Source organism: Cyclopterus lumpus, chromosome 10, assembly GCF_009769545.1.
Source record: "Cyclopterus lumpus isolate fCycLum1 chromosome 10, fCycLum1.pri, whole genome shotgun sequence".
NCBI classification, from domain to species: Eukaryota; Metazoa; Chordata; class Actinopteri; order Perciformes; family Cyclopteridae; genus Cyclopterus; species Cyclopterus lumpus.
The window spans coordinates 6081075-6225253 of NC_046975.1; the positions used below are offsets into that span (position 1 = coordinate 6081075).

At 43.1% G+C, this 144179-nt stretch overlaps 4 protein-coding genes across 6 annotated transcripts; all 4 read left to right on the forward strand.

Moving 5' to 3' along the window:
- The first annotated feature begins 7083 nt into the window (after positions 1-7083).
- On the forward strand, positions 7084-21712 carry gabra4 (gamma-aminobutyric acid type A receptor subunit alpha4). The gene is made up of 9 exons (XM_034543228.1): positions 7084-7175; positions 7404-7522; positions 8813-8880; positions 9091-9311; positions 9875-9957; positions 13435-13578; positions 14089-14241; positions 17968-18224; positions 21176-21712. The coding sequence occupies exons 1-9, from the start codon at positions 7084-7086 to the stop codon at positions 21710-21712; spliced, it is 1674 nt and encodes a 557-aa protein (XP_034399119.1).
- A 16090-nt stretch (positions 21713-37802) lies between these two features.
- On the forward strand, positions 37803-66580 carry LOC117737339 (gamma-aminobutyric acid receptor subunit alpha-2). Its single transcript, XM_034543238.1, has 10 exons — positions 37803-38305; positions 38763-38868; positions 40897-41012; positions 51188-51255; positions 53715-53935; positions 54728-54810; positions 55727-55870; positions 63421-63573; positions 64692-64894; positions 65687-66580. Exons 2-10 carry the CDS (start codon positions 38798-38800, stop codon positions 65993-65995), a joined length of 1368 nt encoding a protein of 455 aa, XP_034399129.1. The 5' UTR covers positions 37803-38305; positions 38763-38797; the 3' UTR covers positions 65996-66580.
- Positions 66581-71037: 4457 nt separating this feature from the next.
- guf1 (GUF1 homolog, GTPase) lies at positions 71038-77580 on the forward strand. 2 transcript variants are annotated; one of them, XM_034544280.1, is made up of 17 exons: positions 71038-71471; positions 71908-72019; positions 72348-72496; positions 72669-72749; positions 72845-72922; positions 73021-73104; positions 73202-73266; positions 73368-73571; positions 74093-74232; positions 74520-74643; positions 75187-75319; positions 75839-75982; positions 76081-76214; positions 76500-76601; positions 76954-77073; positions 77204-77240; positions 77342-77580. In XM_034544280.1, the coding sequence occupies exons 1-17, from the start codon at positions 71289-71291 to the stop codon at positions 77474-77476; spliced, it is 2025 nt and encodes a 674-aa protein (XP_034400171.1). In that variant the 5' UTR covers positions 71038-71288; the 3' UTR covers positions 77477-77580. The 2 variants fall into 2 exon arrangements, with proteins under 2 accessions (XP_034400171.1, XP_034400173.1); XM_034544282.1 differs by lacking the exons at positions 71038-71471; positions 71908-72019; positions 72348-72496; ... (2 more) ...; positions 73021-73104; positions 73202-73266 and having other exon boundaries at positions 73568-73644.
- A 10353-nt stretch (positions 77581-87933) lies between these two features.
- Positions 87934-142971, forward strand: pigg (phosphatidylinositol glycan anchor biosynthesis class G). 2 transcript variants are annotated; one of them, XM_034543384.1, is made up of 15 exons: positions 87946-88054; positions 88560-88625; positions 88719-88924; positions 93318-93527; positions 94015-94203; positions 100557-100695; positions 104920-105132; positions 109990-110207; positions 110576-110860; positions 117778-118175; positions 119779-119970; positions 131130-131439; positions 134250-134413; positions 139261-139472; positions 140099-142971. In XM_034543384.1, exons 3-15 carry the CDS (start codon positions 88775-88777, stop codon positions 140362-140364), a joined length of 2946 nt encoding a protein of 981 aa, XP_034399275.1. In that variant the 5' UTR covers positions 87946-88054; positions 88560-88625; positions 88719-88774; the 3' UTR covers positions 140365-142971. The 2 variants fall into 2 exon arrangements, with proteins under 2 accessions (XP_034399274.1, XP_034399275.1); XM_034543383.1 differs by having other exon boundaries at positions 87934-88625.
- Positions 142972-144179: the final 1208 nt, after the last annotated feature.

A 144179-nucleotide genomic window follows, 5' to 3' on the forward strand; every position in this document is an offset into this window, starting at 1 on the left:
CTTATTCAAGTTTCTCGCCAAAACCAAGGACGCACCAATCATGTGTATGGGGTATTTGACAGAACCTCCCATCAGTAACTCTTCTTTGCATTCAGCACACATTCTCGCAGAAACATAAAGGAGGATTGCCTGAGTTTGACTCTAGATGAAAAAATATGTAAAAAAATAGCCCAATTCCCCCCAAACCAAACTATCCTCTCAAATTAGAGCAGTGCCTATACTTGGAATCCGGGAATTCAGACAAAACAGGGCTGTGGGAAATGAACGTAAACAAGTGTCCGCTTCTTATTATGGACACTTCCTTCCAGTCCCACCTTTCACGAGGCTGTTTGAGGTGTTCAATTCGGTGCCCTTCGAAACAAAGATGGAGCTCAGTGCCCACTTCTTTGGTTGTTTTCCAGTTGCCCAGTCACAAACTTCATGTAAGAGTGACAGGATTGCCCAGAAAGAGGGAAATTTGTCATCTGTACATTATAGGGCACTCAAGTGTTGTCAAGTACTTGCATGTAATGGGTGGGCGGGCTTACCGAAGCAGATGAGAGGCCTTCAGGGCACTGCAGAGCATAAATGACTCCCAATCAGATTCACAAGTGGATAATGGTTCAGGCTGATGTTTCCTTTGGATAGAACGACTTTATCGACCATGATAGTGGGCAGTAATAGCATTGAAGAAAGAGTACTGAATAAGATTTAAGATATTAAGCCACTGTTTATCTAAAATGCTTCTCTGAAAATGTCATCTGAAAATGTCTCCTCAGTGCCTTAAAATCCCAATACCTTTGGCCATTGGAGAGCCTTCAGACTGCAGGAACAGCAGCTTCAGAGGACAAGTGGTCATTTGTCAATTATACTCTGGTTATAGCTTCTATGTGAAGACGGTCATCTATTAGAGGCACATCTTCCAATTGTTTTCACAAAGTCCTAATAAAGGGGAGGAACTGGGCAACAGCAATGTGGGCTGTGAGGTGTTAACTAGAACCCCTGAAGGAAGGGATTAATTTCAATATGCTTTCCTCTGAACATGGATGAGTGGAATTTTATATAATTTTCATAGACTTGTCTGTCATTGAAGGTGTTTTTTTCTATGCAGTTTTAACCCAGGGGTTAGATTCTCCTTTTGGCTCCACCCCCGCCTCTACTGGGAGGTCAGAGGTCATGGTCAGCTACAAAACAACATCTCTGTCTTTCAGCTGAAGGACATTCTTCCTGCTCATGTTCTCCTCAGCATGTAGTGAGGCATGGAAGTGCAGCCTCTGTGGATAAATGCACCGCTGGTGGACGTGAGCTAAAGTTTAACATAAAGCAAATGGATTATCTAACAATTTGGAGATTTGGTTTTATTTTTCAGTGCTTCTCTAAAGGCAAAACATATTATTATTATTATTATTATTATTGTTATTGGATTAATAAATCTGCAGTAGCCAGAGTAAAATAATCACTCTTATTACTGATTTCCAATTTGATTGATTGATATCCAAACATGTGTAAGGCTTGGCCCTGGCCTTCACCTCCAAAATGTCACTCAAAGAGACTCAAAATGACGACTAACAAACACAGAACGACTACAAAGAGACCAAAACAACAACAAAGCAAAGCAATACGATGACAAAGAAAAACAAAGTAACAACAAAAAGACAACAAAGGGACCAAACCAACAATAAAGCAAAGCAAAACCACCACAACGAGACACAAAGACACTACAAAAAGACACGAAAAGAAAAGAAAGAGAAGCAAGACAAACATACAGAGACACAAAACAACTACAAAGAGAAGCAAGACAAACACACAGAGACACAAAACAACTACAAAGAGAAGCAAGACAAACACACAGAGACACAAAACAACTACAAAGAGAATCAAAACAAACACAAAGGGACACAAAACAACTACAAAGAGAAGCAAAACAAACACAAAGGGACACAAAACAACTACAAAGAGAAGCAAAACAAACACAAAGAGACACAAAACAACTACAAAGGGAAGCGAGACAAACACAAAGGGACACAAAACAACTACAAAGAGAAGCAAAACAAACACAAAGAGACACAAAACAACTACAAAGGGAAGCGAGACAAACATACAGAGACACAAAACAACTACAAAGGGAAGCGAGACAAACACACAGAGACACAAAACAACTACAAAGAGAAGCAAAACAAACACAAAGGGACACAAAACAACTACAAAGGGAAGCAAAACAAACACAAAGGGACACAAAACAATTACAAATCGACTCAGAATGACGACAAAGAGACACACAACAGCTACTAACAACTTTAAAGTCTGTGTGTCCTCTGTGAGTCTGTGCTCATAATCCGCCCATGTGAATATGCAACAAATTGCATAACATTAAAAAACATGCCTCTCGAGGAAGACCCTCCTTTATTTGTAGATATAGTTGCTGCTACATGAAGAGTTGAATGCATCGGCAGCTCTACTCCCAGACGTAGTGTGTGACTAAATCAATCTCACAGGCTTTTACAAAGTGTGATTCGTATTGTAGGCATTTGGTCGTGAACATAAGTACATAAGTATTATGACCTGATGATGGCGCTGGATGAAAAGTCAGGGATTTACCAAAGTTTTTAAAAAGGTATGATCTAGGGAGCTTGTAGTTTGACCGCTTGCTCTGCAGCCCCAAGTGACCAAAAGAAACCATCAATGCAGGTTTAAACTCTGAGCATCTACCAATGAAACATGGAAAGTGGCACAAAGCACTGATACAGTCAGCTTTAACATTGGGGCTCTACAGGTCTACATTTGTGACTGAATGCTATGTGTTGTAGCTGTTGTCAGCACTGAAAAGACCAGTCCATTATTCTGGTCCCTGATGTGTTCAGAACTGATCGCCCATTTAAAGTAGTGAGGAGGAGGATTGATGGGGATGTGGTTTATTCCTGCCGTAGCTGTTAAGGAACTCAAGAAAGAGACACATTGACTCCATCAGGCTGAATGCGAATGTGCTTACATTCACTTTCAGATTAAAGTTGAAGCTGAAATGCATGTGAAAGAAATGAATTACAGCTGAAGGGAATCTGTGGCATAAGCTCTGCTCTCTGGTGTCTGCGTGCCTCTCCCTTTGCATTTGTTTGGTGTTGAAGATGTCACGTTGGGCTGGTTGTTTGGGGGGTGGTGTGATTTCCTGACAGCTTGACTCGTGGTTCTGACTCATTAGCTTCCTGCACTGCCAGAATGAGCCTCATCAATCGTAACCCCCCAGCGCAAAAGAGCTGCTCTCTCCCTACCTGGCCATTATGGCTCCTCAACAACAAGAGTGGCTCGGCTCGACGAAAAACAACACCAACGATTTTATAAATGCTGTCAAAAGTGAGAGTATTTTCACAGTGACTCACTCAATTATGCTAGTCAGGCTATATCGGACAGGAGAACCAATTTTGGTATCTCATGCAGGCACATGTTGCATTCACAGTGTGGGTTGCAGATTTGAGCTGTGAGGTTTCCACAGAGTTCCATCCCACCGAGGAGAGATGCAGTGACCTGCTGCTCAGTCGCCAGAGGCTTTTATTGGGATACTGAGCAAGCAGGAAGTAGGATAGACGTACCTGCTGAGAATAACCATCAACCTTAAAGTTCCCCTCAGCTCTGGTTTTGTTTTCACGGCCCATAACTTTACATTTGGTTGACGCTCTTAACATCTTGTTTTTCGAGCTCCAGCACACGGCTGTTTTCATGCCAAACTGGTTTGATAAACCAGATATTCATATTCATTTAGTTGGTGGAGACCAAAACAGAAAGCAAAGGTGTCTTACGACGCGTCTGCACACGAGGCGTTTCAGGCTTGTTTGTCACTCGTCCGTCACGCTTGCATCTGATGGAACAAAATAAATGTTATTATAGCTAAACAGCTGTCTTGGCAATCCATGTAATAACTTGTGTTTCACTCATGCTGTGTGTGCGTTGAGCTCTGCCAGAACTCAGGTGACCTTCACTAAATACCATGCGTTAGCACTTCTTCTCTGCTTCGCTAGCTACTTCGAAAAGATGCTTCTGCGTTTTAACGATTGTTCCTGTAAAGCCGAGGAGGTCTGTAGTCATGGTTACAGTGTTGTTCCTGAACGTCCTTGCCTTCTGTCACGATTGCCAGCTGACGTGATGGTTCACTTTGACACTGTGATATGTCGGCTTTTTTTTTCAAACGCATATTGTTAACTCTTCTGTCTGCATGCATGTTTTTTTCAAAAATGTGATCATATTTCTTCAGTGATTGCAGTTAGTGAAAGTGTGGCCTCCATGGCGGCTCTGACAGCTTCAAGGAGTAGCAGCAGGGGACGGGGCTTAGAGGAATAATTTAATCATGCAGCTGTCTCTACACTTTCCAAATGTTATTGTACAGAATGGATACAATTTGGGAAATAGAAGGAGTCTTTTTTGGGGGGTTTGCGATTTTAAAGCCATTCTTTTTTTCAATGATTGTGTAAGGGGGAAAAATACTTTTATTGATAAAGTATTGAACCCGGAAGTTGCAATAATCCCATGTGACCATGAAGCGGAAATAGCTTCGCAGCCCAGCTCCGTTTCTGGGAGCTCATGTAGACACAGTGTTAGTGTCTGTTTAGTAAAGAAACGTACTGCGTGGTTGAATATGGACGACGTCAGAACGCAAAAGTTATTCTTTTTGCCGGGCCGTTTGGGGATCAAATGTTGTGTCACTTAAAGTAAAGTAAACATTACATTCCACTTATGTTTACTGCCGAACAAAAGAATAATAACTGCATGAATCTGTATCTGCAAAGTTAATGAGGTCTCGCTGTGTAGCCGCCACAAAGACAGCAGTCTTTACTGTGTGCTGAGCTCCAGCTAACAAGATCTGCTGCAGCAGCTGTAGGTGTGTGTGTGTCAGTGGGGGGGAGTGTGAGTATGTGTGTGTGTGAGTGTTTGTGTGGGTTTGTGTGGGTGTGCGTGAGTGTTTGTGTGAGTGTGTGTGAGCGTGAGTGTTTGTGTGAGTGTGTGTGTGAGTGTTAGTGTGGGTGAGTGTTTGTGTGTGTGTGTGAGTTTGTGCGTGTGTGTGTGTGTGAGTGGATGTGAGTGTGAGTGTTTGTGTGGGTGTGTGTGTGTGTGAGTGTTTGTGTGGGTGTGTGAGTGTGGGTGTGAGTGTGTGTAAGTGTGAGTGTGAGTGTGTGTAGGCTGTCATCAGGCCCTGAGTGGATCCTCCAGGAGGTCATGTCATGCCCCTCTGCTGCCATGGCCCTCAACCCTTCACAACATGAGCAGCAGCCACCACAGAGCTGTGCCTCACCTCATCTACCTTTCTTCTTCTTCTTCTTCACACACACACACACACACACACAAACACACACACACACACACACACACACACACACACACACACAGACACACACAGGCTCCTACACTCACACTGATGAAGACCTGGGTATATAGGGACATATAGCGTAGAAAGCAGAATAACCTGTTTCAAGGATTCTCAGGACAATAAAACAGAAATTAAGTTAGAAACCTCAAACAATTCTTTAGTGCTCCATCTATGTGACTCGCGGCCACAAATGTGAACCCAATCATACGTGATGTACTGTAGTTCAAACACAGGACGGACAGGGAAAGGTCAGCGTGGCATGATAAGGCCGAATTGTGACTCTTCTTACTGACATTTCTGGGCATTTGACTGCCGTTAAATATTGAAATCACAACCTTGTTTGTACAGTGCGCCAAAAGTGCTCTCGTTAAAATGAGCTTATTGTAATCAAATGTCTGACAAAAAATAAGAAACGAGAGAGAGAGAAAAAAAAAAAACACAAACAGAATTCACTTGGACGAAAGCCTGCCCCCACAAAGAGCTTATTACTCATCCCCCACAGAGCCGCCTTTCTCTAGTGTGTTGTGGGAGGACCGGGGTGGGCGGCTGTGCAGGGGATTGGGAGCTGCGTTATAAGACTACACTGCATGACTTCAGCCCGCATGTAAACGTATCAGCATAATGTTTCCTCGCCCTCCCTTTGCACTAAGTGGCTTCTGTTTTAGCCCAGTCTGTGTGTGTGTGTGTGTGTGTGTGTGTGTGTGTGTGTTTATACTGTATGCACTTCAAAACTAATCAGGAAAGCCAGTGTGGTGGAACCCAGACATCTTGTTTATCCTGTGAGATCTACCCGCACTTCACCTTCAGAGCCACACGCGCACACATACACACACACACACACACACGCACACACACACACACACGCACACACAGTGAAGGTCTTGTGCTTGTCCCAGGTGCAGAGAAATCTGTGAAGCAGCATGTGGCTTGTCCCAGTTCCTCTACCTGTGTGACTTTGTGCGTGCGTGTACGTGTGTGCGTGTGTGTGTGTGTGATTGTGTATTGCGACAGGACTGACCCATTTGAATTCTAATACAGGCGCTCACCAATGCATTGCTGAAACTAGTTCAACTTGGAGGCAATCTAGGCTGCCAATAGCGTCATCATGCTGGGGGGTCAAAGGGCAGGCAGGGAGCACATCTGGAAAAATGAGTCCTCAAATAGAGGAAACACCTAAGAAGCTCAGGTCAATGAGAAGAACTGGTCAATCTGCCTCCTCCGTTTTCCAGTTTTGACAGAGAAAGAGGGGGGGGGGGGGGGGGGTTGCGGTCAGAGATGTGACTTTGTTGAAGTCATTTTCAAAGCAGTGCACGTCTCTACTGTGTCCTGACCAAAGCAGTTATGTGTGAGAGGGAGAGGGAGAAAGCAAACAGAGGCAGAGAGGGAGGGAGGGAGAGAGGGTGAGACAGAGAAGCAAACAAGAGAGTGAAGGAGACAAGGAGAGAGAGGGAGGATTGTTTCTTTCTCTGGACGCCAGCAGCAGCAGCTCGGATCCGGACGAGAGGAGACCGGGGCTGGGGTTGAAGGTGTTTGTGTGCGCGCGTGTTGTTTGTGCGTGCGGGTGCATGTGTGCCCGTCTGGAGAGACTGCAGGAGCGGCGGAGAGGCTCCACTTGCTCGCTCCGCGCGCCGCTCTGCCCTCCCCGGTGCCGCCGCGACCCGCTCAGTCCCCCCCACCCCCGCACGTTCCCCGGGACACAGAGGCGTCTGGCGCGGTGAAATGTGAAGAGGCTTGAAGTATGGCATGCGAACATGGTTTCTGCCCAGAAGAAGAAGGAGACGGCGACAGCGATGTGGCCCGCGTCTATTCGGACCCTCCTCTACTTTTTGTGTTTGGCGACTTGGTGAGTCCCACAGTGTGTCGCTGTCCGCGGTGCTGAAACAACAACGAGCTTTCTCCTCCTCTTCTTTTTTTCGCACTGAAGTTATGGTACCCTGATTATTCTTCTTCTTCTTCTTCTTCTTCTTCTTCTTCTTCTTCTTCTTCTTCTTCTTCTTCTTCTTCTTCTTCTTCTTCTTCTTCTTCTTCTTCTTCTTCTTCTTCTTCTTCTTCTTCTTCTTCTTCTTTCCAGTGTGAAGAAAATCTCTGGACAGACAAAAAAGGATGAACGGATCTATCCGGAGAATTTTACTCGCATTCTGGACCGACTTCTGGACGGCTATGACAACAGGCTGCGACCGGGATTCGGGGGTACGTAGTCCACTCGGGAGCATTATGATGAACACGATACCAATAGCAAACACACGTCATCTTCCAATTAAAAGAAGGCAGATCCAACTTTATCTTGTATTTAACTATTTTCTGCAATAGAGGAGCTTCACACAGTGTGTGATAAATGCAATAAAGGTAACTCACCATTAAGCACCAAATACACCCTATAATGTCAAGACTGGTGTCACCTCTGAAACGCTCCTAATAAAAGGAGAATGCGTACATTTAGTTTTTTATTTGACTTTTATTTTTAAGGTCAAAAGATGTTCCATGAAGTGCAATAAGGTCACCACTGAGCACCAAATACATCCTTTGTCAATTTGATTGGTACAGCCTTAAAAGGACAGTTCACCCCGAACATACACATTTCTATCAGTCTAGATTGTTTTGGTGTGAGTTGTGAGCAATGGGACACCATTGTCACATGGCTTGTGCTCAAAGTGCCAAAAAGTACATTTGAAAAAACGCAGTGTGTCAATTCAGGAATCATGACCCGGTTACTGAAGCCAATCCACAGACCTTATTGTGAGCAGCTGTTCACGGAGGAAGGAAACTCACACCAAAACAAAGAGGAACAATGTGTATCTTTGATTTTGTCCATTTAAATCACAAAATCGGCATAAAATGCCGTAGAAATATTAAGGCCCTAAAAATAAAATAAAAAAAACACACAAAGAACCCTAACAGGAGAAAACAGGAAGAACCGTCAGGAAAAAATATATATATATTTCTCTCTGCGTAGGAGACTTCATCATATAGAACATGCCACAACACACACGATGGTTCAGACTTGATCCTGTAAGCCTGGTAGTTTTGCCGTCACAAGAGGGCCTGTAAGCTCGCACGTATAAGCGAATGTGGTTATATAACCAGTGTGTGTGTGTGTGTGTGTGTGTGTGTGTGTTCAAGGACAAACGTTTAATGCATGTAAGTTCAAGTGCTAAAAGTACAGATTTGGTTCCCCCGTACTTCGCGTCTCAGGACGTGTTACGAGCGTCATTCTAACATAGATACGTGTCTGCATGCGCTGTAGCTTTGCTTCTTTCGGCACTTATAGACAACGGTCTGCCTGCACATTCATTCACTGGGAGAAAATATAAATTAAATCAAACAGGATTATGCTTTTATGGCACTCCAGCCCTGGATAAGCTATCGCATGTCTTCTGGGTTTGATGGGTGTGAGTCTCACTGAGGCCGGACTGTGACATCACGGAAGGGTTTCAAGCGGGGAACTTAACTGTGCACTCGTCTGTTGCATTGGCTCGACAGGACCTGTGACGGAGGTCAAGACGGACATTTATGTGACCAGTTTTGGGCCGGTCTCAGATGTTGAAATGGTACGTAACTTGTTTGTTGTATTAATACTGTTAATGCTAAGTTCACACTATGTTCCAAATCTGTCCATCACACAAGAGCCCAGGGGAAAACCCCCGCTCCTTCAAAAGCCGGGTGTTGCCATGTTTCACCCACCAGACTCTGATGTCCTTCCAACACACGTGACCTCAGGTGTCTGTCTTGCGGTCGCCAACGTCTCTCTGTCCCTACAGGAGTACACAATGGACGTGTTCTTTCGGCAGACGTGGGTGGACCGGAGACTGATGTACGAGGGACCCATAGAGATTCTGCGGCTGAACAACCTGATGGTGACCAAAGTGTGGACGCCGGACACCTTCTTCAGGAACGGCAAGAAGTCTGTGGCTCACAACATGACGGCCCCCAACAAGCTGTTCCGCATCATGAAGAATGGCACCATCCTGTACACCATGAGGTACTGTTGGAGACGCCATCGTCACATAAAGCCTGTTGCCACCCGATGAACGGTATCCAAAGCCATAACTTTAGCCCAAACGTCCTTAAATGGGTTTGTTCAAAATACACGTGTCCATTTCCTACCACTTCAACGTGTATGTTGGTGAAATGGGCTCCTCACATCATTCGTTTTCTATATTTTTTAGTGTTTGCAGAGATTAAAAAAGGAAATGCAGACTTTGTTTGATTTAAAGCAATTGAGCAGATTTGCCGTGAAGTCGAACCCACTGGCTCATGATGTGTAAACAGTGCAGAGCCGTGTGGAGGCAGTGCAGAGGCTGCCACACTTTCAAAATCTTCAATTCAATACAACAGTCACGTAACTGCTCCTGTGCCTCCTTAGTGAGAAGGTTTTGGTGTCTGGCACAGCACTGATGGGTATTTATGTCACAAGAACCAACCGCAGGGCTCTGCAGCCCATCGCTGCCGTTTCTCTACTGCTAGTTAACATTTAGTGTGCGTGTGTGTGTGTGTGTGTCTATTTGTCCCTTCATTGTGCAACTCTTCTCTGGACTGCAACAGGTTGACCATCAGTGCCCAGTGTCCCATGAAGCTTGTGAACTTCCCCATGGATGGACATGCGTGCCCCCTCAAGTTTGGAAGCTGTAAGTCCTGTGTGTGTGTGTGTGTGTGTGTGTGTGTGTGTGTGTGTACTACTGCAGGGCCTCTGAAAAAGGAGGTAAAACACAGGTCTGAGAGCATACAATACAGCCACTCGACCTCTGACCTCTCTCCAGATTCAAATAAATGCAACATTCGTGCATGTTTTTTCATTCTCATATGGGAGGGACGTGCAAAAGATGCCATTCTCGGAGTGTGAAAAGACAGCAAGTCGTGTTGGTACTACTGTACGCGTCTCATCTATGACTCCTTAATGCTGCGTAGCTCTTTGTGTCTGATTCCTTATCGTAGTGGCTGTAAACAAATAAACCCCCGTCGCTGAGGAGCCTTCACGCTGCATTCTGCGTGCCCCCCCCCCCCTCCGGTGTCATTTCACAGGAGACCCACCGGATCGCTTTGCATCACTAAACAGGAGGCGGCGCAATTTGCAAGTCATACACAGCAGGTAGTTTGTGAATGTTTTGCCCTCGCAGGCTGTTTATCCATCGCAGTGAAAATGGAGCGACTTCAGTGAGAGAGAGCAAGGACCGAACACATTATCAAAGCAATAGTTTGACGTATTCGCTAGGCTCTCATGTCTGTGCAGTGAATGTGAAGCTTAGCTGTGCATAAACACGGGAAGAAAATCTGCCTTCAAGCACCTCTAAAGAGCACCGATTAACATCTGAGATCATTTCTTTAGTTTGTGCATAAACTAAAGTGCAAAAACAAGGTTTTCTTGATCAATTCTTCGAGGATATGTTCATATTTACAAATGACACATGCAGCACATTTAAAGTAAAGCCGTTTCAGTGTTTAGGGAGGTGTTGCATCCAAAGTTCGTCCTGGCTTGGTCGGACAAAAGACCGACCACCTGGCCGCCGGCGAAATGAGACGGCGTCTCCGTGGTGAAAAGAGCGCTGCGATGCTGAGACATAGCACATGCTAATACTAATGCTGAACATTTCATTGTTTACTGGGAACAATGGAGGCCTGGCTCAGCACCAGTGTTTATAGTGGGCCCACTGGTCAGCAGAAAAAGACTTATCTGAAATAAAAGGAGTTTCTCAGCTCCGTCTTATCGGAGATGAGCAGCGATTTGAAGATTACATCTGCAGGAGAAAGGAAAAGGAAAAGACAACGAGTCTGCCTTCACACTCACAATTACCCAGAGTGGTGACATTGCAGAGGACAAATTCACATTTCTCAGTTATTGTCACCCCCCTCGTCGTCGTCGTCCTCCTCCTCCTCTCACCATCCGGCTCTGCTGCTGCTAGCCTGCAGTCAGGAGGAAGCGACCATGGATCTGATGCGGCCTGAAGCGAAGGAAAGGTCAGAATCCCTTCCTCTGCCTCAGGATAGCGCAGACCTATGCAGCTACTTTCCATAGCTGAAGTGTGTGTGTGTGTGTGTGTGTGTGTGAGCCCATTTCCCCTCTGTCTGCCTGGCTTTCATCCTTCCTCCGTCACTCTTTCTTTCTCTCTCCCCCTCTCTCCGTTGCCTTTTTTCTGTTTCTCCATCTGGACTTGCGTGGCGTTCCACTCCATGACACACCAGAGTCATTTGGTTTTGGCAGCACAGTCCCCCATAGGGAGTGGCAGGCAAAGACCGGCCGAGCTGGCCAGGATGCAAACCAGCAAAACACTGGAAAAATACAAATAAAAACTTGTTCGGATTCAAAATGTCCTGAAGTCAGACACAGTGGAGCGTGTATCTGTCAGTGTGACGCATTAGCGAGAGAATAAATGGCAGATGGGACCTCCACAAAACTTTGACTCCGACCACAGTGCACCACTTTCAGTGTCGTCGTGTATTTGTAACAGCAGATGTCAGACGTAAGACAGTGGTCAGCCTCGTCAATCAACCTGTGATGCCATCTTGGTTTTGGTTGCAAGGAGTAGCAAAATGAATGACTCAAGTTTGAATAGAAGTGAAGGGTCCTTTTAAGTGTCTTTCAGCTCCTTGTTTTGGTTTTATGGAAACTTGTGTTGATTCACTCCCACGGTTCTCACCATCTCAATTATTCCAGCAGCAGCAGGCAGCAGTTCTTTCAGTGAAAAAGCTCTTTCACCAAGGAGGCCGCTGTTCGGGGTCGTAAACGTATATTAATTTGTCACGTAACCTCCGTACTTAAGCTACGCCACCTCCATAATTCTTTTAACTGAAACCGCGATCTTTTCCTAAAACCTAACCGAGCGCTTTTGTTGCCTAATCCGAATCAAGTGTTTCACGATCTTTTCTAAAAACCTAACCAACTAGATGTGTTGCCCAAACCGAACCAAGTTGTTTCCTGTGAAGAAGGAAGTTTACTTTGAAAAGACCGTACGTGTGGAACAGGCGGAAATTGACACGTGTTTCTGGCTTTGTAGGAAAAGGAGGAGTAACCTTTTTTTTTGCAAGATATCATCGCATGAGGATACGTTGCATATGTTTGCTAATGTTCCCCTGTCTGCTAATGCATTCCCCATAACAACAACGTTTATATAATGTCTACGTAATACTGTCTCCAAGTTACACCCAACGAATCCACTGATACATAGTTCATGGTAAATGGACTTTTACAGTATTAATAAAGCTAAAGTGGGGTCAGGCGTGTGTAGCCAGTGTTATTCCCCCTCTATATTGATGCATCATCTGTTTCTAGGGTGAATGCCCAAAGTCCATGTGTAGGTCTCAGCTCACAGCCAATCAGCTAGCTGGGGCGAGCTCATGGAGCGGAGCGGGAATAGACGAAGAAGAAGAAACGCGCACGAGTCGCTTCATGAGTGTACATTCGGGTTTCCTGCAGTTGCAGTATAGTTCCGCCCCAACGTGCCGCTTCAAGCAGGCTTTCCAAAGGGAAACCCCGAGTAGTCGACGAGGCTCGACAGCCAATCACAGTCGAATCACCGCAGCGATTGGAAAATGTGGTCATGAAACAAAGCACCATTCATGAATACCAACATTGGTAATTCAGAGAGCTGGCCTGCTTATCAGAACACTCACAGAAGAACGTAGCACTTTATGAGCGCTGGATATATTTTGAATTGAATTTGCTAAAAAAAAATCAGCTGGAGGGAGTTGTGTAGAAACAGCTGTTTCTCTCTCTCTCTCTCGTTGACTCTCCCTTCACTTCCCTGTCGCTTCCCGTCCGTCTGTGGATCGCCACAATGAGGAAAATAGAATCAGGAATGAAATCGTGTCTGTTCACAACCAGGTAGAGCGAGCGGGATAAGAACCCGTGTTCCTCTGTCTATCGACCGGCGCTCACAAAGCTGCGACTCTCATGAGGTTATGAATGACTTCATGGCCAGTCGGGAGACAGATGGTAGGGAGGAGAGGAGGTTATCCATGAATTCATCAACGATGTGGGGGGAGGTTAAGAAGTCCTACAAATGTATCTATATTGACAATACAGGTTATATATACACACTTATAGCTATGTCAAATGATATTAGTTTTTACCACACTGCACTGTGACTCACATTGATGTCTGCCTACAGATGCCTATCCAAAAACAGAGATCATTTACACGTGGACCAAAGGGCCTCAGCATTCAGTGGAGGTCCCTCCTGAGTCCTCCAGCCTCGTTCAGTATGATCTCATCGGACAGACGGTCTCCAGCGAAACGATCAAATCCATCACAGGTGAGACTTGCTCGTCCTCCTGCCATCTTGACTTATCAACTGAGTCCACGCTTCCAAGCTAAGTGGCTGTCTCTCTTCTCCAGATTCATTACAAAAGAATGTGTCAAATATATTTGACACTGTGTCGAACCTGGTAGATGTTGCCATGTCTACACTGTATTTTAGGACAAACGCTGTGGAAGTACAACACACTCCACTGGACCACTAGCAGACGGTGCCAGCCTCTTTAAATCAAAGCCCGTCAGCATCATGCGTTGGGGGCATTTTCAGATGAATAAATAAAGAAAAAGGATTTTAGCAGCAGAGAGATGGCTGCCATGTGTCCGTCCGGGTGGGAATGGATGGACGGACGGGGGGGGGGGGGGTGTTGCTAAAATGCAAGAAAAAAAAAAGCCATTAAGTAGAATAAAAGGCGACATCTCTATGGACCCTGCGCTAAGTGAAATCTGTCGGCTTCGAGAGTTGGAGTTCTTTGTTAATCAAACTAATTCACTCCTGTTGATCCTCTAGGTGAATATGTGGTGATGACGGTCTACTTTCACTTGAAACGTAAAATGGGCTACTTCATGATTCAGACGTATATCCCCTGCATAATGACAGTCATCCTCTCCCAAGTGTCCTTCTGGATAAATAAGGAATCGGTCCCGGCACGCACAGTCTTCGGTACGTAGACCTCACACCTCCCTCATCCTGCACAGCCCCCATGCGCTCTGTTGGCTTTTTACTTGACGCCTGCTGCATGTGTGTCTCTCGCAAGGTGATTATTATATAAAAAAACTGCATTTAAAACATTTTTTTTACTCAAGATTGCCTAATGCAATGCTAATTCTCTGCTGTTGGTTTTAAAACTGGTTTGAAACGCTGGAATAAACAGCTGACAGCACGAGGAAGAAAACGTTTTGATGCCTCTTCTAAGCAAAGGCGCCTCAAGCAAAGATCAGAACTGCAGGTTTTGGCTCTCATATCGTGAACGGTGCAAAACCTTCTCTCCATGTCATATAAATACCGCTCTAAATAGGTTGAAATGGTGCCCTGTGAGAGCATTGAAAGTCGTTGTTATAGGCAAGATGCCCCAGGACGACATTTTTTATTAATTAATTAATCAATTTTGTCTCTAGATTTTAAATTTACATTAAGAATACCCAATCAAGAGCTATTCAACCATTCAAAAAAGCCCTGTGCTACTTATATGAGGTTTATATTTATAGGGTTAAGGCCGCATACAAAATTTAAATGACCAATTATATTTACCACAGGGTTTTGTTTTGCTTGTTTTCTATTTCTGGACAAAAATAATAAGTATATAATAATAGAAAGTAAATTAACGAGTAATATAAAATGTAATTAGTAATTAGCTCCAAACGGCTCGTCCCAGATGTACATTTCATGTGTCATAATCAGAAAATGTAATTCTATATTTTGCTCCAAACCAATGATTACAATGATTACATAACTAAACGTGTCCCCTTTGTCAAAAGACCCAGATCCTCCAAAGACAACATGAAACATTACTGTATTGTAATCCTGTATTCTTGCACAGCAGAAAGAGATCACATGTTAACTTGAGCAACTCCTATACTTTCTGCTGCAGTGGTACTCTGTACTATTGTTACAGTTCAAATCAGTTCAACCTACACATTGCTGATGAACAGTGTGACGTTATTACCACATCATTTCTACATCATGGGTAACACTCAGTTTTTGGCCCGTGACCCAGTTGCGTTTGGCTCCCGGTCCCCGAATAGACTGATGAGTGTGTGTGACAGACAGAGCTGCTAAAACCACACCAGTGTTGCTGCCTGCTGTTGGTTTGTTATGAAGGGACGTCTCAGTCGACCACGTTCCTCCACTTAAGTTGATTGGAAAGTCACTCCATGTTAATATGGCGGATACTCGTCCACCATTTCAAACGTTGTTCCGGTAGATCATCTGCTCGCAGCATCAAGAGGTCATTTTGACTTGGGGAGTGAGAGTGGAAGGCCAACCTGAGTGTCGGTGGTGATTCGTGATTCCTGGAGCAGCTTTGTGACATGCCGACTGTCACTGATGCCAGAAGTATGTGGAGTCACAACATGAGAGTGGTCTGTGGGTGAAATGTGGTCTTTTCCCAGTGTTGTTTTCACGTTGTCTGCCTGTGTGTGTGTCATCGTGGCTCCCTGTGGTCCTGAATCAGTACAACGATTCAGCTCCTTGGTTTTGAAAACTGTTTGATCTGTTCAGCCACTTGCATTCTGGGAAAGGGCTGTGGAGGATCGGAAATCCACAACGCCACACATTCACACCACACGTTCCCAATTAATGGCTTACAACTGGTTTGTAAAGCATTAGTAAATGATTAACAAACCAATAATAACTTAAAAAGTCTTTACAGTGCATGCCTTTTTGTATTCCCCGTTATGGGTATCATGGATGACGAAATGAGTCAATATATTTCAAGTGACATCACTTGAGCTGATTTATCAGACTTCACATAGCTCCCTCTTGAGCCAAAACAGGCTCCGTGCAACATTATTCACATGTACAGTTTGAGCTGCCCAACGCCTGTCGACTCTCATGTGTAACATTGGAGCACTTCCCCTTTAATTATAATAGCGGCCCTCAGCGACATTCAGTCAAACTGTGACAGCACACTGGATCCCTAATGGTGACCCAACAACAAACCCCCATAATGGTTTTGTTGCTGGTGACAAACACACACACACACACACACACACACACACACTGCAGTGTCCCCTGGATCCATTCAGGGTGCATTTGACACAGTGTGTGTATCTGTTGACAGTGCAGTTTGTGTTTTGAGTCCGAGTCTGCTGAGCAGAAAAAAACAGTGTGACCCTCGGTAGAAATGTCTCTCGGTGTCGTGGGGTACAATAAAGCGCTCGGGGATCAATGCCGCTCTCCCGCGGTGACCAATGTATCTGACAGTCCGGCTGCACAGCCTCTCTTCCCCCCCCCCCCCCCCTTGCCACAGCAGCACAACTGTTGTTGTATCAGTCGAGCCGCCGAGGCAGCGGATTTCTGTGTTTGAATGTGTGTGCGGCGGCTGAAGTTGGGATGGGAAGGAGGGAGGGAGAAGGTTTAGAGCTGCAGATGGAGGGGTGAGGTTCAGGGTCAGGGGCGATTTTTAAGAAGCTCATTCGAAAAAGATAATTAGTTTCTGTGCCTTTTAATGTGCGACAAGACTGTTCACTGCAATGCGCACTTTATAGGAATAATTATAATATCCTGAAGCTATGAATTGTTGTGGTTTTTGTCAGCTTAGAATAGGCCACTCATATCTTCGTGGGTTCCTCTTCACGGAGTCCGCCATGTTTCCGCCACGTAGCCCAGAACGGGCAAAAACAAACCTCGGCTCTCGTGAGCTTCTCACATTTCTACCTGAAGGCCGCCGTAGGTTGTGCGTGGGAAGCGAGGGGTGATTGGAGGGGCATTCAGTTGGTTGCAATCTGCCATCTCACTACTAGATGCCACACAATCCTACACACAGGACCTTTAAGTACATAAGTGGAGCAGGCAGGTGATTAGTGTAGCTTAGCATTAAGACTTGAAGCAAGGGCAAACAGCTAACCTGGCTCTCCTCTGGAGCCGGATTATTAACATACAAATATGAGGTCCAGGTCAATCTTCTCATCTGAAAATCCCAAATCTTGTCTATCCTCGTCTAAACTACAACTGAGATTTGGCATCTGTTTTACTATTTTCAGAGGAAGCTAAAGTACAAAAATATCCGCGGCCAGAGGGTGAAATTGTGCGGAAGCGAGGTGAAAATACAAAACAGTTGGTGAGATTACGCGAGATTCCACATTTGCTGAGGTTTACTGTAAAGCTCTTGGTGTAATATGGTGTAATATCTTTTGATACACATCAAACTTGTAGTTGTACATTATTTGGAGGCGGAGTTTATCTACAGGCTGAAATAATCCCATTAAATTAAACCTACAGTCATATTTACTTTTTACGGTCCTAATATGTTTGTGCTGTGTCTACAGCTGCTCCCTAGTTTCCAAAAAACACCTGCAGGTGTAAATATTGTGGTTCTGTTGTACATGTCTCCCATTTCAAAGAGCCAAATATATTTGGTTCATTATCCCCCGCATTCGGTTAATGAAATGTGCTGATGGAGAGCAACATAATGCCCATGGGTTATTAAGCACTGCGCAAATGATTTTTATCACCATTTATTTGGCAACTGCATGAAGGAAATCTCCTTAAGGGGGTTTCATTCTCATTTCCAATGTGATGGTGGTTCATGCAATGCATGATGGGGAAAAAAGTGGGGACAAAATGAGTTCCATAGGCAGATAGATATTTCGTCTTAATCCTAACACAGATCGTGTGTCCACTATCACTCATATGTTTGACGTTCCCCTGTCTCTGATCCCATTGAAGGCATCACCACCGTCCTCACCATGACAACACTCAGTATCAGCGCCCGCCACTCCCTTCCCAAGGTCTCCTACGCCACCGCCATGGACTGGTTCATCGCCGTCTGCTTCGCCTTCGTCTTCTCCGCCCTCATCGAGTTTGCCGCCGTGAACTACTTCACCAACGCGCAGATGGAGCGCGCCAAGAAGAAGCCGGCCAAGTGTCCCCCGGTGCCCCAAACCACGCCTGTCAAGGTCAAGGACACGGGGGAAGTGCTGCAGGTGATTTCTTTCCGCTTCCCTCAAAGTGGCCGTGGCGAATGCTCTGATAACACCTAACTTGGAGTAGACACAGCGTGTGCCATATTATGTGCTTACTGTATCTGGCCCTTAGCCTAGACTTTTGAGCGGCCAGGAGTGGGCCTGCCAGAGGACCTTCAGCTTTGCTCTTGCTCAGAGAGGATTTGAGCTGTGGGGGTAACCGTAGAAATCTGATCCCAGGATGTGAGTTTAAATCACTGGAACTGTATCTGATCATTTGTACTTGGAACATTTTCTTTACCGTGCTGTTATCTACACCAGCGACTCGAGTCTGCTTTTGTCAAAGGAGTCCTGTGGCTTTGAAGAGAGCATAGATAACAGCTTCTGTTCCCCAAAGAGTAAGGGCTGACTGATGGCAAGGTCATGTAGTGAATTTATTCAAAATATAGCATACACTTAAACGGATATTGTGGGGTTTCTTTTAGGTGGGGGTCCCCAAATCGTGGACTAATTTAGCTTTCATACAGCCTTAAATTTTGCGGCTATTTATTTGACTCTCATTTAAGTGATAAGAAGAAAAGAAAAAAACAGCATCTTCACGGCAGAACGAAGGTGTTTCTCAATGACGGTGTTTGCTTTGAAACCCTTGTTTGGAAATTCCACACAAATACATAATTGCCATAATCTCCCATTTCTGCACCACTAGTTGAGACAAATCAAATTGGCACCATGGCAGCTGACATATGGATTGGATCAGAATTCATGAATATGACCATGGCGCTATTTCAGAGCTTCCAGTCAGACATGACGAAGGTGTTACAATTTGCTGTTCAAATAATGTATATTTAGGGTGCTGCACCAACAGTGTTTTGACACGTGGGAAAAGAAAAGGAGAAGTGCACATTCCTTAGACTTCATGTTCTTCTCAAAGAGCGAACTTTGAATATGTAGGCCTACTGTTAACCCATCACCGGAGCTGACATAACCCAGTAATGCATATGTCAATTTTACATTCACTACTTTAAGTTGCACCCTCCAGTTCCAATCCCAGTGTGGCGTAATCACGCGTGAATGCATTATGGTGTCAACAGCACTTCAGTGGATTAGTAGGTTGCCACAGCAACGCTGCCCGGGTACATCTGTATAGGTTTCAGAAAAGGCTCCGGGGGAAAGAATTAATACTCTTTTCCTCGAGGGCGGGTCCTGTTGGCGCTAACCAAAGGGCTTGGTGTGAGGGGCCCGCGATAGGGTCCTGTATTGACGGTTCCAGGCCCTTAGCCCTTGACCTCCACCCCACACAATAACACCCTTTCAGTTTCAAAGGTTACTGGGGGATGGTGGGCGGTTGGATAATTCCTGCAAAGGCCTCAGAACCAGCATCACACTCTCCCTGCTTGAAAACATCAATCAAAGGATAAGCTCCTTTGACGCTACACGGTATTACCGCCCCGATGAAGTGCTACCTACTTTCTGTCTTAAGCTTGGGTGAAATGAGTGAAATCCTTGGTAAGTGACATCTGTGTACTGTCCGCTTCCAGATGAAGGCCATATGGGTCAGGAGGGCCGTGAACAGATCAATATGACGAGGTCTAAGTCGCCCGCTCCGCTTTTTCCGAGATGGGGGGGGGAATCAAGGGAGCTTTACGGTACCTTGACAGGAAAACGCCTTAAAACCTGCGGCAGACAGGAAGAATGTGATTATTCACACGATTAATCCTCAAACGGTTTCCTCTCAAATGGTGCTCCACATTTCAACAAAACAACAGACCAGAAATTTTCACTTGAAATGCATATTATTGTCACTTAGTAAAAAGCAATATGTATCAGTTTGTTAAACGTTTTGGTCATATATTTTTATATCTTTGATAACAGGATATAAAAGCCTCTGAAACACCCTTCAGACCTTAAAGTGTCCCTTAAACGCTTCACTTAACTATAGATCTATAGATCTAGATCTAGATCAGACTATAGATCAAAGTCTGACCGATACTGGGAGACTGATACTAACATTGATATTTTTTACGTTTTACGTTACATGACTTAAACACCAATTTATGATGATAATTCTTGCGTTATTAAAGAATTATGTATAAGATAAGCGGGACATTTCACAGTTGGAAACATTATTTCACCAACATTGTTTCTTTAATGACATCCAATTTATCGATGACAATGCTGTAATGCAAGTGACCATGTGTCTAAGTCCTTCCCCTCTCCTCTTGGTTTCTGTTTCCACGCTTGCCTTTCCTGTGGTGGCACAATTACGACTCAAAGTTTATAGATACCTTTGAAACAATGGATCGTTGATGGGTCCAATAAAGTTAACGTTAGCTTAAACTCAAACCCACAAAATGTAGCTAATGATATGCTAGCCTTTCAGCCATGCTAACGTTTGCAGCTAACGTTGGAGCAAACAAACCCTGTCATTCCTCACACAGCGAAAAAAAGACACCACCCTACCAATACTTTGTATTCTGATTACCTTCGGCTCATGCACACCAATTCAACATGTAGTTAAGTCCAAAGCTTTACAGGTCTGACGCGCTTGCTAAGCCGTGATTGGACCCATCGGGGTTTGGGGGAGGGGTTGAGCGAACAGTCAATTTCTTAAGTAGCCAACATGTACCAATACAAACAACGCTGTAATTGGATGATATTGGCTGATCGATTTATCGGTCAAGTTCTACTGTAGAACGTGAGCAGGAGCGGGTTGCACCAACTGGTCTTTACTAAGCCTGGGGCTAACTGCTAAGTCGGTCTTTGTTCAGACCAGTCTTTAGAATGGACGTTAAGTTGGTTGCACCAACCAAACTCAAGCCTAGTCTTAACTTCGCCCGGTTTCGTCCTTGGGCCGTCGCTTTTTCCGCACACAGTATTCGTGTTATGTAAACAGTTTGTGAAAGAAAATTGCAAAATAATGCAAATTATTTGCACGCAAAGAACTGTGTAAAGGTTATTTTTTTCTGTCTCAGCAGATTCCCGACAGCAACGGCAACTTGAGAAAGCGGATGAATTATATCTCCCACCAAGAGGCCAGCAGTCACCAGAGAGCCATGTCCACCACCAACATTTCGGGGGTTGGCCGAGCGAGAGTGCTGCGACCTTTGGCCGGCGGGGTCAACGGCAGCTCCACCCCCCTCTCGCGCTCCAGCCCCAAGTCCGAGAGCTTGCTCAGCGTGGCCTCCTCCTCGGACCAGCTGGTGAAGAGCGTGCCGCAGGCTGCGGCGTCCACGCCGGACGTGATGGCGGCGACGCCATGCAAGCAGAACGCCAGCTCCTCGTCCCTGCAGCATCTGCTGGGGCCCAAGCTGGAGCGCATCCAGATGATGGGGAACAAGCTGGAGCTGAAGCAGACGCCGTGCTCCCAGCCCACTACCGCCGGCATGGGAGGAACCAGCAAAATTGACAAGTACGCTCGGATCCTGTTCCCCGTGTCCTTCGGGGCGTTTAACATGGTCTACTGGGTGGTTTACCTATCAAAGGACACGATGGTGGCTACAGGTGGCTAGGCTCTGCTCTGGCAACAAGAGCGAAGACTCTTTTCCTTCAACAGATGGGAAGCAAACAAGGATTATGGGAGTTTGCAAACAATAAGAGGAACGCTATTGTTCTTGCCAAACAGATGAACAAAATGCGCTCGCCAAGCACTTCAATATCCCGAAGAACACATTTATTTTCTTCTTCCTAATGTCCTCGAAACAGCAAGCATAGCATGGGAGCAAATCAACCAAATGAGAAATATCTGACTCGACATAAGGAAGAACACCTGCACACTGTCCTCTTTATATCGTTCTGCGTCTGACTGTTAAAAAGTCTGCATCGTCTACAACTGCCTCATGATCCCTTTTGGCCTGCAGTCAAGATAAAGCATGGGATTTTTTCATTTTCCTATTTTTGTACCCTGCACCTGGCGAGATGTTCGGACGCGGGCACCGGCGTCGTGGAATGAACTGCACCGACACTATGTAAATATATGAATTTATTAGGATAAAATGGATTTATATTTAATGATTACAGTGTACTTCCAAATGAATATTAAGACAAGTTGCTTCTGGTGCCAGCAGGCTATAGATGATGATGCAAAGTTGAACTGTTTGAACAAAGGGTCCGTGCATTGGATTTTCTTGGATTTGCCATTTATATCCTGAATTCAGGCCAGATGACGGTCAAAAATGGATTAGATAATCTGGAGATACTGAAATATCAAAGATGAAATTCGGGGATCAGTCGAGTAGAAAGTAGAAAAAAATGTTATTAACGTGTGTATCAGTAGGAGTTAAGCTTCTTTCCTGCAACAATTGGTTGCCAAATGGTCGACTAGGATTGTGCAAGTGATTAAAATACTGTCCTAGAATGAATAAAGAGGAAAGGAAAGCGAAGCTATTAGTTAGCAGATCACTGCAGCAATAAAACGATGAGTCGGCTGCTTGTTTAGCGACCATGTTGGCATGAACAAGAGGAACGTGACTGAACTGTTCAGCAGCTGCTCCTCCAGGTTAGAGACTCAGGAGCTGACTGATGTCGTCCACCTCTTTAGATTGTGTCTCACAGATGTGACCTGACGCACATACATGATTCACTGCTTTTCGTGGTGTTCATTTTGGAACTTTCACAAGGACTATGGAGCAGAGCCCAAACAGAGTTATTATTATTAATATTATTATAAAGTTGCATTGGAACCCCATCACACCACATGTTCAAGGTTGAGCGGAGTTTTTATTATTCAATCATTCATTCGGCAACTGGTAATTGTGGCAGCTGAGTTAGGGTAATGGGATTTACTGTAGCTACACTACTTTACCAGCAAAAAGAAAAACCCTAATAAAAGAGTGCAATGCTGCCTGTTTCGATCATGTTAAAGACATCATTTCTGGAAATTCTTTTGCTGATACCACTCATACCTCTGCACTAAATATTAGCACTAAATATTAGGCTGTAGTTTGTAGTTGCTTAACTTAGCTTAGCTTAGCTTCAGACTGGACACGGGAGAAACGGAAGTCCACCCAGCCCCTTTATAGCTATATAGCTCTATATGATATTCAGAGAAATAATAAAGCAGCAAACAACTACGGTCTACGTAAAGACACAGTGGAGTTACGTCTACCTGAGAAGAGGATGACGCTGTGTGTGTTGTTATCAAAGGTTTCAAGCTTGAGTTGAGGTAGCCATAGCCAGCAGCGCATGCTCTTTTAGTTCATGTACGCGCATGTTAGTGGCGCTGCGCTCACATTCCGGCCACGTGTTGCCCTCACCCTCCAGTTAGCGCTGCTCCAGCACTTTTGCCGGAGTTCGCACTGTAAGCACCATTAGCTCGAGCCACTGGCCCAGGGGCTGCCATGTTGAGAGCCGTTGAGAGGCAACAGAAATGCTCCCACACTTGTATTCAGCGCCTTTCAAGCTCACTAAATGATCTATTCTCTAATTTGACTACAGGAAGTCAGCTCGAAGGCTAGCCGTTCCCCTCATTTACAGTCGTTGTGTTAAGCTAAGCTCACTGGCTGCTTGCTGTAGCTTCATATTTAGCGTACCAACAGACGAGAGTGGCATCGACAAAAAGAGCAAATTCATCACCGTTCTTTTTTTTTTTTTTTAGTTCTCTTGATTTCTGTGGACACAAAATACGTCACATTTCTACCCTCCTCCTAGTAATATAGCCTGGGAAACAGTCACTGAAAAGTGCAGATTCGCACTCCGGCGACCTTCAGGGGTGACGATGAAGGAGACGGCTGATAATTGGATTTTTTTATGTATGAAGGACGTTATTATCTCAATATCACGAACATGACGTCAGGCAAATTGTCCTCTCTGCCGTCCCCTGTCCCTGTTCTGTCTCTGACCAGTAGAGGTGACTCAGGGGGTGTATCGTCATTGAGTCCTTTCTCTGGACAAAGACACATATCAGTCATCACTTGCTGCGTATGAGTGCAAATAACCGGCCTCCTCAGTTTCCCCCTCATCCGTTTTGGAGCTTTTGAAATATTAGAAGACAATTAACGGGATATTAATCCCCAGTGTATTTGGATGAAGGAATCGCAAAAAAAACAAAAACGTTCTCGACAAGTGGAACATATTTTCCTCGCGGCCTGATACATGTTATTCCTCGGAGAGCATTTGTGGAAGCTGAAGGTTAAACATAGTCGGGTTATGAATTCAGCTCCACTGCACACAGAGACGTCTGGTTGCCTGGGTTTCTTGCTCTAATGGCCGCATCATCCACACAGTCACGGCTGTTGGCCCTCGTCGATCAGTTAGTCCAACAGGAGTTATGATATGTGCGGGGCTGATGGACAGATCAAGATGCCCGCCGCCACTCACCTCTCCCCAAACGCAGTCGTGTGTGACATTGATTTTGTCGTTATTGCGTCCCTGTTGGCCCCCCTCCCCATCTCTCGCTCTGTCTCTCACAAAATGTGCACCAAATACATCCCCTCGTTAAAGAATACACAGAACACCCATGTACTAATGAGGAGCCTGTCACCAACAGATTGATGCTTTGGTGGTGTGACTCTGCTGCTCCGAATGTGTGCATGATTGATGGCGCTGCCAACGCCAGGTTGTTGCTGGAGGTTTTTTTTTCTCTCTCTCTCTTCTGACAAACATGCTGTTGTAGATGACAGACAGACGACGCCCTGCACGTGCAAGCTTGTCATTTTGAGAAGCTGACACGGGGGCAGGGTTTGTGGAAAGTTCAGTCGCAGCCTGAGACCGAGCTCTCAATCAGCCGTTCCAGCTGTTTTAATAGTTCAAAAACATCGAAATAGTTGTTTAAATAAATAAAATATTATTCAAAAGCAACAGAGTGCAGCCGTCTGGGTAAAATGAGGCATTCATTATAGTATTGGAGCACCTTTGAAGTAAATCATGGCCTAAAGCTCCCTCTAGCGGTGTGACGGACTCCCTTTTTATTTCAAACACAATACAGGAGGGCTCTTTTGAACCATTTGAATGCCAAAGTAGAGAGAGAGAGATATCCTGCTGTGTACCAGTCAGGTATATTAATTACCTTGTAATGAGAGTTTAATTTCAAGCATTTGCTTGTCCTTAGTGGCTGACTGACCAGCATAACCATTTTTCATTGCATTCCTCCTGATTGGGTCTGAAAAGCTGAATTCTTCATAACAGTGAGGCAAAAACAAAGCGGAGAATGGGAGGCGTCCAACTGTCATTACCCACTGACCATGTCTACGATGTCGAAACAAAACAAAACAAAACAAAACAGACCACTGAGAGGACATTTTCACATTTCTGTCTCTCATTTTATTTTATTTTATTGTATGTTCATAAGTGTGTCACTTTGTTTAAATTCTGTCTTTCCTGTATTATATTGTATTATAACACAGCAGTACATGAGTGACATTAACACAGTGGTATAATATAATGGTTAATATAATAATAATAATAATAATAATAATAATAATAATAATAATAATAATAATAATAATAATAGAAGGCCATAAACTTTAAATTCCAGTCAATAGAGTATACATCCATAATGCCAGAATTAAAAAAAGGAACTTAACTATTAAATACATCAAGTATTATTTGTTGTGCCGTAGCTTCTTTTTTCGAGACGTATTCTTCGTCAGGCATGAGAACAGAAGACGGTATCAACCTGAGAGTGACTTTCAGATCAGGGCTGATCTTCTGTTCACACACAAAAAACCCTCAGGCAGATGCCTGGTGGAGTGACGTGCACGCTGATCTCAGAACAGACGTGTCTGTATGTCCCGTCCTCCCCATTGCGCCACACAGAACAGAAGGCCCCTTCGGTTCCAAGGTCTTGAGCGAGGTGAACCACTAGAGGGAGCGACGCGCTGCGATTGGTTCACTGAATCCAAACGATCACAACCAGATGGCTCTCAGTACACTCATACAGTCTGATTTTTCACTCACGTCAGTGTGTAATTTCAGAGATTTAAAAGCAAAAGATCTACGTGGATAGCGCTTCTACTGTGTTGAACTCGAGCTCTGACAGCAGACCGTAAATCCCCCATTTTAGTCTCCAGCTAAATGAGAAATGGTTCCATTTCATGCAACCACCCCTCAAGAGATTATCACAGAAACAATGTAGGTCTATCCTCCATAATATTATTCTCATCACTCATTTTTCTTCATAAATGAGGATCCTTCAGGCCAAATCGTGCCACTCGGGGGGTGGAGGGCCACTCATGCAGAGTATCTGGGGTTTCTCGGTGTAAACACAGAAGCTTTAGCAACAAAAACTAGAAATGGTCTTCAACTATGTTCCCAAATGTGTTTTTTTATTTTTTATTACTGTTTTTGGACTCAACCCAGTGTAATCTATTGGGGATACCTCCATTTACCAATACACGTATATTATGAATATACGTTTTGCTAACAGATTTTGCAATGAAGTTTTCTTCCCATTGTTTCATTATATTTATACTGATGTCACTTGTTGTGTCTGTTGCCACATGGTGTCAGTAGATGTTGTCACACAGCGTGCGTATCTGAATGGTTTCATGCGCAATAAGACCTCACTTAACCCAGTTATGGGAATGCCATGGGTAGTTAATAGGATAATACATTTTAATTTGAATTACAATCACCTCCTTACTTCATGCAGGTGCATGCTTGCATCGGCGACATGAAACAAGGACTTCTGGAGTCATGATTGTGATGGAAACCCTCAATAATGATACTCGATAGTAGGAGCATCAATTACAGCAATATTTAGAGTATTAGATAAGCCACACAAAGACAGCAATAATGTAAAAAAAAGCATAGAACACGATATACACACAACCTTAAATTGCTTCCTGACATAAACTTAAAGCGGCACCAAAGGACTCATCACAATGCTTTTCCATTATGTAAGGATTTAAGATAAACACTTCAATTAAATTCCACTCACAATCAAACACAAACAGACCCTCGAGTTGTGCTAATATTTGAACAACAGTGCAGAGCTCTGAACGCATTGCTTTGCAGGGGATTGTCTGCAACATTGGCTAAGACAAATGGACTTGTTGAAATGAAAATTGTATGAATATTGTGTACTCCGTATTGATGCCAAACCATGGTACTAACTCCTCGTCGTTTTGACCTGAATTCTTTGTCTTCCTTTCAAGTCTTTATGCAGATTTTTTTTTTTCTCAACTAATGTTTCATTTATTAGTCATTATCCAATGCACTGTTTTGAAGAAACACAATTAAACATGTTAGACAAATCCTGGCTTCACGTTGTAACTTCATTGTGTGCTGAATACTTGATGACACAAGCAGGCCGTATGTCAAAGTCCTTCTCTTGTGTCGGTCCTAACTGGTGATTAGCTAACAGAACAAATATATTGGCGAACATTTAACTTGTGTTCGACGATCTCATTTGCTCTGATAAAGCAAACGCGTTGGCTAAAAGTTGCTTTTGCAGACACGGAGCAACTAGCATTTATTTTGTCAAACTGGCGACTTTGCGTCTACCGTTCATTCTCCCTTCATCTCTGTCTTGTTCTCCACCAGAGCTAACGGGAAATCCATAATGTTCACAAGCTAATTGCTAACTTTGACTTCCTGCTTGGTTTGTTGCTGGGCAGCTAGCATACAGTTAGCTTGTTTACAGAGCTTCAAATTACTGCTAGTGCTACTGGTTTGCTCAACAAATAATGATTTAAGTTTTTTTTTAAAAAGTGTTATAATCAAAGTAGCGTACTGTTGTTTTAAACAGCTGAGGGAAACTGCAGTGTTGAGAAGTAATTATCTGTGGTTTTATTACTTCAAACTCTTTTGGTTGGTCTGTTGCGCTACTGTTGCTCCGTTTACCCTCGCTGGCGGACGTACCACCACTGAGTGATGGGAAACAAACTGCCACGTGGGACTTTCCCTTGAAATGTTGTTTGTTATATTGCAAATGCAAGGACTTTCATGAGTGGACCATAAAGTGGTGTAGTTAGCAGTTAGCATCGCACTGGTTCCCTCGACAAAATGCCAATGGGATTTTTTATTTGTTTTTTGGATTAATGCAGAAAATTACCAATTATGGGCAAAGAAACTTCACGACACTTAGGCTATACGTTTTGTTCTGCAGACATATTCATTCCTGCAGGACTATATGAGTCCTAAAACCCGGGAACGAGTCAGCATTTTGGTACTTTCTGTTTCCTCATCTCAAAATCAATAGGATTTCTGAGGCCTGAAATAAGATTTGTGGTTAACACAAATTTAAGAGATTTTAACGCTTTGCTCAGCAATATTAAATGTATCAGTAAATATCCTTCTTGTAAATTCTGACACTTTTGTGTGTCTTAAGAAAGACGGAGGCTAACAAGTGGCTAAATAAGTATACAACACGGCATCACGCATCTTTACAGCCTCGTTGTGTATACTAGTGGTCATGTGACCGTGGTGTATTTTGTAGCCTAATGATAGCTTTTTACTTCTGCATACACACTTAAAAACATCACATCAAGTGGTGTTTATTTGTGAAGATCATCTTGCTGAAAAAAACCTTTAAGTTGTTAAAACTTGATTTCCACAGAGCTTATTTTCTGCTAAAATCCAAAATCCAATTAAAAAAATCACATTGGCTTTTTTGTCAAGGGAACCAGTGCGATGCTAAGTTGACACCTGATCTAGTGTCATATTAACATATAAATCATCATTAACACAAACTAGCTTGACGTAAATACGGCACTTTAATATCCGCCATATAAAATCTCCAGCGAGCCTGCAGCAATCAAGCTCCGTGTCATGATATAGTGATTACATTAAACTGTTTGCTGGCCAAGAACAATCGTCAGATAAGCTGCTTGCTGTATTTAGCTAAAAGCATGCGGTCTAGATACTGTCGAGGCCTGATCTGATAAGCGTGCATTGAAGTGCAGATGTTAACAAGAAATGCTCACTCAGGTCGTTTTAGCGGCGCCGGGCTGAACCTGTGAGCGAGATATATTCTGTCATTAGTGGAGTTACATGTGAAAAAATGTCCCTTTCCCTACAGCTGACATTGCTATTTACAATTGTGAGGGTTTTTTTGCTCGTTGCTCAGCATGAGAGATTTCTTCAGAGTGTAAAGATAAAGAGCATGAAATATAGATACACAATGTCACTACGAAGCAACAGAGTGGATAACAGGACCAGTGGAAGAGACAGAGCTGAAGGCCTCTCCCTCCCTCTTCCCTTCCCCGTGTGCATAGAAAACAGCAGCTGCTATGGTAAGCTTGCCAGTTTTGTGTCACAGCTAATCACATGTAAGGCTGGTGACTACTGTTGGCATCCTACCGGCAAAAACTGAGAAATAAACAGCATAATGAGTAACCTGGCTTTAATGTCTGTCTCTTGACAAATGGTTATGTTATTTATAGATCCACTTAAAGGGCCAGTCCACAAGCAGATCACTCTGTCCACTGTTTGATACAGAAAATGGAGGCTTCACTGCACAGGTTTACTATCACGTGACCCTGAAGTTCCCCTCAGCTCTACAGAGCGCTATAGTGTCTTTCAGTTAATAGTTTTACTGTTTTGGTTTACTCTGCCTGCTTTGTATTAACTTCTGGTAGCTGTTGAAAACACTGTACACTACCAGCTCAGCACCAAACAGCAGACAGATAAAGTTAGAAAATACCTGGTGAACATATTGGAATGTTAAGCACATTTAAGAGTGAGATATTGCCTTTAGAAGTGGGTGGAGACCCAAAACAGAGCTAAAAGAATATTGGACATAGAAGGTCATTGTTTTTTTCTTTGTCTCCCAATGGGCAACTATTTGTGAACAAATTATCCACCAATAACAACTCTACAAGGTTAAAATATGTATATAATGTGTTTAAAGCTTTTTCCATCTTTCTGCTATCAGGGTGTATTTCACAACATATATGAATATACGGTCTAAAATGTGCAAAATCTTTCTCATTGCAGCTGTAATGTTCCAATTTGTCCAAATCAAATGCCAGTAGGTTTGTAAGTTTGCATTAATTTTACTTCAATTGATGCAGTTTTAAATTGTTTTTTAATGAAAAGAAAGTAGAACATTTCAGGTTTTATTAAATGGCTATTTCTGTTTGTAGTTACTATTGATTAGTATCACGTATGAGCATATTTGTATCTTTGAAATAATAAAGTGATTTTCACAGAAGCTCATACATTTACATAATGAGATACAGATGCAGATTGTTTCTCTTCCACCACAGGTGTTTAGACTCAACAGGTAGAAACTGTTCTTTTCTGAATGATCGACTTTCATACTGTTTACTAAACAACATAATGCCTTGACGCAGATATAAATGTGATTTGTATTTGAGAAAAATTGATGCAGCTGCACAAAAGCAATATTTACAGTCAGATAAATAATAATCAAGCCCCAAAATATGTGATTCTTAAATAATGGAAATATCCCTCACTGACAAATAGCACAGAGTGTAATTATAACATATTTTTCTCCTTTTCAGTAACACAAGATTTTACAATTGCATGTTGTAAATCTTGACTAATGCTTTCATTTTATACCGGTTTGCTTATGTTTATTCAAAGACGTCATGATGAGGGAACGACCAGTTCGAACAGTTATATTTCCGGGACACAACTCATTCTTTTAATTGCATTCGAGTAAGCAATGTGAAAAGCTTCAAACAGAGAGAAACTCACAGGATAATGTGTCACTGTCAGATGTTTAATCACTGGAAAACCAACTCATTGCATATACTGTATAATGAAAAACGGATCTCCCTCAGCAATAATCCTATTGAGGATCCGAGATCGATGATGACCACAAAGTAAAAAACAATCAAACAAAACAAAAAAGTCGCCATTTAAAAGATGTTCTTCATCAAAATACATGTATTTATTGAATGTGCTGCCATCACTAAGACATAATAGAACATAATAGAAGAGTGTTAAACCTTTTGTGCCATCTAGTGGCTGGACTGTACAGCAGCAACTGGAAATGTACAGCAGCAGAAACACGTCCTCTGTTTGTTTTTTACTACTACTATTACTATTAATAATAATAATACATTTATTTATATAGCACCTTTAAAAACAGGGTTTACAAAGTGCTCTACATAGAAGCAAGGTAAAAACATAACATCAATAGAAGTAAACATTTCAGAAAATACATGAGGCAAAGGAGACAATGCCATATAGGCAATGAACACAATAGAGAAATAGAAAATTACAAATACAAAATAAAGCAGAACAGACAAACCAAAATAGGGGAACCAAAGAACTGCATAAAAGGACGACATCTTGGATAAAAGGTAAAAAGGTGAGCCAGTCCGGTTTTGGGGAGTGGAGTCAGCAGGAAGAGTAGAGGGTGCTGGGGGAGCTGTAACAGTTCCTGATTTCGTGCCACCATCTCGCTCTTGGGGACTGTTGTTGTGATGACGAGCTGCAGCGATGCGCTCGGCCGACCAGAGGGAGGGGATGGAAAGCGCGGAGCGATCAGGCCAGGAGGAAACAAACCCTCCGCGGGAGGCTCTGTGGATGCAACGGGGCCGACGAAGGAGTCCTAGCGCCCCGATGGCCGAGACGGACGGAGGAGCAGAGAAGCCGTTGAGCCCGAGGAGCTGCGAGGTGGAACACTGCAGAACCACGCCAGCCGGGGAGGATGCAATCGCCAACCACGGACCGGACCACCGGAGCACCAGGACCGCTGAGAGGCGACCAGCCTCAGAGCAACAGCACGGAGCAGGGAGTCGGCCGGCTCGCTGGCAGCCGCCGGCCAGCGAGAGACCGTCGGCCAGCCAGCAAGAGACCGTCGGCCAGCCAGCAAGAGACAGTCGGCCAGCCAGCAAGAGACCGTCGGCCAGCCAGCAAGAGACTGTCGGCTAGCCAGCATGAGACCGTCGGCTAGCCAGCAAGAGACCGTCGGCTAGCCAGCCAACGCCAGTTGACCAGATCGCAGTGGTGAAGAGCAGGAGCCAACGGCAATCACAAAATAAAAAATAATCCAAGATGTGCAGAATAATTAAGTCAGAAGAATGGCTACACTGTTAAATAAAATTAAAAATAATTTAAATGAATGTTAAATTGTAAAAAAGGTAGAAAAAAACAAATAAAAACAGTCCTAGAAGACGGAGCGGCGTTAAGTTTCGCCAGCGTCCCCGTTGCCAGGACTACTTAATGATTATCATCACCATAGAGAAGTGGTAAGGTGATGTATAAACAGTAAATGTTGAATAATTTATTCTAGTAGCAGTGCTAAATTAAGTTATTTAACTATTCAATAACTCTTACAGTTATGTACACAAAAGTAAGGTATATAGTCAATTATATTGACGACCTAGGCCTGGTTCTTTATGAATTTATTTGTGTTGGCCTAAAAGTGTTCAAATTTAAGTGTATTGAGTACATATAAATACATTGGAATAAGTCTGTGAAATACCCAGTGTGTGTAAGTGTTTAACTATCGTATATAAACCCCACAGGTAACTAAATTCCAGGTTGAGACATAAACAATAACGGGACATTGCTTCAGTCAAACACCATTTTATCTCCGCTAGGAGGATCATGCGATTGGTTGCGTGTGCGCGTGCCTCAGTAGATGAGTGAGTGTGCACCTCTGTGTCTGTCCACGGCTAATCTCACATTCCGCTGGAGCCAACTGCGTAATATTTTGGGTGGCCAGTCATGGCTGCATGCTCGAGGACCTCTTGTGGTTGCGGTGACTCACACTTCCTCAAAACACCTTTTATGGCCTGTTATATACTGCCATTGACTGCCTGCTGACTCATCACTCACTACTCTGGCCCTTGGTCTACTAGTCATAACACACTGGGTGCATCGCCGACCCAGCCGCTGCTCTGCATCTACAGTGTGGAGGATGACAGTTAATGGTGTGTTTGGCTAACCGCTAACGTAGCTACCACGCGACTTATCTGCTGCTAAGCAGGTAGACACATCGCTGAGTGTAATTTAGTCTTTGGTAAGATTGTATGACGAGTCTTATCCAGCAGCTTTAAGCCTATTGTATGCATACTTTGGCGCTTGATCTTAAGTTTGAATGCAGTGTGTTTTAAGACGCATTACAGCCTATTGGTGACTTGACTCAGGGGTTAGCTAATTATGGTTTGCAGTCTTTCAATCACATACAACAGCAGTGGTTGTTGCAGACACACCTGGCGGAGATATGCACCTATCTGCTTGCTGGTGCTTCCAAATAAGGAGGAGAGTATTCTGTCACCACAGCCACCATTTCAAGATTTGTATTTAGTATTTAAGTTGGTCTCATGTTTTGGTATCATAATTTCACCCGTCAAAAATGAACTGTAGTTGGGCCTACAACATGTAAATACTTCTATCACTTTGGGCCATTGAAAGATGTGCTGGCACTTAATACGATTCAAAAGAAAGACGTATATAGCACGTATATATATCCTTATTCTTATGAGCTTTGTACTATTTTAATGACACTATATCAAGCTGCCCACCTACAGGCTCCAGATCTAAAGTCTCTTGTCATTTTCCAGTCTCTCCCTCTCTCTTCTGTATGGTGCTGCTGAGCTGTAGAAACCAGGTGTGAGAGCCCACGGTTTAGCTCTCTGCTGTGTGTACACTGGCTCGGCAGTTAAATTTAGCCGTGGATGAAAAGGGAATTACTGTAGAAATTCTGGAGCTGAAGATGGCAGACGCAACACGGAGGACTGTCGAATAGCACTCGCTTTAGTTTCCTTGGTAACCTGAGGGAAATTAGCAACAGTGAGTGCCGAATACTTCCGCGGCATAAATAGCATTAGCAAGGTCAGGAAATCAACCTCTTAATTTGTATGACCTAAATGTGCCTGTGATTCATCTGTTGGGTTATATAAGATAAAAGAAGGGGTAGGTGTGTGTGTGTGTGTGTGTGTGGGGGGGGGGGGGGGGGGGGGGGGGTGTTGCATAGATGTGGACTCAGCATTTTGTAGCGGTGAGATCATCTGGCAGCCGAAGACATGAACTCTAAGTGAACTTTTATTTGTCTCCATCTGCGGTGCTCTGGCCACAGAGATGAGGTGTTTCTGCTCTGCACCTGTCAATCAGACACTGGAGTGTTCTTTTTAATTCCGGCTGTTTATGTGGCATGCTTTTGTGTTCTGTTTATGCTAAAGATCCAGTCTTCTCTTTTTATGTATTCAATGATAACATGTGCTCAACATGTTGGGACTGTCTTCACAGAGGGTTACAGGACATTTATCAACCTATATTTATTCAATGTTTTCAACTGTCAGGTGTAGTTTCTGAAATAGCAACAAAAGAGGAAATCCATCCCTTAAGCGTACCCTGCTTTACGGTTGATTTGACTCTAAACCTAACCATAATCTATTAAACGAACATCATGCTGTATTGAAGAAGACTTGAACCTAGGGATTGAGACCATAAACTCATGTTTACAATGTTTACTGAGGTATAAATCAAGAGAGAAGTAGAGTCATTTTATCATAGACTTCTATACAACATCTTTATCTCCAGAGGAGTTGCCCCCGACTGACCAAAAGGTGAACACAATGGTTCATTTTAGTTCTGCAGGGAGGTCTGCATGTCAGCTGGTTTAATATTACGGTGTGTGTGTGTGTGTGTTTGTGTGTGTGTGTGTGTGCGCGTGTGTGTGTGTGTGCACGTGCGCGTGCACTATGTGTATAGCAGAAGGATTTTCTGAAGGGTGACCTATCACTTTAAGAGTGTCAGAGCTTCTTGACGGGCTCCTCATCTTTTTTCTCTCTCACAACATCATTCTTTGCCATGCATGGCTTGTTGCCGAGGTAACCGGCCTGAGACTGGTTTAGCATTTCCAGCAGTGCCTGATGAATCAACTGATGCTGACATGCAACTGACAAAAACATGCTGCATGACTGGCTCAGGTACCCTCCCCCCCCCCACCCAAAAAAAGTCAGCGGAGTCAACAACCACCTGGTGCTGTACCATCAGGACCGCATCAAAGGCACCGACGCTTGGTGATGTGTGGCTGCTCGCCGTGGTGACGAATAGACGCTATTTTGGGTTGCAAATCAGAATCCAACCTGGTGATCGAAACGTCTTTGTGTGCCACATCTGTTTCCAGATGAGGAGTTATAGTTACTGTGTTTCTCCAGCAGAGGTGTGTGTGTGTGTGTGTGTGTGTATGCACATGTTTGTGTTTGCATTGATATTTCTGCATGCAGGTGAGTCATATCACCCCACATGGCTGTCAAGCATGTCATTCTATTGTTTTTTTGTTGCACAGACAGCTGCCATTGACTATTTAAATGCACACGTTTCAGAGTTACTCTGACAAGGAAAAGGATGCAATCAGCTGGTGTAAATGCACCGCAGCAGCAGCACACTTTTCTATCAACTGCTTCCTCTACTCTTCTTTTTTGATCGACCAGATCGTTATCGAGCCGCCTCCCCACTGACTGAAAGCACATCAGTCAATTCCTGCCCGTCTGCATCTGCATCTGTATTGCTCCCCGAGTATTTGCACCATTTACAGGTAATCTGTTAACTAACGCTTTTTAAAAAACAAACAAACGGTTCCGCGGACAAGTCTGTTGCCGACGAAGGGACATATTGGAATTACTCAGGCCCCCATTAATTATGCTAGTGATGAAACACACCTGGACTGCACTATTCATATTTACTGTATAATCAAAGTGACATAAATCACAGTATTGTAAGTACCGTGGTAACTCCAGGAGGACTCTCCCCTCCACACATCATTGCAACACATACAACCAGGGATCCATTTTCGTTTGAATGAAATATTTACATCCACCATTTCAACATGGAATAATTGTCTTCCTTTCCTCGAAGGGGACCTGATCAATATGCATTGTCACTCATTGTGCCCAGCTGGGGACTCAGTCAGGCCTGCATGGCGGCAGGGCCAGGTGTGATGCAACATCTTGCAATAAACAATGTGCTGTAAGAGCATGCAACACAACCCGGGTCGAGTCGGAAACCAAACATGCGAAACCCAGATTTATAGCATAAAATTAGTTATTAGATTTTTGTCCTCGATGCCCTTGCTCATTCCTCAGCCGTCTGTTTCCCGTCTGCCTGCTTTGTCGGATTTGATGGCGGGGCCCGAGGGTCACCGTTATGAGACGACCTGCCTCATCGGTCACCTGTCACAGGTATGGATTAGAGGAGAGATCAATGGGACAGCCTTCCAGTCTGAAGTGTAGCAAGGGGGAAAACATGCGACTGCTTTATAATGGTCCAACCCCTGAGGTCCAGGGGTCTGTTTTGATCTCTCTGTGTGTGTGTGTGTGTGTGTGTGTGAGTACTCCCTTCCTTTGCTGCCTCTTAAATCAGGCTATTTTCAGTCAACAGGCCTACTTAAAGCTATGTTGTCCTTTCCCCAACCTGTCTAAGCATCTGCCACAGTTACCTGCTACACAGCACAAACCTGCTTTATTTATTTAACATGGCAGCAGATTTATACACTCAAAGAATTGGTGGCTGCATTGACCTATTGAGAGGCTCCGGGGCAAAGATTGTCTGGCAGGTTCCTGCTGATCTACCCTGACACTAATATAATTTAGTGCAAGATTTGGTGCACAATGTAAACTGGAAAAAAACACATCACCCCTTTGCAAATTGCAAAAAATGCAAGCCTATTTTTGCAAACTGCATTTTCTCAAATGCACGGATAAAAGATATTCTGATGCTGATGAAAACGCGACACAATGGACACTTTATCTGTCTTTATATGTTTCGTATTAATCAATTCAATTGAAAGTATGAATACACATACACATTATTTAAGGCCCACACGTGATACCAATGATATTCACACTGGCGTTGCATTCAGGAGCAGACTGGCCCATTTGTCTACACCTGGTGCTGAAAGAACAGCTCCCAAAGCTCCACACACAACAGCAAGGCAGTAATACGGAAACTATTTATTTATATTTTCAGTTTATTTTTTTGTGAGGCAATTCAATGAAACAAGCCCAACACACGCACGCACGCACACACACACACAGACACACGCACACACACACACACACACACACACACACACACACACACACACACACACACACACACACACACACACACACACACACACACACACACACACACACAGCGAAACCGCGGCTTTAATGTGTTGTCAATGCACTAAACATCGGTGTCCCACGGGCCAATTGCTCAGTCAAAAGACATTTCCATTCCAGTAAATATACAGGTCCAGATTATCAGATCATCGTGTTTGGTGTAAAGCCTGAAAAATGTTAAAGAAAAAACTGAAATCAAGGCTCTGGAGAATATTGACACACAAATCAGTTTTTTGTCAGCTCTGAGCAGCGGCCCTTCAAAGCGCCTGTCACCACACACCTGTCTCCCCTAAAAGGCTTGAACCCACCAACCCCATTTCCATCACAGCTACATGCGACAAAGTCGAACTGTTTTGAATAATCGATATGGCCCCAGTGTATATTACCAGTGAGTGGAAGTAACATTAATTTATACCCTCACACACCAAGCAGAGGGGAAGGAAGGAAGGAAGGAAGGAAGGAAGGAAGGAAGGAAGGAAGGAAGGAAGGAAGGAAGGAAGGAAGGAAGGAAGGAAGGAAGGAAGGAAGGAGGGAGGCTCGGTGCATTGAACTGTCTCTAGGACCCAGTGTTCCTCCTCCTCAGCCTGTGTAGTGTTTTGTGTGTGAGCGCGCGTGTGTCTGTGTCTGTGTGTGTGTATGTGTGTGTGTGTGTGTGTGTGTGTGTGTGTGTGTGTGTGTGTGTGTGTGTGTGCGGAGATGAGGGAGACTGAGATGTGCTTCTTGCTTATCACGAATCACATCGAGCTTTTCACCAGCTCAGGGGGGGGAATGCTGAACAGGGCAATTTGACGCCCGGATCAGCTCTCACAACTGCTGCTTTTTTATTTCCAAAAAAAACAAAAGGAAAAGAGGGAGGGGGAAAAAAAAGGAGCTTTTATCTTCATTTGTGTCCATCTCATCGATATAATTTTGTGTTTTGTTGGTTCATTTGCAGGACACTATGAGAGCCAGTGCATTTCGGCTGCATTTCTGCTGCTGGCCGGGACTATGATTTATGATTTATCGGTGCTCGCAGCCTTGTTCTCATGCACTCATTCAGCCTCATCAGAACAGCAGAGAGCGGTGATCCGTCTTTAACTTTCGTGCATCTTCGACGGTTCCGGCTGCAGCAGGTACTTTTTTGCACTTGAGGTGAGTCTCTCTCTCTCTCTCTCTGTGTGTGTGTGTGTGTGTGTGTGCGTGTTGTTGTTTTAAAATGATATATGACCCCCCCCCCCCCATCGGACACAAAGGAACACGATCCCTGTGTTGTTATTTATTGCCCGGGGAGATGCTAGAAATTGTGGGAACGGAGCTCGATCCCACAATTAGTATTATTGGCAATGTTCTGCATTTCATTAATTTTTTTATTATAATTTTTTTGTTTGTAAGTATCATCTAAATTGGTGCACTGACTTGATCCCGTACCTTTGGTATCAGTAATGTTTCAGGCGTGGGACGTGCATACTAATTGCTGCCAGCTGCTGCGTCTTCTTCTTTCGTCTATTTTCTGTCTTTCTCTCATTGTTTGGCTCGCGTGTTGAAGGGAATCCCCCAGAAACAAGTGGTGGATGTAATGTTTGGTAAACGGAGCCTTCCTTCGTTGCAGCGGCTCCCCTGCTGTGCGTCGGTGTCGAAGCAGCCATGTGGAGCAGAGAGAGCGCTCCTCTGCTCCTCGTCTGCCTGCTGGCGCTCACAGCTCTCCGGAAAACCAGGTGAGTTCTCCCTGACGGGGAGACGCCTCGAGGCGGCCGGCTCGTGCACGAGGCTGCACGCCGCGGATCACTCGCTGCCTCTCGTGGTGGGGTGTGTGTGTGTGTGTGTGTGTGTGTGTGTGGGGGGGGGGGGGGGGGGGGGGGGGGGGGTCACTGGAAGTGTCCATTTGTTACGTTTACATTTTTTTTTTGGTTATCTATCATCCCGGACTCATTATCAGCGGACAGGCTCAATGCGCAGGAGAAGAGACATACAAATAACCTGCAGGGGCATGTGGGGGAAAGCATCCAGCCTATTGCAGGTGTAGTACCAATTTATAATGGAGGCCAGAGCCATCCACACTGGGTTACGGTTATTTGATAGTACACCTTCGATACGGGGTATTAATCTCGTTTTAATAGCCTCTTCTAATTAAGGGTAATATATATATCAAGGAGAATGCATCTATCAATACATGGTATTGACACAACTATATTTAGGTAGCCTAATTATTTTTAAATTGATGTATGAAAAAAAATGTAAGAAAGAATGTGTGAAACCTGCTCTGCACCTTCCTTTTTGCTTCAGCCACAGTTTCATCAGAGGACATCTCACGCTATCACACGAGGTGTAAAGGTGTCTTTTGAGAGATCATTGGGAGTGACAGTTTAGGTCACTCTAGAGCTCACACTAGATGACAGTTGACAAAAGGATGAAACAGCTGATGTCAGAGGCAATACAAAAAATAAATAAATAAATAATATAAAGGCCCACTGAATCCATAAAGCTATCAATTGTCCAATGTCCCCATTGTTCTAAAACCCTGTCCATCGTGCAGCGCTTGGCTGCAGAGGCCCTTTTCTTCCCGGAATACATTTTGACACGTCACAGTAGTAAAAGCGCAGCTGTAAATAACACAAGTAATTACGTTGAGATTCTGCCTGGCTGCTCACACTTTACAGTATTATAGGCCCACATGAGGGGGGGCAGCCATTTTGCCACTGGGATATTGAAACTTCTGTAGTTCTTGTGCGTGAGATAGCTTTCAGGAATTCCTGACATTTCCAGCTTCACAACCAAGAGGCTGGATGTCTGTGCTACATGGCATTACACAGCATAATTCATTCTCATAAAAAAAGAACATAAAAGTATTGTGTTAACATATAGCAATGCAACCCGCATTTATTTTTGTAGATCTCTTTTGCTAACGCTGGTTCCAAGCGAGCCTCGGAAGCCGGTGAGCTAGTTGGACAGCTAACGTTAGCATGCTAATGTTAACACGTTGCGATGAATATTAGCGGAACAGGTGAGTGAACCGATGATTAGGGATAAACGTGAAGGGTTAAATTAGCATTTCCTCACACATGCTAATGCAGGTTGGATGCTACCTGCGCATCAAAAAACCCGCTGGCCGTGCTGTTATGAGTTTGGTGTAATTTACACTGTGGCAAAGCTGTTGCTATAAGAGAACATAATGTACTACATGAAAAGATAAATTAAATATTCATATTCTATTAGGATATAAACAAAGACTGTACATAAGGAGGTTAGAACCTTGTAAGTAGGCTACATTCATGTAACACTTTCTCCGACTAATTAGAGCAATGTGGTCCAAACTGAAAATACCCAGATGTGTGAAATGATTAATATTGTATGAACATTGTATGGGCCTAAAGTGAAATATGCCTATAAAATGTGAGCTTTCAACAGCGGCGAATATGTCGAGCCTCAATGTAGCATCAGATCTGAACGTAGTTACCGTGAATCTCTAGCTCTGATTGCATTTGCATATTCAGTTGTGTTTTCAGATGGCTCATAAACGTTCTGCCTTGAACTGGGTCATCCATGTGAGGAACACTGTGTGTGTGTGTGTGTGGGCATGTATGAAGTCCCTGCCAGACAATGGCGACCCCCCTTTGCTTGCCCATAAGTCAGGCCTCTGGAAAACACAGTCACAAGTCTAAATACATTTTTATAATTTAATCAAACACATTCCTGTTGAAGTGTCCCTTTGTTGGTCACGTTGTTGTTGTGTGTCCGTCGACCAGGTCAGTGAACGCCGATACCACATCTGATGCCTTTAAAACCAACATCACCCTGTTCACGCGTATCCTGGACAGCCTGCTGGATGGATACGATAACCGTCTACGGGCCGGCCTTGGTGGTAAGGATATGATCTTCTATCCATGGACGTACATCATTTAATATTTGTACTCTTAACATGATGCTGTCTAACTTTTGCCCTCCCATTTTGCATGTGTGTTGTTTCTTTTTTTAAATGGCTGATTGCTCATGTGGAGTGAGAGCAATTCATTAAACATCAGATTTGTAGTACTGATGACCTTTGGCAACAATCCCCTCAAGAACAAACTGACAAACACACTCAGGTTATATAACACGCCGCGTTTAACCCCCCATAAGGGCTAAATTCTCGCTGGAATTCTTCAGATATCGGAGGAAATTAAGTGGGTGCAGCTTCAGTTAGGTGGGGGCTGCATGGTTGTGATGCTGGTCTGGCCGTGGGGACATGGCTGAAGTGATGTCAAAGTGAAAAATGTTGGAGCTTTGGACCACGCCAATCCTCCTTACATTTGTAATATTGAACTAGTAATATTTGGAGTTGGTTTCCGGATGTGTCGGCACCTTCTGGTGTGCAGCCTGAACGCCTTCGCTTGTCTGTCATTATTGACACAATGGTTTGTTAATTCAATGGAAGGCTTGGAAACCCCTCGCTCTCTGCAGAAGACGGGGGCCTTTTGTGTGCTGATGAGGATCATGTCTTCTCTCGTGCTCCGCAGTGGTCCTCTCCATGCTCGCCTCTCCCATCATCCTCCATGTTTGGCATCTCGTTTCCAGCTTGGCACCCTCATACCAAAAGCTGAGCTCCTCCCTCAACATTTGGTGCCATTTGAAAATCCAAATTTCCGGGGGCCATCAGCCCAGTCCAGGAGCCGCCATATGGGGAGCAGACCTCCTTTGGCTTGGCAGCGCTCAGCCTGTACAGCTGGACCAACAGTAATGGTGCTGCTAGCCTATTCACTGTGGAGGAGAAGCAGACATTACTATGGTTCACAATCTGAATTTCATGGGATTTTCCATCAAAATAGGGTTATTACACCAAAATATATACTTATATATATATACGGGATGATGTTTCTTGCCACTTTCAATTTGGTCCTGGCACTTTTCATAATAATTGCAGTCGATAGTAGATTAATGCGATTGAATCAATACAACTACATTAACTAATGACTCTCCTCCAACAGGCAGCTCTGAAGAAGTGGTCATGTTAAGAGAGCTCTGAAATAAAACATGCCCATAAAACATTAAATGGAACGCTTTCCTACCAAGTGTCTTACAGTAACACAAGTACATCCTTTTTCACCAGCGTAACCTCCCAACACTCAAGATGTAGTAGCACGCTGTAAACCCATTAATACACACGGGTGCTACATCGAGGAGCATAATTCAGTCCAAGAACAGGGAAGTGACATCAGATGGAGCTTTACACATTGTAGACACATTAGATCTTTATGCCTCATCCGTGGGAAGAAACAAACAAAAACACGTCAACGCTCCACTGAGCCTTAGTTTATAACACGTTCATCACAGCTGCATGTGTGTGTTCTCAGACATTCAGTATATTCTGGGACACAGTCAGTTTTTATGGTTCAAGTAGGGTGCCTTTCAACAAAAAAAAAAGAACAACTTAGTTAATATATATATATATATATATATATATATATATATATATATATATATATGTGTATATATATAGAGAGAGAGATACATATATACAGTATATACTGTATGTAATCTCCCTCTGTATGAATCTTCACATATTTAATCATTTATTTACAGCATCATTACACATACCTTCATGACTTGGGTGCCTCTCCTGTCTCATGTCTCTGGACAGAATAACAGGAACACCTGTGTAATGTGATGAAATGAATCCTCGATAACAAAACCACAAACTGCACCCTAAAAATAACCCTTACACTTCTCAAGACACCGTTTCAGGCCAACTGAAATCAGCTGCGGGGCCGTTGCCATAGATTGCATTAGGTTGTTCACAGAAGGCGGCGTTGGCGTTGGATGTTTTGTCTCAGACGTGCAACATTTCAACCTCTCCCGGTGAGCCCTCTGCTCGCTCTCACTGCAGCGAGCGGCAGAGATGCGACTGGAAAACATTTTACAGCTCCCACTGATAATCAAATGATGATGAAGATGGAGAAGATGAATCTAGGGCAGAGGTTTCCAAGATGAACCCACGTGTCCCCCCGGGGCTCCGAGAAGGTTTCAGGGGAGAGAGAGAGAAAGAGAGAGAGAGAGAGAGACACACAACAACTGTATTCGTTTCAACAATGAGGGGATTTCTTTGTGGGTTTAGGCTGCACATTTCTCTTGAATTTATTTATAGAAAATACAATACACCCACAGCCAGTGTATGGCTAACCAGGTCTATAGCCCCCAGAAACAAAAGCTGCTACCCCCCCCCCCCCCCCCCCCCCCCCCCCAATAAAGACCCTATAATGTAACTGCTGTGGACAGCATTTTGGCCGTAACTGGTTTAATACAGCGTTTATTTTTCATACTTTTTTCCTCTGTTTCACGTGTTGAGGCAATACTAAGCTCTTTTAAATTGCTGCAATTGGTTTCTGTCCCTTTCACTGAAATCCAGCCGGGCTGCAGAAAGCACAGTTGCTCCACATCATCATCAGTGGGGCCGCGAGGCCGCTCACTTCTGTTCACATTCACACTTCTGCTACTAATTTGTTTTCCACCCCAAAAAAAATGTGTCATCTAACTATGACTTAACTTACATGTTGTCTGGGCTTTAAAGCAAGTTTTATTTTGTCGTGAGCACACCAGAAGTAAATGGGCTTTGGTTGGTGAAGGGTTACTTCTACAAAGTTTTTAACATGTCCTTAAAAGGAACATTTAAAGCCGCACTAATCAATGTTTGTATATAAACACTGGGTCCAATATGACCATGTCTATCTATGTGTAATGGGAACGGTGTCGCTCGACGAGCCCACAGATAATTATCACGCAGCTTTGCAGTTCCACTGGGGCATTTTAGCATCTTTCAGGCCAGTGATTTGATTTGAAGGGCCGGAAAGTTGCGTTTTTGGCTCTCGTCGACCCTTTTGTGCTGCAAAAAGCTGAAAGGACAGGGAATATCGGACTAACGTTCGTCAAACTGACAGAAACACAAGTCCAAATGAACGCTACGGTTGTTTCGTGTCGACAAACAGGCAATATTGTGCTAAAACTCCCTTGTTATCACATATTACATATCGCTACTCTTCACTGTGGTGCTCTGATTTGTTTTCCCGCTAACTTGCCTTGTGCAGTTGGGTTCGGTGGTTGTGATATTGTGAAGTTTTTTGGTTGAGAATGTCTGAGTCTTTAATCTATAACCTTGGTGTCAAGGTGGCTATTGCTGCTCGTGTGACTAGTAGAACCACAGCATCAGCTCATCAGCCTCCGTTAAACCTCCATTGTTAAAGACGTTTAATCTGGATTCTACTGATCCCCATCCAGCGGTGCAATATTGGGTTTCTGCTGATGCTTTCTCTCCGTCCACACTGGCTAGAGTGAAGTTGACGTTGGGGCGGTTGCACCGTCCCCGAACACAAGCAGGTTTTGCCTGACCCATAAAACATGGTTCAGCAGGTCCATCTGTACCAGATGCTTCAGAAGATATGAAAACACGTTCATGACTGTTGTTGTGGTTGAATAAATGAACTTTCGGTATTGTCCTTGTTCCTGTAAATAAGCGCCCTGATGTCCTCCGGCATTAAATGCACTCTGGATGTTTTTAAACAGTAAACAGAGATTTTCCCCGAGGGCTGTTCTTTTATGTTTTTGCTACCGTGAGGATGCAGCATTTGTACAAATATGGTTGGTTTTGCCTGGGAATCTGCTCCACTCTTGTAATGCAAATGAACTGGATGAATTATTATTCTCCACAGACCTTTGTTTATTCTTGTAGGGTTTCTTTTTTTCTTCTTTGATACAGAGGGGTGATTCTTATGCCACAACTGTGGCCCGGAGGCCGGATGTCTTTACATTACATGTCATTTAGCTGACGCTTTTATCCAAAGCGACTTACAATAAGTGCATTAAATCATGAGTCCAAACTCAGAACAACAAGAATCAAGCAAGTACAATTTCTTCAATAATGTTAAACTACATTACATTACATGTCATTTAGCTGACGCTTTTATCCAAAGCGACTTACAATAAGTGAACTAAACTACAAAGTGCTATCCGTAAGAGACATTTAAGTGCTACTAAAGTGCTACTACGGCTCTTCCTTCCTTATTCAAGGTATAGTCGAAAAAGATGTGTTTTTAGTTTGCGATGGAAGATGTAGAGACTTTCTGCTGTCCTGATGTCAATGGGGAGCTCGTTCCACCAATGAGGAGCCAGCACAGCAAACAGTCGTGACTTTGTTGAGTGTTTAGCTCGAAGTGAAGGAGCTACAAGCCGATTGGCAGAAGCCGAGTGAAGTGAACAAGCTGGGGCGTACGGTTTGACCATGTCCTGGATGTAGACCGGACCCGATCTGTTCGCAGCACGGTACGCAAGTACCAATGTTTTGAAGCGGATGCGGGCGGCCACCGGTAACCAGTGAAGGTCGCGGAGGAGCGGAGTAGTATGGGTACATTTCGGGAGGTTGAAGACCAGTCGAGCAGCTGCATTCTGGATGAGCTGTAGAGGTCGAATGACATTAGCAGGTAGACCTGTCAGGAGGGAGTTGCAATAGTCTAGCCGTGAGATGACCAGAGCCTGGACCAGGACCTGTGCTGCCTTCTGAGTGAGAAGGGGTCGTATTCTCCTGATGTTGTACAGCATGTACCTACAGGAGCGTGTTGTTGTGGTAATGTTGGCAGTCAGAGAGAGTTGACTGTCGAGTGTCACACCGAGGTTCCTGGCAGTCGGAGTCGGAGCCAACACTGAGTTGTTGAAGTTAATAGTTAGGTCGTGGGTGGGAGAGCCTTTTCCTGGAAGGAAGAGAAGTTCAGTCTTGTCCGGGTTAATTTTCAGGTGGTGAGCGGACATCCACTGAGAGATGTCGGTGAGACAGGCAGAGATTCGTGCTGCTACCTGTGTTTCAGATTGGGGAAATGAGAGGATCAGTTGGGTGTCGTCAGCATAGCTGTGGTAGGTGAAGCCATGTGAGCGAATGACAGAGCCGAGAGAGTTGGTGTACAGAGAAGAGAAGAGGACCAAGGACTGAACCCTGAGGGACCCCAGTAGTCAGAGGACAAGGCTCAGACACAGATCCTCTCCAGGTTACCCGGTAAGTGCGGTCGGTGAGGTAGGATGAGAAGAGTGAGAGTGCGATGCCTGAGATACCCAGGTCCTGGAGGGAGGACATGAGAATCTGGTGGTTCACTGTGTCAAAGGCAGCGGAAAGGTCTAGAAGGATAAGGACAGAGGAGAGAGAGGCTGCTCTAGCAGTGTGAAGCTGCTCAGAGACAGCAAGGAGGGCAGTCTCTGTTGAGTGGCCTGCCTTGAATCCAGACTGGTGGGGGTCTAGAAGGTTGTTGCTGTGGAAAAAGGAGGAGACTTGGTTAGAGATAGCTCGCTCTAGAGTTTTGGAAAGGAAGGGGAGGAGAGAGACAGGTCTGTAGTTATTGACTTCAGATGGGTCGAGAGTGGGTTTCTTCAGGAGAGGGTTGACTCTTGCCTCCTTCAGAGAGTTAGGGAAACAGCCGGTTGAGAGGGAGGTGTTTATAAGATGGGTGAGAAAGGGAAGAAGGTCCGGAGCAATGGACTGGAGAATGTGAGAAGAGATGGGGTCAAGGGGGCAGGTGGTTGGGCGGGCAGAGGTTACCAAGGTAAGAACTTGATTGGGAGACAGGGGGATAAAAGAGGAAAACGAGGGGGAAGAAGATGAAGTTACTGGAGGTGTAGTTATAGAAGATGGATTAGTAAAGGAGGAGCGTATGTCGTCTTATCTTTTTTGTAAAGTAGTCAACAAAGTGGCTTGATAGAATGGTGGAGGGAGGAGGGGGATAAGGGGGGTCAAGGAGGTTGGAAAAAATAGAGAAGAGCTTTTTGGGATTAGACAAAGAGGATTCAATTCTGGATTGGTAGAACAGACTTTTGGCTGCAAAGATGGAGGCAGAGAAGGAGGAGAGAAGAGAGTGATAGGCGAGCAGGTCGTCAGCGTGTTTGGATTTTCGCCATTTCCTTTCCGATGCTCGCATAGTGGCTCTCTTGGCGCACACTGGTTCGGACAGCCACGGAGCCGGAGAGGACTTGCGGACCTTTCGAGTCATAAGAGGACAGAGAGAATCAAGAGAGGAAGACATCGTAGAGAGTAGAGTGTCAGAAGTAGTGAGAAGGAGTCAGTTGAAGGGAGGGCTGACAGAACAGACGAGGCCAGAGAGGAGGGTGAGAGGGTGCGGATGTTGTTTGTGAGTAGGAGGGGATGGGCTGAACGAGAGAGCAAAGGAAGACATTAAGAGTAGCAGGTCCGATGACTTCTCTGTCTGGATGTTGAAGTCACCCAGAAGGATGAGCGGGGGGCCGTTTTCTGGGAAGTTTGATAGGAGGACGTCTAGTTCTTCCAAGAAGTCTCCCAAGGAACCAGGAGGACGGTAGAGAACAACAATGGTTAGTTGAACCAGATATGAGTAACCGTCACTGCATGCAATTCAAAAGACAAAAGGGGTAAATGGAAGCGGGTAGAGAGCAAAACTCCATTTGGGTGAGATGAGTAGACCTGAACCACCACCCCGACCAGAGGGTCTGGGTGTGTGGCTGAAGGAGAAGGCCGAGGAGAGAGCAGCAAGGGTTGATGTGTTGTCTGGTGTCAAGTCTCAGTGAGAGCCAGGAAGTCCAGCGATTGCTTGATAGCGAAGCCAGAGATGAAGTCTGCCTTGCGGTTAGCTCACTGGCAGTTCCAGAGGCCCCCTGTGACGAGGCGCTGGGTCTGTGTGGAGCGGGTGGGATAAATAAGAGAGGAGGGATTTTGATGCATGTGTGACCAAGTCCGCAGTCTATAGTATCTACGAGTAGATGTGCACACAGGTATGGAAAGAAAACACATTATCACAGGGAAATGTTTATACTCAGCCGCCCGAAGACTCCCACGAAAGACCCACGAAAGACTCCTAGGTCTTTATCCTCCGAGTCTTCATACAAGGAGTCTTCCCTGACGCTTCAGCTGATGCTTCAAGCCCCCACCTGGTTTTATACCAGAGTTGGCGATAATTAGCTACAGTAGTGTCGAGCCCGCTCTCAGGTCGTTGAAGGAATTGCCCACTTGATCGATACGCGATCGATACTGGTAAGCAGGGGATTCCTTGCTACCAGTGAAGTCTCAGTTTGCTATAATGTGAAATTCTTGCCAAACTGATTAAGGACAAAGATCTGTTTACCTCAAGGTAAAAAGTAGAATATAGTTTAGTCCCTAGTAGATTTGGATTACAGAGCAAATACTTAAATCCTAGCTGGTTTCGTTGACTTTTCAGTCACTTGTGTAAAAAAGCAATAAATCGCAGCTCAAAATGTTCAAATTAGAAAGACAGTACAGACTAGCATTCTAGTATACCTAGATACAGTAGTAATATAGCAGAGAAACCTCTTTAAAGAATATACTCAGCAAGATACAGGAAGTCCTAGAAGTCAGTGGACTCACAGCTCAGATGCATCTTCAGGTTGTCCGTTCGTAGACGTCCTCGTGAACTTAATATCTCAGGGTGGCTTGGGAGGAATTTTCTTCAAACGTCGACTCGGACGCGATGATGAAATTGATTAGAATTTGTTGGTCAAAGGTCACCGTGACCTCATAAAACCTGACAAATGCACACAATTGATTTATAGGGTAAAATGATAAGTTGGTGACATTTTGGACGATGGATGTTAACAGCAACTTGGCTGTTTGGCGGAGGCATAAAACCAAGGTGCACGATCGTAATTCTAGTTTAACGCCCGCTGTGATATAACAAAAATAATTGTCGACACTGGAAAAGGAATTGTTGACAATGTACAGTAACAACAAGCCTGCATATAGGCCTGCAAATAAGCACACTTACAAAGAACAACGATCAATCCGTGAGACCAAGCGACGGCTATTCAGGGGAAATCTATATAATCCCTACGAAACATCATATAAAAATGTAGAAACGATTATGTGGTAATGTCAACAAACCCCAAACATGAACAAATTAGGCTCAACAACACACAATAAATATTGCATAAGAGAAAACAGCACTTCATAAAACTAAAAGAGGTCAGATCTCACTTGGATATGCAGCATAACGAGAAAACAACAAAAATATACAAGAATTACATCAACAACCCAAAACAGTGAAGCAACGCTCTGGAAGGCACAAAATATCTAAAGAAAACATAACTTCTCAAAATGACATAGGGTAATAATTTGGTGAAAGTGCACAAGAAATAAACATAAATGAAAGTGCCCGTAGGACAAAACAAATTATATTATTTATTCAAAAGGCACGATAACTAGACTCCTATTGAATACTAACATTGAATTAATAAGAGTATTTTGCTCCTATGCGCTCGTCTGAGTTCAGTCATGCAAAATGTTGACTCATGTACATTTAAAAAAAATGATGTTTCAGAGATTGAGAGAGATGTTTGGAAAACAATGACTGGTCACGATTATGGCACTCAGCATTGTTAATCTATATGCTAAACAGTGTGTCGAATGGCCCTCATGTCATTGTGACTCTTGTGGTCTAAATGTACTTTTTTTCCTCTGATTTCACGATACACGGTTGCAGTGTCTCATATCGTGACCGGGAGGTTTAATGCTACTTCTCGCTTTTGCATTGTGGGATAACTTGAGTTATTCACGGTGCACGAGAACATGGTCGACACACGATATGTAAAGGACCGTAATAGTCACCAAGACGTTGCCCGTATTGAGGTACAGCGCTCCCCAAGAAATGCAACGCACCCCATCGTGTCTGTTTTTACAGGCAGAAGACGCAGTGCAGCTCAACGACCGCGTTTAGGGTCAAACGGGGTTGAGCCGGCGTTTCACGTGTGAGTCCACAAAGAGCATTTCTCCTAAAATAAATCAAACTAATGGAAGCCTCTGTGAGCCATAGGAGAAACCTAATCATTTAAAATCAGCGTGATGCACAGACAAAGGCCGGGTTTACATAAATAAATGCACCCCGCCGTATGTCCCGCTAAATGGATTGCACCTATTACTTCGGCAACCTGCCACTTCCGTTTGAATTACATTACCTTATAAATAAGAAAGCATTTTCATAATATGTGCTAGCTGTTCGAGGGACTCGGGCGGCGGTTCGCCTCTCTCCGCGCACGAGAGCACTTTGCTGGGGAGTAATGATCCCTTTAGATTGTATGTGAGCCGCTGTTTGCTGCATCGCACAGTGTCGAGTAAAACGTGAAAGCTTTTTTGAATTGACCGAGCATGAGAGATGGAGCTTCAGTAATTATTGAAGAGACAGAGTGTGGAGACAGCGAACGGACCTGATGCGGCGGCGCCGATGCGCGTGGCACAGCCAATGCGGTTTGATGCTTCAGCAAACGCTTGTTGAGCAGCTACTTTGTCGAACATGCAACAGAGGATCACCGGGGGGTCCCTGTTCACAGTGCAGCCAATCAAGAAAGCTGTTTCCATAAAGAATGAGGTCAATAATTGCTTTCCGCACAGACCAATGGGGTCCCCACTGAGGAGTGGGAGGTGTGCAGCCTGTCAGCAGCTTCTTGCTCCGTTACTTGCTGCAATATTGATCCCGAAAATGACCTTCGCTGTTGAAACGCTGGCTGTCGGCGCTAATCTTGGCAAATACAAATACACTGCCTTTCCTGTGACCTCTTCACAATAAAAGCCTCCTTGTATCTTTGATGTGATGCAGTGGCAGCATTAGGAAATGTAGGAAATGCAACATACGTCACGCATCTCTCAAAAGGTTGCTGGGCAGTTGGTAGCGTTGGTAGCTAACGGGAACGGCGGACTCCGCCACTGAAGATGAAAATGACTTCACGTTACGACACATTCAATGCCAGGTGCAGAACAAAAGGCAGACCATAGAAATTGGGATTGATTTTGTGAAAATCTTAGAGATCATAACAACAAACTCAAATGTGTTTTTAAAAAACATCGTTACTCAAAGTTGCCTCTGAGATTCAGATTTTAGATTTCCTTGCCTGTACTAACAATATGTCAGAAAAAAACATTTTGTAGAAGCTATGTTAAACGGAATCTCATATTCTCCACTTTAATGCCTTTTAACTGTCTCTCATCAGTATTTTAACGTTGTTTTTACCCCTTTGGTGTGTTGATGCCTCTCATTGTTGTCTATTATCCAGACAGGATTACTGAGGTGAAGACAGACATCTACGTCACCAGCTTTGGACCAGTTTCAGACACAGACATGGTGAGAGCAGATATTGGACATTTATTTATCCTGTTGAATTATTCACCCACATCTTTGCTGCTGAAAACAAAAGAAACACACAACACAAGAACAACACCACTCCAGAGGACGGTCTTGTACTCCCTGTTCATACTTTAAAGACGAAAAGATGCCTCTTTTGCTTTATTTTTATTTTCTTTCCCTCCTTTCATTTTTGCATCATCGCTTTCTCCCTCTCTCCACACACACACACAAAGACACACACACACACACACACACACACACACACACACACACACACACACACCAATGCTGAAGTGGGACGAGTTGTCCACACTACGGCACGATGTCTATTCATCTGACAATTTTCATCTTATAAATTATTGAAAGTCCTCTTGTTATTCAAGTCACTCCTTTGTTTATCCTGGGCTTTCCTGTTTATCATTCTGAAACATGCGCCCGCCCTCACATCTTATTATCAGCGTGCCTTCTGTTGTTGAAGACCCATTTTCCGAGTGATTGATCCATTGATTTAGCAGTTGTGACGTTGGAGTTCAATGCTCTGGCCTCTGAAAGATATGCAAACTAGGAGGCACTCAGTTAAGCTTAAAACAGCACTTATGCGGAGCAGGTCTCGGACACAATTTAATACATTATTAAAAAATAAAAATGAGCTCACAGAGTAAGATCCCCACCCACATCTGATCGACTACATTTCTATCTCAGGGCTCCCTCCGCTGCATTTCAGCCAAATCCTCCCTGACAAGCACAAGGACAGAGGTCATCACTGAGTTAGCTACAGCCAGCCACGCTCATAGCACAAGAAGTAGGCTACTAATATGTCCAAATCTAATGAAATAAAAAAGATTTCCATCATCTAAATGTATATTTATGTTTGAAAAAGTCAACCTTATGGTTCCTTGCATCCTCCATCCATGTTCTCCTCCGACCTGATTGATTCGTTGACAAACTGAAGAGCAATTCAGCTGATTGCTGAGGTGGCCTGCTTTGTACGATTTATAGGGTTCACAGGAGGTCTACTGACCGGGAAACGAGAGAAGTGGAACTCGTTGAAGAAGAAAAAGTTTCAAACAGGCCGAACAAAGAGGTCAAAGGTATCTTTAGAATTCAAGGCAAAACCAGCGTTCTTGAGAAGAACACACCCTTGGGTGCTCTGTGTCGTGACACCACGCCTCGATGGAAAGCCCATTTCATTTGAACTTTACCGGAGCCAGAACCCCAAGCGGTGAGGCGCTCGGACAGGTTTTATAGGCATCGGTAAGTCCGGAGATGTTTTATGTGTCTCTCGATACTTTGCGACTTCCCTGCACTCAGCCCGAAACCCACATGGTAATACGGAGTGAATCAATCTCTATAGACAGGTCACAGATATATAGTTTAATAAAATAAAATAAAAAGAGGCTCAGTAATTTGCTCAAACAGGAGGAAATAGTGCATTTAATGGGGGGCTATTTCCAGTTACAGATTGCTATACATTCGACCAGTGAGTATTAATGGCAGCACAACGTTGTTTGTGGGATTGATTTGCTGATGAATGCTTTTTAGCCATTTCTGGACTAAATTAGAGGTCTCCGGCTCAGAATTATAAGCAGCATCCGCCTTTAGCCACACAGACTTTACATAGGCTATGTTCATTGTTGGTTTTGGTCTTTTTTATTGGAATTATATAAAATATAAATGTAGCCAAAATTGTGTGGTGAGGAAAACACAGTTAGATGATATCCAAACTAAACTCTGACCAACTGTACCACACTGTAACTGCTCATGCACTGAGGTTTTTTTTATGTGCATTAATTTTCCCTTCACATAAAAATGTTTGAGATTATTAGTTCTACAGTTGGTTTATTCCCACACAAAAAAAACAAGACAAAAAGACCAAATAGTAATACATCTTCACTGCAATGTGCTGCTGCTGCGCCCTAAAAGAAAGGCTTTAGTTTGGGTGTCCCGTGGTCTAAACATCAAGACAAGAAAAGAAAAACACTTTATCTCAATGTATCTCCCTCTCACGCTCTCTTGCTGCGCGTGAATCACACAAACACACACATTTCACAGTGCAGCGCTTTCTGCCCGAAACCTTTTTATTTATTTTTCCTTTCCGTGGCTCCTTTTGACAACAGAGGATTGCAGGTCAAGGGGTTGCCTTGGCCTCGGAGCCAGCTTGGGAGAACAGCAGGCTCAGAGAGCTGTAGAGGAAACACGGGGAACTCACCTCGATGGAGCGTTCGCAAATAGAGAGCCATTCGGTGCACAGCTTTTAAAGTGGCAGGTGAAGCCAGTCGTGAAGAGCCGCTGCTTGTCGGCTCCGATGAAACAGGGCAGCGGAAAGTGCCCTGTGTTTTATTTAGCATTTTCAGCAGGAACAGGACTCATTTTCATACAGTGGAAAGTTGAAGCATGAAAATAAAAGTAATAATACAGTTTGATTATTTATTCATGTTTCCCCCTCCTGCCCACAGGAGTACACCATAGACGTTTTCTTCCGGCAGAGCTGGAAGGATGAGAGGTTGAAATTTAACGGCCCGATGAATATTCTGCCCCTCAACAACCTGATGGCCAGTAAAATCTGGACTCCGGACACCTTCTTCCACAATGGGAAGAAGTCCGTGGCTCACAACATGACCATGCCGAATAAGCTGCTGAGGATCAAAGATGACGGGACTCTGCTGTACACCATGAGGTAATTCCAGTCCGTGGAGCGTGTCCGAAGAGAGAGGCACGAGGTCGTAGTTGCGTTTTAACGCGCCGAGGTGGATTTAAAGGTACAGTGCGACACTGTCGGCGATAGGCCCCTTTGGCTCCTTGCCGAGAGCTAGATGAGAAGACTGGCGCCAACCTCACGCCTGCACGCTAAATACGGAGCTAAGTCTGGCCCTTAACCCCCCCCACGTAAAAAACATGTGACCTCTGGTGTGAACAGAGCCAGTCTGCAGCTGTTTACCCTCTGATGTTTGTGCTAAGCTAAGCTAACAGGTACAGGCGTGGAGGTGGGGTTGAACTCTCTCTCACTCGGGCGGGACACCCGCTCGAATGCTAACGGCCTCCAGCGTTACATTAACAAATAAATTATTCACGCATCCTATATTATGCAACTTACCTTTCGGTCAACCATGCCTTTTTATAGAAATCCATTTGCGTGCTAATCTATTGGAGGTTATTTTTCCCCGCGGTTGGATGATGTTGCGTCGTAGCATAGTCGCATACGATGCCTCATCAAGGCGCTAAACCGACTCTCTCACCTGGGCACACATTCCTCCCGTTGGTGTGTGTCGGTCTCTGCAGCACCGTGTTCACGCTGCTCTGCTGATTACGGTCACGGGGAATTCTGTTTTGTTTCAAGGGGAGCGTCTTGAATAGTGCATGAGGCTTGTGAGCTTTATTTTATTTTATTTTTTGAGACCGTGCCTAATCTGTGCTGTTTGCTTTCCATGCATTTGCAAAGTCTCCTTAATTTTCTGTGAATTGGATGCAGGTTAACTGTGCATGCAGAGTGCCCAATGCATCTGGAGGATTTCCCCATGGACTTTCATTCCTGTCCACTAAAATTTGGCAGCTGTGAGTAACTCTGATGATAATAGCGCCTGAGGGACCTATAAGTGAAATGCTATTTTCTTTATTTATTCTTATTATTTGTTTTTTACTTACTAGTTCTTTGGCAAGAGCCTAATAACCAACCTGCTGGAGTGCATGGCTCACTTTTCTGCCAGGAGCCCTTCAAATTTGTGCAGCAATTAAAAAGATGTATATAGAATAACTGACGGATAAAGGACTGATTGGATATGTCCCTGGGAAATATGGGGAAACGGACTCTAAACTCATCCAAATATTTTATATTTAATCGCTTGCAATCCCTATTTTATTGCTATGGCTTCTTTACATTTGGATGAAGAACGTTTGCTTCATGCTGCTAAGATCTTGATTTAAAAACAAAGGATTATTGAGTATCAGAGCCCCAGTACATGGTGGGTCATGTCTGAAATGCCTTGACTTCTGGTACATTAATTCAATGTACTGTCAATGCATTTATGTGGCGGCTTATAGTATTTCCTGTGAAGCTCATTTATTGCAACAATACAGCAATCTGTAGCATGACATGATTGGCAGAATGTTTTTCTTTTTTTTTAAATGAGTTTTTTCTGTTTCATCAGACATTCATAGGCTAGCAGACGAGCTTTGAAATGTCCCATTCAGTGTATGCTGTGACGGAAAAAAAAGGGCAAATGTCACTGTGCATCAATTGCTTGTTGGCGTTTTATGAATTCCATCGTCAGCCACTGAGAGATTTTTCTCTCCACAGCATTCATTTTTTTCTCTAGAAACGCAGCTTCAAACACAATGTTGTCAGGGCTTTTCATTTGGGTCACTGAAGTAATTTCTTGAAAAATCATCAATAGCTGCGGCTGCCCCAGATTTATCCACTATAAGTTTATCCTCTTCTGCTTTTTTTTTTTCTTATTACATTTTTTTATAGATGCGTACACAATCTCAGAAGTGACTTATGCCTGGACTGTAAATGCCTCCGACTCTGTGGTGGTGGAAGGAGAAAGCTCCCGCTTGAACCAGTACGACCTGCTGGGACAAACGGTCGGACAAGAAACCATCAAGTCCAGTACAGGTAAGCTGATGTGGAGGTCTGGTTCATAGAGCTCTAGAGGGAATCCAACCCACCTCATCACTCCTCTCTCACACTGACCTCCGTCCTCTGCAGTAAATGGTCCTCCCAATTAGAAAATGTCTCAGGAATAGCAAAGAAAGTGTATTTGGTATTTTCGCATACTTAAGAAATGACTCTCCACTCAAATAGTTTGCAACAATTTGCATATTTAATAACTTCTCATAGTACGGCTCTTTAGCACAACACTGTGACCTAAGAACTGTGAGTGACCACAGTCAGAAACACAGATATCTCCGTTCCGATCAGTGTGAATATCAAACTGTGAAGGATTTTGTGCTTGTTTGGGTAGATGTCGAAACGCTTGCTATGTTTTTTTTTTGTTACTCACAGAGCACTCACATGCAGATACATATTTGCTCGGGCTTCTTCTGCATGACAGAGATTCGGCAAAGCAGGGGTTTGGCAGTCATGCATCTTGAATTCCCGACTTTGTTCCGTATTTTGTTAATCTGCATTTCGCTTGGCCTGGAGACCCAAAAAAAGACAGGTGAGCTGCTGCTGCAACAAGCCTTTCCACTTTATACCCCCCCCCCCCCCCACCCCGTTCCCCACAAAGATGAGCAGACATTCCAAAGCAGTGCAGTTTCTATGGGTGGATTTTAAATGAATAATACAAAGGAAAAAAAGACAGATGACAGATGCTGATGCAGAATTAGACATGAGGGAGCGCGTCTGTCTGTTGTCGCTGTCAGAGTCACTAACAGAGGAGCTCCGGGAGAAAAGAAAAGCTGCTCTCGTGCTCTTCGGTGATTTAAGTGTCTTACGTTTGCGCCTAAAGACACGGGAATGTCTCACAAAAGTGCAGTGATGCGGGAAATGACACAGAAAATCTATGTTCTGGGCCCAGAAAGTGAATCACTCGGTGTGCATTGGTGTCCACTCCGATGGACCTGCAGGAGACGTTAGCAAGTGAATCCATCAGTGAGGAGCTCATTAGTGGACGGGATGATTAACTCTGGTGGAGTCCACAGTTGTAAAACATGGACTTGAAGAAAAGAAATGAAGGTGCAAAGTGTGTAGAGCTCACCGAAAACGTTTTGAAGAAAAGAAAAATGATATAATTGACTACTAGCTGAAGCCTTTTCGCAAACACGGGGTGCACTATTAATGCTGCATTCACAGGGAATCAGACAGACGGTAAACCAGATATTTTGCCCGCCTGCCGTTCCGTCGGACTATTTGCTCGTCTTTTCCCCGTTGCATCCAGAAGGTGTTGTCCATCTGCCGTCTGCCGTCTGCCTGCTCGCCTGTGAAAGCAGCTCTAGAGAGAGCGTGGCGTCTCCTTCTTTGCCTTTACAAAAATACAAATGGAGTTAACTGTGTTTCCATGCTCTCACGTGAGCCGCCAGCGTTAGCAAGCATGGCTAACTAGCTTCATTTGACTACTTTTTTCTTTTCAGGGAATGCTTCCATAAGGGGAACAATAAAACGGTTTTCTGAAGGTTATTTATGGGTTGTTACACCATCTTTAGGTTAAGTGCTGTATGATAGAGGGCAGAATGCCTGCCATGCATAGAAACAGTGACTTGTGTTGTCTTGAAATAGATCAAATATAAAACACTTTCTACAAACATATTGTTCACAAAGTGAATACAGTACACAACGAACACAATTACATAGCTGTTGTATTAGAAGAAAGAGATAATTAGGGCACAAAATAGAAGGAAAACTCATTTCATGCAAACACACTGACTCCAAAGCCAAGAAACGGGACCAGAACTGGAGTGTGTATACGAGTCCATGGGTAGGATGGGTCCTCGCTAGCATCCGGAGAGCACACATTGGTACAGTCCAGCCAGTGTGCCGGTATGCAGTAGGAAATGCATGTGTTTTCTTTCTTTTTTTTAACTTTTTATTTTTGAATAATTCATAACACTGGCATTTTTGTTAGAAGGAATCATTTTTGCATTCCTCAAAACATTATACGCAGATTCAAAACACGTAGGGCCTATTCAATAAAATCAAACAATTAATGTGATTTACAAACAAATAAAACACACAGTTAATATCCTCCCCTCAAATCAACCAGACTCCATTCAACAATCCCCAACTCTGGTTTGGTCAAAGTAAACACTTCATTCACCACATTGCATGTGAAAAGAAACAGACGTCATGCTCTCCTCAAACAAACGTGTTTTCACTTCCAACTTTGGTCAAATTCACAGAGTGAGATGTGAAAATATGCTCTCTGTAACCCGCTGTCTCCCTCCGTCGCTGCCGGCCTCAGTGCTATTAATAGCTCGCTGAACGAGTCGGTAGATGGAACAAACTTTTAAACACGGCCTTGTAGTTCTACTAGTGAACATTCATGCGGAGGGTTCACACGCGTGTCCTTAAAGATCCTCAGTGGAATCAAAGAATCCTCGACACACTTTCAACAATCCGTTGGTGGAATTCGATGAGGTTGCATCCTAGAAATTAATTTGAAGGATCGTTCCTTGACTTTAAGAAACCCCCTATGTGTATGTGTGTGTGTGTGTGTGTGTGTGTGTGTGTGTGTGTGTGTGTGTGTGTGTGTGTGTGTGTGTGTGTGTGTGTGTGTGTGTGTGTGTGTTTGTGTGTGTGTGTGATGACAAACACCATTTCTGACCAGAGGGTATGCAGTGTGGAGAAATAGCTTGCTGAGATCAAAAACTGGATATAAGTTGTGATGAATAGATGCACATTGAGTCTGGGAGTGACGGGGGCTATGACACCCAGTGAGTGGGGGCTATATGAAGGCACTAAGCAAATCACAGATGAAGGGCTGCGACATTGTAAGCAGGAAATAACAGTTTGCAATGAATACACACTGTCAGGATCTGTAGTGTTGTGTCGTGTTTCCTGTTTTATTTTGAAGTCCTTGTCTCTCGTGTCCTCTGTTTCTCTGTACTTCCTGTCCCTGTGATTGTCTGCCCTGTCCCTGATTGTTTCCTCCTGTGTCCAATCATCTGCACCAGCCCTCTGTATTTAAGTCCTGTTTGTGTCATTCCCCTTTGTCGGTTCGTCTTGTCTAAATCGTGGAAGATCTTGTGTGCGTGTTTTGTATCCTGGTTTTTGAAGCCTGTTTTTGGAATCCTGTTTAGCAATAAAGTTGCTTTTCCATCATTGACGGCGTTTGGGTCCAGTGTTCCTGTCGAGCTGCACATAACACACACATTCACGGGGTGAATGGAGGAGACTGAGGACCAAAGATATACCCATTACTTAGATTGGTCTTCTTTGTCGCACCGTTCACTTCATGTTTTAAGCTTAATTCTGCCGCTCGCGATCGTGTCACACAGCAAATGGGAACGGAAATACAAATGTATATATGTAAATATGAGATGCCGGGAGGATGGCGCCCGGCCATGCCACGTTCAAGGTGGTTGGCCTGCTGCGTAACTCCGAGGTCAAAAGCGACGTTACCTCATAGGATAATAACAACGTGAGTGTGAAGGCCTCGCAATACACCTGACAGATGAGCCAGAATTCCACAGACACACGATTTATCACGATGCACGTTGCCGTGGTCGCACGAGCAGAAATGAATCGTGGGTTGCATACGAAATTCCGTACTAGCGTTTAAATCCGTACTAACATGCTATTTAGTACGCTAAAAAAGGTTTTTAGTATGTACAAAACCTTGCTATCAAACCAACATCATGAGTGCACTGGACACTACACTTGTATTAACATCCCACAATGCATTACAGTATTAATGTCAATGCTCAAAACAGACAATGGTGGACTGTAACATCAATAACGCTTCAATGTAAATATAAGTAAACAATTTAAGTTTCCTAGGTGTCATTTTCTTCTTTTTTTGTTTTGTTCAGACTTTATCAACACTGCACATTATTATTTGGTCACATGAGGTTGGCACAGGTTACCATGGTAATGAATCTGCAGTTTAGTTTGTTTTTTCCACATAAAAGTATGTTGAAGTACACATATTGAGTATGTCGTGCATAGAAGGCAATGTGGGACGCAGCAGTACATAACTTGAATAGGCCTTTTCAAAACAGAAATACAGGGGCAGCCGTGGAAAGGTACATCTGAGGGGTCCAAGATGTCTATAGAGACGGGAAACTAGAAAAACCTTTACTGATTTGTGTCCAATTTTTGCATTTTTCTTGAGACAGACTCGTACCTCTTCATACCTCCACCCGTTATTCACATAAAACCATCTGAGAGCTTTGAAGGGGGGGATCACTCTGAGAGGAGAAATTCCTCCAACTCATACCTGTGACAAGAGGTCACCAGTAGACACTGCTTCAAATGTGGGGGGGGTTTAAGTTTGGGAACCAGTCCATCCATTTTTCATCCGCTTATTCGGGGTCGGGTCGCCGTGGCAGCAGGCAGTCAGGAAGAATTATGAATCCTAATTCAAAATAATTATGGTGATAGCAGGAGAAAGACCTCGCTGAGACTTGAAATCAGTTCAATTGAGAAATAATGACTGAAAATGATTGATTCCCAAAATCGACTAACATCAATGGCAAATAATCCCCTGCTGCCGCACTTTGCACAGCCTGGAACAATGGCACCATTTAAGTCAGGTAATACGACGCTGTTCATGTGGGTGAAGGTTAGGAGGAGACGGAAAGCAAGTACAGTTGTCTGTCACTGAGCAACAGCGCAGATCTAATTTTAGAAATACTACTGATAAGAATATGTGATGAAAGAAGCTTCTGAGAGATACAGGTCTTGCAGGACTGTGATAGCAGTATAATAATAATAATAATAATAATAGTGAGAAACGAGTAGGCGTGCTGTAATTTCCAGGAGACTAGTGTTTTCCTGCATATTTGAGTCCATTCTCAAATACGGAACACTTTTGTCAGTTTGTGTTTAAATGGTCACTGATGACTGATCTTCCAAAGCAGGTTTTAATGAATGTCATGTAACACAACGCCACAGGTATTGGAGGGAGTCTGTTCTGCGGTGGAAATGGAAAACAGTGAGTATCATGAGGGGCAACGTGGAGAACGAGGGACGTTTGACGACCGTGGAAGACTTTGAGAAGTTTGTTGCAGCTGTAAAGTCACGGGGAGGAGCGGTGGCCGGTGGTTTGCAAAGGAGTTGGACGCCGTCTTTACGCGTCTGAGCGAGTCCTCTTCCTCGCACGCCTCGCAGTCACGTGTCATTCTTGGTAGTGACTGCTGCAGGTTTTTCAGGGGAGTGTCAAATGTAGACCTGCTCGTCTTTGATCGCAATCAAGGCGTGTGAAATCAGTAGCATCAGTAGGATCCTCATCCTGATCGTCTGGCAATTAAGGAGGTTTACCATATTTTACCTTTGCGTGCGGAACATGCTTCTACCAAAGGGAAAAGAGACTCCATCCCTGTGCCAAGTGCTCTGCCACGACTCCCTATAGGTTTCAATTACCGGTATGGAGTATTTCCCCGGTGACTGCGTCCCACTATCAGGGGAATCCCTGCTTCACTTTCACTGAGTAAGAGTATCCTCCCATGCTCTAAATGCTCCTATCTAGGTTAAGTGATGTGCGCTGCCTTCGGTTTGGAGGCAGAATGCCCGCCAGTGACTCTTTCTCCTGTTTAACTAGTCACTCCACATTATCTGATTGGCTGCCTTTTAAATTAATTATTCATCACTAGTGTGTCAGTGTTTGGTGTAGCGTACTTGCAAACTAGGTCATTTGGCACGAACGAATGTGCTCTCGGGCTTTGCAGGCGACGGACATCTTGCATAAGCCCCTCGAACGTACCAGCACTCAGCCGTACGTTCATGTGCCACACAGTCGCTACTTTAAAAGCACTCACTGTTCTTGAGGCTTGCGTGTTTTGTTTGCTGTTGAAAACATCTTTTGTGTGACCTCATACATTATACATAAGAACAAACGAAACAGAACTGCGGGTAATATTTCACTTCATATAGTGTTGGAGGCTTGCAGAGATGCCGACTGTAACGAGCATGCTGACCATGCTAACCGGACCATCCTGACTTGTACTCTGACAGGCGACTGAAGTTGTCTAGTTTCCTCCGCTTTGGATTCAAACCAATAATCAAAGTGTGATTTTGATCAGCTCTGATCAGTTTGGTTGAATGTTGCGTATTCTTGGCCTGCCATCAGTTAGTATTTGTTTGTTTGTGACTGATGACTGTTAATGAGGTTGTTTGAACCCAGTAGTAGAGGTGTACTCTTTGCGCCGTATACTATCTCAACAAGGTGTCCAAAGCCTGAGTGACAGTCGGTGCCCTCTGTCGGACAGTCGACAGTCTGCGTGGCGTGAAGCGAGGTCTCCCCGCGGCGTTAGTGAGAGCCGTTCATTTTATTATCGTCTTCCCTCTCGGTGAAGCGAATAAAAAGAAGGAATAAAAAAAATCTTTTGGGATTACTCCTTGGAATTGCTCCCCCCCCCCCCCCAACAAACACACACACACACAGACACACACACACACACACCTTCCCACTGCTGAAAGGACTTTCCTCTTGCCAAGTGGCAGCGTGCATCAAGGCCTTCATTTCAGGATTGTCTCTCTGTTCCGTTGCCATGGAGAACTCATCTAATCTTGGCCTCTCTTTGAGACATCTTCTATTTGGAAGGCCCGCCTGCCGCTGCAGCACTGGCACTGTCAGCCGATAGGCTTCGCTCGTCGGTGAGGAAATCACACCGCCTGCTTTTCTCTGGACGGATGGATCATTTGATGAAACATGAATAATCAGGAGGCTGTGTGATCCACGCCTGCTTTGGCATCTTAAAGCAGCTTTCCCACGCGAACATGCAACCTTCTATTGATTCACTTCATAAAAGACCCCTTCCTGTGCAGTGGGAGTTTCCAACACTTTCCCCATGCGCTCGACCATCGTGGACTTTTCTACCACCCCACCCGTAGTCTGTGCCTCATCCTACTTAATTATTTATTGTGATTGATCGCTTTCAAATGATCTGAATCATCCATTCTAAACGACACTTCCGTATTTGAGCATTTTTCGCCGCGTTTGGGTTTCAAGAGTAGCGTCTTCTTTAATGAAGAACTTTGCCTTTTAATTTTGAAGAAATCCACATTTTTGCTTCTTGTAATAGATTCTTATTTGTGATGGCAGTCGAGCGGTAAATATGTGTGTACAGTAGGTGTCGCTTTATTTTTCTAGTAGTGTTGTCGGCGGTGCATTCTTTGTAATTTAGCAGTATAGTTAGCCGTTGCACGGGCTTTAATACAGGGGGAATCGGCTTTAACAAAATGGCAACTGCCATAAAATAAATATTCAGTATATATCATGATTATAATAACCACTTTTCCAAAAAAATCGGCTTTTCAAAAAAAGAAAAGCAGATTTACAGAAACAGGTTTGGATCATTTCCTCCATAGATATTGAGCTGCAAACCAGAGTTCATAGGTGTCAAATGCAAGCATGCAAAAAAAAACGAGCGGAGATTACTGCATAGACGAGAGCACCCATTAAAACCATGAAGTGATTAAAAGTACTCGAATATCATTTACAAAAACGTGTCGTACGGGAAGCTGGCGGAGCATTAAAGGGGCCCTGATTCTTGTCCCCACAGGTGAATACACGGTGATGACGGCTCACTTCCACCTGAAGAGGAAGATTGGCTACTTTGTCATCCAGACGTACCTCCCGTGCATCATGACAGTCATTCTCTCCCAAGTGTCTTTCTGGTTGAACAGAGAATCAGTGCCGGCTAGGACCGTGTTCGGTGAGTGCGCCTCTGTCAGCGGCCTTTCACACACACACAGACACACACCGAACGGACCGCAAACACGCCAAGCAACCGTTGGCCTTGATGCAATTAGGGGTCTCACGCACGTGAGGATTTCACTCTGCTCATGTCAAAGTCACATTTGTCAGCACGAGGGGATTGAATCCAGCGGGGGACTGGAAGTTTCTGACCAACGGTGAGAGAAAACAGGCTGAAAAGAGGTAAAGAGGAGGCCGTTCTGAGAGGCTTCAGCGTTTTATTTTTTCAATCCAGTTGGACAAGCTACTGTTGGACTGGTCTGTAAGCCAAGCTGAACTGATAACAGTGATCTAAGACTGGTTAGCTCGAAGACAGAAAACCAGATACATAGTCCAGCATGAAGTGTGTCCTCTGGCCAAAGATAGCAAACCTGTGAGCAGTTAAAGCATGAAGGTCAGTGGGTAGGCTGACCTTATACTGTAAAGACACAAAGGACTTACTCTTATTTTGAAAAAGGCAAAACAGTAGTTGCAGTGTCACATATATATATATATATATATATATATATATATATATATATATATATATATATATATATACATATACGTGGGGCTGCACGGTGGTGTAGTGGCTAGCACTGTGTCGGAGCGGTCCTTCTGTGTGGAGTTTGCATGTTCTCCCCGTGGCAGCGTGGGTTCTCTCCGGGCTCTCCGGCTTCCTCCCACAGTCCAAAGACATGCTGCAGGTTAATTGATCTCTAAATGTCCCATAGGTGTGAATGTGAGAGTGAATGGTTGTATGTCCCTACATGTGCCCTCGATGGACTGGCGGCCTGTCCAGGGTGTCCCCTGCCTTCGCCCTATGTCAGCTGGGATAGGCTCCAGCGCCCCCGCGACCCTAATGAGGAATTGAAAATGGATGGATGGATGTATGTATATATATATATATATATATATATATATATATACATATATACATACAGTATATACGTATATATATATGTGTATATATATATATATATATATATATATACATACAGTATATATGTGTATATATATATATACATACATATGTGTGTGTTATATAAGGACGGATGTATCGAAAGGAATGTGATTTTTCTTTCCACCCATCTCCAGGTGTAACTACCGTCCTCACCATGACGACACTGAGTATAAGTGCCAGGAACTCCCTTCCCAAGGTCGCCTACGCCACCGCCATGGACTGGTTCATCGCCGTCTGCTACGCCTTCGTCTTCTCCGCCCTCATCGAGTTCGCCACCGTCAACTACTTCACGAAGCGCGGCTGGGCCTGGGACGGGAAGAGCATCGTGACTGAAAAGGTAATGAGGACACAAGCTCTGTCTCTTCCAAAGAGAATCCGCTGGCAGCGCTGCTGTGCGTCGAGAAAGGCGGATTGGTGGTTTGAAAGCGTTGGTTGGCGGCGGAGGGAAGCAACGGCAGCGCCTGCGTTAAACGGCCACAAGGGGAGCCAACAGGCTGAGAGAGATGGACATGAATATAAGTTTTAATGACGTATTATAAGCTGCTTAGAGCTGGTGTTAGGAAGTTAAAAAGCTCATAATTCTCCTCTAATATCTTCTTAATATCTAATATCTATCTATTGTATATTATTGTGAAAATATCTTCTTCAAACAACTTGATTTAAACAAATTTCTCATCAAAACTAAATTTTACGAGATCACATGTGAATACCTCACGATAACGTTATAATTCACCTCCGCCCAATCCTCCTTTTCACTGAATAGAGCCTGAACGCATCATAACGGAACCGAACCTTCATTCTGCTCGCGTCAATTTAAACACGGATTTATTGTTTACGATGTTAAATTTAAAAGTAATAAATGCCAAAAGTCCTAATTTTACTGGATATTGGCGGATGACGATTGTAATCTGAGGGTCATGGATCGACAGTGCTACTTGGAAGTAATGGAGACCGAAAAACACAAAACCTGTGAGAGTTACAGTGCATCCTTGTCAAATTGTCGACACATTTATCCCTGGTGCCGATCCATCACCGCCCTCCTTCATTTCCATGTGTTTTTAAAGTCATGGGTAGATGGCGACGCTCTTCCTGCAGCTTTTTGCATCTAATCCTCGCGGTGTTTCCACAGAAAAAAGAGAGGGCGTCCGTCATGAAGAAGAACAACGCCTACGCCGTAGCGGTGGCCAACTACGCGCCAAACATCACCAAGGACTCCGGCACACTTCCAACCATCGCCAAAGGGGGCGCTTCAGATCCTAACAAGCCCAGAGCAGACGGCAAAGTCCCCGACAGCAAGAAGACGTTCAACAGCGTGAGCAAAATTGACAGGATGTCAAGGGTTTTGTTTCCGGTTCTCTTTAGCAGCTTCAACCTGGTTTACTGGGCCACCTACTTAAACAGAGAACCCATTATAAAGGACATGGTCCCCTCTAATTAGAGACCAGCGTTGGCGGGTTCTGGTCTGGGGACTAAGACACGAACCAAATACCTCCAGCAACTGTGTACACATACCTTTGCAGAGTGAAGTTCTGGATTGCAGTGTGATCCTCTGTCTCCTGCCTGTTTTCTACACCGTCTGCAGCACTTTTGAAAAGGCTGGTTTTTGTAAATGTGTATGTACATTTATATTCATGGTGACATATCATGTGATTACTTTGATTAGAGTGCATATTTCCTTGACAGTATGTTTCCACTTACAGTACGTGGCCACTGTACATACAAATCAAACAAAGAGTAAACACATAAACATAAACACGGACGTTTTATTTAAGATTACTTCTTGTTGTGTTGAATTGTTCTGGTAATGCCCACTCTTGATATTACAGTATTTATTTTTCTTTGGCGTGAAAGGGACTGATTTTCTCATATTTCTTACTTTCTCTGCCACAGAGTGACGTTTGTTTTCTGTCTGAGCCGATACGTATGATGTTGTTCCAGTGTAAACGTTGTTTTCTTGTCTGTGACTGCAGGTATGGGGCTGCAATCACACTGACCTCGAGAATTATTCAAACACTCCAAGCCCAAAAAAAAAGAAACATAGGAAGCTGCAAGTGTGCTTGTGCATGAAATACCGCTCAGTGCTGATATACGTTATTAACATGACATTGAGACAGAATTACAGAGGATGCACACAGTGTGTGTCGAGGTAAAACTCTAACAGTTAAGTCTCGACCGCTTCATTTATTTACACATTATTGCTTTCATTCATGAATCGTGACATATGGAAAAAGCCATCGAGTCAAAAAGGTGCGGTTACTGAATTGGACAAAGCTGCTATGGTAACCCTGACCCTATGTTCATACATGTGGGCTGTCAAGTTTTGTTTCAGATTTTAATCTAAACTCAGAAACTACAATATATTGTCAAGAGAAACGTCATGAACTGAAATAACCTCCAATTTAACATATTTGAAAACGGACTTCTCATCTTTGACCTGTAGAGGGCAGACCCACATCCCCAACCTGGTATTGTCTGATAAAGTTGTTGGCCAATGTATTAGCAAACAAAGTGCCTATTTACGCATTCCAAAAGACAGTAGCAACATTTTCATCGCATTGGACTTTTCCTCCTTACAAATGTACTCGCTCTACCTTTAGCTCTGTTTTGGTCTCCTCCAGTTCAGCCTTTTAGATGTTTGATTTTCTTCACCAGCCAGCTGAATTGCTAACTTAGCTTAGGCTCAGTCTGCCATTTGGTACAGTACAGTAGAGTACACTACAGTAGAGTACAGTACAGTCGAGTGCAGTAGAGTACTGTACTCTATTCTATATTCTACTGTACTGCACTGTACTCTACTGTACTCTATTCTACTGTACTGCACTCTACTGTCGGTTTGAGACACGCAGTCAATGTAGCGCTTTAAAACCAAAACAATGAGCCATGAGAGGCTAAGAAGGCAACTCATAGTCATTATGGGTAAACCCCTCTCACCTTAGCATTTGGGTTAGGGATTTTTTTTTAATTATCAATGGCGTATCAATAATAACAGCACAGCAAATGTAACGTATCGCTAACGGTACAAAACATTTTGAGAGAAACGCTTGAACATTGTGTTGCACAAGCACACTTATATGCATTCTTTTTTTAAATTATTTTGTATGTTCCTTTTGTATATTTATTTACTACAGCAAGATTAAACAATACACAAACAAATTCATATGCCAATTACTGGTTTAAATGTCCTCAAATACACATAAAACATGTACACACACACAGCTTTTTATTGGCTTGCCCATGGTGGTGGGGGTAACTCTGGAGGACAGTGTGGATTTGCTGGTGCAGACTGGAGCAGGACTAATCAGAATGTCTGCCATTACACAGTTTAGGTGATTATTCATATGTGTCTGGCTCCTCACAACACATTTCATGATCCCACAAGCAATTTTGAACTAATTACAGATATGAGAGGGATGGGCCTGCAAACACAGGACTGCTCTGTGCCAGCATGAACTCCAGTGAGTCATGCGTGGATGATACTCACATTCCTCTGCCAGCAATTCTTCTGTGTAACGGGGCCTAAAAGTGAGGATTTGGGACAAAATTATTTTTAATCTTTTTTTTTTATCATGAAATTGTAGTTTTGAAACATCTTTGTATTGAGATTGATTGCTGTTTACACTAAAGCTTTGGAACAGCTCAGAAGCCATATACAGTCGTCATGTAATCCACTTCAGTCAGCGTAACAGGGACAACCAATGATTGTACTTCATGAGCATATGTATTTGTAAACCTAGAGTTGCTCGATGCGTCTCTGCCATCATGTTCAGCCCCATATCAGTAGCCATACGCTGTGTGGCACTCTACTGTGTTACTTCTTTTCTTCATGGAGTGATATGATTTTGCTTCACATTCATATTTGAACTTAATTTCACTGTTGAATCAAACTCTGCATGAAGATAAATCATTTTATTTATTTATTTATTTCTGATGTTTAATTCAAATGTTCTCCAACATCCTGATAGACATCTTAAATATTCCAGATAAAATGATTGTTCACGAGGTGGATGCTTGATTCAGTGCAGTTTCTAATAAAAACACACATATAATTTAAATTATTTAGATCAAGTTTGTGCCATGATTTTGAGAGCCTCACTGAGGCCACATTTTTCAATATGATAGGTTACTTAATATCTGACACATGCCTGCAGGTGAAAAGAGATACGGCCATGGAACCTTCTTACATTAAGACAATTGTTTTTTGTATAACAAGTTTTGTTGAAACGGCATGTTAAGATATGCAAATGAGACAGTGTGTCTTCAAAAACGTGATCATTTGCATCCATTTCCAGAACACAAATCTGAACATTCGATAAAATCAGGTTCAACATTCTTGACCTATAGAGACAACGTTTTTTGAATATGTCTTTGTATAAATCAGAAAATACTGTCCATAAAAAAAGAAACGGAATAAAATGATACGTAAACAAACCCTTCCGTAAAAACCTTCAGACTATAGATAGTGCAACCAAAGTGGAGATTTCTGGCTCAGAGTATGATCATTTATTTTTATTTTGTTGAGAACAGCTTTTCAAAGACATGTATCGTAACATTACACTGGTTTTGCAAGACGCTCCAGGTGAATACGGTGAGAAAACCGGCTCGTAATGGAACCGGCAGTGTTCAGAAAGTTCCGTCTTCTCCCTCGAAGTACAAAAAAATCCAACCGATCCCAACAGATCCCAAACAGATCCCAACAGATCGCGAGGGGTCGCGAGTGGCAGCTCGGGCCCCTCCTTCATCCGGAGAGGACAGAGGCGGCTGTGGCCTGACAGGGATCAACACTGATGGATGGGGGTGTCTGGCAGCACAGCATTGCTGCTCACATGCATGCCTGGAAATCTTCGGAATTGAAGACCCCTTTTTTAATTTAAAACAAAGAGTCACAGACTCTTCAACTCTTCCCGGTCTTACTTGTGGGGGGAACACGTGGCGGTTGCACGCTGCTTCAATTGGACTGTGACTAAAGGTCTGACTTCTAAATTACATTTACCAATCAATACCCATGATTTGGACAACGGTCTCTTTTATGGGAATTATAATTATACAACGTCGAGCTGAAATGTAACCAAAAAGAATAAGGCCACAACCGTAAGACGTCACTAAGCAAATCCACACGGTAAAGTTTGACTGAGGTTGCCATGGCGACATGCTTGGCTGAGACCTAATGTGGTGAGCTCTGACTGAGAGAAGGACGACCTGTGAGAAAAGACACCAAGCTCCATTCGGCTTCCCCACACGAGCATACACCCAGTGAATGGCAACAACGGGGCGTGTACCGCGTGTGTGCGTGCGTGAAAGAAGACCGACTAATTGAGAAATTAAGCCCTCCTTAAATGATTGTATTTGTCAAAACATCTGATGTGAAAAGAAAATGCGTGTCCTGTGATGAATCTTAATTATAAAGACTGATTGATTGTGTGTGGATTCCACTTAGAACAGGCCCACACCTCAAATTGCTTGATTTTCTGTTGTTGTTGCATTTTTGAAGAAGCCATCCGAATGACAGCTTCAGATACTTTGACATGCCACGGCAGAGAAATCACAGGTGTAAATATGATCATATTCAGTCAGAACATGGGATGGATATTTCCCTGTAGCTATAAAAGGTTTAGATATAAATAACTGACTGTTTAACCATTTGGGATAATAGAGGCTTATCCCCATGCAGTTTGTGCCTCTCCTTAACGAATAGCTGCGAGTCACAGAGCTCAGCCACCGAGCTCAGCACAGGTCATTTGACAGCACTTCCTGCTGTTTTCAAGACTTTCACATTTCTCAGAGTCTAAATGCTGGTCTTGTACACATCCTATTTTTGCGTTATTGAGAGTTATTGAGCCACCAGGAGACGTCTCCGGAACAGTGTGTAGGTGGTGTTGTTGTCCAGTGATCTCTGATATTATTTATCATCATTGTAATCTTTATAATCTTTAACAGAAACAGAGTGCTCAGGTCTGGGAGTCAAATGCAATCCTCAGTGTAAAGAAAAAAGAAAAAATATGATTACATGACAGGCAGAAACTGGGGGGTAATAGAGGCTTATTATCTCTGGCTGCTCAAAGAAGAGAAGGAGTAATCTATTCTTGTGCGAGAGGTAGCTTCGTTGTCATAGCAACTGATATCCATTTTTATCCTTCGTCTGACAGGTTGAGTAGGCGGGACTTCCGAATGTCTCAGCATGTTCAAAGATAACAGTAGGTCGAGATACTCATCCTCTTTCGACGCTATCAAGGGTCGTTTCGTGTGGGATATTCCGAATGTGGTCGCTTAGGCTAATAACTCCTAAAAGCCTAATACAGTGTTAGCAGACACAGTTAATGTGGAGCCATGTTAGTATTTTAAAAAAAAAACTTTTATTAAGATACAATGTAACCTTTTATTTAGAATATATTTTAGAAAAAAAACGATTTACTCGCATAAAAAAGAAAGGATGTCAAAGCGGGAACTCATCTTGTTGGTTTTACCATCTCTGGTGCGAAAACAACCTTTCCCAGAAGTCTTTGCGGTGAACTGTCACCTAAAATGTCAGCGGCCTAAGAACTCATGCACCGGGGTTACCGCAGTACTATTTACTGTAAGAATAAGTTCGTTTTATCGTCGCGACAGCCCGCCAATGGTCCGCCGATGTGCCAACAGCCTGCGTTTCATTAAGGCCAACGCAGAAGTATTCCGCAGACCGCTGCTAGCTAGCTAGCCGTTAGCCATGTCTCCTTCACACTCGGCTTAGAGACAACATGTCGTTTTCTCTCGCGACGCGGTGGTGCGACGCACCGCTAATGAGGCGTGTGTTACAGTTCAAGGGCTACAGGAGGAAAATACAAAGCTGCAACAACATGACCTACACGCTGTTCAGACACCGCTGGATGAAGAGGCTGCCCGTGTTCTCCAGCGGCTTGAAGATGGCCAGCACACAAACGGTAACGACGCGTTATCGCGTTAACTGTCCTGTGAGCTTTAGTCAGATGTGTGGAACGGACATATCAATTGTTTCATCGCTTTCTACAGAATACGTTTGACTTTTGATACCAAGTTAAATTAGCTGACACTAACGTTACTTAAGTACTATTAGGTTTTAAATGCAGGACTCTTGCTTGCAGTAGAGCATTTCCAGTGTGATAGTGGTACTTTTTACTGAAGTAAAGGATCTTTAATACTTCTTCTAACCATAAAGTAAAGGCATGAAAAATGCTGAGAAACTCAAATGTAATAAGCTGCTCTGGTGCTTCTTAATGGGCCCCATTCAGAAATAGAAATAAGGATTGATCTGTCTGAATCTTGCCATTTCTTGAAGGCGGATTATTCAGCGGTTGTTGAGTGACTGTCCCAGTAATCTGCAGACTTCTCTTTTTTAAGGATACTATTGACCTGTCCAAGTTCCCTGTGGATAGAATCAGGAACTTTTGCATCATTGCTCATATTGACCATGGAAAAAGCACTTTGGCTGACAGGCTGTTGGAGATGACCGGTATGTTTTGTTATCACATTGCATATCAGCTTCTCTTTTTCTTTTCTTTTCTTTTTTACCCTTTTACTTTTTGTAAAATAATTATTTAAAAAATAATTATAATTATTATTTTTGTATAATTTTGAACAGGGTTGTGAAAATGTAATTGGATTGTGTGCCTCCATCATTAATCAGCATGCTCAGCATTGTGGTATTTCTGTGTGTCTCTCTCTCTCTCTCTCTATCTATCTATCTATCTATCTATCTATCTATCTATCTATCTATCTATCTCTCTTAAATTGGTTCCTGTTCAGACACCGTGTCACTAATGGGTGTCATTGACAAACAGGCGCCATAGTAAAGACGCAGAAGAACAAACAGGTGTTGGACAAGCTTCAGGTGGAGCGGGAGAGAGGTATAACAGTGAAGGCCCAGACGGCCTCGTTGATTTACAGCCACCAGGGACAGCAGTACCTCCTGAACCTCATCGACACGCCGGTGAGTGAAGAAGCGCCGCTCCCTTTCCTCATCGTGTTTGGATCATTTCCCCCGCCATAACTGTAAAACGCATACAAAAAACAAACAAACGGATGGATTTGAAAATGTGTAATATCATTTATTATTATTGCATGGATCGGTTGCCCATAAAGAGTAGATATGCCGTTTGCAGGGTCACGTTGACTTCAGTTATGAAGTGTCCCGATCCATTTCCGCGTGCCAAGGTGTCCTGTTGATTGTCGACGCCAATCAGGTACGAAACCCAATCCTTCTCTTCCGGTTTTCTCCGTGAATCGTTCTGGATGTTAGTGCTGCATGTCATTCATATTTTTGCTGTCACGCGAAAAGGGGATTCAAGCGCAGACGGTGGCCAACTTCTACCTGGCTTTTGAAGCTCAGCTGGCGATCATCCCCGTCATCAATAAGGTACGCCGAGGACCACTTATTATTTGACTTAATCACATTCTTTTTGTACTTGGTTGCTGTTCAGCACGTCGCTCGAATTTGACATTTCTCTCCTTCAGATTGATTTAAAAAATGCTGATCCAGAGAGGGTGGCGTCGCAGATTGAAAAGGTGTTTGATATCCCCTGTAACGAATGCATTAGGGTGAGTCGCCGCACATGTACCCTGCTGTTTAGTTTTCACTATTGCTTATCCGAGGAGAAACGTCTCCTAATTCATTTTCTTCTTGTGTCCTTTTCAGATTTCAGCCAAGCTTGGAACGAATGTCGAGGCGGTTCTTCAAGCCGTTGTGGACAGAATCCCACCGTAAGAAGGTTAATGTGGTTTTCTTCTCTCAGATGAAACATGTTTTGACACGTAAACGTTAAGCCTCTCTTTTCTTTTTTCCTCCATCCTTGTATGGTCAGGCCTGTAGCGAGCATCGACGACCCGTTTAAAGCCCTCGTGTTTGACTCCAACTTCGACCACTACAGAGGAGTGGTGGCCAACATCGCCGTGTTCGGGGGTCGGGTCAGAAAAGGGGACAGGATCGTGTCAGCCTATCTCGGGAAAAGCTACGAGGTCAACGAGCTGGGGATCCTCCGGCCAGATGAGCACCCGACTCAGAAGCTGTACGCAGCGTCCTTCCTCCTCTCGCTGGTTTATAATGTCGTGCAGGAAAAACAACCTGCAGCTGTTTTAATAGTTGAGTTTAGTTATTTAACAAATTTTGCCAAACATGCTTTTTCGCTGTTTTTCTTAGTGTTATTTAATAATAGACTAGATTAATTTAGGCTCCAGAAAATGTTTTTGGCATTCTGATCTCCTCTCAAATTTGAGGCATTGCTTGCTGACTTAATTATTCTCCGTTTTATTCAAGGTGTGTTATGCACTAATTGATTCAGTGGTCCTCTAATTGGATCATCTTCGTAGCATCGATGTCGAGAAAAGGAATCGACTGATGCTCGTTCGTACTGTGTATCTGCTAAAGGTTGATCAGAGCAAAAAACACGGAATGAGCGAAACCATCAGTGATCTAGTCCGTGCAAAGTATGGTAATGATTGGACAGTCAGCGTAGCTTCATCTAAATTCTGTCTATTGCAATAGTATAAAGTATAAGCATTTGTTTGTAACTCCTCGACTGTTGTGCAGGTTTGCAGGCCAAGTGGGCTACATGGTAACCGGGATGAAGGATGTGAAGGAGGCCCAGATCGGTGACACACTCTACCTCAAAGAGCAGCCGGTGGAAACTCTTCCAGGCTTTAAACCAGCCAAAGCCATGGTCTTTGCTGGTAAGAAGTTCTCTCATCCTCTTCTTGCTGTTAGACTAAAAGTAATCTCTGTGAAACTGTGGAATAAGACCATTGTTTTAACCTTTAAACATGCATTCCCATAATAACTCGGCACATGACGGAACGCTAGCCATGAATGTTCCAGTATCGTTGGACATGCTGTCAAATGTAAAAGCCCCTTCAGCGCACGTTGTGTCTCGCCAGCCGGTCCAGTAAGTGCCTTCCACGTAAATGAGTCCTTTCTGCTGATGATGTGCACTCCTTCTGTCTTGTTTTGCGTCCCTCAGGCATGTTTCCGACGGACCAGTCGGACTACCCGGGCCTTCGCAGCGCCATTGAGAGACTGACCCTGAACGACTCGAGTGTCACAGTGCAGAGAGACAGCAGTATGGCCCTGGGAGCGGGCTGGAGGTGAGGATGGCGGCTTTGAATTAGAATGGAGGAAAGAAAGGAGGACCACACCTGAGGAGTGGGTCACTACATGTTATGTGTCAGCCAGCGAAAAGGAAAATGAGGACGTTGAGCGGTGCAACCGACGGCGTTTTAACCCTAATCATGACGTTTGGACGATTTTTCTTAACCTATTTATTTTTGTTCATACAATTGGCAATACAAGGGAGCAGCATTAAAATAAACTAATACAACCTGACACAGCATTACTCAAACTGGAGACAAACCAAATCACAAGAGAAGGAAAACAAGGAATAATGTTTGGCTTAGATTGTCTTATTGTATTGTTTGGACGTTCCTTTTCTTGGGCGTCTTATGATGTAATTGATTGGGGAATAAACAAGTCTCCTTGAGCCATACCGTATGTTGCCAAGTGAGAGTTTGTTTATCACCACGGGTCCTATTGGTCCAGACGATGGCACTGAATTTGACTCATTAGTGGCGGTGATTCCAAAGCTGCGCTGGAACTCTTTGTAATTTGTGACCCTTCCTGTGCCCCGGCAGACTCGGCTTCCTGGGCCTCCTCCACATGGAGGTGTTCAATCAGCGGCTGGAGCAGGAATACAACGCCTCCGTTATAGTGACGGCGCCCACCGTGCCCTACAAGGCGGTCCTCTCTTCACCCAGACTCATCAAGGTGAGAGACGCTTCCTGCTCCTGTGGTTCCTACTCTTACAGGAGCAGAGGGGCTCGCTCTGGGCTGACGGCGAGAAGAAAGTTTGAACTCGTTAAACAACATGTGGGAGATCCTTGATGGGAGACACTTGATGGGAGATCCTTGATGGGAGATCCTTGATTGAAGATCCTTGATGGGACATCCTTGATGGGACATCCTTGATGGGAGATCCTTGATGGGAGACCCTTGATGGGAGATCCTTGAGATCAAAATGTTCTGTTGCAACACACAGACAAGTTGTGTCCAAGTTCCCTCTGAAACAACGTTCTCTCATCCAATACGCAATAACTTGGTGCACGTTAAGATTATTATTTCACTGCAAATGATTCACACCATTTCCCGTTCTTGTAAGACTAGTAATGGAATAAATGAACTATAATAAAAGTTGTAGGTATAACGGTAACTTTCTAGAGTTATTTCGTTTTTTTAATGAACTATCGCTTTAAAATCATAATCTGCTTCATTTGGTTGTCCTGGCAGGAACACGGCAGTAAGGAGATCACCATCGTGAACCCCGCTCAGTTCCCAGACCGATCGGTTGTGTCTGAGTATTTGGAGCCCATGGTGCTGGGAACCATCCTTTCTCCAGACAGTTACACTGGCAAGATCATGAGTCTCTGCTTGGTGAGGTGGGGGGGGCAAATTACTCAACTTCACGAGTCAATGATGAATGAGGAGCAGCTCTTCTTGGATTGTTGACGGTGTAAATTGTGTTCCTAAAGAATCGCAGAGGGATCCAGAAGAACATGGTGTACATAGACGACAAGCGTGTCATGATGAAGTACCTCTTCCCTCTAAATGAAATCGTTGTGGATTTCTATGACCTCCTCAAGTCTCTGTCTTCTGGATATGCCAGGTAAACGCTTCTCATACAAACACTCACAAGCCAAGACATCTGTCCCCACAGTTTCCCCTCCCCTCTGTACAGCAGTGTACGCAAAGAGAAAAGAATCGCATCCTAACTTAGAAGGGATGCGATGGGCTTCCGTACCTCTGCACCGTTTCCTCGTGTCGTCCATGTAAATGATGTTGGTCTTTAATGGAATATTGCATCACCTCTGACTGACCTCCATGTCGAGCAGTCCGTGCATTCAGCTGACCATCCTCCTGATTTTTTTTTTTTTGTTCCCGTCTCCCACAGCTTTGACTATGAGAATGCAGGCTACCAGGCTGCTGATTTGATCAAGATGAATATTCTGCTGAATGGGCAGCCTGTGGAGGAACTCATCACCATTGTACACAGGTGCAGTATGTTTGAAGTCACAGCTGGTAGTTTCATTCTTCACACACTTGTCTCCGGAGATGTAACTCTGACGCCGCTTGAGGGGATCTTCATTATGCTCACTGGTAGTGTTTTATGAGTTAACATCTTTTTAACGATATACGGTCCTTCATTATTATCGTAATACTTCTGAGCCTATGGAGCATGGCATGTATTCAACACCCGGGATAACATAAATAAAAGGCCTCTTGGCAGCTGATCTTGACGTTCTCTATATTACAATGACTGTTCCATTTGTGACGAGGACAGTGAAGTACCACAGCTGTACCAGGTCTGTATTTAACGGGACGACCTTCTGACGTTGTCGTCACAGGGGTCGTGCGTACAGCGCAGGGAAAGCCATGTGCGAGCGACTCCAAGACTCCATTCCACGGCAGATGTTTGAGATCGCTGTGCAGGCATCCATCGGAAGTAAGGTCATCGCAAGGGAAACGTAAGTGCAGCGTCGTGGCTGAGCTCGCGGCTCCGAGAGATGCAGAACAATGTAAAGCACTGTTCATTGTTTTTTTGTGTGTGTGTGTGTGTGTGTGTGTGTGAAACTCTGCGATGTTTTCCTCTTGCAGAATTAAGGCGTACAGAAAAAATGTCCTCGCTAAATGTGTGAGTAAAGCCTTTCCTCGACTCCTCAATAGTTGCTGAATCTGCCGATGCAGCACAAGCACTCTGAACTCTATAGTCTCTGTTTGTTTTTGTCCCGGCAGTACGGGGGTGACATCACGCGGAAGATGAAGCTGCTGAAGAAACAGGCCGAGGGTAAAAAGAAGATGCGGCTCATCGGCAACGTGGAAGTCCCCAAAGACGCCTTCATTAATGTCCTGAAGAGGAAAGACAAATAGACTGCAATAATATTCTTATATAGAAATGTCATTATCATATGCAACCGGTCTTTATGATGAGAAAGGCCGCGCTAGATTTGCTCTGAATAAAGTGCTCATCAATCTGTTCGTCTGATTTCATCATTCCTCCCTCTCTCAGATCATTTGTCAGGAGAGATGGTTGAAGATCGTGTTGTTATTCTAACGCTTTATTAAAGCTAATCATCTGACAGTGATATGATGACACATTTAGCTTCTTAGTTTGCTAAATATGCAGTTTGTTTGCAGTCCGGGAGGGTCGTCAATCAGTCAACAAATGGATTGATAAATGTGATAATTGGTTAATCATTTGTGAGCGAAAGAGATAAATCTCAAACGTGAAGCAGTGCATCCAGTAGATGGCAGCATCAGCTCAAACCCACCAAAAAGCTGAAAGGAACTTAATTTGCTGCTGAGTTAATTTACAACAGAGCATATCAGCCTGAAGCATTCACTGATCAGGTTTTAAATCATATTTTGTAAAATCATAAAATGTCCACTAACCTTACCAAATCTAATTGCTATTTTAGCTGCAGTGAGCATTTGTCATGTTGAAGAGTACACATTCAAATATGATCCCCCTCAATGATCTGACCAGCAGGAGTCCCGTCCCCCCCTCCCCCCCAATGCCTCGGCTTCTTCTGACTGTACATTTTCTTTTAGTTTGGTAAGCAATGCAGATATGTACAAAGGTTAACAGCAGGCAGCAACACTGACACCAGTCTAGACTCGCCGTCTTCATTTAAGTATTATAATTATTTTATAGTCAAACACTTTTTGCAACAAAAAAAATCCCCAAACTGTAAAAATCATCAGGTAGTGGATATGTATTACCATTAGTGCTCATGACAGTTTGGTTAGGAATGGATAAACAATGTTACTGTCCCTATATAATATTTATTCATCTGCAAAACTTCTTGCAGCTACAAGCAGACTTTCAGGCCCCACAACTGTCTCTTATTGATCTCATTGGGAACAAATGCCCAAAGAAAAGAGCAATAGATCCTGGAGATATGCCATGGCTGGCTCTAAAATTGTCATCTCCGGAACTGCAGGTTGTTCATAAATTGCAGCTGTGATATAATTTGCAGCACATAAAACACATCTTCACTACCTTTCATAAATATATGCTCCAATAAACTTCAGCAAGACTTAAAATCCCACCATAGTCTTTTAATCACATTACAGTATTGATGCCTTTTAATCATATTCCATATATACATTTTAAACACACTATTGTATTATCTTTATTATGGTTCGTTGACTGTTAACAAGACATATTATGTTTGACTTCCACCCATATGACAATGCGGTCAACTCGGTGGTCAAATCAGCCGGCACTGACATGTTTGTGCGCCTATATACTGACATTCTTGGTAAACACGTTCAAACGACCCAGATCGAGAGCGAGCGAGGGTTTTTGCAAAGTTTGCGGGAAAATCCACATGACACAACATCCGGTTTTCAAAATAAGAAGTCGACAAATCGTATACTTGTATGGAAAATATATTAAATAAACACTATTCACATTAAGTATAAAACACGTGACCTGCTTCTAGTGAATAAAGGTGAAAATACAACTCAATTGTGTGTAAAGTGTCTTTATTCTTTGATTTAAGTGTTAATGGAAAGATAATACATTGAATAAAATCTAAATGACTGACTGATATGTATTTGTTTAGAATTCTGACCATATCCAAACATCTTAACTGTACCAATTCAGATATTTTACAAAGTAATAACGGAATTGATGTTGTACATTTCGAATAGATCATTTCTGGTATAAAGATAATTGTCTCAATATGTCGAGCAATGTCTAATTCACATGTGTATGATACAACAGTTTATTTTTGGTATATTTTAGGTGCTATAGACATACTTCCTCAATAATTCCAAATATGAGTGATGTTGAAGAGATCTCTGTCTGCACATGTACAGCAAATGAAACACATTTACTTTACCAATTAGGAGATATTCCAAATTAAAGGTACCTTTTTACTTAAAAAATAAAATGTATGGATATTAAAAGTAAAAAAAATTACATTTTGCAATAAATCCAGGCAATGGCTAATGCAGATGTGTTAAGGACATGTAGCACTCCATGTATACTGACAATCAAACATTTTTACTGTCTAGATTAGGAGAAAATTAACATTAAAAGTCATATCTTTTTAATTCGGAATGAAAATATATTGATATTAAAAGTTAATTAAAAATACATTTTGCAATAAATCCAGGCAATGGCTACTCCAGTTGTGTTAAGGACATGTAGGACTCCATGCATACTGACAATCAAACATTTTTACTGTCTAGATTGGGAGATAATTAACATTAAATGTCATATCTTTTTAATTCGGAATGAAAATATATTGATATTAAAAGTTAATTAAAAATACATTTTGCAATAAATCCAGGCAATGGCTAATTGCTAATTCTCTTATTTATCCCACCCGCTCCACACAGATCCAGCGCCTCGTTACAGGGGGCCTCTGGAACTGCCAGTCAGCCAACCGCAAGGCGGACTTCATCTCTGGCTTCGTTATCAAGCAATCGCTGGACTTCCTGGCTCTCACTGAGACTTGGATAACACCAGACAACACATCAACCTCTGCTGCTCTCTCCTCTGTCCTTATCCTTCTAGATCTTTCCGCTGCCTTTGACACAGTGAACCACCAGATCCTCATGTCCTCCCTCCAGGACCTGGGTATCTCAGGCACCGCGTTCTCACTCTTCTCATCCTACCTCACCGACCGCTCTTACCGGGTAACCTGGAGAGGATCTGTGTCTGAGCCTTGTCCTCTGACTACTGGGGTCCCTCAGGGCTCAGTCCTTGGTCCTCTTCTCTTCTCTCTGTACACCAACTCTCTCGGCTCTGTCATTCGCTCACATGGCTTCACCTACCACAGCTATGCTGACGACACCCAACTGATCCTCTCGTTTCCCCAATCTGAAACACAGGTAGCAGCACGAATCTCTGCCTGTCTCACCGACATCTCTCAGTGGATGTCCGCACACCACCTGAAAATTAACCCGGACAAGACTGAACTTCTCCTCCTTCCAGGAAAAGGCTCTCCCACCCACGACCTAACTATTAACTTCAACAACTCAGTGCTGGCCCCGACTCTGACGGCCAGGAACCTCGTTGTGACACTCGACAGTCAACTCTCCCTGACTGCCAACATCACCGCAATAACACGCTCCTGTAGGTACATGCTGTACAACATCAGGAGAATACGACCCCTTCTCACTCAGAAGGCGGCACAGGTTCTGGTCCAGGTTCTGGTCCAGGTCCTGGTCCAGGCTCTGGTCATCTCACGGCTAGACTACTGTAACTCCCTCCTGGCAGGTCTAACTGCTAATGCCATTCGACCTCTACAGCTCATCCAGAATGCAGCTGCTCGACTGGTCTTCAACCTTCCGAAATGTACCCACACTACTCCGCTCCTCCGCGACCTTCACTGGTTACCGGTGGCCGCCCGCATCTGCTTCGAACAGATCGGGTCCGGTCTACATCCAGGACATGGTCAAACCGTACACCGCACCTCGTTCACTTCACTCGGCTTCTGCCAATCGGCTTGTAGCTCCTTCACTTCGAGCTAAACACTCAAAGTCACGACTGTTTGCTGTGCTGGCTCCTCATTGGTGGAATGAGCTCCCCATTGACATCAGGACAGCAGAAAGTCTCTACATCTTCCGTCGCAAACTAAAAACACATCTTTTTCGACTATACCTTGAATAGGGAAGGTAGAGCCGTAGTAGCACTTAAATGTCCCTTACCGATAGCACTTTGTTGTTTAGCACTTTAGTAGCACTTAAATGTCTCTTACTGATAGTACTCTGTAGTTTAACATTATTGAAGAAGTTGTACTTGCTTGATTCTTGTTGTTCTGAGTTTGGACTCATGGTTTAATGCACTTATCGCTTTGGATAAAAGCGTCAGCTAAATGACATGTAATGTAATGTAATGTGTATCAAAGGGTTAAAAGGTCATTAAACATACTTTTTGCAATAAATCCTCTTTGTTTGTGTGGACAGGAAAGTGGCCTTGAGTGGGGGGCTTAGGTGGGCCGGCCAATAGCAGAACTCTCAGAAACAATACTAATACTATTATTCACAACACCAACATATTATTTACAAATAAAACATCACTCAAGTAAACACTCTTCACTGATGTTTTCCTGCCCTGCTCACTTCCACCCCTCCCCCAAAAGCATTCGCAGGGCAGGTTTCACTATTACCGTAATGTACCGTATATCAATGGAAAGGTCCGCTTCTCTCCATTCAGATTCCGTTGTAATTACGTCGATAGCATGAATGCTCAAAGAGTTACGGTAACAGAATTGAATTTAGCATTTAGAAAACAGTCAGCGTCGACAGGTAGTTCTAGAGTAAATTAACTTTGTCACAGTATACCTTGAATTTTGGGCCATGAGCCCTCCTTCATTCAAGATGCCAGCACCGCGAGGGTAAGTATGCAACGTCTACACAGCGTCATTGTATCGTTATATTAGTAGTATGTTAGTAAGTGGGTCTGTCTACATTACTCAAATAAGCAGACCAATGTTTTTCACATCTACAAATAAGACCAATTAGCTTAGGTCCGTATTTGGTTGTGATTGGCCAGTGATTGTAAGTTGAGTGTGTGTGGTTAGGGTGGAAACTGTATATAGCGTAGTTATTACAGAAATGCCAATAGTTTTCAATAAAAAAATGTCCAATGAGAAAGCCCCAGTGAGGTGAGTGACTCCATCAGCAATATCATTCAACCCAATAAGTAAATGTAAAGAAAGTACCTGCTGTCATGTTAATATATTGTCTGTAAATGTATGACGCGTAAGCTTTGTTTAATGCGGGTGGTTCAGTATGGAAAATAGTCCAGTGTTAGCTAACATTAGTTTTTAATAGTCACATTTGAGCCGCGTAAACCCCGATAACCGGTTTAATTGGACCCGGAAACGACAGAAAGGTTGATTAACAATAGTTTCAATCAATTATAATATTTCAGAGGACATTTAGAAAAATGTAATTTAAAGCTAACGTAATGTTTTTAGCCAGCTTCTCAATGTAACTTAGCAACAGGACTGTCTCCAGGACAGTTCGCTACGGTCAGTTTATAGACTATTTGTGGTGTGGCTAAAATATCAGTAGCTAATATAAGTACATTTAAAACCTAATTAAATTAAATTAATATTTTAATCTTTTGGGATTTGTGCTGGCAGGCTAATGCTTTTGTCAAAACATGCCTCGAAAACGGGACCTCGTTATCTAGCCAGTTAGCTAGCTTAAGTTAAGGTTTGCACTAACCTACTTATTTGACGATAATTAGCTCGCTAGTAGCTTTGGCAAGCTAGCTGTGTTCGCGCCACTTTCGCGTGCTTATGAATTGACGTCATGAATTCCAGTCTTGAAGCTCCGCCTCCTTCAACAATGCTGACGCTAAAATATTAGATTTGAATTATTTAAAAAGCATTAGTAGATATTCTAGGCCTAAAATATAGTGCAGCAATATAAGATACTAATAAAATATATAACATGTTACTAAAATAAAGTTAATAAGAATAAATTCAAATGCTAAATATACAATGTAACAATGTCTGGACGGGTGGTTTAAAGTTAAAGTGTAAAATTGGTTGTGTACATTGTAAAGTGATGAATAAAACGTGAATGCTTTTTTTTTTTAATGTGCATTTCATTTATAAATGTGATATATATATATATATATATGACCCAAAAAATGTAACTTGTTATTTCATTTTAAGTCCAGAAATATTTCCATAGCAGCAGAGGATATTGTGCTGCTCATCAAAAAACTTCAGGCTACCACTGAAGGATGCAAGGATGACTCTACTTTCTGGGGTCAGGTGTGCAAAAATCTTGGAATTGGAAACGTCATTCTCAATAGGAAGAGACTTAAACATGCTTTCAATCGCCACAAAAAGGTATCGATGGTTTTCACTATTAACATTGACATTCATTAATATCTGATTATCTTCATTTTGTTTTATAACAAATACATTCTTGTAATGTGCAGATGAAAATTAGGAAGACTAAAAAAGGGCAAGGGGACCCACATACATTATTATTCAATATGTTTAAATAGGATAACATGTGATAACAAAATGTTTTTTGTCCAATACAATATTTGTGTTTTTCTCAGAGCACACCCAAAAAAATACCAACACGAGCTCCAACAAAACAACCAAATCCTGACCTTAATGAAAAGGGCATTAAAGGGCTGTCAACAAGCTTTCAAGCTCCTTCACAGGTAATCCATTGTGGCATGGTTACACAATGATCAGTAATGTAAAACACCTGTAAATCATCAGCTTATTGTTACATTATGTACGTAAAACACTTGCATGATTTACTGAATTGCCATGAAATGCAGTTACCAATACATATTTGACCATGTTAGTCTGTAAGTAAATAAATTAAAGCGTTACATTGATATTGCAATTGTTATATCTAGAACCCAACAGACGATGAGGACGCACATGGAAGCACAGTCGATGCTCCATCACAGGTGAACTTATTGTTAATGTTTTAGCAATACATGAAATGTAATAAATGTATCTGTAATGTAAATACATTTCTAGGTGAAAGTATTATTAAAGTATATATCATTCTCCAAAGGATCCAATATATACAAACATATTTAAAGGGTCATTTGAAATAAAGGAGGGAAGACTCAAAAGGTATAATAGGAATCAAAATAGCGTAATAACTAATGTAAGAAAATCGATGAATAAAAAATGTATGGAAGATTAATAAAAAGGAATTGTGGAGAAAGAGGGAAAGCTAAGAAGTGCTTATGAAGCGGAGAAAATATTGAAAGAAGGCAATGTGGTAAGAGAAACAGCAAGGACACAAAGATTAAAATATAAATATTCAGGTAGGAAACAGTGATTGAATGATAATTTAAAAATGTGTAAATGTATTTGCTCATATGTAACTCATAATATGTAAAGTAGTGTTTATTTATCTACTTAAATAACATATATTACTTTCATGACCCTCAGCTCAAGGACCTGTGGAAAAGAAGTGACTCAGAAGTGGTTGTGTCTGAGATCCCCTCACAAATAAGAGGAAACAGCTTCATTATCCACCACAGTGAGCTACGAACACTTAGACCTCAAGCGTGGCTTGCAGGCGAGGTATGTAGTTGTAATGGTAGAACAGAAACAATTATCAGGAAAAACTAAATAAATCGCTACACTACACATGTATCTAATACCCTTTACATGCTGCTTTAATGGGCCACTATATATGAAGACAGGTTCTAAACCTTTTACATTGTGTCACCCTAAGTTACAATTTAGCATTTTCCTGGGACTTTGTAAGAATGCAGGGAGAACCAAAGTGCAGTGAGAGGCAGGAGACAACATACGTGTTTAAGGAGTTTAATTTTCTTTGCAAACAATTTAGCCAAACAGGCTTTCTAACTTAGTTACTTGGTGACTTCAATGTGCTGCACAGAAATAAACAAACACAGACAGAAAACAAGTGAAGAAGAAAAGAGAAGCCTTTCTCACTCATGAGTGAAATGAGATTTGATTCAGCAAACAGAAAACACTAAGAGGGCCTATTTAGTCTATACGCTAGGAAACAGTTGACATCAAAGGTTAGACAAGGATGTTATTTGGTTGAAGTTCATGAAGCCTTCAAACTGCTGGATAGCTCCCTTGCTGTTCCCAGCAGCAGGATCAGCACCCTGGAGAGTGTTGCAACATACAAACAGGCAGACAGACAGACAGAGAGACACACAGGCAGACAGACAGACAGAGAGACACACAGGCAGACAGGCAGACAGACAGGCAGACATACAGACAGGCAGACAGATAGATAGATAGACAGGCAGACAGATAGATAGACAGACAGAGAAAGAAACACTGGGAGTCTATCATGCACTGTTGGTTAGGTTTAATATGTCAGGACTTAAAGCATTGATTAGAGTTACAGAGGCTTCCAGAAAGATGTCAAAATGTGGGAGCCCAACAAATTATAGAGACACTGATGTTGTTTTCACATATTATATACAAATTGCATGTGTATGTACATATAGTACATTGACACTTTCATGAATTGTTTTCACACAGTGAGTACTTCAAGATGAGGAGGATCTGCCACAGTAAAAGTGACTGGGTGGATACCAAATGGAAGATTGCAGTAGCTGTGGGTTGGTGGTAATCATGGTGAGATTAATATTTCTCTAAGTACAAGCTTTTCCTAAATGATTATAGATAAATGTAATGTAATGTAATAAATTCTGTGTTTTTGATTTAAGTTGGTTTATCAGAATCTACAATCGCTCACATGCACATCACACATTGTGCCATAATTTAGATGGCAAACAAAGTAATGGAGGCCTTCCCAGATATGCCAAACATGGATTTTGGTACGACAAGAAAAGAGATGGTACATCAGCGAAAACTGTTCGCTCTACAAATACTGAAAGCATCAGGTGAGTGAGAATTTTTGTTAGTCATATTTTTTTAGTGTGGTACTCAAGATCTAATAAGTGTGTTTGTATCTTAGTGTTTGAATCAGAGTACAAATGTGCAATGTGCTCGGCCAAAAAACCACCCGGTCCAGGGCCTGCTGTCACTGACTGGGTAAGTAATTATTTGACTGACGTCATTGTTTGTTTGGGCATTTTCTACATATTATTAGAAAGACAATAGAGAGATTACATTAAACGAGAGATGGGGAATGACATGCAATAATGGATATGATTTTGATTACCGTGTAGATTTTCAAAAACAGGTAGCTAAGACCTTCTATTTACATGTAGTATGTGACTGCATTTCAACACACAAATCCCATACTATAAATATATAAATGTAATAAAAGTTAAAAATTAAAAAAACAAGCATCTATTGTAAGAAAAGCATCACATAACAATTTCTAGGAAAAAAAAGTATTCCTTCATGATAAAATGTATACCTGTAAGTACACAATACTTACAGGTTGAATAATATAATGCATTTATTAACACATTGTGTAATATAAAATATAAAAAACCTTCTCTGTTTACATTTTAATTAATCAAGTCAAGTTCACGATTACCAGATATTCAGTGACCTGGACAAATGAGAACTTTTATGGAGGTGATGCTGAATTTAATATACTGTCTGATTCTTATCCTGTGAAATATTAGTTATTTCTAGTATGCCGTTTATTTGGTCTCAAAATACACGCACATAAATAACTTGCGTGTTTAGGTTATACAAGCGTACAACTTATTATCTGTGAGTGGACCAACATCCTCGCGATGTAGCATTTGTCTTAAATAAAAGAAAATGTATTTATGATTCCACTTACATAATGTAACACTAAGTGTCCTAGGCTTTAAGAATACAAGAAAAGTACTCTTTTTGTTTTATTACACAATGTGCTGAATTGATTATGTTTTTTGGTTTATAATTCCTAGGCACAGCCAGTGCCTAGGAATGGACACAACAACCCTACAAAAAGCAACAACTTCCAACTGGAATTGTTGTCTGTGTGAATAATTATTGCACCAAAAGTATGAATGTACAAATGTGTGATCATTTAGAAAGAAATCTTAATTGGTCCATCTGATTCTCAATATGGGTGGAGTCAGATACGGAACACATGTGCATCAGTCATTGCCTGGATTTATTGATAATAATATTTGTATTGACCTTTTAATATCCATAGGCCTCCCTGCCTGCTGCCTGCCGCCTGCTGCCTGCTACTTGCTGCCTGCTGCCTGCCGCCTGCCGCCTGCTGCCTCTCTGCATGCTGCCTGCCGCGCTGCCTGCTGCTTGCCGCGCTGCCTGCTGCTTGCCTCGCTGCTTGCCTCGCTGCTTGCCTCGCTGCTTGCCTCGCTGCTTGCCTCGCTGCCGCCTGCCGCCTGCTGCCTGCTACCTGCTGCCTGCCGCCTGCCGCCTGCTGCCTGCTGCCTGCCGCCTGCTGCCTGCCGCCTGCTGCCTGCCGCCTGCTACCTGCTGCCTGCCGCCTGCTGCCTGCCGCCTTCCAGGACGCTCGTCCTGACCTGTGATTCCTCTCTGTAATAAACTCTATTATAACGGAAGAACAGTGTCCGCGGAGATTCCTTCATCCTCATTCTTCAACATCACAGCCGTTTAAAAGATACGACAGTACAAAATCAGTTCAGCTTTTATTTAGTAAAATATCAAAATTGGTAAAGTTAAGATATTTACTTTTTGTTTGGATGTGGTCACAAAATGTCCTGAACATATCAGTTGCTCAGATATAAATTGATTAATAAATACACTTCATGCACAACTGAGGTTTATTTTATCTTTAACTCACTAGTTGAAAGTCACATGTTTTATAGTTAAAGTGAATCTAATTAATTTAATCTAACGTCCTTATTTGCAAGTATACGATTCGTCCATATCTTATTCTGAAGACCGGATGTTCTGTCACGTGGATGTTTCCGCTAACTTTGTTAAAACCGGATATTGTGTTTCGTGGATCTTTCTGCTAACTTCGCAAAAACCCTCGCTCGCTCCTGATCTGGGTCGTTTGAACGTGTTTACCATGAATGTCAGTATATAGGCGCACAAAAATGTAAGTGCCGGCTGATTTGACCACCGAGATCCGAGTGTTCGCTGAGTTTACCGCAGTCATATACGACGGGGGGGCGTATCGGTCTTGTTTGACTCAACGGACTACCCGTAGTTCCATGTTATCAATGCGGAAGCTGCTATGAATGGTTAGAGCGCTAACTGGTATTAGTGTTTTTATTCGCAATTACAGCCACACGTATATAATAGAGACGCGTTTCATTTAATGCCGAGACCGTGGCTTTTGTAATACGTCGTTTGACAATGCGTCCATGTGGAATAGGATGTTATGGCTTTCTATCTCCTCCTATATATCCTATAAACTGAGGAGCAAGTGTCATGTCGTTTGCTAGCTAGCAAGTTATCTTACAAACACACTCGTTAAAAAAAACTAAAAAAGTGTCAACCGTCAACCAGCAAAATGAAAGTACGCTCGTCTGTGTTCGCCTCGTTCATTTTAATATGCGAAGTGATTGGCGTTGCCCTCTTCCTGCGGGGATTCTTCCCAGTGCCTCTAAAGTCCTCCTTCTCGTCCAAGAGCAAGCTGTCAGATCTGCCAGCGGAGCCGCAGACAGGTGAGCCCGCAGCCTTCACCTGTGCAAGACGCACCACGCGAGTATCTGTGAAGACTGGTCCAAAAAACCCACCACTACTCCCTCTAATTACAGGAAGCTCTCCCAACTCCTCCCGCCTCCCCGAGCCCCTCTTTAAGCGGGTGGTTATAATGCTCGTGGACGCGCTCCGGGACGACTTCGTGTTCGGAGCCAACGGCCGCAGGAACATGCCGTACACCAGGCACCTGGTGGAGAGGGGCTCCTCGCACAGCTACGTGGCCAAGGCGAGGCCCCCCACGGTCACCATGCCCAGGATCAAGGTACGACGTCCCCGAAGAAGGGGATGCAGCTTTATCTTCCCTGAGGAGGGATTGCTATATACTCTCTTCCCCCTTTGCAAGTATAAGATAACAATAAGGTGCAAATGCAAAAATATGTACAATATACAGGATGCCAAACTCGTCCTTCAAGTTTGTCCACTATGTATGATCCCATTTATGGCATGGGTCTATTAGAAATCCATTCGCTGGTGTATTTTGTCCCAATGTGTGTCTTTAAATCTGACTTTAATTCACAACTAAATAGATTTAATATGCTACACCGCCTCTACACAAGCTGTAGAACACTTTAACCTATGCCTATACCTTTCAAAGGTTGTTATATATATATATATAGTTTTAATTTTTTTTGTCCCATAAAAGGACCAAAGCCAACATCTTGTTAGTCTCCAGGTTCTTCCTGACTGGCCTATCACCTGTCTGTGGCTGTCAGCCTCACGCCTAGCTGTTCCTGAAGATGTACAGCTATAAAAACTGATCCAAAATACATTGTTTGTTTTTTCTAAAAAGGACAAGTAATTAACTAAAACAGATGTGACACCTGAAGCTGCAGTTTGTGGCGCTGGATGCGAGACAAACTCAATGTTATTGTTGAAGCTAATGCAAAGTTCTAATTGACCTAAATGACTTACTGAGAATGTTATGCCTTGATTAGGTAGTGACGGAGAGATGAAGAAAAACATGCAACGAAGCTCCCCGCAGTGGGACAAATCAACTTAATCAAACACAAAACTGACTGAACCAAAACTGAATCGTTTGAGTTGTTTGTTATGCAACAAATGCTTAACGTTTTTGTGCCTCCATCTTGTGAAATATGTGAATTTCTTTGATTTGTATCTTTATAAATGTAATATATTTGGGGGTTTTTGAACAAAAGAAGCAATTTCAGGTTTTCTCTTCGGGCTCTGGGAGAACGTGACTCGTAATGAGTAAGATGGCAAAAAAAGACCTCATCACCAATATTTCATCCAGCCCATCAAAAGGGCTTTAACAAAAATAAGTAATCCTTATTAATTAATCAGGCCGCATCATTGATTATCTTTTCCAAGAGAGACTCGAGGTGTGTCGGAGCAAAAACTGCCAGAAAAAAAGCCCCAGTATTCCTGTGAGCCTAGAATAATCGTGCAAAAGGACATTTTGAGACGAGCGCTAAGTTTCCAGCAGACAACTGCAAATATCACAATAAAAAGGTGAAAACATGGCGCGTTGTCACATTGAGAGTATTTTGGGAGCGGAGCCGGGAGGGTTCTGTCATATTAAAGCAGCTCGGTCTTGTTGTCCGCGTGGGTACCGGGCATCGCCGAGGCCTCTAACTCAAGTTGTCAGGTGAAGCAGAAACATTCTGCCCGAGTGTCAGAGGGCATTCAGGTTTTAGCTCTGGGGGAAGGAAACAGGGATGTTGCTGACAGCGTCAAGCTCCTTTAAAGATAGAAGAAGTTTGGAGACAAAAACTCAGCCCGGGAAGAAGCTTGCAGCTTCAGATACACAATGTGGACAGAGGGCCTCCTCAGTGGTGTCTATTTATTTTTTTCACAAAATGCTACCTTCTATGTCAAAATGTAAAAGTAAAAAATTAGGGAATGTTTTGTGTTTTTGCTGGTAAAAGTGGCAACGTAACACATTTTTCCTTATTAGGTGATGTATTCGATTGCTGGTTTTCTATTACAATATGTCCAAGAAACAAAGGCATTCAGTTTATGATCATATATGACAAAGGAAAGCATTGAATCCTCATTTTGAGCGTTGTAACCTGTGCATAGGTGGGATTTTGACTTGAAAATGTACGATAAACGTTGAATCCATCATAGTTGATATTAACTATCTGTAGATTGAGTGGTCGAGTAATAGACGACACTACATCCTACTAATCTAAGTTGTTTTTACAAAAAAAAAAATGTTTTTACTAAAACAACTTTGGGTGGAAGCGTCAGCTGTTTTGCATTGAGAGGTCGACGTGAGGACACCAGTCAGCCGTAAGAAGCATGAACATGATGCCGCGCTTTATGGAACGGAGTTAAGTTCTGTGTCGAGGAGGAGCTGAAAGTCGGTTGCCATGACGTGGAGGAGGGATGACTCGCGGGGAGACGGCTGTCCCGCCACGATCCGAAGGGTTTAGAGGAGTGATGACGGAGGGGAAGGGGCCTTCAGGCGGCTTGGAGAAACAAGTCCTGGGTGGGAACCTTCCTCAAAAGATTTGTCAACGGTAAAAGAGCATGTCGCGGGAAATCGATGAAAGAGGGAAGCTCAAAATATGATCTCTCTGATTTAGAAGGGAAGCCATGAAGGCTTTATGTTGTAGCTGAGGTGTGTATATATATATATATATATATATATATATATATATATATAGTGGTGAGGAAGGATTGAAAATGGCACTTTATCAGCTGTCCAGAAGCGTGTACGTTTGATTTGCAGGCTCGCTGAGCATACAGGTACATCTGTAAACCTTGCTCTTTATTCCTCTCTAGAGACACAGCACTGTGTGTTTTTAGCCTAAAGTAGTGCTTCATATTCTTCTTTGTGTGTGTGTGTGTGTGTGTGTGTGTGTGTGTGTGTGTGTGTGTGTGTGTGTGTGTGTGTGTTCATCTCTCGATGAACTTCTTCAAAATAACATGCTGGAGGTTTGCATATCAATTTTTTAAGTGAAGACATGTTTCTGAGAACACAGACGAGAGTCCGCTGTAAATCCCAAGATCTCCTCTGATAGTTACACTTTTGAAGTGATTGTATAAGTCGCGTCATCCACAGAGCGCTTTTTTTTACAACATCAGAGGTGTCGAGTTCAACTGTCCCATCTCAGCTTTCAGATCTGGTGACACGCCAGTAGGTGGCAGTAGAGGCCAGCTGCCATTCACTGGCCACCATCACTGCATTGCACCCAATTAACTGGTACGACGCAGCCGACTAACCTGAATCCTAATCTATTCACGCACACATTGGTCCTCACACTCAACCGTAAGCGCTAAGTGGACCTCTTCTCGTCCTCCGACCTCTCAAAGCACTTGAACACTACATGTCGTCATTCACCCATTCGCACCCTAATGGGTTCTACCGTGCAGGGTGCCACCTGCCCATCAGGACTCTAATCATTCATACCTATTCATACACACCACTGGGCTTAAGCCACAAGGACACATCAACATGGAGCTCAGCTGAGCCGCAGATCGAACCTCCGGTTGAAGTTGCCCTGTATGTAACAAAGTTACTAGCTTCATGCTCATTATGCAGATCATTTTATTTTGAAGTCGGGGACACAGTATTCGTGTCTTGTTCGTGTGGCGTTTCTTATTTGTATTCTTTTAAATAAGGGCCAGGCAGTTGTGTTACCAGGATCTCTTCCCAGAGGTCTTCCCTCTACATGTAAGGCTTCCTGTTGCTCTTTCTAACCGTGACGGGAAGACAGCAGGAGTGGGTTTTCTTCTCCCCGCCCTGCACTCGCATGTGGCCGGTCGAGCCGCGCTCCCAGACTGACTCGGCACTCAGCAGCAATGAAAGGCCAGTATCGGCCTGGATGCAGAATTGGTCCACTTGTCCTTGTGCATTATCTGGTAGCACCTCCTTGAAAAGGTGGTCTTTTAGTTTAAGTATTTCATTCAGTAGTCGAGACAGGAAATTAAAAGTAATCCAAAAAATCTTTTGCCAGCCCTTTTACACCTTTTCATGTCTGCATTCCTCGCTGGTATTTGGCATTTAAGCAGAGGCACATCCTGGGGGCCAGTAATTAGGGTGTTGATGACTCGTTTGGGCCTCTTCTCAATGTTTTCTCAGAGCTCAATTTCAAGATTTGGCCTTCTTTAAACTGTGAACTCTTTGTCTCCAGCCCATCCTTTTCTTGACATAATAATTCCCTCTGTGTGCCCCCTGAGTTTATTATAGCAACCAGCAAAGTGTTCTCCCAGTTTGGCAAAAAAAAAAGCCCACTGGTTTAATTGGTCAGACCATTTCTATTAATAGACGAGGGAGCTCAATGTAACTGAACCGACTGCTTTTGAAGCAGAACTCTCCGTCTCTTCCTTGAAACAAGCATCTGCATTATCTAATAATATGCATTTTATTTATAAAGCACATATACATAAAATGCATAAAACTAGGAAAGAAAGGAAGGAAGGAAGGAATCGTCCGTGACATTGGCATAAAGTATGTTTATTAGTTTGTCGTTAAGTAGGAGGACCTTTACTCCGATACATCCGGCCGCGCAGCTGACCTGAGTCAGCTTTCTCTTCCCATTTGTGGCCGCATGAGCAGTGTGTTGGTGGTGTGGGACGCAGTTTTGGTTATGGATCAAAGCGGTGACCAATCAGATTGATTGATGTATTTTGCTTTTAGAGATCCTTGATGAATACGTATATCACCCTCTCTCTCTCTCTCTCTCTAGGCTCTCACCACTGGCAGCATCCCAGGCTTCATTGATGTGGTGATGAACCTGAATTCTCCGGCGCTGCTGGAGGACAACCTGGTTTGGCAGGCCAAAACAGCCGGGAAGAGGATGGTCTTCTACGGAGACGACACCTGGGTTCGCCTCTTCCCCAAGCACTTCATGGAGCACGATGGCACCACCTCCTTCTTTGTGTCCGACTACACCGAGGTGCGTAAATATGAGTTGGTCAGTTAGTAAGTTCTTCGGCTGATGTCGCTGAAAGGGTTAAAGCACCTGAACGGAAATCTATAATTATGAAGAAAGCTTTTCAAACCGTACCATAACGGCAATACAAACAGTAAAGGCCGTGCGTGATGTATTATTGATGAATTAAGCGGTGGTTAATGTATACATTGTGTGTACGAGGCAACTTGATCTGCATTAAAGAGATGAAGGCAGCTGAGCAACCGGGGAGGCGAGATCACACACAAAGCTATTTGCGCCGTATGCCATAGCTACAAATGTGGCGTAATATTTGCCTCATGATGATCAGATAATCATCAGACTCCATCTCAGCTCTGGGTTAAGCTGCTCTCAGCTCTCTCTGTTTGCTCAAGGGGGGGAGCGACTCTGAATAACACCAACCAACTTAATTGGTTATCGGTCGAAATCCTGCAGATCGGTAAGTGTGTATCTTTTTATGCACGGTGTGTAGGTGGACAACAATGTGACCCGTCACCTGGATAGCACCCTCAAGAGGGACGACTGGGACATTTTGATCCTGCACTACCTGGGCCTGGACCACATCGGTCACATCAGCGGACCTCACAGCTCCCTCATCCAGCCCAAACTGCTGGAGATGGACGACATCCTGAAGAAGATTCACAGTGCCCTCATTTCAAAGGTGCGTTCTTGTATAATCTCTGTTTCTACGTCACGTTGCATCTTCTGTTGTTTTAGGGTCTCGGAACCTTTTTTTAATCGTTAAGGTTTGTTGCAGAGTTTGTTTTGTAAAAGTGTGAGGGAGGTTTTAAAGGTGCACTGGTCAATAATTTGATATGGACAATGGGTCAAATTTCTTCTATTGATGTGAAAGGGGCGTGATGAGGATTCACCGTTCGCCTCCTTGTTTTGGTTTTCCCTCACTGACCTCGTCTTCAGAGGCAGGCTGCGGTTTCCACTAAAGACACTGGAGTCAACCCACTGTCCACTTTAGTAGCTGAAGAGCCGCCCGCCGCCCTCAGGAGGAGGGGACCAAAGCGGAGCTAACAGCAGAGTGAATGTCGGCCTTGCATCTGTCAGGTGGCCAGAAGCACAATTATTTGGTTGTCAGAAAAAAAAAACGGTGTTACTATTTTGGTTATTGTATAATTGTTTCATTTACTTTTAAGCACAAGTGCCAAACGTGTATCAGTTGCAGAGTCTCAGCAGTGAGAGTTTGCAGCCTTTAGATGTCTCGAGGGTTACTTGAGCCCGCCAGGAACAACTGTATTCAGCTCTCTCCCTTTCCAACAATAAGGACAGACGATGGGGACCCTCGGGCTTAAGAAATAACCCAGGATATGATTATGGTTTCTCTTGAACACTGTAATTAATTTAATAGGCTCAATGTTTTAGGTTAATCTTAAATTATATAACTCATCAAACCCAACAGTCAGGAATGATCAGCCTCACGGGACTGAATGGAAATGATGATAAATGATTAAAAAGTGTTTCCTCTCTCCAGCTCTTTCTGACTTTAATTGTATCCATAATAAAAGTTATTGAGGGAAATAACAGATCAAGAAAAGACAAATCTTTCTCATAAATGAAGAAAGTTGTTTGTGGTTTGTTATTCAGACCGACAATACACATTTATTTTAACCAGATGGTGAAGCAGGAAACAAATCAAATATATAACTTTAGTTTAATCTGTGATCCGTTTTCACTCTGGTGTTAAACTCCAGCGATCTGTCCAATCAGCTAGCGCCCAATCAAATCACTGAACACTGAGTTGAACCACTTCCTGGAAGGCTGCTCCCGTGCGTCCTCGCTCATGGCTCCTCAGAGATCCCTCCTCGCTCCTCAGAGCAGAATAAGAGCTTCGAGACGGACGTCAATATGGCGGCTCAGAACAACTTCCGGTTCAAGCGAGGAGCGAGGAAATGACAATTAAGACTTAGGATGTACCCAATGTCATTTTTACCCAGGTGACCCAGAAGTTTATAAGTTGCTTGGAACACTGTATATTTATTTATAAACACTAATTTATATTCATAATGGTCACCTACAGACATTTATTTTGAGAGAGAAATATATGAAATGGCAGATTCTTAAAAAATCCCAACACAAGTGGAATGCGTTATCACCAACTCAACTCGATGAAAAAAATATTACAACAAAAAAGCCAAACATTTTGATTTATTTTTGTCTATTTGTTTATTTTATATTTTTTAATTTCACATATTTATTTTTATCATATTGTATAAATTATAGATTATATTATAGTATATAAAATACATATTATATTATCTATATTATCAAATATTATATTATATTGTATTATCAAATATAGATTTGATCATATCTGATATCAAATATAGAGATTCAAGATTTGTATTTGCCATTTGTGTCTGGACCAACAGTCCACATTGGAACTCTTATGCAGGGCTCTTCGAGTCAACGTTTGAGAAATAACATAAGAAAGAAAAGAAAAATACAAAATATAAAAGAGAACACTATAAGAAGTGGCGGTGTATACAGAGGGGTGGTACTATGTACAAGGACAAGAGAGGTGCTAATATGTACAGTTTGGGGTAAAGTTCTAAATTAGACAGTTTTAAGTAATAAAATGGCACATAAGTGTAGTGAGGTAGTGTTGGGTTATTGAGCATATTTCAGTGGTTTTGTGTTGTGACTGTGGCTGTTGAAGAAGCGTTCTATGGGTGATGCTGTCCGCTCTGCTGTGTCTCAGGTTGTACGAGCATTGTTTGTGTCTGAGCAGAGAGTGAGCTGGGTGGATTTTATATATTATATATTATGTCAAATATAGATTTGAACATATATCATATCAAATAGATTGTATCATATTAAATTACACTATTACAGTTTTTTACCTTTTGTTTAAGAGTAGAGGAACTTGTTAGCCGGCAGAAAAAAAATTATAAATTCATACAATAGCATATAACATTTGTATTTATTTTTATTTATTTCATACATTTTTATTTCACATATAATATAATTGTATTATAACACCAACATGATTCAAATAGCCCGTGTGGTTTTAAAGAAACTCGTTTTAGTATGGGTATGCAGTTTTTCGCAACTTTCGCTAAAAAAGTGTCTCCGGCTTGAAAGGTGTTATATAAACTGAATATCTTGAGTTGTTTGAGTGTCGGTCGGACAAAAGAAGCAATTGGATGACCTCATCTTGGCCTTCAGGAACTTGTGATGGGCTTTCACACTATTTTCTGACATTTTCTTTGTGCGATGAATTCTCATGTCAGTATATATTTTTCAAACTGTTGTCATGAGCACGTTCACACTGACCGCAGCGGAAAAAACGGCCTAATTAGTTTGGGAACAAGATTTCAACCAATCCCGTCGTGTGGAACGGACGTATTGAAAACAAACACCATAGGGTACGACAACAGGGAGGCTCTGTAGTCCTTTTAGCCTCGACAAAGGAGACGCTCCTTTTGTTCTTACCTTTCACAATAAAAGCCCTGGACATTGTGCACTCAAATTCACTCAACTGGCTAAAAGGAAACTCAATAGAATAGCTCCCGGTAGCTTAGGCTGTACAACAATAGGCCTTTAGATGCAGCACTATGCATCAACTTAATAAAGCCATAATTAGTCAAATGCATGTGTAATCCTCAGCTTGTCGTGGAGTGCTGCCCCCAAGTGGACAAAGAAATGGTATATGCAGATTTAAAGTCACGTTCATTCAATTGACTGAAATGATGTATACACAATACACCCAGCAGATGTTTTCAAAAAAGGGTTTTGCTAAATGTAATATAATCAAAATGTCTGAAAGAAACACATGTCTATTACAGCCACTACTATTGTTTCCTTTGGAGGAATGCAATGTGAGTGTGACGGTTTTATAGAGAGGTAATTACAGAATCATGGCTGATGCTGGCTTCAGTTCATAAACACCTTCAGCTTTGACCCGTCTTATCATTTACCCGCCGTGCATGTGGAGGTACTGGCTTCTGCTATTTAAATTCAAGTTAATTCGACTGATTGCTGCGTAATCTAATTGTTGCTGGTTGCTTGCTCTATTAAAATCCATTCATCTCAACATTATCCTTACATTTCTTTCAGAAGCAATGTTATAATTTTTAAGGGTTGTGGATTTTATTATAGTAGCAGTCAATGTCCTTAAATAGTAAAAGAAAGAAATATGCAAATATGAAGTAATGACCAATAGTTTGTTTGTATTAATGTGACGCTATCAGGGTTTATTTTTAGCATGATGGGTGTTTGGATGATCATTTAATTACGCAGATAATTTGTACTGTTTCCAGCTAGCTGCTAATATATTATCTGTTGCAGCAACCGCAGAGATTTAATAAACTGTTAAGCTTTTCTGCTATCTTTAATTTTGTCGTTCATCAGCGTGCAGGTCTCGCGGCTTTGTTTTTTTCTCGTGTGTGTGTGTGTGGCTCTGGGTCTGGGTCTGGAGGAACAGAGTCCAAAAGACGCAGCAAGGGGCTACGTCTGGATGCAGCGTTTTCCCAAGTCTCCCCCCAAAATTGTTAATTCTCTCTTAAATCCTCCCTCTGCGAGCTCATGGACACATCTGTGTTTTTTTGGGGGGGGGGGGGGGGGGGGCAGCAGCGGCCGCCTCGCTTGTCCTCCCAGAGAGCTCTCTGTTTGAAAGTCTGGCTTCAGTCACTTCAGTGAGAGCTGTGCTGTTGTTCTCCTCCACAGCAGCACCGTGAACTAAATATAGACGCAACGCGGTGGGGGTAGGATACCTTCAGAAGCTTCTACACGACAACATAACTACAACTTAGTTTCCCCTCATCGGCGCGTGCTCTTTGCGCCGTCGACCGTCCTTCGGTCGTGAACGCGGTGGTCGGAGAAATGCAGCGTGCTCTTCACGCGGCTGGGCCTCAAAGGTTTCTGTCGCAGACTCGTTCAGCGAGTTCACGTCAGGAGCAGAGACGGCGCGCTCTACCTGCAGAGTGGGCGGACACCACGCTCTCCATTTCAAACGTGATTGCAAAGCAGGACCTCCCGGTCATAAAGACCCCCCATCAGGCCTTTGTGTTAATGGAGATCGCATGGCCTCAATCTTCTCCTCTGGATATGTTTTCAGATTTATTCTTTTTTGCTTCCTTTTTGAAGTGCAGAACTTCTTAAAGCCGACCTGCGGCGCAGCGTGTAATCCGAGCCACGTGTTTCTCAAGAGAGCTAAAGTAAATGTTGAATTGTGTACTTAAAAATGTGTTCCACACCTTTCTTAAATACTGACCTGTATAAATAAGAGCTGTTATTGAGCCGTAACTCCACAGCCTTCTATCCAGCAAATGCACAATTTCAAATATGTTCTCATGGTTATTTAACACTGTTGATAAGATAAAAGTCTTTATTAGTGCGATGCATTTTTCATGCAAATTCATTCTCCGTCTTTAGGTTGCCTTAGTCCAGTTTGCAATAATACTACTATTCAGATTATTCATCACTCATTCATTATTATTCATTGAACCTTTTCTTCTCACTATGTAACCCTGTGTTGCATAATGACAATACATGATTCAACCATTTCTCTGTTCATTTAATGACTTTTAGTTAACTAATTTGACTCTGCTGAGCAGTAACTGTGTTTACTGGTCATTCTATTCTTACTGATTTGTAGTACTCTTTGTGGACGTCATTCTTTTTACTCGAATCTCGAGCAGCATATTTTTTTGTTGAACTTTCCCCGTGGCAACAGCACCAAGTACCCACGTGGGGTAAAGCACCCGTGGTTGGTCATCACTGATATACCAGATGGAGTAGCATGATGTCAGAGCACAAAATGAAAATAAGCATTTAGCGTGTTCTTTTCTGGCCTGCTCGTAAAGATCATGTTATCTGACTCAGAGTGGTACCTTGTGTATTGGTTAAAAAAATAAAAGGTTCCTTATTAAGTCGCCTGGTGAACTGTGAACAGAGAGGAGACTCAGTGGTGTTTAGAACCAGACTTGAGGTGTTTTTGTTTATTTTTGTTGGCATTCCTTGTGTCTTTTATAACAAGCGCCCGAGAGGTAAAGTCTTTTGCTTCTTCTTTGCTGAGCGAGTAGCGAACACAACGGGTCAGCTGAGAGCACAATGGCTCCAAGCCGCAGTATTGGCTCAGTGTGTTCGTCATGTTTTAATGACACATTCGAACTGTCATAAAAAAAAAGGAAAAAGAGCATCGATTCACCAGCGCGGCCGCGGCTAAATAAACACTTGTGCTGACTTTGGCCTTTTCTGTTTGGATGAAGTCCTGCTCAATGAAACAAACCTTTTATCTAACTTGGCTTCCAAACACACAAAAAAAAGCCAAATTGATCTCGGCCTTTTCAGCAATCGTTGCGTTTTCTGTCTTTCAGGCTCTCTATTAATGCAGGAGGCCTGAAAGGAGGCAATTTGCCATCTTTAATAATGAATGAAGTCTTTGATTCGCTCTGTGCGGTACAACACCAGAGCAGATGAGTCTGTTGAGCGCTTTGTATAATGTGTGGTAAGATTTGGCTTTTGTTTTGTTAACATCTGCTGTCGTGCTTAGTTTGAAGCGGCCCCCACTGCCGTGACTCACTGACGCGTCCTTGTCGAAGTCATCGTCGGTAGAAGGCTCGCGTGACTCTAGTTGAAAGGGAATCGCTGAAGGAGGAACCGCTGAGGGAGGAATCAATGAGGGAGGAACCGCGTGCGATCAAAGCCGGTCATCACGCGCTTGTTTGCTGCCGATACTGAATTTAGTTTCAAGCCTGGGTGTGTGTGTGTGTGTGTGTGTGTGTGTGTGTGTGTGTGTGTGTGCACCAGGAAGTGTTTGTCGTGACTTCCGCCTCTGAAGTAATAATTGAACGTCTTCAATGTAATAACATCAAAGTGATCCTGGTGAAGCAGCCTACTGCCCCAGCAGCTGTCATTTAATGCCACCGCTCTGTTTGCCAAACTGCATGTATTATTTGTATTTTCTTCCTTCGGTTGCCACGTTTTGAATTATTCACCTCTCGACTCTGAGCTTTGAGGCAGTCGGAGTCCATTAACCTTGTGTGTTTGCGTCTCTCTCAGGAGGCGGAGGGATCCTTGCCCTACCTGCTGGTGCTGTGTGGAGACCACGGCATGTCGGAGACCGGCAGCCACGGCGGCTCCTCGGAGGCGGAGGTCAACACGCCGCTGGTGCTCATAAGCCCGGCCTTCAAAAGAAAAGGTAAATCCTCTGACCGTTGCTTGAAGAAGCCGAAGGCTGCGGATTTGTCATTAAATGGATTGGATTCTGTCTGGAGGGGGCCAGCGATGCCCACTGCAGCCACACCCTGTCGACACGCGTGTGGCCCTGACGCTTTTGGTTCAGGCCGTTGGAGTTAAGGCGGCGCCTTGTGAAATATGAATTAAACTGAGCGTGTAAACATGATTTCTTGGGGGGAATTGTTTTCTTTCATGCTCACACAAACGCTTCCCATTAATTTCAGAGCGAGTTCAAACAGAAAACTCCTGAGCTGAACTTTTGTTGTGGAGTGACGACGGCTGCTGAGTGTGAACGTGCGATCGCGATAATTGCTTCTCTCTCTCTCTCTCTCTCTCTCTCTCTCAGACAAGTCTATTTTTGATCCTCTGTCGCACATAGAGCTTTATTTGTATTTATTTATACATTTGTATTTATTTATAGATCATTCATGTTAATTAATCATTTACAGTTCACGTGAGTTATTGGTGGTTTTGCTCTCACTCCGTGCCTCCTGCAGTGCCGACAGCTTGAATCACCAGTCAAACGTTGTGCTTTCGACTTCTACCAATCACAGAAGGGGTGGGAAGTAAATGCCAAAATCTGTGTTCCCCTCTGTGAAATGCATCTAGACTGAACTCTGTGAGTCACTGATGAGGTGGGTTTGTGTGTTTCACTGACATAGAGATGAAGACAGACTGACGCAGTTTCTTTGTGATATTGAGTTAGGTTTATAGTGTCGCACCTCTCTGGAGCTGTGTGCACAAAGTGTTTTACACAAAAACAAGAAGGCAACTTATTCATCATCATATTGATTGACAGTTGCCTAATCCCGAGTGGTCCTTGGAACTGCATGACTTCACTTTTAAATGTGTTTATTTTTATAGAAAAACAAAACAAAAACTGAAATCTAAAAAACAATAAACTAAAACTGCTCTTACTTTAACAGGAACAAGTTCACGTAGCATCCCATAAGAAGCTGGTTGAGTAAATTAGTTTTCACGGACCTTGAGGTCCACTTTGGTTGTCATAGTGGTCTTCATTCTTTGAGCTTCCTATAGAGGAGACATTCCTATGAAAATATTTAGAAATGATCATTTAGGTCTTGAATGTATTGGCCTTTGAGTGCTTTGTAACCGTAAAGCTATATGGAACAGACTTTATTTAAATATGTTGACATGGAAATGTGTCCTATTTAATGCATGGGTCGGTTCAATCAGGATCTACCCCGGTTCCTTTTAACACGGCGAGATGGCGAGTTAGTAGAAAGCTCAACTGTCTGTTGTTTTTCATTAGAACGGGCTGCCGTGGATCAGAGTTCATTACTGGCTCAGTACCTGAGCGTCACTGTTTAATCTGAATGCATCGTTGAGAAAGCAGCCCTCTCGCGGCAGATCGGCAGAGATCCCGAGAGGCAAGGCCACTGTTATCAGACCGTGTGGGCAAATCAAGAGCCAGGCGGCCTCGGTGTCTGTGCATCGTCGCCGTTTCCTTTCTTCAAGGAGCCGCGATGCACTGTGCTGCTGTTGAAACCCAGAGCAGCCAACCACATAGAATGGATGAGGCCAGATACAACGTCAGTAACGAATGCAACAATGTTTTCATCCATTAATGGACAACATTTCCGCCGTCTGACGTAATAAATATGAATGAACTGAAGTGTAGTGACACCGGGCTGACCCTCTGAACACAAAGGGTCAGCCCGGTTACGTGTTTAGGCACGTTAGCTGTTAGCTGTATTAACCCCATTACCTGCTAGCTACACATGTAATGGCTCCCAATGGCTGCTAACTAGTTGTCCTACTAGCACAGATATACACAACATATTCATAAGGAATATAGATTATTTTTATGAATTTATTTCACAGTGTAAGAAACACTTTGAATTCAATGTTAATGTTGTAGTCGGTGCTCGGTTCAGTTTGTCATTTGCCAAGCAGTGGTCATACATACTTGCATATATACATACAATAGTCTCACCTATGTGTGCATATCAACAGACAACAGACCAAACAGAAGCTCTTGTTGATCACTTGTGGCTCCTCGTGGCCGGTTAAGAGTAGCGAGGAGTCGGCAGTCGGTATAAAACAATAACATGCCCAAAGGGGGAATACCACGAGAGGCTCTTGAGCACACAGTCATAAATGAGCACAACGATTTGGCTGATGGGTCCGGCAATATGTGCGATTAGCCGTGGACAGCCGGACAGACTCAGAGATGCGCAACCTAATGCGCGCACACACACACACACACACACACACACACACACACACACACACACACACACACACACACACACACACACCCACGCAGCCTAATACATAAACTCCTGGCACATATAATAATTACAGCAATGTAATATCCACAGTTTGTGTATCCATCAATCATTTTAGACATTACAAATCCGAGACACAGTCATAAAACACACACACACACACACTATCATTTATTAGAATTAATATAATTTACAGAATTAGTGCACACAGGAAAAGAGAAAATAAGTAATGTGGGAAAAAATAACATGCATAATCATAATAAGCCTTTAGACACGTACTATAAATTATTGATTGGACCCAGATTATCAAATGTGTGTCTCTGTCCCGTGGTAGTTCAGAGACGGCATCAAGGAGCTACATACTTCGTGCATATGGCTTCCTCGTCAGCTGCAGCTCTCATCTATGAATCAGCATTCTGTGTCATCGGTCACTGATTTATGACGCATCTGTTCCAACAGCATGCGGGTCGCTCTGTCCCGTGGAAGCCGAACGGTACGAAGCAGAGTAGCTGTCGTTTGCTTGGATGTGACGGGTAACGCATGTGGTCAACGATCTGGCGAGCAGAGAACAAATCCCCAAACGATAATGTAGTAAAATATTTCACTTAAAAAAAGATTGCTCCGTGAACTTTGCTCCTCCGTGTAATTACTGCAGCCGAAAGCGTCATTCGTCGCTAAGTAGCAGATTTAAAACAAGCCTCTTGTCCTGAAGAGCTCAATAAAGTTATTGTCTTGTTCCAAACCCGTCGGATAATTCGCCGGCTGATTTTCATTGTGTCCAATTACCAAATTAGCTCACAGCGCTGGGGTTTGTCCCAGCCATGTGATCTTCATCGTTCACGTTTGCATATATTAACACCGGTACAGTTCATCATTGCAACCTGAAAACTTCACTCAGCCGACTCGAGGAGTGACTCCGCTCTCTCTTTGTGTTCTTGAGTCTCTCGGCAGGAAGCCGCGCGTCGACATGTCTTGAACAACGAGCTTTGAACAACAATAATAACTGTTCTCGCAGTCTGTGTTTTGCTCTTGTTTGGGTGGTTTTCTCACGTGTCGACAGCCCCTCCAGGGCGTGGTCACACCCACGGGAATAATACGAGAGTAATTCTGAGGATTCATTGTTGTGCTTTCCTGTTCGGGTTCACGTTTTCTCTGTTGGAATTCAAAAGGAATGTCGCAATGATTCTCATCGGCAAAGATGCCGCTAATGGGTTTTGCTTTATTGGATGAAATGAGTCAACTGTGGAGAAAGGCTTCAGTTGCTCTCTCTCTTTCTCCTTCTCTTCTTCTCTTCTCTTCTCTCTCTCTCTCTCTCCCCCTCTCTCTCACACACACAGTAAAATATGATATTCATAATTGCTTCCAAATAACATAAAGGCGTGGGATTTTGTTTGTGCAGGCTTTATGACTTCAGGAGAAGGACCTTTTTTTTTTTTTTTTTCTTCTCAAATAAATCTCTGATATGTGTTGTGAAATTCTTTCAGACATGGCTCTTATTGTGTGAACGGAGGAATCTTCCTCAGCAGACAGTAGGAACATTGAGCCATCACCTCCCGTCCCTCATCTAGAACATTTTTATCTGAGGATAGTTTGAAGTGATAAAATGTGACTTTTGGCTTCACTGGTTAGTTACTGAAGGCTTCTTTATTTTCTCTGTCCGTTTTTTAAAGTCCACTGGCAGGTAGAGGGGGCATTTTACCTTGAATCTACTTCTTGGAATGAATAGAAGAAGTTGGTTGTTACATTCAGGTTGAACAGATTCCTTAAATTATATATAGGCTGGTCTTCAAAGGAAGGTTAGAAGACAACACAAAATATAAAAAGGCTCACATGTCATTGCTTCACCATCATGTACCATGTGCGCAGTGGATCCTCACGTGTGTGTGTGTGTGTGTGTGTGTGTGTGTGTGTGTGTTTTCCCCCCGTGGTGACAGTGGGAATGGAGAAGCCCGGCGTGGTGGAGCAGGTTGACCTGACTCCAACGCTGGCCCTGGGACTCGGCCTGCCCATATCTCAAAACAGCGTGGGCCGCGTCATCCCGGGTGTCATAGAGGAGACCTCTCTCCGAGACCAGCTACGCTTCCTGCATCTCAATGGCCACCAGCTCAGCTGCCTGCTCAAAGACAGCACGCCCGACTATGAGAAAGGTGGGTTACGAATTCGCCGAGTCCAACCTCTGGACTCGTTAAAGCTCGGTCAGCCGGGACCCTGTCTGACAGCGAGTCTCATCACTATGCGGTGTAGTTCAAGGGGCTGCTGATTGCACTCGGAAGCTAAATGTTCCCAACGAACACAACCACGGGACTATTTGCTGTAGCAGGAAAAACTCTTTCCAAAAGGCAGTTATATTTTCTTTTAACCTATTTCAGCTCAGTGTTTTGGGTTTTTACAGTCCATAGCTTAACTGTCTTTGTTCACACTCACCAACATCAGCCGTTGTCAATGTAAAAAAACAAAGCCTCCGTTATGTTCACTGCCAAACTGCACACAGACAGTTGGCGACCAGCCCGTGATTTTGCTGCTAAGGAGAGAGATATGTCCATCAGGAGTTGGCGGAGACCAAAAACCGAGCAAAAAGGAGAGCTCAGTATGTGTGTGTGTGTGTGTCTGTGCACGCGGTACTTTTATAGGAAGCTGTTTTATAACACATTAGCTATACCAGCTCTGGTGCTACGTGGTCAAGAAAAGGGTTAGTGCTGCTTTTAAAGGAATACAATGCGGGCGTATTTCTGACGGGTCTCTTCTTACAGCTAGTAAAACTGCGACCGCTCCACACAAGTTGTTGAGGTTTGTTTCACACGTGAGCTCGGAGGAAGCGCATCAGTGTCTCATTTGGGTGGTTGTTTCATTTGCGTCCCACTTGTGCCTGTCGTCTTTTCGACTGGAGACTTAAGTTGACTCAGAAGTGGCTCGCTGTAAGGAGAAGTCCATCTCCTCATTATTCACTCTGTGTTGTCGGCTGCATCAAAGCAGTGTTTAACCTGCAGCACTCTGATTAAGACTAGGGTGGAGTCATCTCACGTGCTCGAGCAAAAGCTTGTCAACACCGGAGTTATGAAAGAAGACACATTTTAGAGATTTTCCACTAGTCTCTGATGGCGGTTAACAGATTGAAAATGTTCATCTTTTTCTTCGTTCTACGCAGATGAATCAAGTGTGCATTTCCAGGAAGTAGGTTACTAAAAGTGGCCATAGACACTGACCATACAACACAAGAAAGAGAAACAGATGGACATGTTCCTGTCATGTCATGTCAGGGTGTAGGTGTTAAACCCTCTGTACACTGAATTCTATAAATTTCTATAAATGACCGTACAGCTGCGGGGGAAAATAAATGTCAAAATCCACACGGGGAGACTCTCAAACAAGCCGTGGTCTGTTCTTGAACATTAATGCCGTCCGCTCTGCGCAAATGCATGCACATATGCTCATGGAGCTCTGCTCCCGACTTTCATCTCGGGGTCACACTGTTTGTCAGAGTTATCCATCTCGCTGCCTCTCCCTCACGCCTCTCTCTCTGTTGCTGTCCCTCGCTTTCGGGTACATTTCATACACCGACGGCTGCAGTTACCATTGCAGACGTTTGGTCGGTCGGAAGCAATTTATCTCGTCGTTTCATACGAGACGGACGGGAATTGGGTCTGGGAGGCAAACTCTTTGATAACTGGCTTGTTTGGCAAACAATCAGACATGTGGCATTTCATTTGAGGATTCATAATCCTCTACAGAGCGGTTCAGACATAGTTAACGTGAAATGCTTTCGACGTGACAACCAAATAGATAATATGTGGTGCCAAGGTTGCTTACAGGCCTGCAGCCTCCCTGTCTAATGAGAATTGTCTGACCTCGGAGGCACAAAAACAGCTAGAGAAACTCTTTTATGAACATAAAATAAGGAATTACTCATGTCATTATCAAGTGTTAGAGGGCTGATTTCAAATCAACACCCCGGATCTGTAAGATTAGCGCGTCGTGATAACTAAATGAGTTGGATAGCCCGATGAGATTGCTGTAAATGAATGAGTGGGTTGGGAGATGAATCGCTGGCTGGCGTCGTGTTCGGCTCCGTCGTAGAGCTGCTAGCATGGCTTTAGAATTGGAGCTACTTTTCCCAAGTTGTCTTTTGCCTTTTTATAAACACATTATATTTCAGTATCAAATATTATCCGAAACTACCTGCTCTTTTTTTTAAGCACATCATTATGTTGTCTTTGGGCCTACAGACATTTGTACAGTGTCCCATTTGTCGGTACCTCAAGCCGTCGTACCCCGATGCTGAACTGTGAGACGAACCTGCAGGTGTGGTAAACGGCAAATATTGTTCTTTCAAAACTTGATTTAAAAGGGAACTACTTCTTTTCACATTGAAAACCGTACCGCACTTGCAGCACATTGGCACTCTATTTTGGTCCCTGGTTTCCATAGTGATGGGATGAAATGGAAATTATTTCAGCAGACCTACATTTGGATGTGTTGGTTTTTTATTTATATTTCTCCCTGAAACTGCACATGTGCGTAATCATGAAGCTGTTATGCAGTCAAATGTAATAGTTGTGACCGGTAGGAAATTCGCCTGGGATGATATTTTAAGTAGCACGGCTGTCGGACACCTGTTGGGGTCAAAGGGTGCGAAAGAAGTGGAAAGGAATGTGGCTGATTTCAGCATTCAAATGCGTTTCATCACTTATATTTACAGTGCAAACTGGAGTGTGACGCAATTGGATATATTAAGAGTTTTCATTACCGTGCAAACACTTTTCTTTGTCTTTTTAAAGTAACAATAACTTGCAGAACATGAAAGTGACATTTTCAAAGTTCAACTCGGTGCAAGGTTTAAAAAAAGCATCTTGTTCTGCCTCCGCATCTCTCTGCCAAGTTTCTTTTTTTATACTGTTTATTTTACGGTTATAATCCGCTGCAGTAATCACACTGAAATCAAGATTGCAATAACTTTATCCAAAGTTAAAGTAATTAAAGTCAGCTCGCTCTCCCAAATGGATTTGCTCTTGACTCCTACTCCTTTTCCACAAGCTGATGAATCTGACCCAACATATTTGTACCCCCCCTAATGGATATTCTTATTAGATAGTAGTCTGTTTATGGGTGTATCTCCTTTATGGTCCCATTTATTTGAGAATGTTCTTTTCTTTTCTTTGACCCAGGCCATTATTGGGTTCTCTACACATTTGTCATGTTCCAATATTGCTCCGTTTGTTGTTTTTCTTTCCACTCCGTTACTGAATCTTAACTTGGTTGGATTAAAGCAGCATCGTCTGCAACTGATTACATTTCCGAAAGCATATTCTTGAGTTTGATACAAGACTCTCTTCCTCCCCAAACAAATGGACTAAAGATTGTTTTTTTAAAATTAATTAATTAAAATCTGAGTATTGGTAACATATTTGTTTTAATGATGTAAAGTGACCCTGTTATTATTAAAGCGATCAGAGTCCATTTTTGTAACTCTTAACGCCCCCAAAATTGCATTGATCAAGTGTGTTTATAGTCTGCTTGACAAATAGTCACACCTACATATTTTGGATTGGCTTTGGACTGATTTCAGACTCAATAATAACTCCCCAAGTATTTCCTGTTACCCAAAGCTCAAATGAAGAACCTCACGCAGCAGAAGTACGACTGTCCTTCTAGGACTCGTTTGTAAATCCATCACTGTCCGCTTTGTTTCAATCTCCACATTGTGTTTTCCTTGTGCCTCTAACCTCAGGCATCTTGGAGGGCCATTAACCAATACGTGTTCTTTTGGACAGATGAAACATGGCCAGGGCCATTGATATTGTGTGATTCATGCCTGTGGCTTAAGGTTCTAATATTTCTACCAGCCCCTCTGTCTGGCAAAGCCACAGTCACTATTTATCACCGCTATGCCGCTGAGATAGGTGTTATGCTGCAAAATATTGGTTTTAGGGGTGTGTGTGTGTGTGTGTGTGTGTGTGTGTGTGTGTGTGTGTGTGTGTGTGTGTCTGATGTATACCACACATCAAACACTCCGCGTTGCTTTGTCCTTGAACATGTTCCTAAAGCACTGAAGTGAAATGAAAGCAGGCGTCCCTTCGCCCGCCTTGAGTAAACGTGTGAGTGAGTCGTGGCTCCTCATCGTTAGGGTCCTGATTAGAAATTAGAAATATTTGTTATTTATTTTTTAGGACAAAAGTTTTTTTTTTTAGTTTTTTTTTTACCTCCAGGCATTTTATTATCTTTTCAATTTCAGGAACATTATCGACACAGGAAACCGAACAAGCAACGGCTGAAATGTAATAGATTTCCCATTTCTAACATCCAACGGGCATCAGTATGATTGATGAAGTCATGAATAGGATTACTGAACTCTCATTCATGAGGAAGGAAATAGTAAGACAAATGTTCGTGCGGCAGCACAGGCGGCCTGAAGTGAGGCAAAGCACTCCAGACTGCCTTTAATTTTTCTTCACTGTTTTCACGATTTTGTTTTGTTTTTGAATAAACTAATAAAAAAATATCAGCCTCTCTGCCAGTGGTTCCATCTCCATCCAGTTGTAGCCGAGCATCCAACCGTGGTTGTAACGTTGCTAATATGTTCCAATAAGTTGGCAGATTGTTGATGTAAATAATGCCACCAATTGACACACAGTTCTCCCTTTTTATAATACTGAAACTATTGCATTCAGTTTGGAGGCCGTCTGCAAACAGAGATGGAAGTTACATAATAGAAAAGCACAGATTGTTTGCTTTGGGAGATAAGTGGAATAGTCCTGATGCATCAGAAGGTATTTGGTGATGAATAAATAGAGCAAAATAAATATGACGCCGCATCAGGAAACCCACAGAGGTTATTAATGAGATGCTGCAGATGTCCTCAATTTGATGAATCTATATGAACGCAATAGCTGCTGAAGTTGTGCTGCATGTCAAAGTAAAGCCAAGTGTTCGAGTACCTGACGGTGCACATCAATGTCAAAGTAATCCCCCCCCCACCCCCCCTCCCCCACCTCTTCATCCTGTTCCAGAGGCAGGCTTTGAGCAGTTCCGCGTGGCAGAAAGGGCTCATGGGATCTGGATGAAGCTCTTCCTGGATGGCAACACCTCGGAGGTGCTCACCAACATGGGCAAAAAGGTCCTGAAGCAGTACCTGGAGGCCCTGGCCGCCATGAGCTCGGCCCTCAGCAAGCAGCTGGGCAAGTACGACATGTACTCCATGGTCGCAGGCACGGTGTTTGTGTTTCAGGTGAGTGGGGGAGGGGTTATAAATCCTAAGGACTGTGGAGACTGGTAGATCGGTGTGCTATAATGTATGAAAGTCACAGGTGTGAAGAAACAAAATGAAACCACTCACCTCCAAAGGCACATGTCCACATTTGAAAGCTTTCTGTTTGTTTTTTTTGGTGCAGGAAAGTGTTTTAACAGTGTAATTGCCAGAAGGAAAAAAAGCTTTAAGATGCAACGGCCATAATTATCAATACTCACAACATGTGCTCTACGTGCATTATATGTTTAAGAGGACACACTGCTAAAATACTGTTTGCGTGTCCTGTGTGTTTCTGTGGTTGTGTCAGTTAAACCACAAAGAAGTTCTTCTTTTTCTTCCCCCTTCAGCTCCTGCTGGTCCTGCTGCTGGCCATGCCCGAAGCCCTCAGCGGCGAGGCGTCCGTGGACCTGCCCGTCCTCTCGGCCCTGCTCTCCCTGCCTTTCTACCTCCTGTGCCTGCTGCTGGCCTCGGTGCACGTCTTGGTGTGCACCTCCGCCGAGAGCTCCTGTTACTTCTGCAGCCTCTCCTGGGGCCTCGTGTTCGCCGCCGTCGCCTTCTCCTCGGCCATGTTTTGCATTCTGGTCTCCATGGCGACGCGGCGAATCCCCCTGGGGCCGACGATTCACGGGAAGGTGAGCCTGTGCGCCGAAATGTACCACCCACACAGATTGGAACAGATGTTTTCCCTCATAGGTGTGCGCACGCTTGTGCTTTGTCTGCGCGTGAGAGCTCAATACGGAAGCTAACTTGTGAACCCGTTCAGCTGCTCTGTGATTGTTTTGTAACGGAGAATATTAAAGTTACAAGTGAGGCATCTGAAGTTGGTTTTCCATCCGGAGACGGCTGCATTCACTAGCTTGCTGCTGTTTAAAGGTGCAGTGTGTAATAATAGCACATGCTCCAGCATTTCACCTCCACCACTGGGTCCACACGGTATACATTGACAGTCATCAGTTCAGCCGGTCAACATAACTCTTATAATATTCAAGAGTCTGCCTCCAGTTTACATTGGCCATCTTTAGGTTTTTTCTGTTGGCGGGGAGGTCCAAATTAAAATATGAGTCGGTTTTTTTCAACACTGTAACCTCTCCCACGTCGCACCATTTGCTCTTATGACTTCATACTGTGAAACAAAGGGCTGATTACAAGTTTTAGTTGATTTTCTTTGATCTGTTATCATTGAAAAATCACTGCATCAAAATCACGGCTGCAAAGAAGTTTTTCAGATTTGAGCCTTTGGTCACCCTTTATATTATTAGTCAAATAGTGCTTGACCGTATGCGCAGCTTATCGCATGTTTTTCATGGATGATTGCAAGTAATGAATTACTCGACAGTAGTGCACAGAGAAATGGGAAGGTAATACGTTGGTAGTAATTTTAATGACGTTTTTTCATACAGTAATGTCACTTTGACTGTATTGACCAAACTATATTGTTTTATGATGACACATAAAAAAAAAAGTACGAGAATCTTTTTGTCATTCATCGCAGTGACTGGGAGTTAGAGAGAAGGAACGCCGACTCAGCATTGCTCAAACTCCTGAGTTGAACTGTTAATGCCAACAGCACAACAAAAGGAACATGAATTTATCACAGATGCTGCCACCGTCTGCTCTGCCGCAGGTTTCCTCCGTGTCCCTGAAGTCACATACTCACATTATTTTCCAAAATCCAGCTCACATTTCTGAAACACACTGATGAACATAATCCGTCATTTCAAACGGCACATGTTTTGTATTGGGTTTTTTTTAACGCATCTTTGCAACCGCACAATCATTGCACTCCATATCAAAAATGTTCCAGGCCACCAGAATTGAATCTGTTGTGATCATTGCGTGTCTCCAGCTAGTTGCCCCCCACTCCCCCCTCTCCGCATAATAGAAAGTTTTGTTTTGCCTTTTTTGTTGTTATCAAAGCGCCGTTCACACCAGTGAAGCATGATGGGAAGATGAAATGTCGGACAAACCTTCACTATTTTCTGCATTATTAAGTAATAAAAAAACTGCAATAGACACAAAGCATTGTGTCAGTCAGTGCAGCAGTAGACCAGAGATATTTTAAAAGAACTGGATGTCTCCAGACGGCATCAACTTCATTCCAATGAAAGACGTTCATAAAGCAAACTAGTTTTTATCCTCGGGCTTCTGCGGAACCTTAGAGTAGGCGCTCTATACGTTCATGTAAAACTAATGCAGTCTAATACAACAGTCCTGCAGGTGTTTCTACTATTTTGTCCACCCCTTGGTTCAGGTTGATTAACAGAAACACCAGTTCAACCGCACCTCAAAACGTCATCCTCCAAAAAGATCACGAGGTTGACTCAACAAAACGTGAGAGCCTTCACAAGGGGAGGGTGTATTGCAGGACTGTTGCATTAGACCGCATCAGTTTTCGCTCGGTGTGCCTAATAAAGTGGTGAAGTGCAGTTCTTCTTCGTCTGAGCCGGCCGTCCTCCTGCCGGCTGAATTGCATGAGAACGACTTCCTGATGCAACACTTTGAGTAATAATACATACAGTCATGTTGAAGTTTGCAGCTGTTTTCTGTTGTAACGATGCAATTAGGACCATCAAGATGTCAGCTGTTTTTCAAACTCTTTGAAACTGGACTTTCTGAACTCTGTAGATGAAAGATACTGACTGATTTTTGTTTATGGTTAAAAACATTATTTTTTTTTCGACCATTATTATATATATATATATATATATATATATATATATATATATATATATACACACACACATATACCGACCATGTTGAAATGCACTTCAACAAATAAAAGTAATTGCCAGCAACGTTGAGACCGCTCCTCTAAATGGGCCATCAATCATATGTACTGGGACTAGGTATTCAGAAGGTGGAAGCACTCAGTCTTTAGTGTTTGTTTGAATTGGCCTAAAAGATGAGTCCTCTTTAGTGCTGCACCTCTTTGCTCATTATAATTTATCTGCAAAGGTTACATCTCATTTCCCTTCTGGGAACTTTGCAAAGTGCTGAGGGGGCAAAAAAGTCCGAAGGAATCCACTCGGGCCATTTGGGTTGGGTGAAGAAACCTCCCAAATCGTGACTCTGGTGCATGAGGAGGAGATGTACTGTGGATGTACTTCTGTGACTCTGGTTTCCTTGAGAAAGACAGTGGAATATCTTTGAGTTAAAAATAATAATAACAAAGTGCCCATAGCTCAGCGGGACTACTAAAGAGAAGAGTGCTTCCTCATCGAGCAGCAGACTTTTTATAGAGAGGCGAGACGGTCGGACAGAAACTAACTTGACCAATGAATGTGTCAAACATGTGCAATTACATCCACGTGTTTTGGACAGACCTCGACTGCACCCTCATGTCTCTGTAATGAGGCGATGACCACAGCATGAAGGGGAGCACATGGTTTGACTGTTTGGCTGCAACTGAAAAGTGTCAGAAAGAAAAAGAAAAACTCCACAAATTGAAACCACCCAAAAATAGAACAAATGGCAAACCTCACATTGAAGCAGTGGATGTTTGTGACTTGATGATAATTGATTATCAAATTAGTGGTGTTTAAGCAGTAATGTATGTGTGTGTGTGTGATTTATGTGAACAACGTAATGCAATCAACACTTACTTCTGTATCTTCAATGCATCTGAAACAGAAACGCCTGCAGTGCTGCATCCTGATGCAGCGATGATGAAGGCTATAAAAGCTCAGATCAGTTGATATTTATGGATAATAAACTATAAAATCTGTTACTTGTGTTAATGTAGTCCTAAAATACTGCTGCAGATATGTTTTTAACTACTACAGCTTGCTGACGTTGACTTGCAAGTTGATGTTGGAATCAATTTTCAAATATTATTGATTACTTTGAAAGCGGTATATGGAGCAGTTCCATGCATTGCTAATATATCTTGTTCCACAAAACGCTGATAAAATCTTTACAGTCATGGCCCATCTTTATGGCCAAGATCTTTATCTCTATAATGACCTGTGTGAGGAAATATAATTAGTAGACTCTGTGTCCTCTAAGTCATGGCTGACAAACTCATTTTGATATTGTGATTAGACACAACAAAAAAAGCTGTTTTTAGTGTAACACTATATTAGTATTGGTGATGAATTCAGCTGGAACATTTTCAGATGGTATTTAATCCGCTTTCGCCAGTTTTACTTCTTTTTGCAACACTTTTCAGCAACCTTTTAAATGTGCTTGAATACTTTAAAAACACGATTTAGTTGCTGATTAATATTGTGCAACAAAGTTCCAAAATGAGGACGGAAAGGGCAAGAAATTATCTAAAGCCAGATGAGGTCTCGTTATATTTCAATATACATTCGCTTGAATCCGTGTGGATCAGAGTGCAAAGCGCTGCGTCTGCGTTGACGTGACAAACGATGGCATCCAAACCTTTTATTAGAGGCATCCTGATTAGTTTCTCTGCAACTGGAAGATTAAGCACACTCACTGACCCATCGCCCCCCAACAAGAATGTGATTAGACTTCCAGTTGAATGAATTTGAATAACCGAAAGGCCGATATTAACCCGTAACAAATATATTGATCCTCGTTTCGGGGGCCTGCAATAGTTTTAAGGCCAAATGTTTTGGACAGAAAGGTAATCGTGCTGTCCTTTCACTGTGCTTTGACATGATGTAGAGAGGGCAGAGGATGGGATCTCTTTATTTATACATTAGGCTTCAGTTCAGGTTTTGAGTGATGGATGTTCTAATGTATAGTTTGGCCCCGAGGCTGCTCAGGAAATATTTCTCCCTATAGTGCTCTTTAAATCATCCTCGCTCTCCTTCATTGTTTCAATTGTATAACTCTTTTCTTTGTTTTTGTTGGATAATTAAAGGGATGGTTCCACATTTATTCACTTTCTGGCGGAGAGCAAGAGGAGAAGGTCGATACCACTCGTGTCTGTTCATTAAGTGTCAGAAGAAGGTTAGCTTAGCTTAGCACCGAGACTATAGAAACAAGTGGGAAACCGCTAGTCCACCGACCAGGTCCGATAACGTTCACCACGTTGCACATTATGTCCAGTTTGTTTAATAATAAGAAAACCAAAGTGTATCCGAGTGGTTATGTGCTGGGCTGTTCTTGGTTGGGACCAGTAACTTCCTGGAGCAGCTGATTGGAACTCAAAAGTCTTCTCAAATAGTCTTAACCAACTTGAAATGGATGCATGCATTAACTTTTTGAGATGTGACTGCTAATTTAGGATCAGAATCCAAAGCAATACTACACAAAAAAACGCTGCTTCTCTAGAACCGAGGGGGCCACGTATTGATGCTCGCGGTACTCCTCGGGCCACGCTGACCTGCCTGGCTGTACATTTGCCAGTGGAGTCAATAATTCCTGTCTTGGAATTTGGATCTTAACCGGTTCTTGAAAGCCAAACCCAGTTTTCAGACCTGTCCAACAATAGGTGGGATCAACGTTCTCAAATGTGAGATCTAATATCATACATCGAATGCATCATAGAGAGATTTAATCGACTACTTTTGATATCGTGCTATGGCATGCAAGCTCAAAACTAGTGAAATTGTGCCAATAGAATATTAATAGTGAAATAATAGTTCTATATAAATAATACTTCTATTTTGCTTATCTTCCTTCTACTTTAAAACAAAGCAAACAAGATTTAATCAGTGAAGGAAAACATGAGGAAATGTTGTTTTTGAGATTTCGCAACTGGAGGAGAGAGAGACACCAACAGGAAGCAGTGGAGCTGAAAAACATATTACAGCTCCCTTTGGGCTGTGACTTGTTTTATTTATTTTTTAAACAAAGGAGTTGTTGGCACAGAGGACATTAATCATATTATCTTTAATGCAACAGTAACTCTGATTCTGAAAAATGAATGGGCAGACCTTGCTTAACCAGAGACTCAACCCTGAAATATATGCAGGATAAAGAACTATATTTCCGGATAAATAGCATTATGGTTATTCAATCTGGCAGGCCTTCATTAAAAGAACAACCTAGATCCGTATAATGTATGAAAATGCATGCCACCTCGAAGCCATAGATCCTGCAGCAGTTGAGTGATGCTTTTTTCCTTTTTTATTTCTTTGCAACACAACTACCGGAACTAAATATTTAATGTCCCAGCATGTCGTGTAAAGCAAACGGGCGCATGTGTGAAAGCTCCCGTCCGGCGGTGATCTGGTGCTGCAGCCTCAGGTGAGCGCGGGCTGAGATGCACGTCTGTCGGGTCGTTGATTGGTTGGGCTAAAACATTGCTGCCGGACTACGAGGCCGGCTGAACTTGATTTGAACTTGCTTTACGCGGTCACGCGCCGTCACCACTGAACCAAATTATTTGCATTTAAGTATGCCGTTGGACGAACTCCAATTATAGAAAATGTGATGACCGACCGCAATTTCTGAATGACGGCTCGCGGTCTCCGTCTGCTGCACTTAGAGTCCTCTATTACCGTATCTCAAACTCTTATTCTTGAAGCTCCCTTTTTATAATGGGCAGAAAAAGAAATAATCATGACCCAATTCACCACAGGCCTAATCTATGAATTGAGAGAAAAGTGAGTTTGTGCATAGCATTTGCTTTCCTGACCCTTATTACTGCCCTTTCCCCATCACCTCATGTTTCCTTGACGAGGTAAACCATCGTTAGACCTATACAACTTTTTAACATGTACGCATGTTAAATACTTTATAAGAGAGACCAAATAAACTTATTTAAGTGCATCTCGTTCTTCAAAAAGAAACGTAGTGTACGCTAGCCTTTCATATTCGATTCACGAAAACGATGAGAAGAAAAAGGACATTTAGGAACATCCCTCATTAAGCTTTAATGTGTACTGCAGTTATCGACATATAGGAGAAATGCTGCTATTGTATTTGGCAACCCCAAAAAGATCTCCTCTGACCCCGACTCGGCCTCTGGGATGACTGGCCTGTACTGTACATGTCCAGAAAACAGAAGTCTGGATATGTGAGAAGTATGCAGTCTGCATCAATGGAGGATTTGAAATGAAGGGGGTTGAGATAATAGAGCGGCAGGTCTAAGTGGTTGCAAATTGAAATGTTTTATTATGAAGCACATGGGTCATTTAATGAGTGTCACTAGATGAGGTTTTTTTTAATATTGAAATATATTAGTATGAATCACCCAAGCAGTAGTTTGGGCCAAATGATTATCCCACAGAGTTGAACAATTATAACTGCCGGTGGATCCACAGTACAGAGGTGGGCGAGGGGATAGAAGGTTGAGTGAGACGTCATGGTAAATAGACGTGTATTCGTCAACACTACATCATTCATCGTCATTCACCCATTCACTCCCATTCACACACTGATGGGAGTCTACCGTGGTCGGGCGTGGGTGGCGGCTGCATGTATTGCACAAGTTGTGAATGGTATCAGTTAAATAGATGTGTCGAGGTCAAACTTACGCCTAAGATTTAGGATTCAGTCAGCGTCTTATTACGTTTGTACTTTTGGCTTCAGACGTGATTATAAAATCACTGGATATGGATCTCTAGCATCATTTTGTCAGAAGGAACATATACATGCTGTTTTCACTCCATCTTCCTGTTGTCTTTCGTAGTCTCCATTGAGGAGCGGCGGCGGCAGCGAGTGGTCCCTGTCGGAGCTCGACGTGCTGCTGCTGGCCGGCACGGTCGGACACACCCTCAGCTTGGCGGCGAGCAGCTTCGTGGAGGAAGAGCACCAAACCTGGTACTTCCTGCTCAACACCCTCTGCCTCGCCGTCTTCCAAGACGTGTGCCGCAAGTACTTCAGGGAGCAGAGGGGCCACGGAGATGAGGAAGAGCCCATCCTCCCTTCCAAAGACGGCCATCACCCCAAGGCCGAGGTGTGCTCGGAGAAGTGGCTCGCGTTGGCCACGCCGCCCTTCACTCTGGTCTGCTGCCGGCTGCTGCGCTCCCTCAACCAGACCGGGGTGCAGTGGGCTCATCTTCCCGACGTGGGACATTGGCTCAACAGGTTGGGTTGTCTAATATAAATAAATACAGAAAAAAAAAAATCATAATTTCCTACATTTTAATTATGGCAATTTTCATTTTGAAATGCTATTTTTTTTTCTCACATTTTTGCAGGTGACTCATCTCACTTGTCATGACACTTGTCTTTTTTTTTTTTTCAAAGTAGAGTGTTAACATGCAGCAGCTACCCGATACATAATTACTCTTGGCAGCATTATGATTCCTAAGAGGTTTCTCTGGGAGAAGACGCACCACTCTATGAATAGCAAAGAGACGGAGTGGCACGTCTTTCTCTTTAGCTTCCCTGAAGCCTTCAGAGTTCCCTATTTAACAACACAAAAGGTCTGAATATACAAAGTGGTGATACGTATAGAAGTTTACTTGATACAAGGTCTGGTAAATGCGTGCATAAATCCCTTCCAGTAAACAGAAAGCCTTGTTCTCTTGTTACTCAAGACTCCTCTGCTGGTCAGCAGGTTGTTTGTTCTGTCCAACACTTATTAAAGACTTTATTGAACATAGGGCTGCAGGCAGAGCTGAGGATTATGAGCACGTTGTTATGCATATGATATGTGTGAACAGGACATGAGGAGAACTCATTTTCTCCACAGCTAGAGTTGAGGGTCTCTCTTAGGTTTGAGTCCTGCAGAATTAAATTGAAAAGGGTTCTTTCGCTGCTTCAGTCCCGACGTGCAGCCGCCGCACACATTCACTGTCAAAAAAGGCAGCGAATATCAAATTGTTCAAAGACAACAGCCTCAGTAGTCGAGAACACAATACAGCGACAATCTCCATTTGTCTCTCCACCTACTCGTGACGGTAACAGATCAATGTCCCCAGCTCACCCCTGTTCTCTGGGGAATGTAAAAGCCGGCCATTATGTCCCATTTAGAACATAGCTGAGGCTATGGGGTGTTAAGTCTTTTCTCCTGACACTGAAACCGTTTTTAGTTTTTTTTTCTTTCTGGCTGACAGGCTGAGAGGATCATCCACTTATGGGGAAAATAGGTTCTGTGATTGTTTAGTCTGTAGAAAAACGACAATTTCTCACTAAAACTGAGCCATTAATATTCTGTTCTTTAACATGCATCACATTGTGGGATAGAGATGTGGATTCTGACTTTATCCCTGTCCAGCGTTGGCCTTTCTTCCTACCGGCACTGTCTGTTGCTTGGATAATGAGATCTAGGTTGTGTGCTTCTTGTCTCAAAAGTACCCAACTTTCACTTTGTCTGTTCCATCAAAAAAAACCGAAAAAAACACAGCTTCTATTAAATTTTGTATACGTCCTTTGTGGTCTTATTAGTGGCAGTGTAATTTTAAACTATATAGCCTTAAATCCAGTGAACAATTGAAGATCCGTTCCTCTTTAAAGTTGAAACTACTGCTGGAGGATAGGACCGAGGGTGTTTCATCTCATCCAAATGTTCTCTGTTGCTCAGTAAATAGTCTACTTCAAGGTTTGATTATTTGCTTTTTGATGTTGGTTAAATTCCTTTTTGCTCGTCATATTTCATCGCGGAATAAGTTCTTAAACTAAATTCAGTCACAATTTTCCTTCGTATTAGGAGTTGTCTTAACCCCATGACCGCCTGTCTCTCTAGCTCTGAACACAGGACGGTGCTCTCCCTGCTGGCTGCTTTCTGCCTGGTTCTTATCTACCTCCTGGTTCAAAGACGGTGCTCGTGCGTCTCCAAGGTTGCTCTTGCCCTCGGGCTTCTGGGTGTCTACAGCTACCGGGCAGCTGTCGGCAATGTGTTGTTTCCCTGGCAACACTCCGGTCGAACTACGTCCAAGTAAGTTTTTGTGACTCTTTGATGTACTTTCCTTCACCATAAGACTTGCTGTCCCCCGTCAGCGAGTTGAACCACAGAGCAGGAGGGCCGGGTTGCTCTGATTGAGTGTGCAGGCCGCAGTGCAACGCTCACGCCAGCATCTCTCGACCTCTTAAACTCCCCTTGGACGCCGGCGTCCTCGATCGACATCATTGCGAATGCATTTTGCTTACGTTGGGTTTGACTGGAAAGTTAAGACTCTTGTGAATCCAATGGGTGATGATGTTAGGCCCCGTTGTAGCCATTTCATTGCAGTGAGACCATTTTCTGAAACTTGAGGTCCCTGTAATAAATAAATAAATGACCTGTTGTGACCTCATGAAACTTTACAAACACAAAGTAGACGTAGGGCATCGGGGGACGTATTGCTTTCCTCTGTATATTGACAATAAGGGACAGAAGTGCTCGCCGCCCAATCGTCGCAGAAATGTCAAAGGTTTTGATATCAAATTACAGCATGGATTCTTCTGTGGTGTTTCTCAAGGTCTAAATGTGGGATGTATGCTGGATAAATAAAAAAATATATATGTATACGGGATATTCAATTCTCAAGAGGTCAACATTGGTTAAATGTTGCACCAAATCTGTGTAACAAATCTGAACAACCCAACATCTTATGAGGCGTAAGTGAGCATGGGAATGGCTATCGTACGTTTCCATCATAATGTTGTTCAACATTTTAATAGGCGGCTCACCAAAATGCAATGTTATTACAGATTTATCACTGGAAACACTTGACACGCAGTGCTGAGCTGCAGCTCAATTTATCTTCAGGATCACAGCTTTCAGATGATTTATACTTGGTACATAATTATGTGGCACATACTGTTGACCTGCCCCCCCCTAAAAAAATACAGAAATGTGTCTATGGTAGGGTCTGTGGTGACACAAACTGCTGTCCTTTTTTCATTTCACTTTATTTTTTTACATTTTCATCTACCTACAGTAAATCCCCTCAAGACCTAAAGAAAAAAAAAAGTCTGACAGCATCTCAAATTAATTTAATTACACTGAGAGGCGAGTCGCACAATCTATGACTGTTGATTTTAATTGACAGCAGTATCGACGGTTCTTTTCTCCAACACAAGTCTCTGACACAGACACAGTCTCCCCCCCCCCCCACCCCCCTTCCCCCTCCTGTCCTCCCTAAGTGATGAAAACAAAGTCACATTTTCACAACACAGAGGAGTAAGCTAGATAATTGGTGTTCAGATTGAACAGGGATAGTGAAGAGGCAATATATCAACATGCATAATATTGGAATAGTAGTTTTGCAAATTGGCTTTTCATTTGGCTTGAAAATTGTTTTTTTTTTAAGCTTCCATGACTGAAATACAAAAGCATCCACTGCTCATTGTTGGGTTTGGAAATATGTAGGAGCTCCTTGGGGAGCTCAAGATGTGCAAAATTGTGAGAAAGAGATTTTTGAAATTTGAAATCTTGGCACGGAACAGCAACTATTTTGCACCTTTTAAACATGATTATTGGAGATCTTGCTAAAACTATATGTGGTTTTAGCCAGCGTGGCTTTAGAACTGACAACGTTGGTCAGTTCAGCGGTCCACTACAAATACCGCGGCAACTATTGGTCGGATTGCCATAACATTTGACAGAAGATGGGTTCTAATTGCTTTTCTGGTCCACAGACTTTTCCTTTTGCACTTATTTACTGTAATAATGTTTCTTGGATGGATCGGGAAAACAAAATTCTGTTGACATTCATGGTCCCTAAATGTTGTGTGACTTTTATCACCAGAAGGTTCAAGTTTGTGGTCTTGGACCGTTTCAACAATAATTGCATGGATTGCCATGACCTCCATGTTTAACACTGGATGAATGGATGTGGTCAACCTCTTAATTTATCCAAAACCCAAGTTTAGAATTATCTGCAAAACGAATGACATTCCCATCGGCTCTATACCATTGTCATGTTAGCACCCCGACATTAGCATTTAGCACCACTGGGCCTAAGTACAGCTTCACAGAGCCACCAGCATGGCTTGTTTATGTGACAACAGGAACATCATATTGAATCAAGCAGTTCTTTGACAGATTTGGACACCATAATTAGCCCCATCATTTTACTGATTTGCGAGAAGCAAAAATATTCAACATTGAGAAATTTGACTCGCTACCGTGCTGCTTAATGATAAGGAGGGTGCTTTTCCAGCTTTTTGGGTTGAAATTGCTCTTGAGTTCCTCCTGCTATCATTGAAAGATAACTCTTGAGAAGCTGGCCTGAATCCCTTGTAGTACACCTGAGGATAAGCACCTCCTCTCCCAGAGCCTCAAACCTTAATCAAGCAGAATACTAGCACCTAAACAATCTGTGTGTCCTTGACCTCAAACCTGAAACATAATATTTAATGTGTGCCTTTTTAAAGAAAAAAAAGAAGACATCATTATCCCCGAAGACTGGTGCCTCTTTACACTGTACACTGAATCCTTTCACACCATCTATATGCAATAGCTGTTGTTAGCGTTGTCCAAAAAGAGAGGAAATCGACCATCTTGCAGCTGCTACATGTGGTAATTTTTCATTCTGCAGACTGTAGCTTGGCACAAAGTTATCTCCTACTAACCCCCGTCAGAAAATAATGAGTGTGCAGGGCTGCACACGGTTCCCCTGTCTATTTTCCCTGACCTCCCTTCATCTACCAACAGTACCTGGCCTCCCCTCACCTTTCCTGTTCTCCTTGGCAGTCTCTCCTACTTGCTCACCTAATTAAAAGCTCAGCCTCTCACCCTCACCCACCCAACGACACCTGACTGAAGCCATGCAGGGTCCCCGGCTCCTTTTGACGAACTGTATGATTGACAAGGTTGATGTTGACCCAGTCCTTCAGCTTTTTCCTTCAGACCTCAACAAGTTGATCATTACGGTGCTCCGCCTCATGGATGTATTTTCGACTTCGAATGGCCTGCCGAAGTTCTTAATTTGGAGCTCAGGCGAGCCGTCGTCTCCGGTCTTGAGAGATCTCAGGTGCTGTGTTTTGATTGCCTGGCAAGGAGATGTCATATTTGTGTAATTATACTAGAATGTTTTTGGTTTTGTTTAGTTTCCATCTGCTGAGCTGTTGGAATCAAATGGTCAACATTTCCCACGGGTCTGTTTCTTTTGGTTTGGTATTTTTGAACAACCATATTGTCAAACTTAGAGTTATTTTTAGATTATCAGAGTACTTTTTCTGTGGAATGACAAAAGCAAAGATTGTTGACATTTTCACCACACCATAATGTAATAAAAAATAATGACATTTTGACAGTGACCTATTTTTAAAGTCTGGCCTTCCTGGGTGTTTTATCGGAGTAAAGCCCCCCTGGCTACTCCCCAGGTCCCTCTTCGCCTTCCCTTTGTGCCAACTGTCTAATTGCACTGTTGCATCTTTCAGAATGGCTAATGGGGTTGAGAACCGCCAACGCTCACTTTAAACTGTTCAGAGTGGATTAATGTCACTGTGGATACAGTTTGTCTCCCTCTGTTTCTCTCTCTCACACACACACACACACACACAAACAAACCCTTCGTTCTGGCATAATTTAGAAATGAACCTTAAAAATAGACGACTGACGGGGCAAAAGTACTCTGCATTGTTTTTTATTTTACTTGATATTGAGAGTCACCGATTATGACCCGAGCACAACAATAAAAAGCTGATCTATAGAGGAAGGTCAGGATGAAGCAAATCCTATTTTTTTATGTTCTAATGGGAAGTAGCTGAGCCTCAAAGCGGCCGGCCGAGGGCCAAGCCTGTCGAAGCCTCTATGCATCATAGACAAAGTTTCTTTCAGGCTCCGTCCTCTTTTACATTTATGACGCATTTTCCACCAAACATGACGCCACCAGAAGCATTAACAATGTTTGTTTTCATCCCTGTGTGTGTTTGTATGGGTTTCACACCTGCACAAAACATGACCCATTTTATCATGTTCTGCCTTATCTAGGAAGGGGCTGTTTCCAAATTTAAAAATATTCATGCATACCGATCCAACTTAAAAATGGAAATATATTCAAACTTGTCTCAAAACAGCTGTGAAACCCCTGCCACACACACACACACACTCACTCACTCACTCACTCACTCACTCACTCACTCACTCACTCACTCACTCACTCACACTCTCTCTCTCTCACACACACACACACACACACACTCACAGAATTCAGTTTTATTACCCAAGAGGTAAACAATTTATAACCCTGTTTCAAAGGCAATTCTGTGTTGGTGCAACACATCGGTGGTAACATTTCACAAATCATTATTCTCCTGACTTTAGTTGTTCATTAAAGTGCTTTTGTGTGTACTTCATCTTTCTAAATCATACTACTGTTAAAAAAAAGGCTGAACAGAAATAAAGACCAACTCACACTGCCAGAGCTGCTATTGATCTATGGACGCGTAGACTAAATTTAATTGAGAAAGCAATAGTGTTTTCATTTCCCATGGCCATTCTCTGACAACATTAAATTGAAAATGAAAAAGCCAAATCCGCTTTATGGTTGACAATATTAAAAAATGAGTTCTAATTGAAAATGCAAGTTAAAAAGCATAATTAAAGTGATTCATTTCCATCGACCACTTTGCACATTCTTTGACAATTTTAAAATCAAAAATTGGAAAAGCCAATCAACATTTTGTTTTCAAAAACCCTGCTTTATAGTTTACAATATTCAAATGTGAAAATGGAAAATAAATTGAAATTACATGTCAATGATGTCATGCTGTTCCCTGAATAAATGAAATGGCCAAATGAGTGCATTTTCAAGTTGGAGCAAATCTCTTGAGTGTTGAAAAGTGCACTCACCCAACTAGCCAACGTAGTCCCGCCTTCTGAGAATGACTGACAAGTTGCTAGAAATGGCAATTACATATACTGTAGCTTTATGAAAATTAAACGTGGAACTGCGCTTTCATTTCACTTACGACATAAATGGTCCATTCAATATTTATATTGCCATTTCATTTTAAAACTTGAAGTAACTTTGAATGTTGTCAACCATGAAGAACCATTTTTAAATTTGTCAGAGAATGCTAGTAATGCAAATTAAAATGTTACATTTTCATTATTGAATTTTAATCTAAAGTTTGACCCAATTGATGCACATGTAAGTGGGAAATTAAAATGTTTTTGTGAGATTCCAGAAGTACTTGTGGTTTGTAGTGTAATTGAATGTCTTTGTCTGTGGCCATTGTTTCAAAGTCTGCCACTTTGTCCCAGTGGCATTTATAATAGTTGCGACTTCGTGGTGTAGTAGCTAGCACTGTCGCCTCACAGCAAGAGGGCCGCGGGTTCAATTCCCGGTCGGAGCGGTCCTTCTGTGTGGAGTTTGCATGTTCTCCCCGTGGCAGCGTGGGTTCTCTCCGGGCTCTCCGGCTTCCTCCCACAGTCCAAAGACATGCTGCAGGTTAATTGATCTCTAAATTGCCCATAGGTGTGAATGTGAGAGTGAATGGTTGTATGTCCCTACATGTGCTCTCGATGGACTGGCGGCCTGTCCAGTATATTACTTGTTTTGGCTGAGTTACTGTAAGTGTTCGCCCGATGCAGGTGATTGATGAAGGGGATACACCAAACATGTTGAGGGGATTGGATGGTCTTACCTTTTCTTATTCGCTTGTTTCCAAGGTAACATGAAATCCAGGCAGCCCCTCTGTACCACAGCTTGTCAAGCTACAGTTTTCTGTCTACTGCTGCTAATAACATTACAAAATGCAGCAAACTAGATCAGATTGATTTGTTTGTTTTCTCACCACGCAAATGAGGATTCCCCGAGATCCCCCTTTAAACCCTCTGGAAGCTCATTCTTAACCTGACATTTTACCTCAATAACATTCAATATTTGTGACTAAGTGAGCAACAATCGAATGTCAAGGTTTGAATAAACATCCTGTGGTTATGGTTATATATGTGGAATCTGATACTTTAGCTAATCTGCTTCATCAACACTGAGCTTGTTTGATCAGATCAGGAAGGGCATTCGGAAATGTGACATCCCCCTTTTTTCCCCAAATGAGCCCCGCCCACCTCAAACTAGTGAGAAGATCACATGCAGACAAGCGTGGAATCAACCAAACTGTTAACTTTGGCAGAACTTCATGTCGGACCCCATAAATCATTGTAAGAAGCTCATTGAGAATATTTGTTTTCAGGGTCTCTAGAAATATTGATTATCCCCTAAGGTTGCAAAATTCTGGGAATATTCAAGATTGGGAAATGACAGGAATACAATTTTAATATATGTGGTTTGCTAGAAACAAATTGTGTCTTACAATAACAGACCTAATGCATTCATTTGTCAAATACAATGTGAAATATGTCATGTGGGGAGTTAGCTAGCTAGCAAATTAACTAATTGGGAAAGGTACAAAGGTAGCTGTGGGAAAACTTATGGTTTTAAAGTGGACAACCAATTTATAAAATAAGTCCTCGACACTACAGAATTAGTTGAAGTAAATTAATTAAAATTCCTCAGTGAGCATGTTCAATCAAGCTACATCCCACATGGCAACAGCTAGCTAGCAAGAACTAGCAGAAGGTGTTAACAAGTTATAAACTGCTTTAAGCTAGAAATATCATAAAAGAATATGAAATATAGTCACCCAGTAGTGCCGTAGTGTTTCCAATAATGTGGGCTGCCCAAATATAAGTTGAATCAGTAACTATTAAAAGGTACGATTTGTATATTCTAAATTGTGCAAACTTGGAAAGTTTCCAGAAAGTGCGCTACCCTTTGCTACCCTAATCATTAGGATAATGTGTTTAGTATGAAAGCAATACCAGAGAGTAATGCTGCGTTGGATGTATTTTTAGGCAGTCGTTTTCCATGCACCTGACTAGATATACTTTGATCCATTAATGAATGAGTACATTGGGGATATGGTATTACTGCATCTGCTTTAATGAATGTTTAATGGCCTGCATTGTCTTTATTAATCTGATAGTGGCACTCTCTTGAAATACTTTTATGTTTCAGGGCTGTAGTTCGCTGTAGTTCTCTGCTGGAAGACACAGCTGAACACCATTATCACAACCAGTATGGCCTTTTTGTTATTGTTCTGGAACGAGACCGAGCCTGCTGTGACCTTGTGTGTTCGTTCGGTGGTCTGAACAACAGCATGCTAAAGGGCAGTTGGAGGACTTTTACCAACTCCTCAATACAAGATGGCATCGTATCCGAGGAGGGCTGCTGGGATTGTTGTTCAATACTAACGACTTAACCGTTGAACTCTCTAGTCGTCCGGAACAAAATGTCCCTTTTCCACTGACGTTTTAAGATGCTCTGCATATTCCCACCAAAGCACACGCACTTCACACACAACTAAGAACGCAGCGTTGTTAACCCGGCGTACGCCATCGTTCCTTTAACTGCTCCCATTAGCTCGCTTACATCTCCCCATTGGAAAACCATGACTTTGGTGTTAATCTATCCTCCGAGGGGGACCGGATGGCATGAGGGTGTTGCAGGAGTCTTGTTTCGTGTTGTTGCAGTGGCTGCTGTTTGTCTGTAGAGAGTGATGGAAACAGATTGCGTAATCCGCCCTTAGCTAAATGATTAAATAAAGGCTAGAAATGTTGAGGAATCTGATTGGTGCAGAGCTGTGCTGTGTGATATACTGTAATCAGGAGACACTTGAAGTGACTGCAGCCACTTTGCGGGGGGGGGGGGGGGGGGGGGGGCGGCGCTATTGGGGAAATGACGTGAACCACAAATCGCCTTTATGGCCCAAACAAGGAGGAGGGCTTGTGCTTTTTCTGCATCCAAAAATGAGACACGATTGCTTTCCTCCACGCTTATTGTCTCAGATTGATGTGTGTTAGCGCTGCGGTCTTTGAGTTGGATGCACAGGTTTCACAAGGGGAGGCATCTTTTAACGTTTCACATGTACATCTCACATGTTTTCCTGTCGTTGGATGACGATAGCATTTAGTGTGTGGCACAACACGTTGCGTTGAGCACAAACGTGACACAAAGATTAGTTTGTTATACTCTTATATATTTCTTCACCCAGCGCACTAGTTAACTAATAAGCCCGTCAGCTCAAATCCATCACTGTCCTCGCATAAAGTCAGATCGACGCCATGATTTTCCACTTTTCCTCTCCCATAAAATAATGATGAATACAATCCCTGCCACATGGTTAGGGGAGTGGTGAATAATAAAGAATAGTGCTGTATGGAGCATATTACTCTGCTCCTTCCCTCCGTGGGAACAGGTTTCCACAAAACACACGGATTAATAATGCATGTCCAATACTTGCTCAACTCCTTCAGGGTCAGCTATTATCCTTGTCACACTTGTTCAGCTTCGACTGCATCCTGCTGCAAAAGAAATGTCCCTTTGCTCTGCATAAGCCTTCTCTCGAGGAGAAGCATGTTTGTAATGTCACGCTTGTATGGGTTGCGGTCAATAGGTAAACTTCTAAATACACATTGTTTTAATGACTGAGTTAAACACTTCATGTTTGCAGAGAGTACAATTAAAAGCCTCCGTGTCCTCAGGCTGTAACTCCTCATAAACTCAGTGGCTCCCTAAACTTCATTAGCTCTTAATGCTCTTTATTTCCCCTCCATCCATGCTGAAATAGAATAAAACAACTTATCATCACCAGCGCTCTAACGTCTCTGTTGTTGTCTGCTTTCTTTTTCCTTGAGGGCTTATTTACTCATTCCTCCTTTTTGGACAAATATTAATCAATGTAATTAAAGGGCAGATTTGAGGAGGAAGAAACTCTTTCCATTCGGGTTTCTGCGGATAAGAGCACACGCTGAATGCCTGAAATGGAAATTAGACTAAATGTAATTTCCTTCATAATCGAAAGCACTTTTCCTTTTTAAAGCTTCAATTTGGGACTTTTTGAGCATATCAATTATTGATAGTTGGGAAGTGATTTTTGTGGAATAAGCTTTTTAGAAGGAGACCAGCCTTATAGAAACTTTCTTTTCTTAACCTTGTAGCAGCTTCAGATTTAAGACCCTGCATTACATTATGGGCCTTACCCAACTTTAAATCTGTAGTCAATCTTGCTGCCATGAATTCAGAGCTTCCATCGCTGAGCATCCGTCTCAACCATTAAGGATGGAGCCTCCTGTCTTCTGAACATTAAACAAACGCTATGAATGACAAAGCTGAACTGTGGGCACGTTGTAAAATAAGAGGGGGAGGGAGCCATGCTTCTGAATACAGTTTGTCTGATTTTACTCATAAATCAACCAGTTTGTAAATTGTATTTCTTTATCAACTCATAAACATTCACACTACTAGGAACCATCGTTAACGTTCTCGTCATCGCGGCAGAAGTTACAGTTACAGAACTCCTTTTTGAGTTTAATGCTCTGTGAAACAATGTTGTGAACATGTCATTGTCAAATTGTAAGTGTCTTCGGTTACATTTAGAACAATGAAAGGCCCAATCTGTCATTTCTTTTGTCTTGGAGATTGAGAAGACTCGGTGTCCAGTTTATCCAATCATACAACTGCAATGCTATACATTCTACTGTACCTTGGACCGCATTAGTTTTAGCTGTAATAATGTGTACATAGCCATATGCATAACCAAACTAAAATAATTCAAACTAATTCAAAATGCAGTCTTATTTTACTTATTTCACAACTATAATGATGTCAACAGCACCATGAGAACATTACACTTAGTTGTTATCTGTAGTTATCACATATTGATGACCTTGTAAATCAGTTTGAGAGCGATCGCGGGTTCAAATGCTTTGGTTTGATTTTTGGCAGTAAGGTGACCCTTTTGTTAACATTTGGCTAAGCCTTTCTATTTTAAGAAACAGCATTTAATAATGTCAACTATGCTGCAACTGTGCACGCTCAAATGGGGGCCCTTTGTGTTTCCTGTTGCAATGTTCGTGAATGCAGTAGCTGACAGGAAGTGATCTTGGACCAAAGCTGTTGCCCTAGCAACCGAATGGCAGTGAAGAGGTCTATACTCAATTTATCCTGGCTCACTGTGGCTTTTTAGTGAAAAGTGTAAATGTACCCAACAATGACACCTGCAGTGTGGGCCTCCTATGAAAACAGACAGATTAGTCACTGAAATACCCAGAATGCAGTGAAATGCGTCCAGTGTACGACGTCCAGAAGGAAGCAGAAGCCTTGTCACCGTGTCCCTTTATACCGTTCACATGGAATTAATAAAAGGAAAGATTAAAATAAAATATGTTGTATACATCCCTAATATTTACAACTTGTGATACTCCATAAAGGAGGGTTTTGATCTATCGGGTGAAAAGAATTCCCTAAAATGCATGAAGAATGTGTTAATAACAGGTTCCTCAAATTATAGTGATGCAGTACAACCGACAGTGTGATGGGTGTGAAAGTCTGTTTTTCTCAGGCAATTCATTCTGTCTTCCAGTCTCGCAACTTTAATTATTAATGCAACATTGACACACTGCATACTGAATGAAAGAAGGGTTATGACTTACAGAAATATAAGGAAATCAGTCTAACAAGAGACAAGAAATTAATTAGAGCAGTGAATTTTTAAAACTTATTCTAACAAAGGGTCTGACTGAAGTATGCAGGTATGCAGTAGGTTAGACTGGAGATTGTTGGATTGTTTGTCATATCAAATAAATGTTCCAAACTTTTTATATCTAAAAATATTTTCCCCCATCTGCTGTTGCTGATGCTGATCCATTTATCCTAACCCGTGTTCTCCCTCCACAAGGCAATGACTGTATCACATTCACAGAGACGCTGTGTCGACTTTCTGTTCTCCTTTTCAAAGCTTCTGTTGGGGCTTTAGCGCATTTGATTTATTAAGATTGTTCTTCTGATTCTGTTAATTAGTTCGATTTTTCTTGTTGTAGAGCTTTTGTTGTCACCTTTTATTTGATAAGACGCGTTTTTCTTTTATCATTCACTCTACAAAGTCTGAATTCAATTACTTTCCTCACGCCTCAAAACCACAGCCTGTGGATATTTAATAGCTGAATGCATGGACGGGTACAGCAGGACTGGCACAATCCACATCCCAGAGTCACTTACCCCAGTTACTTGAGTATTGAACGGGGAGTTTTGTGGAGGAAAATCAATGCTTGCTTACTTGCGAATGCAGAAAGACACCGCCTGTAATCTTTTTCCTTTTTAGGGGAACCGTGGAGGCGCGCTTTGTCTACGTCTTCATCTTGGGCATCTTCTTCACCGGCACCAAAGACCTGTTGCGATCCCAGATCGTCACAGCCGATGCCAAGCTGAAGAGCAGGGGCTTGTGGGAGATTTACAGCGGCTTGGTCTTGTTGGTTACGCTGCTGTTTCGCGCTCACAACCTGCCGGTCCTGTGCTGCTGCCTGTTGATCCAGACGCTCATGGCTCAGTTCATCTGGAAGAAGCTCCACTACGACGCAGCACAAACCACCATCATGCACTACTGGTTTGGCCAGGCCTTCTTTTACTTTCAGGTAAGCAACCGTAGTGATGTCAGCGGCCGCAAAGTGTTACTGTAAGATGTGCAGTGGAAGGTGTTTTAATGTATTTGAAATGAGAGAACGTCAAAATCTTGCTCTTTATTTTGGAAAGTCATTATTTTCTTGTCAATGTTCTTGATTTTTAAATAGCCAGAATTTAAAGTTACATTTTCCTCATTCGTATATATATATATATATATATATATATATATATATATATATATATATATATATATATATATTATCAACTGTTAACTTCAGAGTAATGACTAAATGTTAGTTGTTAAATTGAGCCAAGCTTGTTCGAGCCCCTCGACCTCTACCCACTTTACCGAATGACTCCACTCTGGAGCAGATCCAGAAATAAGTCCCGAAAAAAACCCAAAACATTACCAGTGTACAAATTACGAACCATTTCCCAAACCTGTCGATGCTGAGGTGTGAAGAGCCAAAACCACCTCCTCCAACATCTACGACGGTTCAGGGAACAACAAATCAGTAAGCAAGTTTTGCTCGTCTGATTGCAAGAGACATCTAATTTAACGCCCTGACACAGACTGGAGCAACATTTAGGGAAGCCATCATCACTGATAAAGTGTCTGATTCTGTATCAGGGCCAGTTCTGGTCAGAGTGTTTGTGTGTAAATTATATTACTTCTATCCAGCGCCGCATGAAGGCCAGCTGGACTAGTTTCTTCCTGTGGATGTGTGTGTTCCTCTGAATGTTCCTCAAAGGCAGGTGTTGATGCCTTTTTGATTCAACCTCCACCCAGGAGAGGACAGATATCTGGTCAGCTGATGGTTACCTCTGTCAACACCAAACTTGTGCGTCGCTAACTATTTAATAAGTGGCATCGCCCATGGGTCATTAATGGCGTGATGGCCTCAGGATTAGACCGCCACCAGACAATTTTCAGCCTCGGCGCCCAGGCATGTAATTACAGGCCTTTGAGTAAAAACGTTCTCGGCGAAGCTGGAGCCATAATGGATCTGTAGAGCGGAGACGGGTGATTTTAAATCCGCCTGCTCCCAAACCACCAAAAACCTCATGCAGAATAGTCACGATTATGTTTGATTAGAATCTAATCAGCGATCGCAGCTACAGATGATCAGTGAGCTCCGGGCCGCGAATTGATCAGAGTTGTGCGGCGTCATTGTGAAGTCTCGAGACATGGCCGCTCCTGCTGTTGTGTTTTCAGAGGCTTTACAGTAGGTATTGGCAGAAAGCTTTTTTTTATGGGAGGATTATGGGAAATCTTTCCGGTGACCTCAGACGGCAACATCGCTAGCGACACAAAAAAAACAGCTAAACCGCGCCACGTCATGAACCAACGGTCTCGCGCTGGAAGCTCTGGCCGTCTGCGTTTTCGCCGCCTTGATCATTCGAAGTCCGACGAGTCCGACTCCGCGGCGGGCTTTCTGTGGATTTATCGCCAGGCCCAAAAACCAGATGGTCGGGAAAGCACAAAGGAGGCGTTTATTCTTCACAAATGAGCCAGTTTGTGTGGCCACATGAGGAGTGACGAGTCACCCCGCTGGTGTGAATTCAGATGCGACCGTCTGTATGAAGATATGAATCATCACTCGGGTGTTTTACAGCTCAGCGCTGACAGACTCAGCAGACGCAAACTTAGATGGGTTGATTTTAGTCTGACCTTCAATCACAAAATATGTCGGGCCTCTTCGGTTTTTTCCCCCCAACTTATTACAACTCCTTACATTGGAAAGATCACAGCGAGCCATAAAATGTCCATATGCAGCCTCCAACCTGCTCACTGATACATCCACTGCGTGTCTGTTTAAAAACGGAGCCAGCTGTTAATGTTCTCTCCCTCTGCGATCGTGTGCACCGACGGGAAATAAGCCGCCGCTTGATGTGTTGCTGCTCGTGGATCGTCGTTGCGTTTCAAAAACGGAACACGAAAGACACCCTTGATCTCTGCTCATCTCCCCGGCATGCTTCTGCTCCTCGCGTACGTTCATGCAAAGGGTGGGGCGTGCGTGCCGCAGCAGAACTTACCGCGGTGAATGTTTGCATTTCAATTAGCACTTGTCACGCACGTGGATTTTTGCTAATTTTAAAACGCGTACAAAACGAGAAACGGCAAAGGAGACGATTTTGAAAAATAAATATGCGAGCAAACGTGGCGGTGTTTCTCGGAGGTGTTGATCGGCGTCTCGGGTCGAGTGACTCATCTGAAGGCTCTGAGGCTTCCAATAAACTAAATGTGCCAACCAGATATCAGATGAAGCACCTGAGCAGCACAAATGTGAACATGGACTACTTTGCTGTGAGGAAGGAATTGTCCGGGGAGCGATCGTACTTGGGCTCATTAATGATGTTAAGGAGCATAATAGCATCATAAATAAAATCCGTAAGACACATTTTAAGGCTATGAAATGTTGAAACGTCTTCTAAAGCTGGAGAAAAGAAAACAATACGAGGTTAGAAAGGTTTAATGCTTTCAGTTCACTAACCGACATATTTGGCTCGTTACATACTGGAAACTCATTTGGAAGTGCCCATGGTGGCACCCGTGTGTCTCTAACAAGAGTCCACCTGCAGACGGTTATCTGTGCTGGTCGGGGGACTGGGAAACACAAACAACAACTGGGCCGCTGGGAAGTCTCCAGAAGCTTGGAGTAATGATGATAAAGCAAAGGGCCGGTTCTTTGGAGCTCTGGAACGCTTACAAAGCTTCGCCCACAGATCTTTGTGTTCTCGTTTTCTGTCTGTGTGCAGGGTAAGTTATTCCTGTACCCTCTGCGATGCTAAAATAGGATTTTGCGTTGTTCTCCTGCAGGGCAATTCCAACAACGTCGCCACCGTCGACATTTCCGTCGGCTTCGTCGGACTGGAAAGTTACGTGGAGGCACCTGCCATCTTCCTAACGGCCCTCAGCACTTACGCAGGGCCTCTGCTCTGGGCGTGTCACCTCGTCTGCTTCCTCAGCTCACAGAGAGGCCGGTGAGTGTAAAGGTCCCCCCTGTGGATGATTTCCATCCGGGAGGGTTTGTGCCCTTAACAAAAACAAAAAATATGATGTAAACACAACAATTATAAACTATCATAAATCTATTCATGGACATACTTCATTGCTGTTATACAAGCCTTGTATTTGGAATGGCAAATATATGGTCATTAAACAATATAAAAAATATTACTCACTCAAATGTCACTTTTAAGATCGTAACCATTGCTCTACTGCGATTTAATTTAAACATGCTAAACTATTTTACTTTGTTTTCTGCTATCTGCAGAATCACTACTACTACTACTACTACTAAGTGGTGTATAGTAACAAAGTAGAAATACTTTTTTACTATACTTAAGTCGTTTTTTGGATATCTGTACTTTACTATTTATATTTCTGTCTCACTTTTACTTCACTACATTTGGCAAAGAAAAATACTTAGACTCAGATATATTACCTCTGAAACCTTTGTTACTCGCTACAAAATCAAATCTATCTTTAGAAACAAATTAATCATGAGACCAACGTCGGGGACTGTGGTGGAACAAGACTCCAACAAGCAGGTTGAATCCGTGGTGCTAGCTTGAAGTTAAATCAGTGGTTAATCACGTTAATGCGCAATTGCTCTCAAAGCCACGTTCTTTTATTCCCAGTGATGACCAGGATGCTGACTTAGCTAGTGAGCGACTACATGAGTAGATGACTGATTTCATGATGGAAGCAGACATGGAAGCACCTGCTACTCCCGCAACAAACGACAGTGGTGACGAAGACCAACACCGGATTGGAGTATATATGGAGTATATCTCTGGCGGGGTAGGGGGGCATACAGGTGTCTGATCTTCTAATTTAGCTATACATGGTGAATGCTAGGCTAATGTTCGCTAGCTATCGTAAATCAAATTAGTGTAGTAGACAGATTGCTAGTGAGTTAGTGAGCTTAGGAAACAGTTGTGAGATTGTTTGAGTCATCTTAGCTATAATCATTGCAGCACTAGTTGTCTAATGTTAACTAACTTAATGTTAGCTAGCCACCACACCATAGATTGAAAGGAGCTGTGAGAGCGCCGCATTACGATTTGAACCGCGTCAGAGTGCGTAAGCTGTGAAAGGTTATTTAGCATCGCAGGACTAGTCTTCAGCCCAACAACTTATTTTGAAGAACAGGACATTTGTCAGTTTCAAGTCATGACTGGGTCGTTACTTTCGGTGCTGCTTTAGTATTGATCATGTTTTGATATTAGAGTCATTTTGTGGATGATCAGATCGAGTTATGATCGTAGCAGTCGCCCAACTGCAGATTCAGCTTGAGCAAAACCTTTGTCTATTGTGTTCAAATCAGGCCCAGAGGAGTGTACAAGGCAGGTGTCCTTTCTCAAAACAAAGACCTGATGCATCAAGTTGATATTTATTATGAACACAATATTATGCATTTGCCCTCTACATCCTCTAGTCAGAATGAGCATACTTATAAACGCAACTCCTTCATAGTGTCATATTGCTTTTCGGAGAATTATGATAAGTTCATAGTAGATGCAAAAGTATACTTATGTACAATATACTATGTTGAACATTGTTGCTCCTGGATGGATCACAGCCAACCCAATTATGTTCAACACAACTCCTTGTACATGGTCATGGTGGCCACAGCACTTAAAAGTATAAACTTCATAATTCTCAAAATTCTGACAGCATTTACTTGTACTTTTACTACATTTAATATAATAAATAATATAAAATCACTTTTGATACTTAAGTACAGTAAATATCAGATACTTTAAGACGTTTACTCAAGTAGTATTCTCATAGGTGACTTTTACTTTTACTGGAGTCATTTTCCAGTAAGGTATCTTTACTTTTACTCAAGTATTGCTTTTGGGTACTTTATACGCCACTACTACTACTACTACTACTACTACTACTACTACTACTACTACTACCACTACTACTACTACAGAGCTGGCTGTCTTACTACTTTCTCCTCTAAATCCTCTGTGTGGCTGAGACAGTGTAGGGGCATATCAATATTGTGTTAATTGGTTTACTCGTGGCAGCAGGGAGACCCGCTTGCAGGGTATCAAAAGATGCATGTAAACAGCGTAACCTGCATAAGACCTGAACTGGAGAGAGGCCAGTAGCCGGGTCGCTGTGTGTGTGCGCGAATGCAGCCAATAACCACAGCTTCCCCTCGGCATGAGTGATGAGATCTGTGTCTGGGCAGCAGCTGCCATGCTGATGGAGCCAAAAGTCCAACGCTCTTTTCAACAAATATGTGGCGTTTGTATAGAAGGTGTTAACCCGCCTCTGTTTTAAATTTGAAGTAAAATAAATGCATGGATACGTCTAAAGCTGCAGCCTTGTGATACAAAAATAAGCACGCTTTGTTAGCTCAAATGAGAAATGACACTGCAGAGGGTATGTACACCCATGCATGATTTGTATTCCTAATAATCTTTTGTTTAACATGTCAGTAGTTCGGCCAGTCTGATTTAAAGAAAAAAACTCCCATCTTAAACTTTTCGACAAGCAGAGCCTAAAGACGACAAGGATGATTTTGATTTGACCGACTCACACTCTGGACCGGAACAGCTCCTGGCTGGCTCGACATCAGATCTGCCCTGGACATGAAATGTCTTCAGAGAATGGGCTCTCTGACGCCGGTGACCTCTCAACCTTTCATTTAGCGCTACAATGAGGTACAAAAAAAGTAGCGGATGGGTTACGAATTAAAAGTAAGTAGAAACAGGAGCTCGCACACGGGAGCAAAATGACGTTACAGTCACCAACCGAACTCCTGGGACGTGTTGAGCTTTAATGTGTACAAGTTCAAATGGCTGCCCGAGAGGCTGCAGTGAACAGTGCCGCCTCTCGAGGCCGCTGCAGGAGCTGATGCCTCTCAAGCCAACCGTCACACTGAGCCACTGCTTGTAAACATGACATCCCCTACTTACCTACCTCTGTTGTTGTTATTCATAGCGTGGCGCTTTCTACACTCTGCACTCTGAGACGTAGTGAGAAGTGAAGTTCTAAAATAGTCTCGTACACAGTCGCGCTCATTAAGAATTCACTCTGCGCCATCAGCAGCCCGACCACAAGGCGAGTGCTGGAAAATGGACTTTGATCAATAGCTCTTCAGCGGGCCTCTCTCGACACAGTCAGCGTCTAATTACGGCCAACAGAACGTTTTCATTGTTTCGGTGCACCTAATAACTGTAAATCTTTAAAACTGGCCAATCAACACCACTTTACTTAATTAACATCAATAAAACTGTCTCTAAAAGAGACAACCTGACGTAAATAAATAAAATACAATGTAGTGAAGGGCGACGTAGCTTTCCATCACACTTGTGCTGCTGTGACTTCCAGCGGTGGGATCTTCTTCCTCAGTCAGTGCTTCATTTATCTTTCATTTTGCTCATTTTATACAGTGTTCTTTTGCACATTAATGATATTCAGACCCCCCCAAAAAAATGTTTTTCTTCTTTTCTTTAAATTCTATGCAGGCCTTTGTTCTTCTTCTTCTTCTTCTTCTTCTTACTTCAGTGTGGTCATTTTGTTCTAGGATTTTCTCTTTTCTAACCACACCGCTTGATGAGCATCCCCTTCATTTATCATTTATGTAACCGTGAATTAGAAGATGCCAAAGATGTCACTCGGCTTCTCCTCAGAGAATTATCTCCTCTGAGATTGCATGTGAATGTTTTAGCAGCTCTTTGAGGTACCACACTGGAATAAACTGGAGCTGTCTTAGAAACTGCCGCCTTGTGGAACTCGCCACCCATTGAAGAGCTTAACCGCTGATCCTTGGTTGGAGCATGGAGGAAGTGGTTGTTTTCATTATTCAGCTCAAACCAACTTCCTCCCTCTCCGTCTGGGCACACGGGGACTTTGCTGGTCACAGATTTACAGATAGGATCATTAGGGCAACAAGTCCTCTGCCTATGTTTATGATCCAGTGTTTGTGGAGCTTGGCCCACACTAGGGTGCATTAATATCAACCAATTTATTTTCCTTTTTTTTTTTAATGCCCTTAATTAACCCCCCCAACAAAGGAGTCCCTTTTTAAATCTGTCTGATGGTCATCTGACCAGTTGTCTTTGTCTCAACATAATGACGGTTGAAATGTGATCCCAACTAAAACATGATGATGCTCAACACTGTTTGTAAAGAGAGACTCTCAGCACACACATGCAACTTTGCAAGCCAGTGACCAAATGTTATCGACTAGTTCATTATCGATTATTGGTCAGTGTTTGTCATGTATGTGTGTTTTAAACTGTCCAAACTGGACTTCATTCTTTTGTTTCCTACTTCTCTTGTCTTGGGAACCGGCTTGAAGTTCCTCCCCCTCAGCTGGTCCTCTGCCTGTTTTTACTGAACCAGATCCCTGTGGTCATTTACGCCTGTGTTTCAGCGCGTCAGAAACAAAGTGTGTGTGTGTGTGTGTGTGTGTGTGTGTGGTTTTACATCATCATCTCCTAATCTCCTCGCTGCTCCCTTCCCTTCCTCCCATCATGCAGGTTTTTAAAGTCATTAACTTCTTTATCAGAACTTGCCAGCAATCCGTATTATTGTGAGAAGATAATTGGATCAGACTCTTCTCTACATGCGAGAGGTAAAAACTCACACAAATGTGGGAATGTGGCCTCTTAGCTGCTATGAATCATTAAACAATCTGCAGCTTCACCGATCGCCGTTTAGAAAAAAAAAAAACATAACGCAGTTGAGGATGAACTCGGCTCCCAGCGACGCTTTCCCCCCGTGTCGCTCGGCAGAGAGTTAGCCGCCTGCTCCTGCAGTGCTCTTCTGCCCCTCTGATGAGTCCTCTCCCTCTCCACAGGAGCCCCGTCGCGGTCGGCCACGGCTGCTACTGTTTGGCCCTGCTGCGGTCGGTGCCGGCTGCCGCCTACATTGTGCTGGTGACGGCTCTGCGGTACCATCTCTTCATATGGAGCGTCTTTTCGCCCAAATTGCTGTATGAGTCCATGCACCTGCTGCTGACCGCCGGGGTCTGCCTCTTCTTCAACACCATGGAGCAAAGCCAGAGTCCCAGTAAGTCTTAGGGGGGGCCACAAAGACGCAGATCTTCACAGAGGGGGAGTCAAAGGGTCGGGCATCGCCTCCTAGAACTGTGTGTGAGACTCTCAGACTGGGACACAGTGCGATGTGCTTTCCCTCACTCCGTAGTACACACTGCTTCACAAAGGACCCCTCCTCTACTCTCATGTGGGTTTGCTTTGGGAGATACTTTGAGAATGCACTGACAATGTATTTGTCACCAGTCTATTTGAATATTTCATTATTTCCTAGGAAGAAAATAAATACAAAATTGTTTGTGGATGAATAAAACTGGAAAGACATAAAGAAGCTTCTTTTGAAAGGGGGAAAACAACTTGTATTTACATATTCTTACAGTATATTACCTCAGGGACTGCTGTGCAGATGTTATGGCTACATGTATAATTGGGTGTAACATAGAGGTGGGGGTGGACGGGGGTGGGGCGGTTTGTCTTCGCAACATTTTAATTAAGCTGGTGGAAATGGTATATTGTCTTTTTATTTTATTTATTCATTTACCTTTTTCCTTAATATATGTTATCATTAGCAGCCGTGTGTGTGTGTGTGTGTGTGTGTGTGTGTGTGTGTGTGTGTGTGTGTGTGTGTGTGTGTGTGTCTAGACTTGATGGCTTCGCTGACGTCACAAAACTTTACAGGTGTGCAGTTGAAAGTGAAGGTCAAAGGGCGTCGGTTCCTCGTCTCGTCCGGTGTGCGTCCATCGCAACGCGTTCCTTTGTGCTCTGGTTCATTTTCTCCTTCTAATGCAGTGCGATGTCGTCTCGAGGACTGTAGCCCATCAGGAACAACAGACACAGACTTTTTGTTTGAGGTTTTTCTACACTCCACACGTTTTATCTACGCGTATCTCAATAAGAATATAGCGTAGTTAAGTACAGTTGCATGTAAGAAACACTTGAAACTGGCCAGTGTTAAGTTACTGCCATAAATACATGTTAATTCATCTACTACAGCTCAAAGATCCCAAAGTTCTTCTGCAGGCGCATAATTCCCTGTTTTGCTTGCCCTCATATCCAGCTGGATCCCTCTGATTATACATTACAATTTGGATGCACAGGTCATATAATTCTCCAGCATCTGTCAGCGCACTGCAGACTTATACACTTCTATCACTTGAGTAAAGCTTGCAAGCTGGCTGTCGTCCAAACCCAGAGTTTGGAGCCAGCGGTGTGTTCCTGCTCCGGTAGTTACGGAGCTCACTCTATTCCCATATAGTGTCGCTTGCCCTCCATTTTGAAAGTCAAATAAGAAGACGGAAATAAGCAGCAAGTTCCCGTAGATGTTAGTCTCTCCCGTACATCGTGAACCCAACTGCTTCTGTTACGTGGTGTTTATTTAAGTCATAAATCAGGACCACCGGGTTTTATTGAAGTGTAAGTAAGTATTGCATTATGAAATAAAAGCAAAGATCTCCCTTCCAGCAGTTGTTTTGCTGAGTTATGGCGTGGCTGTGATTATAACCTGGCCATTCTTCCGTCATTACCCTTGAACAAATAAAATAAACAGGTTGAAAGAGTTGCTGTTAAAACCACAGTGTGCAACTTTTCACCTCAGGGCAACACAAAAAAAGGGGTTGGGGTGCGGGGGGGGGGGGGGGGGATCCCGCCCCAACACTTGTCACTCACCTTGATGAGCTGTCTACCTTGAAACGGCATCTGGCCCGGGGCTAAGATCACTGACATCCCCCCCGAGGAGCCTCGGGCGTCTGAGAAGCAGATGCCAAACCGAGGAAGGAAACGGGTTTAATTTAAAGAAGAAGCAATGCAGGTGTTCAGTGTGTTTCTGGACCGACTTCACGCTTTGTTTTTGCTGCCCCCGGCCCCGACAGGGTTGGCCTCAGCGCCGGATACATACCGAACAGGAAGCAGAATTTTTAATGTCCCGACAATCATTGAACAGTCCGACCGACGGGAGGATTCACATTTGAATATGCGGGGTCACCGGCGCACGCGCGCTGCATGTGGACGACTCGCAGGCTAGCTGCTTTGCATCAGAAGCAGGACGCGTTGAGCTTTGAGGGGCCGGACATGGAGCCACCCTTTTCTAAATTGACAGCATTGTCAAGTGCCTTCTCCCACTCTTCGGTTGAATAAGGAGTCACTCACAGACTTTAAACATAGAGTGGTGGAAATAGTGTATGAAGCTGATATCTGTAACCGGACATGGAAGCTCACTGTGTGTGACGACGTATGAGACCAAACACACTGTTTGTGTGTGTGTGTGTGTGTGTGTGTGTGTGTGTGTGTGTGTGTGTGTGTGTGTGTGTGTGTGTTCTGAAGATGAAGTGTTTGACAGAGCCTCTGCATCCCATCAGCTACCTTGCACTAAAATGCACCACTTTGGTTCTGTGGAGTTTAACTCCTGAAGTACTTTGGGACTCTGAATCGATGACGTCGTTACAGGGATCATTCGTCTCGGCGTTGGCAGCAGACTCGCCGAGGTAATTTGTTTGTTTTTTGGGGGGCTTTCTGCAGATGAAGTCGGGGTTTGAGTTTTTTTTTTTTTTGTTCCTTCTTCTTTTCTTGTTATCTTTGTCCATTCATAGTTCTAAACATGAAATACCTTCCCACACAACCTTTCGGTGTGGGCGTGTCCGCGGAGCAGATGACCCAACCACTTCTCGGCATTTACCAAGAACTCAGAGAAAACCCTCTCCTTATAATTGAACTAATTATAGGGAGCCGACTTGAAATGGCTGTTTGCAGAATATCAGTTAAAACATGAAGGATGAACAAAGTCCGGGTCAAAGTCACCGTGACGAACTTTCACGGAAAGGCTCGACTCGCAGAGACGAACAATAATCACGGTAATAACCACAGCTCCTTTTGAGTTGCTTTATGGTTTGTTCCTCGTGGACCTCGTGTGCACAACGTGACTGCGCCAGTGCAGGAAGAAGCCTCAAAGTAGCGTCGCACAAATCTGATGGGACGACACTCTGCGTGTGAAATCGTTCCTCTGTATCCAAATACCTGGCGGCACATGAAATGTGTCAGATTAATTGAAGTGTGCACGTGGTTGGAAGCATTTGAACGCGAGCGAGCGTCCTGTGGGGGTTTTGTTTGAGTCTTGTTTTTGAAATTCTGTCTTTGTAGAAATTAGTTCAGTCCACAGTAGTTTTAGTTTTTCTGTTTTTACAGGATTCTTTTCCAACTGTTAAACTGTTATTCTGGTCACATCCCACTTGTTTTGATGTAGTTCTTGGGAACTGTGAAATCCATCCTGTTCATACAGGAGTGTGTGTGTTTTCTATCACTCCGTTTGTCTCCTCTTAAGCTGAATTATATCCCTTTTTTCTTTCTACCTTATGATTTCTCTATCTTCTAATTGAGCCTTTTTAGCTTCTTTTGTTCATTGCAGATTTGTGCAACAAATATAAAATCATGAAAAGTGACAGATGAGTTGAATTCTTTTATAATGACTTGTTCTTGCATTATTTATGCCCTTAATAATTAAATAAATGATTTACAACACTGGACAATTTTTGTTTCCGTGTGATTTTTGTCAGCTGCAACAACTCTTCAGTCAATAATTTCATCATGCGTTAACGGCATTATTTTTTTTTGCACTGGGAGGGGCTTAACACTGCTGCGCACATTGACCGAGAACATGGAGAAATGCACTTTTAAATGGACATTTGCATTTTAAATCTCTACCAGACGGCGTAGTTGATAAAAAGCAAAGCTATTTGTAACCACTGCAAACTGGAGTTATGTCATCACCGGAGGACTACGAGCATGAAGTACGTCTTAAAGGCGTCACACAGCATTGATGTCACTAGCTAACCAAAAAAACAGTGGAGCGAAACTTCGGCAGACTACTTTGAATGCGGCGTGCGGGAGAACTGTGGATAAACCAACGCAGGAACAATGAACACATGAACAATGGACACATGAACAATGAACACATGAACAATGGACACATGAACAATGAACACATGAACAATGGACACATGAACAATGAACACATGCCTCGGCCAAGTGGAGAGCAGCGGACTGCAGGCCGCTTCCTGTAGAGGAAGATGTCGGTCTGAGGAGCGTCCTGAGAATCACAACGAAAGACGGCGCGTACGAGCCTCAAGACGCACCGTCGATGTGTATGAAACGGAGCGGACTACAAAGATGGCGGCGTTACAACGCGCACCATCTGTTGCTCTCACTGGAGACGACTGGACATCGCTGGGTACCACAGTTATCTTAGAGTCACAGTTCATTATATTGATGAACTGGGAGCTGCATTCACGTGCTTTGACTGTCATGACAACAGAAAACAGACATTTAGCAGAAACGTGGGCTGAACATTGTAATCATGTTGCACAGCACCAATAAAGTCAGCACACTTAGTGGTGCATAATATGATTGCAGTGCGTTTGACAAAGTCCTGGCCAAATGCAGAAAGGTTATGGGCCACTTAAACTCACTGTGGGTAACTACTTAACCTGCATTTATCTTTCTTTGACTGACATTCTCTTAAGGAAATCCACAGGCTGTACAGGCTAAAAGGTCCCTGCACAGTAAATTACAGCTGTGTACTTTCTTTTGTGCTAGTCACTCTAACAGGGACCATAACTACTGAACATACACTGTTCATGCTGTTCCCTCATAAAAGACAAATGTTTCTTCTGGTACCTGTATGTGCAATACACTAGATTTTAATTCATTATTGAATTTTGCGCATAATGCGATT

Excerpts from the sequence above, each read along its gene's own strand:
- gabra4 (XM_034543228.1), top strand. The coding sequence starts at position 7,084 with ATGGTTTCTGCCCAGAAGAAGAAGGAGACGGCGACAGCGATGTGGCCC. Across the intron at positions 7,176-7,403 it reads TTTTTGTGTTTGGCGACTTG|TGTGAAGAAAATCTCTGGAC; the intron begins GTGAGTCCCACA and ends TCTTCTTTCCAG. Across the intron at positions 9,958-13,434 it reads CCCCCTCAAGTTTGGAAGCT|ATGCCTATCCAAAAACAGAG; the intron begins GTAAGTCCTGTG and ends GTCTGCCTACAG.
- LOC117737339 (XM_034543238.1), top strand. The coding sequence starts at position 38,798 with ATGTGGAGCAGAGAGAGCGCTCCTCTGCTCCTCGTCTGCCTGCTGGCG. Across the intron at positions 53,936-54,727 it reads ACTCTGCTGTACACCATGAG|GTTAACTGTGCATGCAGAGT; the intron begins GTAATTCCAGTC and ends AATTGGATGCAG. Across the intron at positions 55,871-63,420 it reads AACCATCAAGTCCAGTACAG|GTGAATACACGGTGATGACG; the intron begins GTAAGCTGATGT and ends TTGTCCCCACAG.
- guf1 (XM_034544280.1), top strand. The coding sequence starts at position 71,289 with ATGTCGTTTTCTCTCGCGACGCGGTGGTGCGACGCACCGCTAATGAGG. Across the intron at positions 72,923-73,020 it reads TCATCCCCGTCATCAATAAG|ATTGATTTAAAAAATGCTGA; the intron begins GTACGCCGAGGA and ends TCTCTCCTTCAG. Across the intron at positions 76,215-76,499 it reads CTGTCTTCTGGATATGCCAG|CTTTGACTATGAGAATGCAG; the intron begins GTAAACGCTTCT and ends CGTCTCCCACAG.
- pigg (XM_034543383.1), top strand. The coding sequence starts at position 88,472 with ATGAAAGTACGCTCGTCTGTGTTCGCCTCGTTCATTTTAATATGCGAA. Across the intron at positions 88,925-93,317 it reads TCACCATGCCCAGGATCAAG|GCTCTCACCACTGGCAGCAT; the intron begins GTACGACGTCCC and ends CTCTCTCTCTAG. Across the intron at positions 110,861-117,777 it reads GGCCGACGATTCACGGGAAG|TCTCCATTGAGGAGCGGCGG; the intron begins GTGAGCCTGTGC and ends TGTCTTTCGTAG.